Source organism: Phaethon aethereus, assembly GCF_964289735.1.
Source record: "Phaethon aethereus genome assembly, chromosome: 3".
NCBI classification, from domain to species: domain Eukaryota; kingdom Metazoa; phylum Chordata; class Aves; order Phaethontiformes; family Phaethontidae; genus Phaethon; species Phaethon aethereus.
Genome location: NC_138576.1, coordinates 11,153,788 through 11,297,966, shown reverse-complemented (window position 1 = coordinate 11,297,966; position 144,179 = coordinate 11,153,788). Strand labels below are relative to the sequence as shown.

Here is a 144,179-nt window from a genome sequence, read left to right as displayed (position 1 = left end):
CCAGCCTTCAGATCCCTCATCTGGACGAGCTCCTCACAGCCCTCACTCATTACTATAGGGCCAGCCAAGCCGCCGAAGAGCTGCAGAACCAGCTACTGGCTTTATGGCTGGAGCAGTCCCCCGACAACGTGGGGCACCCCAAGACAGAGCTGGCTGTGGATCTCCCCAGTGCCTTGCAGAGCGGCAGCCAGACGGGAGCAGAGGAGGGCAGGGGGAGCGCCCAGCACCACGCCGGCTCCAGGAGCCTCTGCCCCAAGTGCAGCAAAGCCCCGCACCACAGCCTGCCTGGCAGCGAAGGCTCCCAGACTGGGGCTCCACCTGATGCTGCAGCCCCGTGTGCAGGAAGGGAAGGGACAGTGGGAGAAAGGCACCCACACGAGGACAGGACCAAGAGGCAGCAGGGCCAGAAGAGGGCTGGAGGGCTTCTGCTGTCCCGCAATCAAAGGTGGTCCATGTGCACAGAACAATGATACTGCTCCCTCTAGTTGGGGAAGGGTGGCTTCTGCCCCACTGGGCCTGCAACAGGCTCACACCTCCATGAGCAAAGCCAGACAGAGGAGTCCTGTGTCAGAGACACCAGCTCTGCCAGGCAGCAGCTGCTGTGTGCTCACCCTCATCCTTGTTTGTCATTAGAGTGGCTGCACACTAGGAAATGCTCCTAGGCACAAGCAATTGGTCCCAATTTGGCAGCAGTTAAGGAGAGGCGAGGCAAAGTGAGGTGAGGGGCCCAAGGGAAGAGGCCCGGGTGATGGAAAGCAGAGGCAAGCACGTACTGAGGTGAGAAAAAGGCTGAGGAGGAGCAGGATGTGAGCACGTCCCCTAAGCGGGAGAAAGACAGCCGTGAGGGTAAGCAGAGGGGAGTGGTAGGGAGGTGCTCTTGCAGGCCCTACTTGATTTCCTTAAACCTCTCATTTGGTGTTTAAAATGAAGTTAAATTCTCTCAATGCCGTTATCTTGACCCACAAGTTTCCTCCCTCTCTCTTCTTCTTCCTATTCTCTCCCCTGGAGGGGAGCAGAAGCGGGGGTGAGTGGCTGTGGGGGTGCCTGGCTGCGCAGCCAGGGCCAGCCGCCCACGCTGTAATTTCCCTTCAAGCAAAGGACCGTTGAGTGGTCGCACTCTGTGTTCTGCAGGGGCGAGGGGTGGCCTGTCTTGGGCATTGACAGCAGGGTTTTGGCTGCAGGGGAGGCCTCTGCGAGAGGAGGCCGGGGCTGGCCTGTACCGGCCACAGCTGGTTCCAGCCTGTTCCAGAAGGCTCCACAACGGACAGAGAGCTCAGCCAGTCAGGGGAGCTTGTGGCAGCTCTGAGCCAATGAGAGGCCTCCATGCCGCCCCCGAGAGAACAGGCTTGAGCACACCAAAGCGCTGAGGAGAAGGGGAGAAGGTGAGCAGGGCCCCCCAGCAGGGAGAGGAGAGCAGCAAGGGCTGGCAGAGCCGGGGGGAGCGGAAGGGCAGGGCCTGGCAGCCCGGGCTCGTCCCACCTCCCCAGACAGGAGCAGGGCAGGTGGGGAGCACGGGGGGCAGCCCCAGCCACTGCCATCAGGCACCTCCCGGGGGATGGGGAGGGGCTGAGGCCGGGTGGGATGTCGACCCGTGGCTGTGTCCAGCATGGTGGGGCCCATGGCCAGGCAAGGCAGGACTGTGAGGAGCCGGAGACTGGCAGCACCATGGTGTGGCTGGGGCAGGGACCGATGCCAGTCATGTCCCCTCAGTAACACCTCCCCGGGGGTGGCTCCCATCTGACGAGATCCCTCTTTGACGAACAACTGCGTCACAGTGGTGCTGTGCTTTAGCTGAGCTTGGGGAGCGATGTCTAGTGAAGCATAACAGCCCGATGTCATCACTGCATCACCCCTGGCTCCTTGCTGAACTTGAGAGGGCCAGAAAGTGGTTCGTGGGCTTTCGGAAGGGCCAGCACAGCCCAGTACTCGGGATTTGGCCCTTCCTTAGTGAGAGGCCAGAGGCTTTGAATGGCCCTGCAAAGGGCTAGGTCTCGGGACTGGAGTGGGCTGACCATGGCCCAGCTCAGAGAGCAGCGCAGAAGGGTAAGGGAAGTGCCATGCGCAGAGCCGGCTCCAGGAGACTCTGCTGCCGGTGCAGCAAAACCCCACGCCACAGCCTGCCTGGCAGTGAACGCTCCCAGACTTGGGCTCCATGGGGTGCTGCAGCCCTGCATGCAGAAATTGCCGCACGTACCCCAGCTTGAGCTGGGAAGCAAGAGCAAGTGGATTACTAGCTGGGTCCGGCTCTTCCTCCTCAAGCTCTCCTTGTCTCTCTCTGGCATGTTACAGGCACATCTGTTACACCTGGGGAATGAGCTGGTTCCCTGGGCCAGCGGCCTTTGTCACCTCCTCCGCTTTCCTGGTGTTGCTGCTGGTGGTGGTTGTCTAGTGCCTCGCGGTGACCGAGGCCAAGCCCCAGGTAGGAGTCAGTGCTGGTGCTGAGCTGAGCCCTGGCCGGCAGGGTGGGGGGTCAGCAGAGGCCCAGGATGAGCCTGCTGCTTGGAGGACTGTTGCTCCCCCTTGCTTTATCTCCTCCCTGGCAGGGGAGGCCATTTCCCAGCTGGGCCTTGGCCTATGTGGGCCAGGAGGCTTAGTGCAGGCAAGGGCTCAGCCGTGTCCGGGTCCCAGTTTTGCTGGTGCTGGTGAGGCTGCTGGGGATGTTTGCCTCTCACCTGCTCCTTTCATTACCTGTGCAGGAAATTGAGCTGAGGAAGCGCTGGTGCAGAGGCAACAAGGGGAATGCCAGAGCTGAGCAGCCCCTGGGCAAGGGCAGGTGCCCTGCTAAGGCACCCCCAGGCCCCACGTGCCCTCCGACCCGTCCAGGGATGCCCCATCCGCTCACTCTCTCTCCTCTGCCAGCAGCCTTTGATCCTCCTGCAGCCTTCACAGCCCTCGAGGACGTGGTAAGTGGAGCCGTGCCCCCTGGAGCACTACAGCCCCCTCCGGTATCCCCCAGCCAAGGGAGGTCCCACTAACGCTGCCCGCTGCCCCTCTGCAGCAGCTGTCCTGTACACCCGGAGATGTGTGATGCCATGTGCGAAATAATCCATCAGTATAACTTGGTGCTTGAGAACCTCAACAGATACATGGACGTGTGAGTCCACAGAGGAGGGGATGGGGACAGGGATGGGATGGGGGCATAGCTTGGGGCTTGGGGAGGACATGGGGAAATGCACGGGCCTAAAATGTGAGGGGAGGTGCCCTTCTGGAGGAAATGACCTTTGGGACACCGAGCTGACGGCGTCTCCCCCTTTTCCTGAGGCAGAGGGAACGGCTCTGCCCGGCAGGCAGGGAGAGGGTCTCGGGCACATGCTGGGTGGGACCCCACGGCAGTGACACAGCCCGCCCTCTCCCTTGGGGACAGGAAGAATAGCGCCAGGGTGCTCGGGAGTGCTGGGCTTAGGCTTCTCCTCCTCCTTCTCCTCCTCACACAGCCTTAACTGGGAGCCGCCTGAGAGCAGCAACAACTCCTGGACTTCCATGACGGCCAGTGAAGTCGGGTCCTCTTCAAACGTCTCGCTGTCCCCTTCAACAGAAGACAGCCACACTTCCATCATGGCAAGCAAAGCCAGCTCCTCTACAAATGTGTCTCTCTCCTCTTCGACTGACGACTCCTGGACTTCCATCACAGCGAGCGACACTAGCTGCTCTTCACGGGAGTCTCTCCCCACTGTTCTGGATGGAGCAGACGTGGCTCATGCCTCCAGCATCCAGCCTGGCCCGGGGCACCCCAGGACAGACCTGGAGGAGGAGGCTGGCCTGGCAATTCACCCACCCTGCAGGGAGGAAGTGCACAGATGCCTCAAGGCTGGCAGTGTGCAGCAGCACCAGCAAGATCTCGAGATCCAGCTGGGCCCTCCCACACCACCTTCAGAGCTGCCTGAGGTCCGCTCCAGGGAAATGGAGACGCCTCTCCCCCACAACAATGGCCAGGAGACCTTGGAGGGCCCCATGCCAGAAACAAAAGTGCTGCGGGAAGTGGGCAAGCCAGGCAATGTGGATGAGACTCCACAGAATGTTCCAGCCTCAGCTCTTCCAGCAACACCTCAGCAACCAGAAGAGCGGGGTGGGATGGTGGTTCCCATCGTGTCAGACTTGCCCTTCCTGGATGCGGCTGTGAAAAGGCAGCTGGAGCGTCACATTGTAAAAGCATAGATACAGCGGCGCTACGGGCTGCCAACCAAGGTCTTGGAACATGAGAAGAGCTTTGAAGACATCTTCCCGGGGCAAAAAGACGCTCAGACTTCCCCTCCACAGAGGCACCCTGTGCTGCCCTACCGCTCTCCCTTCCAGCACTGGGACAGGCACGCTCGGACCAGGAGGTTGGCAGGACAGCCCGCTGGCCTGCAGGAAGCATCGGCAGACCCCGAGGACACGTGCATGCAAGGGACGTGGGCTCCAGGCTACTCTGAGAAAGCAGCGTTCCGGAGAGCAGCTCAAGAGATGCCTCAGGAGCATGGGGACACACCACCACACAAACGAGAAGATGGAGGAACATCTGAGAGTGGCCCGACCAGCACGGAGACCCTGCCAGTCTTTGATAGGAAGGAGACTGACTCTGGGATACAAGGGGATGTACATGGTCTTTCACCATCAGGCCAGGCAGAGTGGGCACCGCCATAGAGCCAGGGAGCTCCCCAGGTGTCAGAGAGCCCCAGCATCTGCTGCGGGGACATGCGGCCACCGGAGCTGCCATTGGAGAAGACTGTCCCCATGGGAGAAGCAGAGCACTCCTAGGAAGGCCAGAGCAGCCCCAGTGAGGACCTGGCGACACCTGAGATGCCAGCAGACTTGGCAGCACCTCCAAGCAGCAGTCCTACCATACGTATACCTCTGCTCACTCTGTCTCCTGTACCAGCAGCCTTTGTCATCGAGTGTTCGTGGTCCTCGAGGATGCAGGAAGTGCAGCCCTACCCCACGGAGCGTGACGACCCCCTCTGGTACCCGCCCCCCCACAATGGAGATCACACTATTGCTGCTGTCTGCCCCTCTGTAGGTACCTCGTACATCCACAGGTTGATGGTGTGTACAAAATCAGTTCATATCAGTTCAAGAGGATCCTTGAGGACCTAATCAGATAGCAGGACACGACAGGCCATTGAGGAGGGGTTGGGGACTGGAACGGGGAGCATGGCTGGGGGCAACACTTGGGGAGGCTGTGACCAGCTATTCTCTCAGGTGAAGGACTGGTCATGTCTCAAACATTGTTCTCAAAAGATACGTGACCGCAGAGAGTGCACAGGTGTTGCAAAACCAGCTATCCGAGGCACGGAGATAGCACAAGGGCTGCGTCGACGCGTCGGTGTGCTTCTCCCAACCCCCTCAAAAGCAACTGGTACGTCAAAAGGTCAATCGTCTGTTAACTCTCGAATGGGAGGGGCTAGAGCACTAGAGACCCTCTAGCCCCTCCACACCCCCATTAAACGAAAGTTCTAGAAGGTTGGACTGGGCAAGAACTAATGGGTGTTACCTGAGAGAAACAGACTATATAAAGCCACAGGTTTGCCTCAGGCGTTAGCACGCATGTGCTCCACCACTCCGGCACTAGGAAGACTACGACTACGCTGGATCCCGGGGTGGTGATATTCTCTCTCTCCCCCCTTTCTCTCTTTCTCTATCTCTCTCCTTCTTCCCCTTTTTTCTTGTTAAGTTTAGGACCCTTTGGCCAGTTGCCATATTCTCTGTTACCTAGCGGTTAACAAAACATAAATGATTGCCTCGAAAGTGTAGTTGTCGATGCTCTTATTTATCACGCAGAGGATCACCAGAATTACCTACCCCGGGCCCCGCCGAGCGGGACGGCACAGAGGGCATGGGGAAATCCATGGGCCTAAAATCTGAGGGCTGATGGCCCTGCAGAGGGATTGACCTCTGTGGCACAGACCTGGCGGTGTCCCCCCTTTTCCTGAGGCAGAGGGGGACACTGTGCCCGACAGGCAGGGAGGGGGCCTTGGGTTCACGCCGCCTGGGACCCCACGGCAATGACATAGCCTGCCGCCTCATTTAGGGCAGGAGGGAGAGCCCCAGGGTGCTTGGGAGTGCTGGGCTCAGGCTTCCCCTCCTCCTCTTCCTCCTCCTCCACTTCCTTCTCACACAGGCTCAACTGGGAGACAGCTGAGGACAGGGACAACTCCTGGACTTCCATCTCAGTGAGGGAATCCAGCCCGTTTCCAGAGACATTTCTGTCTTCTTGGAGAGATGACTCCCTCTCTTCCCTCTTGGTAATGGAAGCCAGCTCCTCTCCAGCGATATAACAGTTTGTCTTTGCCACTAGTGAACTCATAAACCATGAAAATGCACTGTTTTGCCAAAGGGAAAGTTTTAGGAATGAAACGTGAAAATTACGCCCAACTGCCGTGGCTGTTGGAGTACCTGTGACTATTTTTTGCACCAGGAGGACTCGCTTGATGTTCCTTCCTAGTGCTCAGATAGGTTGCTGCATGCAGCATGCTCTGTTCCTCCTGCAGTTCCAGGTAAATGAGATATCTATTATTTCTTCTCCTGAAGTGCTGGGAGCCTGATTATACACTGCTAATGTTTGCACTTTCATTTCAGATATTGGCTGCATTTCAGAAAAAGATGCTGTTTCCTAATGGTCAAAATTATTTCTGCTGCCAATCTATATACGCAGCTAGAAACAACAGAGCAGTGAGGTAGAGCATTCTTGATCTGAAAATGAGCTGGTGAGGTTGGAAGTCCTACCTCAACCCTGCCTCCACACGTACCATAAAATATAGTATCCTTTATATTCTGTTACACGGTATATAAAAATAGTGCAGTCTGTACATTGACAGAATGCCATTAGTTATATACTTAGCACCCTTTACTCTCTGACGCCTTAAAAAAAATCCCTGTGCAAACCTGTGCTAACTGAAAATCACTGACCAAGTCCGTTAGCGGCTCATTATCCCACTACCACAGACAAAGAGTAGGTTAGCAATAGATATATAATAAATAATAGGTTCTCATTTGCTCTTTTTTCACACCAGATGTCATTTCTGAGATGTGTTCACCACCATGCTCAGCACATTAGATGAAAGAAGGAGGAGGACGACTTGCCCTCTGCTCTGCCTTCGAGTGCAGAGGCAAGGAGCCCTCCAGGGAGCTGTGAGGCTGCTTCAGGCTGCAGGAACATCTGGGCTGGCGGCGATGGCACAGCATTCCCGAGATAATAGCTCATAGGCTGTTAAGTTTTAGGTATACGTTTTTTGTGTGACTCGCTGTCGGGTATTGCCCGATATGCCACATGGGTCGATGCCTCGAGGTTGTACAGGGACAGTGGGCATGGGGAAATCCATGGGCCTAAAATCTGAGGGCTGATGCCCTCGCGGAGGGATTGACCTCTGTGGCACAGACCTGGCGGTGTCCCCCCTTTTCCTGAGGCAGAGGGGGACACTGTGCCCGACAGGCAGGGAGGGGGCCTTGGGCTCACACCGCCTGGGACCCTACAGCAATGACACAGCCTGCCGCCTCGTTTGGGACAGGAGGGAGAGCCCCAGGGTGCTTGGGAGTGCTGGGCTCAGGCTTCCCCTCCTCCTCTTCCTCCTCCTTCTCACACAGTCTCAACTGGGAGACGGCTGAGGACAGGGACAACTCCTGGACTTCCATCTCAGTGAGGGAAGCCAGCTCGTGTCCAGAGACATTTCTATCCCCTTGGAGACATGACTCCCTCTCTTCCCTCTTGGTAAGGGAAGCCAGCTCCTCTCCAGCAACGTCTCTCCCCTTCTCTTGTAGATGGAGCAGACTTGGCTCGTGCTTCCAGGGTCCAGCCTTGCCTGGGGCATCCCAGGGCTGGCCTGGAGGCGCAGCACGGCCCAGTAACTTGCCCATGCTCGGGGGAAGAGGTGGCCAGCTGCCTCGGGGTGGGCAGCATGCAGCAGAACCAGCAACACCTTGAGATCCAGCTGGGTGCTCACACCGTACCTCCAGAGGTGCCTGGTGCCCACTCTAGGGAAACGGAGGTGCCTCTCCACCACCACAAAGCCCAGGAGACCTTGGAGGGCCTCGTTCCAAAAGCCAATCAGGAGCGGGAACCGGGCCTGACAGCTGCTGGGGATGAGCCTCCGCAGGATGTCCCAGCCTCAGCTCCTCCATCACCTTCAGCGATTAGCAGAGCCTCACGTGATGGTGGTTCCCATTGTGCAGGACCTGCCCTCCCTGGACGAGGCTCTGAAAAGGCAGCTGCAGCATCACATCAACGTGGGTTGCCCCAACCCAGGTGCGGGACCCTCATGAGGTTCACATGGGCCCATGCGTCAAGGTTGTCCAGCTCCCTCTGGATGGCATCCTGTCCCTAAGGCGTGTCAACCACACCAGTCAGCTTGGTGTCGTCTGCAAACTTGCTGAGGGTGCACTCTCTCCCACTGTGTCATTGATGAAGTTATTAAAGAGTACTGGTCCCACTACGGAACCCTGAGGGACACCACTCGTCCACTGATCTTCATCTGGACATTGAGCCGTTGACCACTACCCTCTGGATGTGGCCATCCAAGCAATTCCTCATCTACCGAACAGTCCACCCATAAACCATGTCCTCCAATTTAGAGAGAAGGATGTTGTGGGGGACCGCATCAAAGGCCTTACAGAAGTCCAGACCGTCAACATCTGTAGCTCTTCCCTTGTCCACTGATGTGGTCACTCCATCATAGAAGGCCACTAGGTTGGTCAGGCAGGACTTGCCCTTGGTGAAGCCATGCTGACTGTCTCAAATCACCTCCCCGTCCTCTTTGCGCCTTAGCATAGCTTCTAGGAGGATCTGTTCCATGATCTTCCCAGGCACAGAGGTGAGGCTGACACATCGGTAGTTCCCAGGGTCCTCCTTGCTACCCTTTTTTACAAGTGGGTACAATGTTTCCCTTTTTCCAGCCTCCAGGGAATTCACCAGCCAGGTGCCGTGTAGGCCATCCCATTAACAAAAAACCCTGAAATTGTGGCAGTGACACCAGTCACGGAGTCCTGTATTAATAGACTGGGCCTGTCTGTTTCTTCCTATGTTGCTGCCCACAGCTGGAAGGAGAGGAAAAAATAACCTGTGCAACCAGATTCCCTTACCAACCGTCCCAAGGCCCTGAGGTCTCTTTCGATCGCCCTTGGACTATGTGTTGCAGCTTCATCGCCACCCACATGGAAGAGCAGTAGTGGGTAATAGTCTGAGCGCCGTAGCAGGCTAGGAAATTTCCTAGTGATATCCTTAACCTAGGCCCTACGGAGGAAGCAGACTTTCCTAAGAGAAGGGTCTGTCCGGCGTATCGGACCCTCTGGTCCCCTCAGAAGAGAGTTGCCTACAGCAATGACCTGTCTTTTCTTCCTGAGGTAGGTGGTTGTGATGCGGGGGGGAGGCCGTTCTGACCTTGGCAACACCTCCGGTGTAGCTGGACCACCATCCACATCATCCATGAACTGGCCTTCCACACCCAGAGCCTCATACCTGTTGTACAGAGGCACCTGGGGAGGCAAGGTGGGCAAGGAGGGGGTTCACCTGACGCCCCGAGCATGGACTTGCCTTCATTTGCTCCTTTCCTTTAAGATACTGCCTTCAGCCTGGCAGGAGGAGGATACAGGATCCCCTTGATCTTGTTTTGTTTCTGGTGGCTGTTCCTGTTTCTGTCTCAGGGAGGGCAGAGCATGGTTCCACGAGTCCATCTCTTTCTCAGACTCCCTGATGCTCCTTCACCTTTCTGCCTCCTCTCGTAGCTCTGCCACCAGGCTGAGCAGATCATCCCCCTGGTCACACCTCACACAGCTGTTCTCACTACTGCCGTCGGTTACCAGTGACAGGCTCTGGCACTCCCTGCAGCCTGAGACCTGGACGGCTGCATGTTTTCATGGGAGCTCTGTCTGGGTTGCCACATCCATTCTGGCGGATATGGGTTTCTGCCAGTTGGCTGCCATAGCTAAGCTCCTCCTGAGAGGGTGATGACCACCGACTGAACTCACTTCTTGAGCTGGTAGGACGACTCCATCCTTCCTGCGCTCACTTCTGTGTGAACTGCAGCACAAAGTGCCGCACCACACCCTGGTTGATGCGCCACGATGTGTCTGGCCACGCCGTTCGCAGCACTCCGGGTCGCTTGCACTCCCCAGGCTGCTTTTTATACACATGGGGGTGGGCCGCCATTCCTCTTGCAGCGCACAGGCCTCGTCAGCACCTCCCCCGAGAGCTGACGGCTCCTGGTGGGTCTCTCTGCTGCCCTGTTGTCTTGAGAAGTCCAGCGAGCAGTTCATGGGCTCTCGAAGGGGCAGCACAGGCCAGGACCTGGGATTTGGCCCTTCCTAGCGCGAGGCCAGACGCTCAGTATGGCCCCGCGCAGGGACAGGTCTCGGGACGGGGTAGGCGGCCAGGGCCCAGCTGTGCTGAGCTTGGTCCAGCTGTGCTGGCACTTGTCCAGTGTTCCGGTGACTGTCGCCTCCCCCGGCTCGGCTCAGCTCAGTTCAGCTCACTTGTCCCCATTGTGCCTGCATCACAAACGTTGCCATAGCTGAGTGCTGGTGACACCACAGCTGGTGAAAGGGTGACAACCCCCCGTGTCATGCCTGCATCACAGAGGTGGGTGGATATATATGTGGGGCTGAGCAAGGACGGGCGGCACTTTGCCTGAGAGCTGCCAGGTGAAGAGACAGGCTCTTGAGCTGGGAAGGAAGAGCAAGTGGGCTGCTAGCTGGGCCCGGCTGCTCCTCCTCGAGCTCTCCTTGTCTCTCTCCGGCACGTTACCAGTACGTCTGCCATGCCTTGGGAAATGAGCTCAATCCCTGGGCCAGTGGCCTTCGTCGCCTTCTCGACTTTCCTGACGTTGCTGCTGGTGGTGATTATCAAATGCCTCGCGGTGATCGTAGCCAAGCCCCAGGTAGGAGTCAGTGCTGGTGCTGAGCCGAGCCCTGGCCGGCAGGGTGGGGGGTCAGCAGGGGCCCGGGAGCAGCCCCAGGGACACGGGCTGGCGGGGCCCTGCCTGGTAGGGGAGGGGAGGCCATTTCCCAGCCAAGCCCAGGCCAGCGTGGGCCCGGAGGCTCGGGGCAGGCACAGCTCTGTCCCTGGACGGGCTCTGTTGTTTGGCTGGTGCGGCTGTGGTGGGGGGGAACGTTCCCCTTTCACCAACTGCTTTCCATACCCGTGTAGGAAAGGAGGCTGAAGAAGCGCCGGCGCAGAGGCAACAAGGGGAATGCCAGAGGTGAGCAGCCCCTGGGCAAGGGCAGGTGCCCTGCAAAGGCACCCCCAGGCCCCACGTGCCCTCCGACCTCTCTGGGGATGCCCCATCCGCTCACTCTCTCTCCTCTGCCAGCAGCCTTTGTGCTCCTGCAGCCTTCACAGCCCTCGAGGACGTGGTAAGTGGAGCCGTGCCCCCTGGAGCACTACAGCCCCCTCCGGTATCCCCCAGCCAAGGGAGGTCCCACTAACGCTGCCCGCTGCCCCTCTGCAGCAGCTGCCCCGTACACCCGGAGATGTGTGATGCCATGTGCGAAATAATCCATCAGAATAACTTGGTGCTCAAGAACCTCAACAGATACATGGACGTGTGAGTCCACAGAGGAGGGGATGGGGACAGGGATGGGATGGGGGCATAGCTTGGGGCTTGGGGAGGACATGGGGAAATGCACGGGCCTAAAATGTGAGGGGAGGTGCCCTTCTGGAGGAAATGACCTTTGGGACACCGAGCTGACGGCGTCTCCCCCTTTTCCTGAGGCAGAGGGAACGGCTCTGCCCGGCAGGCAGGGAGAGGGTCTCGGGCACATGCTGGGTGGGACCCCACGGCAGTGACACAGCCCGCCCTCTCCCTTGGGGACAGGAAGAATAGCGCCAGGGTGCTCGGGAGTGCTGGGCTTAGGCTTCCCCTCCTCCTTCTCCTCCTCACACAGCCTTAACTGGGAGCCGCCTGAGAGCAGCAACAACTCCTGGACTTCCATGACGGCCAGTGAAGTCGGGTCCTCTTCAAACGTCTCGCTGTCCCCTTCAACAGAAGACAGCCACACTTCCATCATGGCAAGCAAAGCCAGCTCCTCTACAAATGTGTCTCTCTCCTCTTCGACTGACGACTCCTGGACTTCCATCACAGCGAGCGACACTAGCTGCTCTTCACGGGAGTCTCTCCCCACTGTTCTGGATGGAGCAGACGTGGCTCATGCCTCCAGCATCCAGCCTGGCCCGGGGCACCCCAGGACAGACCTGGAGGAGGAGGCTGGCCTGGCAATTCACCCACCCTGCAGGGAGGAAGTGCACAGATGCCTCGAGGCTGGCAGTGTGCAGCAGCACCAGCAAGATCTCGAGATCCAGCTGGGCCCTCCCACACCACCTTCAGAGCTGCCTGAGGTCCGCTCCAGGGAAATGGAGACGCCTCTCCCCCACAACAATGGCCAGGAGACCTTGGAGGGCCCCATGCCAGAAACAAAAGTGCTGCGGGAAGTGGGCAAGCCAGGCAATGTGGATGAGACTCCACAGAATGTTCCAGCCTCAGCTCTTCCAGCAACACCTCAGCGACCAGAAGGGCATGGTGGGATGGTGGTTCCCATCGTGTCGGACTTGCCCTTCCTGGATGCGGCTGTGAAAAGGGAGCTGGAGCGTCACATTGTAAAAAAGCAGATACAGCGGCGCTACGGCCTGCCAACCAAGGTCCTGGAATATGAGAAGAGCTTTGAAGACATCTTCCCGGGGCAAAAAGACGCTCAGACTTCCCCTCCACAGAGGCGCCCTGTGCTGCCCTACCGCTCTCCCTTCCAGCACTGGGACAGGCACGCTCGGACCAGGAGGTTGGCAGGACAGCCCGCTGGCCTGCAGGAAGCATCGGCAGACCCCGAGGACACGTGCATGCAAGGGACGCGGGCTGCAGGCTATTCTGAGAAAGCAGCGTTCCTGAGAGCGGCACATGAGATGCCTCAGGAAGATGGGGAGACATCTCAGCACAAACGAGAAGATGGAGGAACATCTGAGAGTGGCACGACCAGCACGGAGACCCTGCCAGGCACCGACGGGGGGAAGGAGAATGACTCTGGGACACAAGGGGATGTACATGGTCCTTACTGTTCAGGCCAGGCAGAGTGGGCACCGCTACAGAGCCAGGGAGCTCCCCAGGGGCAATCAGGCCAGGTGTCAGAGAGCCTCAGCATCTGCTGCGGGGACATGGGGCCACCAGAGCTGCCATTGGAGAAGACTGTCCCCATGGGAGAAGCAGAGCACTCCCAGGAAGGCCAGAGCAGCCCCAGTGAGGACCTGGCGACACCTGAGATGCCAGCGGACTTGGCGGCACCTCCACGCAGAAGTTCCCCACAGAGACAACGCCTCTTCTCTGCGGAGACACCCTCAGCTTTGCCACCGTCTCCAGAGTCTGCGGGGACCAGCCTTCAGATCCCTCATCTGGACGAGCTCCTCACAGCCCTCACTCATTACTATAGGGCCAGCCAAGCCGCCGAAGAGCTGCAGAACCAGCTACTGGCTTTATGGCTGGAGCAGTCCCCCGACAACGTGGGGCACCCCAAGACAGAGCTGGCTGTGGATCTCCCCGGTGCCTTGCAGAGCGGCAGCCAGACGGGAGCAGAGGAGGGCAGGGGGAGCGCCCAGGACCACGCCGGCTCCAGGAGCCTCTGCCCCAAATGCAGCAAAGCCCAGCACCACAGCCTGCCTGGCAGCGAAGGCTCCCAGACTGGGGCTCCACCTGATGCTGCAGCCCCGTGTGCAGGAAGGGAAGGGACAGTGGGAGAAAGACATCCACGCGAGGAGAGGACCAAGAGGCAGCAGGGCCAGAAGAGGGCTGCTGCCACCCAGCAATCACAGCGGCTCCATGTGTGTGGGTCCACCATACGGATCCCTCTGTTTCGGCATGAGTGGCTTCTGAGGTAGTGCGCTGCCGCCAGGCTCGTGCCCCCAGCAGAGCAGCCGGACACAGGAGTCCTGTGTCAGAGACACCACCTCTGCCAGGTAGCAGATGCTGTGTGCTCGCTGTCATACTCGCTTGGTGCCACAGTGCCTACAACAAGCTCCGAGGAATGGGCGAGGCCCAATTTGGCATCAGGAAGCCGAGGAGAAGAGAAGAGAGGTGAGGGGGCCCCAAGGGAAGAGGGCAACGGCATGGGAAGCAGAGCCTCGGTGCCCACCAGGCGCTAGTCCGAGGGCACCACGCTCTTTGGGTGGCTGGGGCCGTTCGCAGGTTGTTGTGGGGCTGGGGGACGGTCAGGGCTCCTGGGGGAAAGAGGAAGGCTGTGACCACCTTGGGAGGCGATGAGGAAGGACTCGGTGGGATCTCAGGCTGAAGCCTGCTCAGTGGGAGAGACAGGTGCCATCAGGACATGCTGCCAGGGAGGCCCGGGGACAGCAAGGTGGTAGCGGCCCTGGAGACAACAGCTCCTCTTGCCCTTGGGGAGCCTGTCCACATACTGCTATTTGGGAGTGCAAAGAGCAGCCCGACCCTTAGAACGTGACCGTGCTCTTCCCCTTGCAGGTGTCCAGGGGCAGCAGGGCCCAGCGGCGAATGCACCCAGGCAGCAGTGGATCCCCTCCAGGCCCTGCCAGGAGCAGGAGCTCCCCCAATAAATGTGTTTCTTCTCAAGTGCGCCCATGGAAGTCCTTTTTTGCCTGCGGAGGTGCAGCCCCCAGGCCTGCAGGAAGAGTCCGCAGACCCTGAGGACACATGGCCCTGAGGGACACAGGCTCCAGTCCACTCTGGGCCAGCGGTGTCCCTGAGATCATCACAGGAAATGCCTCAGGAGGATGGGGAGACACCCCCCTGCGAAAGGGAGCGTGAGGGAACAACGGCAGCAGCACAGCTGGCCAGGACACCCTGCTGGGTACTGATGAGAAGGAGTTACAGAATCATAGAATCATAGAATTGTTGGGTTGGAAGAGACCTTTAAATGCAATCTAGTCCAACCCCCCGGCAATAAGCAGTGACATCTTTAACTTAGTCAGGTTGCTCATAGCCCCGTCCAACCTGACCTGGAATATTTCCAGGGATGGGGCATCTACCACCTCTCTGGGTAACCAGTGCCAGTGTTTCACCACCCTCACTGTGAACAATTTGATTTATGTTAATAGTGGGAAAAAAAGGTTTAAACACTCATCCCTGAGACTTCAGTACAGTATACAGTATATAGTTACTTCAGTATACTGAGTCTGGTTCCCTAGCTGTGATACAGTCCTTGCATGCCTGAAGCAGCAGCAGCAACGGATAGGCACTAACCACACCAGAGAACACTATTTAACTGGACTTTGGAATGGAAGAGGTAGCAGTGCCCTAAGAAGATTGTACCGTGGTGTTTCTCATTGCTTTTACCGTATTTCACATAGATCATAAAATCACAGAATCACAGAATCATTAAGGTTGGAAAAGACCTCTAAGATCATCAAGTCCAACCATCAACCCAACACCACCATGCCCACTAAACCATGTCCTGAAGTGCCACATCTACACGTTTTTTTGAATACTTCCAGTGATGGTGACTCCACCACCTCCCTGGGCCACCTGTTCCAATGCTTGACCACCCTCTCGGTGAAGAAATTTTTCCTAATATCCAATCTAAACCTCCCCTGGTGCAACTTAAGGCCATTTCCTCTCATCCTATCACTAGTTAGTTGTGAGCAGAGACCAACACCCACGTCACCACAACCCCCTTTCAGGTAGTTGTAGAGAGCGATAAGGTCTCCCCTCAGCCTCCCGCAGACTAAACAACCTCAGTTCTCTCAGCCGTTCCTCAGCAGACTTGTTCTGCAGACCCATCACCAGTTTCATTGGCCTTCTCTGGACACGCGCCAGCAACTCAACGTCCTTCTTGTAGTGAGGGGCCCAAAACTGAACACAGGATTCAAGGTGTGGCCTCACCAGTGCCAAGTACAGGGGCACGGCCACTTCCCTACTCCTGCTGGCCACACTATTCCTGATACAGGAGGCCAGGATGCTGTTGGCCTTCTTGGCCACCTGGGCACACTGCCGGCTCATGTTCAGCCGGCTTTCAAACAGCACCTCCAGGTCCTTTTCCGCCGGGCAGCTCTCCAGCCACTCCTCCCCAAGCCTGTAGTGTTGCATGGGGTTGTTGTGACCCAAGTGCAGGACCCAGCACTTGGCCTTGTTAAACCTCATACAGTTGACCTCAACTCATCAATCCAGCCTGTCCAGATCCCTTTGCGGAGCCCTCCTACCCTCCAGCAAATTGACACTCCCACCCAACTTGGTGTCATTTGCAAACTTACTGAGGGAGCACTTGATCCCCTCATCCAGATCATCAATATAGATATTGAACAAGACCAGCCCCAAAACTGAGCCCGGGGAACACCGCTCATGACTGGTCACCAACTGGATTTAACGCCGTTCACTACAACTCTCTGGGCTCAGCCATCCGGCCATTTTTTTACCCAGCAAAGAATACACTTGTCTAAGCCACAAGCTGCCAGTTTCTCCAGGAGAATGCTGTGGGAGACACTGTCAAAGGCTTTACTGAAGTCCAGGTAGACAACATCCACAGCCTTTTTTTCATCCACTACGCGGGTCACCTGGTCATAGAAGGTTGGTCAAGCAGGACCTGCCTTTCATGAACCCGTGCTGGCTGGGCCTGATCCCTTGGTTGTCCTTCACATGCCTTGTGAGCACCCTCAAGATGAACCTCTCCATAATCTTCCCCGGTCCCGAGGTCAGGATGACAGGCCTGTAGTTCCCAGGATCTTCCTTCCGGACCTTCTTGTAGATGGGCATCACATTGGCAAGCCTCCAGTTGCCTGGCATCTCCCCTCTTAACCAGGACTGCTGATAAATGACGGAGATTGGCTTGGCAAGCTCCTCTGCCAGCTCTCTCAGTACTCTTGGGTGGATCCCATCTGGCATCATAGACCTGTGAGTATTCAGGTGGCTTAGCAGGTCATTAACTGCTTCCTCCTGCAGAATTTATTCTCCTCTCCATCCCTGTCTTCCAGCTCAGGGGCCTAAATATCCTGAGGATACCTGGTCTGGCTATGAAAGACTGAGGCAAAGAAGTAATTTTTCATCACCCATTGTCATCCTTGGTGACAATGTTCCCCTCTGCATCGAATAAAGGATGGAGATTCTCCTTGGCTCTTTTTTTGTTTTGAATATATTTGTGAAAACATTTTTTGTTATCTCTTATGACAGTGGCCAGACTGAGTTCTAGCTGAGCTTTTGCTTTTCTCATTTTGACTGCAGTGGAAACTGCTGGAGGACTGATGGGAACACAGGCAAAGTTCTCAAGAGGCAGTTGCAAAATAACATGCAAAGTGTCCTAAGTGGCCAGAGGAATTGTGTTGTACAAGTTTTATTTTCCCATTTATGAAACTGGGGAACACTGTAGGAAGCCACTGCATGGGATAATTTCAGATCTCCTCTTTCTCTAAGGGGTTTTCTAGGTAAATAGATGTGGCTCCTTGCTCAAGGAAAAAATGGAGTTTATGTTGCCCCATGCAAAGAAAACATTGAGAAGCCTGGGGCAACCTTCTATTACTCACTGCAGGTAGGGAAGGGGAAAGATGGTCTGAAACACGTGCCACTGGGGTGACTGGAAAGCAATATGGAGCAGGCATTTGAGGCAGCAGTGCTTGGTAAGAAGGGAAATGAGCTCAATGCACAGAAAACATGCACTTCTCAGAGCAATTCAGCTTCTCACATTACAGTAATACGTAAGTTCCTACCCCAGCCTAAATTGCCTTTTCCAGGCAGGAGCCAGGGCAAAGACATGGCTTCAGAAGGCAGAATAGAACCACAGAAACTGGCTGAGGATTCCCACCTTCAGTCCCCAGATAGAGGGACATCACTTCCAGCAATACCAGAAACCTGCACTGCCTTATTCCCAGTGCTCGGTTCTCCTTTATGTACTCAACAAGAAGCTCGAGTCTAAAGGAGCCTCACTTATTTATATGAAAGATACTTTGTTGGTTGCTGACTTGCAATGGGCCAGGTGACACAGGCCTGGAGTAAATCAGTAAATTCAGAAGCCAGACTAATGTATAAAGAGAGAATTTTCTCTTGAGAAGGCAAGGGTGGGGCAGAGGACATGGTAATTACATGTTCTTCATGAGTGCTGCTTTTCTTCCTTTACCCAAAACAGCTTTGGAGAAAGAGCTCCTATTTGTGTGTCTCTCATTTGTACTGCCTTTCCCCACTACAAGAAATACTCACGTTAGAAGTTTTGTCATTCTTTCAAAAGGATTCAACAGCAGTGGAGGGGTAACAGAATCCATGGCTGATTGATGATGACCTGGGACCCTTTCCTGGAAGCCCTGAAGTGTGGACTGCAGCACCAACCGTTGTCAGAGACCAAAGCTTGATGCAGAGTGGCCCTACTGAGTCACATGTTTGTTGGGGGGATGCTGTCCTCTTTCTCCTTCCCCCTCTAAGTTCTTCAGCTTTACTACTTCTGAGAAGGTCTGGAGAGGAGGACTTGGAAATTGAGTGCAGGATCCATACTTTCACAGAATCACAGAATCACTTTGCTGAAGGCCTGTGCAGAATGAGGTGTAAGGACACAAAGAGAGAAGGACGACAAGTAATGGATGGTGGTTTTTCTATTGAGTAAAAAGCAAGAGAGCTTGCTACAGCCTTTAGCTGTCATCTTGGCAATGAGCGTGTCCTTGCTCCTCACAAGCCTAAAGACCTGCTCGTGTAGAAACATTGGCTGACTCAGCTCTGTCTGTAAGACCTCAGTATACCATGGTCCATGGAAGTGGGGGAGGTAGAAGACTGCCAGAGGAAAAGCTATGATGCATCATGATAGCAAAGTAAACAGGCCAGATGTATGTTGCACAACGCTGAAGAAAAATGGAACAGAAACCCACCTCGTCAGTAATAAGCAGCATGCTCAAAGGCCCTCAGTGTTTGGATGTGATTTTCCCATAGACATGTTTTTACAGCTGTGGTTAATGTGTGACTAATCCTTACTGTGGAGTAACCATACAACCACTCCTTAGAGCTGTGCAAGCACACATAGCTGCGCTTCAGCAGTAGGGGTTTTGTTTGAAAATAGAAATGGTAACATCCGAAAAGAATAGTTAAAACCAACAACACTTCTGAACAGGGCTCTGATCATTTATGTCATGCCCAAGAAACTCGCATCTAGGCTCCAGTTTACATATATAATAAAAAAGACAAACCACCTTCCAAGAACAATAAACAGTTCAAAGGCTTCTGTTTTCAGGCGGCTGTTATCAAACATTAACAGCAGTATTTGAGCAGGAAGAGCAGACTCAACCAACATTTTCAAAAGCATATGCAAACTGTCTTTTCCTCCAGTAGTACATTAATATAAATAATAATAAAGCCACATTTTCAGTCTGGTAATGTAGCAGGTAATAAATAATAAAATATTAAAATATTAAAAAATAAAAAATAATTAAAAGCAGGTAATGTAGATCCAAAACAACCGTATTTTCCCCTGTGTCATCGTAAGAACAGTAAAACTCCAAGAAGACCTTCTTGACGTGTTGCTCTGGGTCATGAAGACTGAACACTCAACTGCTATTTTAAGTTATTCATAAAGTCAACTTCTGGCCTGGATGCACTGAATGAGAAAGGACTGATTCCTCCATCAGTTTGCTGCATGCAGCTGCATGTACAGTCCTGTTCACTTCAGGTGACAGTCCCTGAAGGGCTGGCCGAACCCTGGTGTCCACTCAGAGCTGGGCTGTGAACGCCTCTGACTGTAGAAGATGGATAATTAAGATGACTTCTGATTGCCAGCAAAGGTAGCTTTTCAGATATCCCCCAGGTATGGATGGATAAGTAATTAGATGGGCCATCCGCTCACTTGATTGTGATACATGCAAACTTTCTCTTTTTATGCATTCTCTGCTTTATTTTGACAGCTTCTAACATGTGCGTTTTTTTGAAAATACAGTAATGTTCTTTAATGGACTTTTGAAATTATTTCAGCCTTGATTCCAGTTGGTTTTATGTTTTTCTGCACGGAGAATATCTTAAATTTTAACACTTTTAAGGTTTCTTCAGCTAAGGTTTTGCATGAAGAAGTCTAGGTGTGTCTGATAGAATGACAAAAAAAACTGTGATTCCTTTAGGTCACACATTGGCTGCTCTTGTGCAGCGAGGAATGGCATCCAGCAAACTGCCTAAGCAGGGCAGCCGCAGGTTTATGAACAGCTTGTGCTCGTGCTTAGGGATCCACATCAGCCTAGAGCATCTCCCAGAGGAGCAGCCCCTTGCTCTCAGCACCTACTAATTTCAAATCTGATGGGAGTCAGGAGCCACTGCCTTGCAGAAATATCACCGGCATCATAGCTTGTTCAGAAGCTGCATTTCTCAGCTACTGCTGAGTTTCTGCTGGCACTCAAACCCTCTCCTTCCAGAAAGAAATGCAACCAGCTTTACCACCCTAGGAAAACAGCTAGCCAGTCACCTAAGACAGGATTTCCCAGGCTTTGTTTAGAAGGAGAAATGCACTGGTGGCATCAGCAGAAGTTTCTTCCATGCTGCCTCAGTCCTTTCCTCAATGTCCCCCCCACGCCTTAATCACAGAATCACAGAATCACAGAATCACTAAGGTTGGAAAAGATCTTTAAGATCATCAAGTCCAACCATCACCCCAACACCACCATGCCCACTAAACCATATTCTGAAGAAGTGCCATGTCCACACGTTTTTTGAACACCTCCAGTGATGGTGACTCCACCACCTCCCTGGGCAGCCTCTTCCAATGCTTGACCACTCTCTCGGTGAAGAAATTTTTCCTAATATCCAATCTAAACCTCCCCTGGTGCAACCTGAGGCCATTTCCTCTCATCCTATCACTAGTTAGTTGGGAGCAGAGACCAACACCCACGTCACCACAACCCCCTTTCAGGTAGTTGTAGAGAGCGATAAGGTCTCCCCTCAGCCTCCTCTTCTCCAGACTAAACAACCCCAGTTCCCTCAGCCGACCCTCATCAGACTTGTGCTCCAGACCCCTCACCAGCTTCGTTGCCCTTCTCTGGACATGCTCCAGCACCTCAGCATCCTTCTTGTAGTGAGGGGCCCAACACTGAACACAGGATTCGAGGTGCGGCCTCACCAGTGCCGAGTACAGGGGCACAATCATTTCCCTACTCCTGCTGGCCACACTATTGTTGATACTGGGGGCCAGGATGCTGTTGGCCTTCTTGGCCACCTGGGCACACTGCTGGCTCATGTTCAGCCGGCTGTCAACCAGTACCCCCAGGCCGTTTTCTGCAGGGCAGTTCTCCAGCCACTCCTCCCCAAGCCTGTAGCATTGCATGGGGTTATTGTGACACAAGTGCAGGACCCAGCACTTGGCCTTGGTAAACCTCAGCCCATTGATCCAGCCTGTCCAGATCCCTCTGCAGAGCCTTCATGCCCTCCAGCAGATCAACACTCCTGCCCAACTTGGTGTTGCCTGCAAATTTACTGAGGGAGCACTCGATCTCCTCATCCACATCATTGATAAAGATATCAAATAGAACTGGCACCAATACTGAGCCCTGGGGAGCACCGCTTGTTACCAGCTGCCAACTGGATTTAACTCTGTTCACCACAACTCCTCTGGGCTCAGCCATATGGCCATTTTTTTACCCAGCAAAGAGTAATGTTGATATGTTGCATCATCCTCTTTCTGTCCCCATGCTTTCCTCTTGTGTTGACTGATTTTAGGCTAGTAGGGCTAAATCTTGTTGGAATTCCAGCCTAGCTTATCTGCATTATGCTATAAGCAATGGTAAGTGTAGAGATGTGATGGTTTAAAGTTTGATTTTTTTTCAGGTGGTGTTTGCAGAGAGGTGTAATTTGGAAAGTTTAGACAGTTTGAGGAAACAGGATGAGGAAGGTGTATTTCACATTTTGTCCTAACAAAGTAACCCTGACTTGCCTAATTAGCCCAGTTTCTTAAAAGCGGTCGCTTTCCAGAAACCTCCACTGGGAAATGTGGCTCAGCTGATCTTGTCTGTGTTAGACAAAGAACTTTCTTCTCAGCAGATAGTGAAGTGGCCTGAAAAACTCCAATCTTGATCTAGAGATTGTTAGGAGGAAAAACAGGATAAGAGAGGAAGGTTTTTTAACTGGTCTCTGTATTCTTTGCATACAGTACTGGCTGAAAGATGTCCTACTGGCTCAGGAACATTTCATACCATAATTTTCCTGAACTTTGTATTCAATCCATTTTGATATTTTGCCTCCACCATTAATGGAGGGATTTTCAAGCTTTTTAGTTATTTCAGTGTTTATACTTGCCAGTTTCTTCTTTTTTATTTTCTTGCTCCCATATTATTCTTTAGTCTAAATTGCTCATCTCCATCTTTTGTATTGTCCTGTACCATGAGAAGCATGTGGACAGCAGCTGTAGGACCTGTCAGTCTGTGTTTTCCCGAGCTGAATAAACCAAACACTGTTAGTTTACTGTGGGAAAAGACTCTGTACTCCCACATAATTTTGATGTTTTTCCTCTGTTTCTTCCTAGCATGAATGAATCCTAGAGCATGTAGGTGATGGTAAGCGATGGGCTCACTAGTTCTTTGTATAACGATACCCACAATGCTGAAAATTCCCTCTGTTTGCTGGAAATGCCTTGGCTGCTACTTCCTATATTTATTTAGTTTTTGCTTTCTTACAGCTGCATCACACAGATAATTATTCTAAAATCCACTAATTCACCTAGCCCTTTCTTCCCCTCTCTTATTCCCAGATCAGAGCAGAAATTCCTGTTGTTACCCCCTCCAACACCTGATCTTGTCCTATTGAAGTTGATTCTAATTGTTACTTGTCAGACCATTAATATACTCTACTCTTGCTATTCCACACTGTTGAGGCTGCCCAAATTGCCAACAGCAAATGTAATTCCACGTATTCCCTTCCATTTCAGCTTAATGACCATATTTAGAAAGATGACCCCAAAATGACACCTTTTCTTCCTACTAACTCCCTGTCTTGCCAAACCTGCTCCAGACTCCTCCTTAGTCCATTCCTCACCACTTTACAATTCTTCCACTAATCCCCCAGCTTCCTCCTTTTGATTATTCATTTTCTGTGTGGCACTGATAAGTTCAGTCAGATTGGATTGCCTTTGACTGAAAAAAAATGCTATCAAAAGGCAAGAGATCTGATTAGTCTGGCACAGTCTGCTTTCGGTGAATCTATATTTTAACCCATGTATCAGCATTGTATCTTTTAATTTTTCTATTTATCTGTCAAGATTTTTTGGTAAGATCCTGCATACTGCTGAGACCATACCTTTTCTCTACTCTTTCCTTAATGCAGAGGCTGCACTTCATTTTCGGCAGTGAAATTGCTGTCCTCTAATTTGACAAGCTTATTAAAAATGCTGTCCATCAGGCTTCCAGTTTCATAAGCTAAACACCACCCCAGAATGCCAAGAACCTGTTGGGTTTTGAGCCTCTAGCTCATCTCCTGCATATTTAAAGTTTTTTTGAGTTTTGCTTGCTACCTCAAATGGAGCAAATTTTACCTTGTACTCCACTACTCATTCTCATCAATATACTTACTAGTCCTGATGAACTCAAGGTAAAGCATATATGAAATGTCTGAAATAGCTTTTCTTCTCAGTACACCCATAGCGTGGGCCTCTTTTTTTTTTTTCTCCCCCTGTTCTCTATTTCAATTACAAGATTATACAACCTTTTAGACTTGCTTTAGCTTCCTTTATAGGTTATATATGCAACCTGACAAAATGAGAATTGTGAAGAGTTCTCCTCCTGTCATAGTTTGCCTTCTTGACATTGGGTGCATTTTAACCCTCCAGCTCATTTTTCCACAACAAAGAAGGGGTCAGATTTTCTGCCAGCCACATGCTTTGCATCTGACTTGTGAACAAGAGCAAGTGTGATAATTGCTCCGGCATGGATGAAGAAAGTCAGGATGCACAGGGAACAGAAACGTGACTCAGGAAAACCCAGGCTACCCTGTGCCAGAACACAGAGGCAGACTATCCCTTCTACAGGTGATTCTCTCTTAGTACAACAAAGCTTCTCTCAAGTGCACACTGAGGAATGGACAACATGTTTCACTGGTAAGGTTTTCACAGAGAAATTTCCTACTTCCCTCAGTAATTCATTTTTTCCCCTCCCTGCCACCTTAACTTCCCACATTGTCACTGACTAGAAAAGTGGAAGGAAAAGTCTTGGGAACGCCCAAGGAAGAGAATTCATAGCAGGTAAGGCACTGCTATGCAAATCAGTCAACTCTGATCTTACACAAGTCTTTTACCCAGTTTAAGGGACTGGCAAAGTCAGCATGCAGTTCCAAAGTACTTTCCAGCTTTGTTTAGCTATAGAAGCAAAGTCAATTCCTTGATTCTTCTGCCTGATCTCAAAATCTTCTGATTACTAAGATTCCTCCAAACTGATGGGAAACACACAGCCCACCTGATTCCAGTGTAAGAGCTTATAAACTAAAAATACGGTGGCTAGTTTACAGAACAAAAAAAAAGTAAATTTCTTCCAGCTCAAAGCCCTGTAAAAGAAAATAATTGTATAAGCTGCAATAAGACCCACCGAGACAGGCAGCAGCTTTTGACTTCCCCGCTTCGTGAAGGACATTTTCCTCTACACCTGTTTTGCTCCATCTCATCCCACACAAGCCGCAGTACCCCACAGCCGTGGATGCTGTACAGCAGAATACTTAGGACAGGCCTGCTCTATTGTCCCGCCTTGGAGGTACAATCACCAAATTTGTCTTGGGAAGCTACTGACTTGGAGCTGCCCCTCCTTGCAGCCCTCCCCACGCTCAAACTCCTGGAGGCAGAAGACAGGTAGCAAGAGGGAGCCCTGTGGAAGATTTACAACTTCTTTCACCTTTTTGGGGATGGAGACGTAATGCACAAGCAAGGAGAGCTCCCAAAATCAGAACCAGCATGAAATGCTGCAGGGCTCTCACAAAGAGATTTCATTCAAGCCTCCACTATGGCCCGTTCATATACCACTGGTACATGTACCACTCATGTTCATATACCACTGGCACATGTACCACTTATACATATACCACTGTCTCAGGGTACAGCAGCTCACCACAACCTGGACATCCAGGGCAGGGTAAAAGGGAAGAAGGCCACACTCATACCCTTCCAATTCTGAGCTGAACCTCCACATATTTAGCACCAAAATCCATATTTCCTGCTTGGAATCCAACTTCCTTAAAGACGTGGGCAGTCTTAAAAGCCACCTCTACTTTGCGAAGTATTATATAGAGCAATGGTCACAGATAAGACACGTTCTTGCCAAAATGCCATTTATTGCAGTATACCTTTACATGGCATACAGATAACCAAATGTTGCATCTTCTGTTAGAACTCATATTTCATTTGTACCACTTAAATAACACAGAATGTCATGTTTGTTTCACAAACTGTCAGTTTAGACTACCAAAATATACAGTTTTTTTCCTTTCCCCCTAGCAAGGTTGTGAGGTACAACTGAAGTTTACCACTTTATCTTCCTGTGCTTTACAAGAACCTTTTCATAGATAAACCTATCAAACAACATTTCTACATTCCTATACAAAGCAAAGAATTACAGCTGAAATTAACACCATCTGGTCATTGCATGAACCTACAAAAATTCATTCAGAAAAAAAAAGATGTAATGGACTTTGCAGCTTTACTTAAAAACAGCCAGCTACACATACGCACACGTTTTTCTTGTGCATAAAGAAGAGTTTGGAATCAAGAAGTGTGGTTTTTTTTTTCTTGGGTTTGCAGAGAAGGCACCAATTTTGGCTGCATAGCAGCTCGGGAGTGTTTTATACTTCATTTAAGTTACACAGGTTTTTAAGTTTTAGTGTTAATGTGCAACATTTGTACCAACTGCTGCAGTATTCTCCAATCATTCCCTCTGGCTCAACAGTACAAATAGTTACATCAGTTGTAAACACTCCTCCACCCGCCCCATACCTTCTGCGCTGAGTGGATGAGGAACTGGACTTGCAAAAAGCTAACCAAAGGCAGAGCAGAAGGAAGGCTCGTGCAGAACACCACACCTCCCTTCTCACTCGGTTTGAGATTCTCTGGAGAACTCCAGACCCTCAGTGAGGTCTCAGTGCCTCACATCTGGCAGCACATTGACCACCAACAGCTTCAGGCATCCGGACTTTCCTCAGGAGGTGCTTTTTGGCCTTTACTAGTCTGATATCCCTGGAGTTGCGTCTCTCCAAAGTGCAGGAACAGCTTCTGAAGAGCCGTTCCGGAGTCGTGAGAGTCAACCACGCCAACTGTTGTATATATTTAAGGCCACCTACACTTAGCCTTCACCAGGCTTGTTTCAAGCGCTATGCTTCTCTACTTCTTAGCTGCTAAGTCACGATATGCTGTTTTCTACCTTCCACCCCTGTGTGCCAAGGTGTTCTGTGGCATCGGCGGCAGACCATGTTCCACGACAACCCCTGTAAACAGCGCACAGAGAGGTAGGTGCCACAGCACGCCATCAGTCACCTGGCAACTACACAGTAGCGCAGGGCAAGGGTACTTGCAGCATGACAGGCCAGCCCAGATTCGGCACCTAAGAAGAGGAAATGTCTGAGATGAGACTGCTTAGAAAAATCTATTTCTTACCTAAGCCTAGAAAGAGCAAGAAGGTAGTGGGACAGTCCAACGCGACTGGTAAAATGAACTCTCCACTTAGTTTTGGGGTCTTTGGGATTTGTTTTGTGTTAGCGTATGCACCAACTGCTTAGGAGCTGGTTCTGAGTATGGGGTAATGCTTCCAAAATATAAGTTACTTTAAACCACGTGACAGTCATTTGCTTACCCTGCCCCTCACACCTCCTTTCACTAGAAATCATGCTCGGCTTGATGTTTCATAGGCATTCAGTGCTCCAAATACGGCAGTTAGAAAAAGCTAGAGGATTGCAGCATACCAAACGTCTGCCCAGCACAGCCATTTGTTACACTTAAAACACATCTATGAGTTAAATATGAAGGATCCCTGCTATACAGAATTCGAGCACTGATAGTTTTTTATTCTTGCTAGCCCTTTCCCTAAATAACAAGAGGTTTATACATACAGTGCTCCCTTATCTTCTCCCCACCGCCTGCCCCAGCAGTCTTTAGATAAACCAAAGTGAGTTTAGGAACTTGCAGTCCCACTTCTGTTTAAAAAAAAATTTAAAAAAGTTGTGCAAGAAAGCGGGGAATGTTCAATAAATCCAGATCTACTTTGTAGTTATAAAATTTCCAATGGCCAAGTGGTAAGGGCAAATAACCCAATGATCATATGGCTTAAGTTTAATGCAAAGCACACTAGGAGGTCCACGTGCCAGGAGAGAAGAGTCCAAGAAAGATGGAATAAGAAGTGTCCTGAAGATCAGAGTTTATGCATAGAATTCTTCTTGTTTGTGTGGTTTTTGGTATCCTCCGTTAGACTGTTTTGGTTCATCCAGTGAATAGCTGCCTTCGTCTTTTTTCTTCATTCGGTACAGCATAAATGCAACTAGAAACACTGCAAACACCAAGCCTACTAGTCCTCCAGCAATAACACCTAGAAGGAGGAAAAAGCCACAAATTACTCTAGATGCTCAGATAATGCTAATATGATTGTGAGTTCCTTACTGTGCAATCCCCGACTTCACGACTTCCAGAAAATAGTTTGTGCTTTTGCCCCCTCCCAAACCAGTCATCCTGCCGTTACCAAGAGCCTGCTCATCTACATGAGGTAAACCTAGAGAAACAGATCTCCCACCGGGCCATGCTGCAAAGCATGCAAGGCGACGTTGTTCGACTGGTAATTTGATCCAGGCAGTATTAGAGCAGTTTTACTGTAATCTTTGAGGGAAGCGAAGGAATAGGAACATAAAATTCCAAATAACTAGCAGTAGCTGCTTTGCTCTTAGCAGATTAATATTCGCCCCTGTTAGGGTTTTGACAACATAGAATCTTGAATCACCACCCTCATTTCAGAGGTCTAACGTAAAAGTTACGCTCAGAAATGTACTTGCAGAACTGCAGCTTCTGCAGCCTGGAAGACTCCTACGAGAGTCTGCTTTTACCAACTAGAAATCCAGAATATCAGGTACCTCCAAGAACTTCTTTTCTGTCCATAATTCCTGAGGCTCCTGCTGCTTTGGCATTCCTCCCAGAGTCAGCCAGTACTTCTGAGTTCTGGGTGGGGACCAAATCCTCATCTTTAGTCAAGATGAAGTCTCCCTGTTGGGACATACAAGGCAGGTTATTCATGTTTCTCATCATATCTGTTATTGGAGACTTTCTACAGCTTTGTTTTTTCTCATCTAAGACCCTCCACCAGTATAACCTATTAAATCATTGACAAATTAATTGATAAATTGACAAATTACCACCCTTTCCTGCAAAAACCAACTTACTACATACTACTAAAGCCACCTCCCCGGACAGGGTGTCAAAGCTGTTAGTCCTTACCGGGTCTCCAGAGCCATCTTCAGAAACGTCCTCATGTGTAGGAGCAACATCCTTTGAAGCTGTCGTCGTGGGGGTCGCAGCGACGTCTCCCTCATGATGGGTGGTAGAGTGGGGCTCAGGCACGTCTTTAGTGTCTGGCACATCAGAGCTAGGGATTTTAGGTTCGAGCTCATGGACCGTGCCTGAGGCTTCTGAAGGAGTTACATGAACCACTGAAGGAAAGTGAGTAGTGGGGCTTTTCACTGTTGTTGTAGCCGCAGCATTTGTTGGTTTCTCATCAGGTGAGCCCATGATGGGTACTTCATCCTTCACAGCTACAACTGGCTCCTCTGTCACTACATTACTAGTTGCAGAAGGAGATATTACTTCCTTTTCAGTTCGGCTCTCAATCCCGGGAAACGGCTGTTCATTGAAATCCACTGGTGTTGCCAGTAATGAGGAATTAGTTGGTTCTCCTGGGATTCTCCAGGTGTGAGACTGGTCAGTCAGGGGACCTGCAAAACAAAACAAAAAAATATTATCCTTGGCCAGTTTAGAGTTCTATTAATTGTATCTTCAAGATGCTGGTCTAAGGACGATGCCTAACCTGCATAGCCAATTTTCATATCAACAGCAGTTCAGTCTATACTTCCTTATCCTTTTCAGTGGAATCAGGAAGGGATAGACCAATGTGCTGTTCAGCAATATTGTGCCAGCCATCTGCTTCTACACAAGGCACAAGTGCCAGGCTGTTTGCGAACAGGTCGAAAAGGGGGACGTCTGCTTTTCTGCTTTTAGTACACTGGTTGGTCAGGATGGTTATCTGACTCTTTTCCCATAAATATTTTTTATTTGATTCAGAACAGTCACCTATATACTTAATACCTTTAGTCACTGTCACATTTGGCACTGATTTCAGGGTCTTATTCCTGCAGAATTTAATCTAAAATACAAGCATGTGGCTGGAAGGAAGCAGAAAGATACCATGCTTTAGCTTTCAATAGCTTGCTCTTTCCTCAGTAGCATCTCCTCAACTTCAGCACTGAATACCAAAGGTCGCTTTCATGTAGTCTAGTAATCGTTCCAATAGAATTTTTCCCCCAACCTAAAACACCTTTATTCCTCTTTTAAAAAATTATGGCCCATAGGAACTTGCACATTTGATGACAGATAAAATTTGCACTTGATATATGTTGGCAGATTAGGGTTTACACACCCTCAAATGGTACCTCCTGAAAGCTCGTAAGAGAGGACAAAGGCCCTTCTTACAGTCTCTGTTCCCCATGGGTAAGGAATCACTCCAGTTTCATGACATTTTTCATGCAATATCTCATATTAGCAGTGACATGGAGTATACCTGCTTCTGCTCCCTTTCAAGTCTCCTACAACTCATTTTCTGCTGTTAGTATCCAAAGGAATAAAAGATGAATAGCTTAGGCTCCTTCTCTGTTCCCAACTCTCATATTCTGGGGTGGGGGTGTGTGTGAGATTCCTCCCTCCCCCTCTTTTAGCCTGGATGCTCATCAAGTTCTCGATTGCCACATTCTGGAAGGATCAAGCACTAACAGTACAAGTGCTAATAACTCACCTGCACCTGAACCTGAGAATGCATCGTCATCATCACCAGATGAATCAAGATCTTCAGGAGGAAGGTTCAGATTTGTAGTTTGCTTTAAAGAGGAGGGGAAAAGGTGTGTTAGTGATGAGATTACTTAAAGTTGTCATGTTGCTTGTGTACTCCGCCAAGGGCTCCTGAAGGTTACACAAACTTTCTTTGTTCAGATTGCATTTTCTCAGCTTTCTTCATCCTATCTGCCTCCCCAAAAAAGTAGTTCAGGTTAGTTTATTCAGTGTTGGAAAGGTCAGTCTTTCTGTCTCCCTCCTCTGTGCTGCTTCCAGGCTGCACTTGCTTTGGGAAAGAAGAAAGCAAGGAGTCCGTTCAGAGCTGCATCCTAGTAGCAGCTGATGCTCAGTCCTTACACAACATGACCATTCTGCTTCAGGTTCTGACTGCTCACGTCCTCGCTATCTACCAACCACTTCATCTGTGAATTACTGCATTACTTCTAAGGAGCAGAAAGGAAGGGGAGACAAAGTAGTTTGGCTTCTCTGCCTTTTTGAGCCCTTCCAACACTCCCTTCGCATATCTGAAACTACAACATCTAATTGGAAGTAGAACGAGATTCCTTTTTTATAAATGTGGGTACTCAGACTAAGTCCTGAGATAGAAGCCAGCCTTCCATGTAGGAGAATACAGCTATGAGCTTTCTCCATTAGTAGAGTAGCCAGCAGAGAAGTTCAGGCGTTTGGCCTCGTTTCAGCAGCTGTTCTACGGCACCTGTTTGTCATAACACACAATGTTCAAAGCTGTTCAGAATATCCGAAGAAGACAACACTAAAGCAGAGTGATTATTTCATGCATCTCGTTGGCCTCTACTGTATACGCTCACTGTTCCTATCAGTACAACATGCTTGACTAACTCATAACTAGCCCCAGGTTTATTTCTGCAGGGCTACCATTACCTAGTCATTCTCCATTCTCAGATTTCAAATCAAAGCCCTAAGTCACTTCTGAATTTCATCTCTCCCCATCCAACTACATTCCCCATTTCCCAGAATTCTGACTTCTGTCGCATCCAGAGGGACCTGGACAAGCTCAAGGAATGGGCCCACATGAACCGCATGAGGTTCAACAAGGCCAAGTGCAGCCTGCACCTGGGTCAGGGCAACCCCCATATCAGTACAGGCTTGGGGATGAAGGGATTGAGAGCAGCCCTGCTGAGAAGCACTTGGGGGTACTGTTGGAAAAACTGGACACAAGCTGACAATGTGCGCTCGCAGCCAGAAGGCCAACTGTATCCTGGGCTACATCCAACGAAGCATGGCCAACAGGTCAAGGAAGATGATTTTTCTCCTCTACTCCACTCTGGTGAGACCTCACCTGGAGTCCTGCATCCAGCTCTGGAGCTCTCAGCCCAGGAAAGACATGGACCTGTTGGGAGCGTGTCCAGAGAAGGCCACAAAAAAGATCAGAGGGATGGCAGCTCTCCTCTGAGGAGAGGCTGAGAGAGTTGGTGTTGTTCAGCTTGGAGAAGAGAAGGCTCTGAGGAGACCTTATTGCAGCCTTCCAGTACTTAAAGGCGACCTACAGGAAAGATGGGGACAGACTTTTGAGCAGGGCCTGCTGGGACAGGACAAGGGGCAATGGTTTTAAACTAAAAGAGGGCAGATTTAGACTAGATATAAGGAAGTAATTCTTCACCACGAGGGTGGTGAAACCCTGGCGCTGGTTGCCCAGAGAGGTGGTAGATGCCCCATCCCTGGAAACATTCCAGGTCAGGTTGGATGTGGCTCTGGGCAACCTGATCAAGTTGAAGATGTCCCTGCTCATTGCAGGGGGGTTGGACTAGATGGCCTTTAAAGGTCCCTTCCAAGCCAATGATTCTATGATCATCAAGATGTCCTTGTCATACCTTTCTAGCACTGCCCTATCTGCAAGTTTTGGAGATACTGCACTGCATCATCCAAGCTGATCATAGTTTTATTGGGAGTATGAAATCTCATTTTATTATGTAAGAAGAACAACATATATTCTTGCCAGCTTTGCAACCAGGCCCACTGCATTTCTCTAGCTTGTATTAACACAGTGTCACTTAAAGAATGTAGCACTCAGTTGCATTCTAGGAAGAAGTCAGCCAGCAGTAGTATGATTTATCAAACAAAGCAATTGAGATCTCTCATTTTCACTTTATTACCTACATGGCTGTATTTATTGGCCCTATCTCCTTTTCATTCTTTTAAGATATCAGGTTTATCCAGTTTTCTCTTCCATCCTTATCTATTCCCCACATATCCATAGAAGAGCTAGTTTCCAAGGTCGTTAACTAGCCCATTAGATTAGTCCTCTCTGAAGACAAAGATGGATGCAAGCTGCCACCAACCTAATCAGGCCCAAGATCTTACCCTTTCTAGGCGATCATTGTAGTTAGATGATTTTGATTTTAAATAACAAGAAAGTAAGAACAAAGAAAACCTCATACAGACATTAAACTTTTTAGCACTTTCCTTCTCTACTGTAAAAATAAAACAAAACCACTTTTTCCTCAAGCTTCTGCAAGCATATTTCTAGAGCAATTTCTAAGAAGAAATTGCCCTTCAATCTTTTGTTTAGCTGCATGTCATGAGGTAATTTGGTTTTTTAGATTTGTCCCTGCTTGTTTGCACTGTGCTTTTGCACTCATCCATGGAAAGTAGGTCAGATAAGTACTTCCTGTATGTTTTCCTTCTTGTGTCGAAGGTCAGCGACTCCCACAAGCTGCTGTCACTACACTTCAAATATTAAAGAGTACAGACTGTTGGTGCATAAAGAATATAGAAAGAACTGCCAGGCTTCCCAAACTCTGCCCCATTGAGTGTCCTTTCCAGTATATTCAGAAGTGAAGTCAGACTTCAGAAATTGCACCATTTTGGTTAATGGGGGGGTTGGGGACCATTTTTCTCCTTCCTTTCTTGCACCAGCAGCAGCAAGCACAATCCTTTGTTCTCCCCCTCAACTTGGTTTTGGGTGCAAAAGGGGGATGCATTGCCAAGGGAGGGGTGCATTCTCCTCCCAGTGGGAGGACTCTACCTTGAAGCACTTAGAAAGCAATCGCTCCAGCTTTTTATTGAAGAAAGGGACTGCCAATGCAATTTAGGACATGTCACCATACACCTTTATCTAGGATTGAGACTAACTTCCCCCCAAATATGAATCTTCAGGGGTGGCTCATACAGGATTTCCAAGAACACCTGGGCAGATTTGACGGTCTGCAGATCTTAGACTCCTGAAAGGATCACAGACTGTCAGGAAATGTAATAGCAACTCTTGATCTTGACTACCGAGCCAGCACCCCTTCCCCTCATGGTGTTAACAGATGAGGCTTGTTCAGTCATGCCACACTTCCCACTTCCTTTCCTCTTATCCAGCGTGTTCAGCCAGCCTACCCTTATATTTCCCCTCTTCCCAGGCTGCTGCACGTTCTGCTTCCCCATAGCCTTTGTCATGTACTTGCTTGAATCATAGTTTGATTTCTGTATCTTGGCAGGGGTAGCTAGGTACTACTCAGAGGAGGAAAGCCCAGCCCAGCCTAAGCCAATGGAGACCCATGCTGTTCCAGTGTAGAGTTGCACAGCTGCTGGTCAGCAGCCACCCTGCAAATATGAAGGCAGACTCAGATCAGTTCCTGTCCCCTGAGGTTGGCTACTGTCCTTCAAGAGAATAATAGAAAACATGATTCAGTATTAATAAAGTCTGCTTTCCACACTTTATATGGGAACTTAGTGAAGTTGCACTAAATGTGTCCTTCTACTTAGTTGTCCCAAAGGGTTTTGACCCATGCTGCTCCTCTGGGAGTTGTGGCATTTCCCTTTGGCCAGGTAGTTTGAGGCCTGGGATCTGGGAGGGATTTTCTTTGCCCCAAATACTCAAGGAACACATGGATACCAGTCAGAATATCCACAGAGTAATGTAACTTCATTACATCATCCAGTTTCATGACACATGAGTGTTAAGGAACATTTGTGTAGCTGTATGGTTATACAAAGACTACACTACTTCTCCACAGACTACAGCTTCAGGAGGCATGAAGGCAGTAACATTTCCTTGCGGCACCACAAAACACAAGTACGGCAGAAAGGTCACACTTCTATAATGATCTGCTGCTGAAGGATTTCAGACACAGCAAGGTTAACATAAAATACTGAGTCAGGACAACATCGGAAGGGATTGAACTAATTTGGGTTTGCACCAGGAAGACTGACTGTGCTGTTCAGGCAAACACCTCATGGTCAAGGCTCTTCTATGACCTTTTATTGCAGCTAAGTTACACCAATGAGAAAGGTTTTGATTAGTCAAGAGGATTAGGGGCGCAGAACACAGAGTGAATCACCAGGTTGTGCTATCGTACAAAAGACCTGAAAATAAATTCCAGCTTAAAGCCAGATTGCTCTACCAAGAACTTTGCATTACTTTAGCTCCAAATTTTCTTACCAGGATGTTAGATATAATCAGCTAACATGGACATGCTTTTAGAAATTACTTCCATCATATTCCAGTTTATTTTTCAGTCCACTGAGACTATTTGTAATTGATGACAGAGAGGCTGGGGATCCTTTGAAGGATCTCTGATGATATCTCATGTATTCTAGTCAAAACTTTCAATTCTTATACTGCACCCACACCTACAATGTTAAATGGTAAAAAAGCAACAAGCTCATATTTTTAAGTTGGTTTTTCTTTTTTTTCAGAAGCTCAGACAACTGATTAGAACACCCTTTTGATTTGGTGTCACTGAATTCGGTCGCATGTGAAGGGTAAAATTTAACAGCATTTTTGATATGCATTAACCAGTTGCCATTAAGCAGTGGAAGACCCCCTTCCCCAAGTATCAAAGCAGCCTGTTTAGGGGAAACCCTGGGGAGACTGTTAGTCTCTGCTCTTGCTGAGCGCTGTATTGTTGCAGAACAATAGTTATTCAGTTCTACTGGGACAACCAGAAAGCTGCTTAGTGGCATCTTCAATTTAATCAAGACTTTCACAACTCATTAGCAATATTATTGGCTCCAGAAGTCTGACACACTCCAGGCTTCCCCTCCTTAAAAAGTATAATTTCTAACTATTCTTCAGTCTTCAACTTGGTCGCAGTCTCAGTACATGAATCTTTCTGTGCTTATCCCGTCAGCTGCCACAGAGTTCCCTCCTGCTAGAGCACAGATCTGAAATACCGTCTCATGATGAAGGGGAGATTTGTAGCTTATTAGTTATCTATAACCATAGATCACAGAACTGTACTTCTTTAATTTGGAGCCATGGTATATGTAAAAGGAAGCAGCTTTTTTCAAATTGCTCTTTGAGGTAAGCAAAAACACTGACTTTGCCACAAGCTGCTACAAGCCCTAAACTAGATTAAGGATGATTTGTATCCCACTCTTATTAATCCTAGTTAGCGATCAGCCTATTACAGCAGTGTCAAAAACACTTGAAATCCTCCATTATCCGAATAACACTGTTAAACTTGCACATTAGTTTCTCCTAATAAGTCCTTCTTATTCAGCTCAAAAGGAATGAGCTCTCCCACCTCAAACACCTCCCTAAGCATCCTGCAAAATTATTCCAACTTTATGGGAAGCAAAACCAATGATTTGCTCTTGTTTAAGAGAGACATGTAAGAACAAGACAAGCATTTGCTCTCTGGTTTGGCTACCAAATCTGATACTGGAGCATAAAGAAAAAGACTTTCACAAGGATTTGAACAGCTCTAAAATAAACTCAAACAGAAAGGTTTGTCCTTCACCTTTTTCTACATATTAAAGAGCAGAGCTCGTCCTGCTAACAGAAATGCTATCTGAGGCAAAGCAGCCTGAAGAGCTTCTAACCTCAAAATATTGATATTATTGTGTGGGAAGACAAAACCACCTGCTGAAAGAAATTTTAGCTTTGTTAAACCTTGATATTCTGCAGTTTATAGCCCACGCATGATTAATTCCAATTCCAGATGTCCATGGTCTGCAGACAGCTTAAATGGTTAAGGAAAAAAAAAAAGAAACCCACAACAGCATCCTCACCTATCCCCATTCTTCTGCAGGCATACAGACAGCTAGCATTCTGTTGACCACACACACCTTCAGTTTTAACAGCCAGCCATAAATTCTGGAGTAGCTGAAACAGAACTGATGCCTTCTATACGGCAAGTCAGAAGCAAAGCTTGCGTGCAAGTCTGCTACGTCAGAAGTCAGTAGCAACGTGGCACCATCTCAGCTAAATGCTCTTCCAGTTGGTTCTCCTGTTATTCCACTGCCCAGGAAAAGCACCAGCGCTGCTTGGTGACCCTGCAGGTTAATGAAGTAGTTATCTTCCTAGAAGAGCCAAGGATGCAGATGAACAGCACAGGCCAAAGAGCAGAAAGACAGATATAAACCATCCCACAAACAGCCCATGGACTGGGTAGCCTAGGTTTAAGCAGTACTTTTATCCCTGGCTAGTGTTCCAATCAAGGCTGTTCAAAGCATTACAGCTACCTGCCCTCCCCGCTTCAGCTGGGGTCATTTTCCTCCTCCCTCAGTGAGCTTTTGCTGCATACCAACAGGCTTCAGCATCCCCACCCTTCCATCCATCAGTTTACCTCAAATGGAGTAAGGCTGGTCAGTGGCTCACAGAGTGCTCCTTCCAAAGGGAAGGAAGTGGAAAGAAAAGGATGCTCTTTTGCTCAGCAAGGCAAGCACCATTTTAGCAGCAACAGGTAAATATGCCAGTTAATCTGGCTGCTTCTCTATTGGATAATTATTAATATAAAGAAATAGGGAAAATCCTGGTTAATTAAGTTCTTACTGGCCTCCTCTTCTATTTTTGGCTGGTGACTTGAGAAGGGATCTTTGAAGGAGAGGTCCTAGCAGCAATAGCAGTTGCTTTTGTTTGAAGCATGAGCCACCTGATCATCACACAGTAGCTGCCTCTTGGCATTCAGCTCTCAAGGCAGTGAAACACCTTCCAACACCTACTCAAAATAGGACGAGAGCTTTTAGGATCTGTTCCACTATGGGCAAAACTGACCAAACTGTAAACTCTGCCCACTGTCCACTAGACTTTGATCCTCCTTTTGGGTCAAGTTTTGTGGCCACAGCTGTAGAAGCGTACTCTGATCCTTTGAACAAGATGCAGTGGCCAAGGAAGAGCATCCAGCTACTCCATACACACAACAGCTACGGTCCCAATACTTCTAGAGGCTCACTTGAGAAGTACCACGCTATTGCCCAATTAGCATTACATTTTCTCCTTACTGTGACAGGGCAACTTTTTTTAATTAAGTAGGGCTGAAACACAGCAATCAACATGCCAAGAACAAAAATGAACCCGCCTGTCACCATCAGGCTGGGTTTCCACATTCTGCAGTAGGGCCCTTTAAAACTACCACCTCCCATGAGAGCGTGTCACTTCATGCTTCCTGGACCATCCCCTGCATAGCTGTTCATGCAGCCTCATGGTGAACCAGATCAGGGAACTGGTCTGGTTTTAAAAAAAAAAAAAAAAAAAAAGAGAGGAGAAAAGATCATGCAAAGAACTTTCCAGCAGGACCAGTTCCCCAATCCTGCTCGGTGCATGAATGCACAAGTGTTTGTATTGGCACAGGGCAAAGTGCGGCAGCCAGGGCTGCTTAAGCAATTCGCACAGAATCACAGCCCGGGTCCCCGGGTGCTGACACACATTCGCCTGCCCCGCGGCGGAGGCAGTGAACAGTGAAATACCCTGCCACCGCCAGGCATCGTGGAAACGCGCCTCTCCACCCTCCGACTGCGGGCAACACGCGAATCGGAGCCCGACTCAAAGGGCTGCGCAGGTTTACACAAAAAGGAGCAGGGAGAGGGGTTGTAGGGAGAGTTCTCTTCTGCAGTGTTCATTCACGACGGAGAAGGTTGGTTCCAAAGCCTGACAACAGTGCTCTTAACTCCTCCCTGACCTCCTAAACGCAGTAGCAAAGGCCAGAGAGACGTCTTACTCCAAAAGGTAGTAGTTCTACTTTTGTCTTGTGCCACCTGAACTTTACAGGAGGCCGGGTGCAACTGCTGTTTAGTACTGGACAAGGAGCGTATTGCACACCCTTCAGCAGAGACGGCTGAGGAAAGCCAGGGGTAGCTGGAGTCCAACAGGACTACGGAGTCCACAGCCGGGAAAGCTTCTGGCCACGCAACCCACACAGCATCGGTGACAACCCATCAGGAGCATACAGAGCACCCTGTCACTTCTGATGCGGGAGAACTGAGCTGCCTCCCAGTTTCCACTCAGCCAGCTCCACTAGAAGTCTGGTCAGTCCTTCAGCAACACAGAGAAGCAAGTTAGAGTCTGTGCTCCTGCTTTTTCACCTGGAGGATATATCAGACAAGTAAGTTACTACACACCGCTTTCACTCACGCCAACCTGCTCCTTCCAGCCAAGCAATACAGCCCAGGCCAATGACTGAATCTCACTGACTGGTCAACACTGGTGGCCCATGACAAGCACTCAACTTAACTCTGTATCAGCAGCAGGTGTGAGTTGTCACAATATGGCCAAAAGTGTGGTACCTTTTGTCTCCCACATTTAAAGCAGCCCGTGTTTTGCAGATGCAGTCTAATGAGAAAGCTCTTTTCCCTGCAGCTAATCTCACGAGAAGCAGCCAGTTCAGTTTTATGCTATAACTGCTTTTCTTTAAAGAGCCTTCCCTGCAGCTCTTTAACATACTTGATAGTTCAGGCATTTATTTCTTCAGATAGCGCAAGAAAGCCACAGTCAATGTATAACCTCAAAGAGCTGGGTAAAGTAGGTGCAGCTCAGCAAGGCCATACAGCTAACAGCTCCAGTTCATCCTGGGGAATTAATTTCCATCTATTTCAGCTGACTTGAGAGATGACCAGTGAGCTGCATAAGCTGAGACTAGACAAACCTAACTTGTCTTAAAACCCTCTGACAAAGTCACCAGCACTTCTTACTTTCTAGCGTGGCAAATCCAGAAGAGAAGGCTCAGCCTTACGGCAGCAGCCAGTTCATCTGCTTGTTTAGAAAAGCAGAGACGGGGAATCGCCTACTTTCAGCCAAAGCCAGTGGTGGGCTGCCCATCCCAGGAACCTTGACAAATTAAGATTAAAAGAGGGGAGTGAGTGTGCTGCAGATCAGAAAATACTTATGAAATAGAAACTGATCCAGCAAAGGACTCTAGTAGCCCAAAACCCACTACCCCGTGCATAGTAGTAACTGCACCACAGATAAACATGACTCTCCTGACAGAAGAAGTTAGAAATGGTAAGATCTATGGTCCCTGATGCTTCTTCCTCCCCCTACAGTAGCACAGCCACATGCCCCCTGACTACCAGGTATTCCAAAATGGCTAGTTCACAACATGTCGGATGACCGCAGCATACACACAGCCAGCTTGAGAGATGAGCAGTGAGCTGCGTAAATCACTGTGGAGTTCAGGCAGGTGAGGTTGAGCAACTCATCTCAGACAAGTCATCAGCAGTTATAGCCACTTAAGTGGAGACTGGACTTTGTAGTGTTGCTCTCCAACACATATAAACACATTGGCCTTATGTCTTCAACAGCAGCCCCAGCAAAACCAGTCCCTCTCCTTAGCGAGCTATTCCCATCCATGCATTGACCTCTGTTGCCATGAACAAAGAGTCTTGCTTGCACCTGGGTGCAAATTCCTTTCTTTGCCCCATCCCTTGACACCCACTCACCCTGTCTTACAGGATCGGCACTGAGGACTGTCACTGGAGCAAAACTCACTCCAGAACCACCAAGACCTCCTGGCAAGTCCACTAGTGGGCTTCAGACCGCCTGATGACTCCTTGACAGCATGCATGGGGGTTAGTGAAGCCAGTCTCCTCTCCCTGTAAAGCTAAGAAACAACCCAGCTCCCAGTAACACAGACCAGTTAGCATTACAGCCCTGAGACTGATGACTGGGTTTGAGGGAAGAGCTGCAAAGCAGCTAGTGTCTCCATTCGTCCCATTTAAGACTGTCTCCTTCCAGTAGTCCTGTTAGCTCAAACTGGTAGGCATGCAGCCATGTGCCAGGATGCTGAGAGGCTTAACCCTGCATGCTCCTCCTGCTGAGGCCAGCATAGCAGAGCAGAACGCGAGCCTGCAGCACACCAACGTCAGGACACAAGAGGCAGTTCAAGAACTCTGGTCCCAAAGGAGCACAACTTGCTCTTTTCATCCTCAGCCACTCAGCTCAGGAAGTCCCAGCTCAGAAATCAGAGATATGTCTACAGAAAAGTGTGACATGGCCTATGGCATCTCAAGTCTTCAAATTAAGCTGGTGGCACACTATGAAGCACCAATGCCTCTCAGCAGCACCAGGAAAACGTGCATGTTCCTCTGCTTCTAGGGAAGCCTGTTTCCTGGAGACAAATGCCATACAATTTCCCATTTCAAATGAGCTCCATGCCAGCTTTTAGGTCATCAGCAAACTACCACAAACAACAGTACAGGTGCACAAGTGCCCTGACCTGAGCAGGTATGCTCCCAGAAGCCAGAAGCAACCTCATCACCATGCTACACAGTATTCTGGGGGGAGGAAGAAGCTGTTCTGTTTCACCTGAGGAAGAGAAGCCAACATGCAGCCAGGAATACTTGCTGCCTCCAGGAATTATTATCAGGCAAGAGTAAGTGCCACAGCCTCCAGTATCCAGGCACATGGCTAGGAGAAGACCCAGGTTCTTATCTCAATCCTGGGAGTTTCCCTCTTCTACTCCTTGAACTCTAGCAATTACCTAGTGTGAGATATGCCACGGAGCCAGGAGACGAAGCTGTAAGATCTTCTTGAAGGATCACAGAAGCATTTTCACTCTATTAGTGATACATATATACGTTTCGAATTTGAGAAAACTGCTTGCACTGTCAGTGAAATGCTAGGTCAGTGAAACCCAAGTTTCAGGTAAAAATCCCTAGTGTATCATCCAACTAAGGCTTTACTGGCAGTACTTCTGGTTTCTAGCAGCTAGGAAATTATTTAAACCTCAGTAGAAAGATTAACTCGCAACCCTGGAGTACTAAAGGTCTCGGCTAAAGCAGGTTAGTTGGTAGAATTAATGGGACTCTTAAACCTACAAATAGTTAGCCTTACAACAACAAAAAGCTGACAAGGTATTCTCATTAGTTACATAAAGTTACAGTGGAACCACCCAGACCTCAGGTTTTACAGGAGGATAGATCCTATAGCAACTGCCTATGCATAAGCCAACAAAAATTACTTAAATTACTTTCCATTTGCTGGCACTTCAGGGGCAGAAACACCCGTCCCCCATAAGGCCTGCTGCGATCAAACTCTGCTTCAGCTTCCCAGCTGACCTGCTCGTTGTTTGCGCTACAGGCCGTACACCAAGTCCTTCATATCATGACAACCAGCCTGAGACTCAACAACCCATGACAAGGCCTTCTTGATCGCTTTTGTAAACGCTAGGTTTTCTCCAGAAGGAAGCGCGATGAAGTCTCCAATGCTTGTAAATGTTTTTTTCTAACAAACTCTATTTCCCATACACACATCCCAGACATCTCTTACCTTTGCATGCTGTATTTCATTATAGATCTCAAACCCAAGCCCTAGTTACAGCACCACCAACAACCCTTTTCAGGCACACCCCCCTATTGAAGAGCTGGTTGATCAGGGAACTGGAAGCATCCAGAAAGAGCTGCCTGGTTTGAACAGTGTCCCAGTCTCCATCTCACATTGTGCACACCAGATGGCTGGACCAGTCAGACCCCACAACATGACCCCTCGGTGCTGTTATTTGTCACTCTGCTACAGAAGACCTTGACAATTTGCAAGGGACCTGCAGAAGCAAGTTAGACTTGGGCAGCAAAATAAGCCAACCATTGGCATTCAGCAGCTCCCTTCTGATTTGGTTACGTTCGCTATAGCCAAGCCCTAACCAGTTCTGAGAAATTCTGTTCTTGCACAGCAGGACTCACACCAGTCAGCTGCCGGCCTGTTAAGGAGGAACTTGCGAGTCTCAATCAGCAGCCAGTTGCTGGACTCATGCAGACCATGCAAGCAGCTTTAGATTTTGTTTTTGATCCAATGCAGGGCGGCTCCTGCACCTTGGCAGGTCTTAGCACTAACACACAAGGTTAAGTGTACTTGTTGCATTTGCTTCTATGTCTCACCATTTCCAGTTTCAAGTAAACCAGCATGGATATGAAGAAATCAAAGCTCTCCCTACAGTATGAGGCATGCTATCAGGTCTGTTTTATCCACAGGATCTTACAGTGTTGAGTAAGCCTACATTGTTTATAATGCAGAAGTCATCCCTGCCAAGCAGATGCAGTTACACCAGCATGACTAAGCCACACACAAGAGGACTGAAACATCTCCACTAGATGCAGGAGCCACATGTCAGATGCGGAATACCCTGTCCCCCCATCCCAAAAGTCTTCTCAGAGACATTTTCAACATCACCCTTCCCTTCTACATAGTCTTTGTAGCTCCTGAGTGTGAGTGCAGACGAAAAGCAGCATGTAAGTGTTTTGGGTACTACTAGTCTCCTTGGAACAAACAGCAGTAGGCCAGCTGGTCTTTGGGCACAGGCTGGACCACGTTGCACTGAATTAGTCCAACACAGAACACAGTTCAGACTGCATGAACTCCCTTTGAGAAATATGCATGCTCATAACCACTGAAGCATAGAGCAACTGACCTACCCATATAAAATGGTGCAGAGATCAAGCTCTCAGTGCCTCTCGCTAGGACACTAATGGTCCCTGTGTTCAGGTTTACAAAAGCGTTGGTAATCCTGCATGCAAGACAAAGCTCTGACAGCAGTTGCTTACTACTGCCCCGTTTACAGTTAAGCTGTGCAACACCTCAGTGAGGTTATGGAAGCTGGCTGGTGTACTTCCAAGCTGAGTCATGAGGGTGTTGAAGTACCATTTCAAGGCTGAAGCCTCAAATGAAATCCTCCCATCAGCAACAGTCTGCTGCTGCAATTGCGCTCTAGTCACCTATAGTTCTACTCATTTCATTAATGAGCATCAGGCATTTCTTAACCAAAGACTAGTGGATTAAACTAATTAACTCTTTACCTAGAGTCACTCAGTTACACTGTTTAGTACCACATCTGTACAGCAGAGCCCTGAACAAGGAACTGTTACAAAGGCAGGATAAATCAGAGAGCTTCCCTTGGATCCAAGCTGTTATCCAAGTCTCGTTGCAACTGACAGTAGCTTCAGCTACCTCATGCCTCCATTTCTGAGTACACAGCTTGTTCACCTATCTTCCCCATGACCTTGTTTCAGAGCAGTCACCACATCAATTGCGGAGGTTACAGTTTAGAGGCAGATGCTACCACATTTGTGAAGTTTAGGTGCTCTCCTGCCTCATATGGGCAACTTAAGACTGTAAGACTTAAGTTGTGATTTGGACATCCCTGCGTTTTACACATCTAGACTGTAAAGGAACATCACTAATGCCACCTCTGATGGACTGTCAGACGTTAAGACAAGTCAATAAAACTACTAAAAATTGCAAGGTAAGGTGAAATGCTTTAGTACCAAGTTACCCTAGCACAACATGTCCCTTAGTTCAGACAAGTTTCTGGCAAGGAGTACCATCATGATAGCTAGATGCTATGTAACAACAGATCAAACTTGTAAGACACTGCTCAAACATAGAACCATAGAATAGTTTGGGTTGGAAGGGACCTTTAAAGGTCACCTAGTCCAACCCCTCTGCAGTGGGCAGGGACAATCTTCAACTAGACCAGGTTGCCCAGAGCCCCATCCAAACTGACCTGGAATGTTTCCAGGGGTGGGGCATCTACCACCTCTCTGGGCAACCTCTTCCAGTGTTTCACCACCCTCATGGTGAAAAATTTCTTCCTTCTATCTAGTCTAAACTAAAAGAGGGTAGATTTAAGACCATTATCCCCTGTCCTATTACAACAGGTCCTGCCAAAAAGTCTGTCTCCATCTTTCTTCTAAGTACTGGAAGGCTGCAATAAGGTCTCCCTGGAGTCTTCTCAATAAGTTAAAGATATTTCATGCACTTCTGGGTCTACTCATTGACTACCAACTCTAGTCAGCACAACATATCTCTAAAGAAAGCAGAGCATAAAATGCTGAAGGACCACTTTATGGGCCAATTCTAAAAGCATAGGCTGAATCACTGGCATGTACTAGCACCATCACTGCTACGCTGAATGCTTTGCTGCTCCAGGTTTATAGGATTCACCTCACAAACCTCAGCTGACTGATTACATGGGATTTCTCACACAACTGTAGTTCTTCATCCTCATCCTTCTGAGGCATCCAAAAAGGTTCGGTTTTCAGTGAGAGAGTTGTGATCTCCTATTACGAACTTTCACTTTCTTTTACTGGATACTTCAGTTTTCACAATTTCATAATATTCTGGGTCTGCTGCCAGAGACCCACTGGCTACATCCATACTAGTAAATTAAACAATATCAGAGAATGTCCCCAGGCACTGCAACAATCTATACCATCAAATTATTAGAATGATCTCTGGCACAGTTTCGAGCCTTGCCAACTGGTGTGCCCCCAAACATGGGAAGTTTCCCCAGCAGGCAATCTGGTGGGGGGGGAATATTAAAGGACAGGTCAGAAAAGAAGATCCGCTGTACAACTGGGACTCTAGGATTTAAGTTGGCCACAGGACTACTATTGTCCAGCCTGTTTTACTTACTAGCATCAGTGTAAGGAGGTTTGATGGACCTTTTTAACCCCTTCTGGCTGCATGCCGGGGAGGTGGGGCCATACTGAGCATTTAGCACTTTTCAGCTACTACAGTAATAACTTCTAATTATTCATAATCGCATCTTCCAGCTTCTGTAGCAAGAAGCTCACCACCATTTCCCAGCTCAGTGCAACTACAGATGCAGACTGAGGAACTTTTTGCAAGTTAAACACGCTGCAGAGGGGAGACGATGCTGCTGGAGGATTAAGCTAGCAGCCTTCCTCTTCGAGGCCATGAGTCAGTCGATGCAAGCGCACGATAGCAGAGCACTCCTTCGCCACTGCCCAGACATGCCAGAGTCAGCCTCTTTTGTTAGGTGCTTTGTTCACTGATGGGAAAGTAGTCACGGTCTAGATGATTGCTCCGTTAGGACAGAAAGAGATTTAGAAGTCAAAGCTGTCTAGCTGCAGGCTGTTAGGCAAGTTTCGATGCAAGCCTCACTACCACTTTTCCACTGCACGTAGGTGCCACTTACACCCTGTTAGAGCCAGTGAGGTGGACAAATCTCGTTTGGCCATCAAATCTGCTGGTGTGAGAGTCTCTATTACAGTTTCATAAGCACAGGGCACAGCAGGGGAGTGAAACATATCACATAATGTTTATGTTAGATGTGAATTCAAACAAGCTTCGTGGTTCCACTAGTTTGGGCTTTTACTCCTCTCACCCCTCAACTTCTTGACCAAAGAAAGTCTGGACTCTGTCCCTAAAGAAGGCACCTATTAGCTGGTGAATGGGATAACAGGTTCTCTCTTCTGCAGAGATGCTCTTACTCGAGACTGATGTTTTGGTAGATAGACAGGCTGCTCTGAGCTCCTGTGGTTGTGCAGAGCACAGGCATCAAATCTCCCAGATCACCATCCTGGGGTGAGGGCACAGAGCCTCCAAATCCCACTGTGAGCTGGTCAAATAGAGAGACATCTATCCCTGTCTAGTGCTATATAAATACATACCTATATTTATATTTCTCCACTCTACTGGTCTCAATGCATACAATAAGGCCGCAATGGGGTCCTGTTTTGGGACAGGAAAGAGCCAGGTAGTCTCCTCCTACAGCACTGTAGCTGCCAGCTCTGATCTTCAAGGAACATACAAAGACTTCCTACCAATACAGCCACAGCAGCACCGCTGCTACAACGTGGAGCTTCACAAGAGCTCTCATCTGGAAATTGTTACGTTAATCACTGCTTGCTTTCCAGATGGTAGACTGGCTCCACTCTCCCCTGCCCAGCTCTGGCTTCAATATACAGTCTGCTTGTCTAGTAATCCCAAGATGCAAGGGGCTGGGCTGGAGCTGCTGACTGGCCCTGACCAGGATGTGTGCTGCCACCAGCATTAGAAACGAATTAGAAGAGCTTTCCTGTGAACAGCACAGGACAGTCATGGTCTGCAGCACTGCCCAGAAAGCATTCAGCACGCTCCCCTTACAACTGGAATGGGGTTCAAGTTTCCATCCATTTAAGAGGTGATAAGCTCCTCATCACGTGGCGCAGGCAGACAAAGAGCAATCCCCGTGCTCTAGCTATGGCTTGGGTGTGCTCAGATGATGGAGCCAGGGCACTCAGAGAAGTTGTTGCATGAACTGGCTGTACTTTGCAGAAGGCTGGTTGATGGGAGTGTGTGCCTGGGACTGCCTACAGCCAAAAATCAAGACTGTCAGCCTTTATTTCCATGACTGGCATGCACAACATTGTCATTACTGCACAGACAGTGCAGAAAAGTTACAGAGTGGAGTATGACAAGAACACAGAGCCTCCGCAAAAGGCAAGATACCCATGAGTATTTTAAGCTGGTTGGCAGGCAGTTCCCTATCTTTTATCAGTGCCTTTAATTTAGTCAGGGGTCATTCTGGAATGCAATCCTGAAGACCTTTCAGTTATTAGAAAAGCCCTGAACACTAAGAGGCAAAATGAGCAGACATTAAAGAGAACCATATTACAAAAACAAGGGCTATGGAGAAGATAGTCCTGCCAGAGAGCACAGCAGCAAGATGGGTAAGTGAAGCAGCAAGAGCTCTTCAGTTGATCAACACCCAAAGGAGAAGCCTAGCAGGGAAAGCCATGCCTTACAACACCTCCATGACTCAGTTGTAACTGCAGCTCCAGTGACTCAACAGGAAGTCCTATTACCAACTCCATCCAAATCCCACTAACACACCGGTTCCCATCCAGCAAAGCAAGCCTCACTGGTGAGACTGGTCTCAGCGGTGAGATACAAACATTACAGTCAAGCATGGCAAGGAGCCCAAGCTAACAGACTCTGTTGGACCCATGCCGGTTCCACAAGACCCAGAATGTCGACTGCAGCCAAGCACTGCTTGAGAAACTGAGAGGTTGGGAAACCACCACATTAGCAGATGTTGCTCCACAAGAGTTGCTTGTAGGAGGTCCAAATGTTATCTCACCTTGAGGTAGGGCTTCACAGTGCAGTAACTTTTCCACTAGCATCCCCACAGTAGAAAGTGGGCTATCCCAGGTTTCTAGCAGGCCAGATAAAGCTCATTTCTGCGGTACACCAGTAGCCTTGCAGAGCAGTAGTTCAAATGCAGTACACTAGTGAACTCTACCTTAGACACCTGTTAACAAAATTGACAACTCTGTGCTCCTAAGGGGACACCACATACTCTCTTCATTTTAAAGTATCTTCTCAGCTCAGAAGAGAACTCAACCTGTAAGAAATACCACAAGCCCTTGCACTGTTGGTCAAAACAACTTCCACTCTGCCAGTTCACTGCCTATATCAAAGTCTAGGGAGAAACAGAGTTACCTCATTTCTAATCTACAAATAAACGGTACTAAATTTAAGTACTAAAATGCTCTGATGCCTCCTCAACAGCTCACAACACTCCCCAAAGAGAGATACATACACTTATGTTTCTGCTCCTGTTTCTTACTTGAGAATGCAAGGACCCAACTACACTCCCTAATTTCTCCCACAGCCTTTAGCAGAGCAAGGCTAGGGCATTGTTGGAGGCACTGATCCAGGTGCCCTAGAACAGGAGAGCTGTCGTTCTAGCTGAAAGGTGATGTTTCCCACTGCTTTGCTAGTTCTCTTGGCACAGGAACAGCACCTGCCTAGTCTGTTTGTTGATGGAGAGAGTTACCATACAAGTTTCACAAATAAAAAGACTATCACTTGGAGCTAGATTGCCCTCAGATAAAGACAGTAAAGGTGTCTATGCTCCCCTTATAGACAAAATGAGATCCAGTCAACAAAGCCCCGACAAAGCCACTCACCTTGAAGTAGACGTGCAGGAGCTGGTCAGATAATTGCTCTCTTTGGCTCCACTGATTACATTGCCATGACTATAATAAGAGCTTAGGTACCTAGCGCACACATAGACGCCTTCATTTAGGTGCCTTAACATCAACTGAACATTGTCCTGAGGGACTAGTGCCATTTGAAGTATCCTACATCTCAGCAAGTGCATCAATCTCTAGCTGTCCTGGAGCGCTGTATTAATAGCTCTGAGTTAATAAAGAGTAGGAGACAACTAAGACAAAAATACTAACGCTGTGGTGCTGAAGCACTGCAATTTTATCACTGACAGCACCTCCTCAGGAAAGGGGTCCTATCTTCTCTCTCCCAAGAAGCTCTCTCCTCCCTGTAGCAGGCCCTACTAAAATCCCAGCTCCCTAGATGCCAGATGACACAAACAAGTGTGGAATGTCCCTCTCAGAGGCATCAGTATGGTTCTTGGACACAAGGGCCACTTCAAACAAGGTTAGGACGAAGCGCTACTATATAGGCCACCTGGAGATGTCTGAGCACTAGCAATGCAAAACACACACTTAAAATGGACCAATTTTGCTGTTAAAACAGCAGCCTACATTTCAGGTTAGTGCACTAGCTTAATTTTAGAAGGCTTACAGGTTTCTTGCGCTTGCTGTAACTTGTCTTGGGTTGTTAGAGAGGATTGTTTGGTTTCCAGAAGTTTCAGAGTGCTGCCATTAAAAATGTTAGCTCTTCTAGCCACTTGAAACCAAGAGAAACCTGGAACAAAAGACTACAAACTTGCACCAGAGCCCCCTTACACGACCCAAACCACAGCTTATTTGTCTCTGCTCTAATCAGAGTTGACCAGATAAAATAGCCGCCATTTTACTGGGAGGTAGCCACACGCAAGGGAGTGTTGAGACAGAGAAGTGCTGTTTATAGTGCTTGATAAATAATGTGACGCTGCTCGGGATGTACTACAGAAGAAAGTGTTTCCTCCTTATCCACTGCCTACATGTTTAATAAGCAAGCTGGACTACCTAATTTCTTCTAATTAGTTTACATTCAGATAGGAATGACATCACCCTTGGAAAAAAGGTTCTGCCTGCTCTGCTAAGCTTGTGTTAACCGCCAGCATGCACCTACACCAGATGAAACCATCAAAACCCTGTTTTCCCTCACGATACGAGGTGGATTATCCACTGCCCGCCTGCAGCATCTTGGCCTTGCTGGCTTCATGGCAGGGTTATACCATGTAAGAGCTTCCACTGGAAAGAATTAACTAGGTTAATCCATTAAGATGCACCAGCCTTCTTATTTCAAGGAAATCAATGCCCCCATCATAACAACAGAGTAATTAGTCTCATACAAGGTGTTCTGAGTAATAAAGCGTCACCTTAAAGAGGACTAGGAACCTCCCTGACCATTCCTGTGGGTCAGAGTACTCAGAAAGAAAATAGGTGTCGTTTGGACTCTTTCTTGCTCCTGCTTATAACTTCTACAACAATACGCACGGACGAGTCAAGTCATGCAGCAACAGCCAAGGGTCGAGTGATGTGCCAGCAGCAGTGGCACACTTTCCAATAACCAGACCACCAAGAACCCAACCCAACCATGCCAGTGCCCAGATCACTGTGATCTGGCACATGCAAAGGACTGCGTAAGGTCACTCTGCTTTCCGTGCCCAACATGAGACGTTTTCTGCCGCTTGATGCAAAAGTCATAATGATTCCAGATGGGTGGGAAAGGCAGCTTAGTCCGTGTCACTGACATTTCAACATGGGAAAAATGCCATGTGATCACCAGAAGGGAAACAGCCTCAACGCTGAGTCACCATGGAGAGCCCCAAGGAAGTTCTGCTGCTCCATATGTTCACCCAGGAAACCCCTCAATGTGAAGTGTCATCCAGGCCTGCCTATCTCTTACGCACAGGAAAACTCCAGACAAGCATTTACTTGGTGTCCTTATAATTTCTAGTAAGGAGTATTTATCATAGGGGATTTTTATCCAAATGTACTACAGAGGCTGCATAGTAACTGCAGTTTTTCCACTTTATTCAGTAGAAAGCTTATTCAGAGCCCTCTCGCCATGAAACAGGGCTGATTATGCTCACGTGCTTGTCATTTTTAGCCATCTCATAACTACTCACTACCATGTGGGCTAGACAGGTACGTGTCCAGATCTACAGGTAGAGTTCACAGACAGAATGGTACAGGGAAACTGGAGGCATTTTGAGCAGCTTAGATCCTGCCGTGTGCTTTGTTCTGCCACTCCTTATCCAACTGCTGCTGTAGTTCATCTCCAGACAAGTTTCAAATCAATTATTCCCTTTTCAGAAAGACAAAAAACCCCAAAAACCCGCCAGTTTTGACTTTGAAGATCCTGCCTGCTCACACAAAGCTTCACATCCCACTTCTCCCTTCTTCCTCATCCGAAGGGGAGGACTCCACGAGCGCGTCGCACCCGGGAAGTGGGGAGCGAGCGTCCCTCACCACAGGAGAAAGGGACGGCGACTTGGGCTTTCTGCCCCTCGAGGAGGCCGCAAGGACGCCTACCCCACGCTCGCTAACCCTACGCGGAGGTCAGGGGACGACGCGGCGGCCGGGGCCCCCAGCACGGACCCGGGGCACCAAGCGAGGCGCTCCCGCAGGGCCGCCGTGCCAGGCTGCCGTGGCAGAGCGGCGGCGGAGCCATCCTCGAGTCACGGGTGACATCTGGCGGCGGCTGCTGCGTGGAAGCAGCGCTTTCCAACGCCGAAAGGCCGCCCGCAGCCGTACGAAGCCGCTCGGCACGTCCCCGGGAGAGCCTCTCCCGAAACCGGGGTTTGCCGAGAAGCGCCAGCCTCACGCTGGCAGCGCGCCCGTGCTCCGGCGGAGCGCGTGAAACCGGCAGGCGCGGAGCGGAGGCAGGCGGTGAGGCGGAGGGTGCGGTGGCGTCCGCGCCTGCCCAGGCGGCTCCGGGGGTGCCGAGGGCAGCGGCGGGGCGCCGGGAGGGCCGCACGCCGCTGCCCGGGAGGGGAAGCGGGGCTGGCTTCCCGGGGCCGGCTTCCCGGGGCCGCGGCCGAGAACGGGCACGGCGGCAGCCGAAGGATGCCGGGTCGACCACCGGGATTTTTGGTTTTAATGCGCAGAGCTATAAAGAAGTCGGGCGTACCCTCTGCTGGCCAAGCTCTCCGGGCACAAAGGCGGCCGGGGAACCAGCCGAGCCCGAGCTCCCTCCGGAGCCGGGTAGTGCCAGGGGCGCGGCAGGAGCGCCCCCGTTTCAGGAACCACCCGCGACCGCGGAGCGCCGAGGAGGGCTGCCCGGCCACAGCTGAGCCACAAAAGGCCACATGCGAGCGCTCGCCCAAACTTGCCGCTCGCTCCTCCGCGGGGCGGACCGCGCCGGGGGCAGGACGTGGGCGCCTCCCGCCCCGGCCCCTTCCCCGGGCGCACCGAGGGGCTCCCGCGCCCGGCGGGGGTCCCCGGGCAGCGCCGCCCGCCCCGCAGCGCGCCGGGGCGGAGCCGCCGGCAGGTCGGGAGCCGCCGCAGCGGGGCTGGTTTGAATTAAGGCTGCCGAGGCAGCCCGGGTTGGAGCCCGCCGCCAGCACAAAGGGCCACCGGAGGAGCCCTCCCGCCAGGGCAGGGCACCCCCGCCACAGCCTGTGGCAAGGGGGCGGCCGGGCGGCCTCCCCGGCCCGGCCCACCCTCCCCCGCCGTGCCCCTCGCTCGCAGCGGGCTCACCGGGACAGCAGCCTGGAAGCAGAGGGCCACCAGCCACACGGCCACCACGCTTATCATCCTTCCTCCTCGCCGGGCCTCGGGAGCGCACAGCCTGCCCCTGCTTGCCGCCGTGCCCGCCGCCGCTCTCGCCCCGCTCCTCCCAGCAGTCGCTTAAGTAGCCGCCGGCTTTTCCCCCCTTTCCGAGCTCCTTTCTTCTCTTCCTCCCCCCTCTCCGCCAGCCGCCGAACCAGCCTCCCAGCAACGCTCTACGACGGCGAGGAGTTGAACTCTGTCTTTTAATGAACCCTCTGCAACAACCTTCACCTCACGGCCACCCCCCGGCCGGCTCCGCCCCCGCCCCGCTCCCCTCCCCTCCCCTCGGCCCCCGGCCCGGCCCCGCCGCCCGCCCCCGCTTCCTGCCGCCGCTACCTGCGCCGCCGCCGGGCCCGGGCCGCTTCCCGCCCCGCGCCTTCCCACATTTCCTCTGCCGCAGCGGCACCGCTCCCGCCGAGCTTCCTTCCTCCTCGCTAAACAGAATAATTAATAACAAATAGCAATGTTAAAAGCCCTCCCGCCCTTTCCAGTGGGCGAAAATCGCGGGGGGATGGGGGGGTGCTGCTGCCTTCTCCCCTTTCCCCGCCGCCGCTCCGGGGAGAGCGGAGGGAGCGCTCCCGCCGCGCCGGGCAGGCCCCACTCCCCGCCAGCGGGGGTTTGTCCCCGAAAAAATAAAGGTTTTGGGGGCGGGGGGATGCCCTTCCTCCTGCCGGCGGGTCCCCGGGGCTGGCCCCGCACCCTCTGCCCCTGGCTTCGCTGCTGTCCGGTTTTCCGCGGCTTTCTGGCCGTGCAAAATGCGGCGAGAGGCTTGCGGCAAAAGGTGCCGCTTTGCAAGAAGAGCCCTCCTGCAAATTACCCCTTCTTCTTGAGTTAAAGCAACTTGAGCGCTCTTCAGCGCTGCTGCGGGTTGGTCCTTGCACATCTCACTGGAGACAGCAAAAACGAGGCACGCAACCATCCTGCAAAAAATACACCGCGGGCAGAACGTTACTGCCTTGCTTACAGGGTCAGGGCTGGAGTTCCTGTTCGCTTCCAGTCAATGCAGTTGACTTCCCCCCCCCCCCTCCTTTGTGTGTGTGCCAGCGCGTGTTGAAGTGTTGGCTGTAAACAATGCAACTGAATGTGTGTGCAAACATTACTTACAAAAAAAAGGGCAGTTTTTAAGAATTAGCACTGGCGCTGGGAGCTGCAGGAGCGCGCGTTGGCTGCGTGGCCGAAGGGCACCGCGTGCCCGCAGAGCAGCGGGAAGGATGAGGGATGTGGCCAAGCCTGTGGGCATGGGGCTGTGCTGCTTGGGGGGAGGTACCCAAAAAAGAGCCGTAGCCAGTGCTTCCTGGTCAGTCCAGGGGCTGTCAGTGGGTGTTGGCCCATCTCTGCTAGACCCAGGATTCCTTCCCACAGCTGTGGCCCAAAGGCTTAATAGACCTAATTGGATATACAATGTGGCTAAAACTGTTGTGATTTTATCACGGGTCTTTAATTAGCTTGCTAGCTTTCCCTCTTTCTTAAATTACTCATGCAGCCTTCCCAGGAATGACTCCTACCACGACGCCTTTCCCTCAGATGAGCTATGGCCACCATGTTCTTCTCGCCATGATGGGGCTGATGGGGAGAAGACGGCACCCATGGGGCCCCGCAGCCAAGATGGCCTCTGGCATCTGAGGTGGCCGGGTGGAATGGCAAGGTGGGGTGGGGAAAGGATGCAAAATAAAAGTCTTGGGGGCATGCAGGTGCCTGGCGGGTGGCTGTGCCAGAGCAGCAGCTCCTGGCTGGGAGAGCAGGCTGCTGCTGAGGGATGGGGGGAGAGTGGCCTTTCCGAGCTGCGTCGTGAACCTGATGCAACCAGAAGGTAGGAGATGAGACTTTTGGGACGGGGCTTGGGACAGAGATGCTTGGTGCTGGGGCCTGCAGAGTGTGAGGCTGAAAATGTCACCCAGGCTCGGTGGGCAGGTTGCAACATCCAGCTGCGATGGCATCACTGGGAATTGGGAAATGCACACTGGGCATGGTCAGCCTTCTTAGCTGGTTTCAGTGTAGCAGAGGCCGGTTTGGCCAAGGCTGCATTTGATGGACCCTTGCAGCCACGGAGGAGGCAGGAAACACTTCCACGAGGGTGCTCCTGGGAGCAGTGGAGAGGCATCGTGGGGTTGCACGATGTATGGGTTTCATGCAAGTGTGGGCGCGTGTGTGTTCGGGGAGATGGTAGATCAAATAGCGCTGTGGTACTTCTCGCTGGATTTGCTAGAAAACATTTAGGGCTTGATCGGGATGTTCTGGTCAGGATCTGTGAATGGGGTAAGGGAAGAACAATGCCGCACTTGGAAGCCAAGTGTTTTCAGTGACATTCCCGTGCCCTCTGCTTGATCATTGAGGCATGCTAAGTACTGTGGTTTCAGTCAAAAGAGCTCCATGCTGAAAAGCCAGATGAGACTTGTATGGAAAGGAGTTTCTTGGCAGCCCTGAGCTCAGGGGATGATAGGCGTTGGTTGCCTCTGCCCAGTACAGTGGAGCTGTGGGGATTTCCCAGAACTGGATCAAGGGCTTCCAGCAGCGTAGCCCAACTGAACTCGGCCTCCCCGGGGATAAGGGGCTGGTTTGAACTGTGTCCTGCCATGGGAAGAGGGGAAACACAGCCGGGAGAGGAATCCAGAGCCCGCTGCTTCCGCCACCACCAGAGGCAAGGGGGGAGCAGGGATGGCAACTGTTGCTTTTGGGCAACCGCCACCATTCTTCACTGCGTTCTGCAGCAGAAGCCATCGTTCCTTATCCCCTAATGAATGTGAGCATCACACAGCAGCAGGAGCTGCCTGCCTGGCGCTCCAGGTGTCGGACCTACAGACGGTAGTGTGTGAAGATGTGGCCACCACTGTCACCATGTGTCCTCACCTCGCATTTGCCCACCAGCAGCAGTGGAGCCTGCAGAGCAGATGACTGCCTCTTCTGCTGAAGTCTGGTGCCATGTGTCCTTAGATGGTTTTTAATGGACTGTGACCAGATGGGGTGGGGTTAGAAAAAGCTGATTTTATTCTGAGTTCCTTAACAAGGGCTGGATTGTACCTGTGGCATCAAGCTGGATAGGTTCACACATCACATCTCTGTGACTTCACCTGTTGACGGACTTGTTTGAAGATGTTACAGCCTGACACCTTTGGGATAGAGAAGGGGAGTATATTCCCTAATACACAGTGGGAGGTTAGAGTATACACAAATATTGAGATTGCTTTAAGTGTACAGGCAGTTGCCTGCCTGCTGGGGTCATTGAGTTGGGGTATGCTCACTGCTAATGGGTGCTGTCTCTGGTGGACTTCAGGTGGTTGCTTTCCCTGCTGATGACTGAACTTTTTTTCACTTGTTGCTTTTGTGCCAGAGAGAAAACTCTTTTTTTCCCCCTTCTTCGGCAGCTCAGTTAACTAAACGGGAAACCCACAGCTCCTCGTGTGTTTCACTTCTCAACTATAACGTGTAGATGAGGTTTCAAGTGAAAGCCCTGAGCCTGTGTGGCAGTTGCTGAACAGGACAGAGAGGAAAGAGGGTGCCTTCAGATGGGTGGAGCAGTTACAGGATGTTAAATACATTGAGGTAAATGCATTCAGGTTGAGCCTGCCCCAGAAGCTGCTTCCAGTGAGGTGGGAGATGCACCGAAACAAGTGATGGTGTCTGGTAAGGGCTTGAAGTACTGTCATTGACATCCCCCTTGGCATATGGATTTTTCCCATGGATGGTGCCTCAGAATGGTGAGCTGGCAACGAGAGGTCTTGGTCAGGGGCCTAAAACCTGGGGATGGAACAGGAAGGATTGTTTGTCCTGAGAGGGCCAGGAGGAGGTTAGGACAATGTGGCTGGTGGTCTATTTGGAGACCGCAGAGACCAGGAAGGTTTGCAAAGTTTCATTCCCTGCCAGCCTGGGGCTTCTCTACCCCTTCCCCTTTAAAGTCCCCCTGGCCAGTGCCTCTATTACCCACAGCCCACACCACATTCTCCTCTTTCTAACCCCATGCAGTAACAAAGGAACGATCCGCCCATTCCTTAAATCAGTACCGAGTGCAAGAACAAGTCTGCAGAGGAAGCAGCCTGGATCTTCCACCAGGCGTTACCAAAGCTTATCTACCAGCATGAAACATTCGGCATCCAGTCATTGTGCCGGCTCATCTTCTGGGAGCCCAGATGCTGCAGTCCCTGATGCCCAAGACCGTCACTTTGTTCAGGGTGGTGGCACCGAATACACTTAACTCTCCTCTTGCCTCCTCCCATGCCTTGGCAAATCCTGTGCAGTTTGTTTTGGATGTCCTTTTGCACTGATGTAGAAATAATTGATCCTGACCCTTTCAAATGCCAACTGCAATTTATAGCAGGATCACCTGAACCCACCCAGTGTGCTTGCACAGTGATATCTGATTTCGCTTTTCTGTCCAGCCGCCTTTGCCGTGAGTCGGGCATCTCTGAGCAACTCCATCTGCCTGCTGGCTTTCACTCCCAGGAAGTGGGAGACCAAAGGGGGGTCCCCCTGGCCCCCCCAAGGCGTGGAGTGTGAAGTTAGCCCGAGGTGATGTCTGCTCTCCTCTCCTTTCTTCTCCCCCATGTAATGCTCTGATGGAAGGGATGACCTTGCTTATTTGGACAAGAATAAGCCTTCTTGCAAAAACTCCGAGGGTTGTTTGTTTTTTGTTTTTTTTTTTCCAGCTTAAACAATGCAATGTTTAATGGTCCAAGTGTCAGCGTAGCTGCAGAGTCGGCTTTATAGATACCAACTGAATCAACTTGGCTGCCTCCCCCAAGAATTTGGTGGCTTTTTTTCTTCTTCTCTATCCCCTTTTCCGGTGTCCTGCTAATGAGAACTTCTGGGTGGACACGGAAAACTATATGTAAAAGCGTCTGTGCCAATAACCAAGTATTTCTCGACCTAATTTAGCAGAGCTTCCTTTGGCACAAGCCCAGCTGGCAGTGGCACGCCACTTTTGTGATAGTTTTCATAAACAGCTGTAATAAAACCAGCTGCATTTCTTTGATGCTGCGTGTGAGGGCCTTGTAGGATCCTGCATGCTCATTTCAGAGAGCCTCAGAACTGGATTTCGGGGGCTGGTGCATCAAAATCTACAGAGGGGTTTCCCATTAGCCTCCGTGGGGTTTGGCTGAAGTTCCATGGATGTTGCCCACAAGAAAAGACTGACTTGCTCGCTCTTAATGAGGCCTTTTGCTGTAATACTGGCTGGTGCTTTCACTGTTGAAGTATTTTGGCCCACCAGCCGCAGGGCTTGTGGACTAGGCAGGTACTTCTCAAAGCGTTCACCTGAATAACCACTTTTTTTGGTCTTTTTTTTCCTTGCTCAAGGAGAGACTCTTTAGTCTGTCCTCCATTTCTGTGATTCACTTACCTGTGTGGTTAACTTGGGACAACTCACTTGCAGTGACTAACGCTGGTTTGCAGTGTGTGATCCCTCAACCTCTGTGACCCTAAGTCATTCGAGCACGGAATGGGGTTTGCCCTGGCATGAAAATGAGCGCAGAGGGAAGGGTATCATGATTCGCAGGAGCATACAGAGGGGTGGCTGTTGCTGCTGGGAGCTTCAGACAAGAGGCACAAGGAGGACAGAGCCCCTTTATTTCCACAGCATCCCCTGCTTGGTACCTGCTGACTTTCTGGCAGCCAGCCTGGCTCATCTAGGGGGGTTTCCATTGATCCTGCGGTCCCACGAGGGAGAGGAGCTTTCTTCAGTGCATTGACTGGGGAAATGCTGAGACCAAGACTCGCAGGTTGGATGCCTGAGCTGCAAACCCTCTGACCATGGACAAGAAGTTGGACCCTTCATAGCTGCCTGCCATCCTGCAAACTAGGGGCTGTGACACTCAGTGCCTTTTTAGTGCCTCGATGACTGCTGTGAGAATAAAAATATGTACAGTTTTAATCCTACAGCTGGCTCTGGCAGTGCCACAGAGACCCATTATTTGCCAGGTCAAATGAGGTATAATCTCTTATCAAAGGGGTCCTGTATTTTCTTTGTGTATTCCTTTACTGTCCTCGTTTGTGACAGAGGCTCCTGGATGCTCGAATAACTCACACAAAACTTTAATACAAGTTCTCCTTGAGGGATGTGGTGCCTGTTTGTCTCTGACCGTACCAAATACACAATGTACTCTTGAAGTTAGATATCAGTTTTTGAAAAGCAGTGCTGTACTGCTGGTTCAAAAGTTCCAAATGTAGGAGAAAACTGAAGACTTTTAACCAAAATACAGAAGTGTTCAGTCCACATGAAATGTTAACTGTGTGCTTCCATACTTAAAGAGCCAAGTGGCTTGGGTTAGGTGCTTCTGCTACATGGAGGATTTGAGTAAGCACGTCAAGCTCCAGGAATTCTGCCAAAGCAGGTTTAATACTCCTACTTATGCAAAAAAGCTGTGGTCTTGGAAGAAGGAGATGCTGTAGCAGGGTAGTCATGAGAGCAGGGTTAGGCTGCATCAGAGGCTTCAGTTCAATTTCGGTAACTGTGAGTTAGAACAGATATTTGCAACATCGTGAAAAATACTGTTGTGGGTTTTTTGTTTTGTTTTTTCTTTCCATCACGCTGATGTGATCTGGACCCCAGACTCGCAAAAGTCTGAGGACTGCTGCTCTTGGGCTAGCCTCAGGTTTATCATTACTCTTGATAGTAAATGATCGTGACTATGCTGTGAATTTGATATGATATAACATACAGGTTTTCTTCCTGATTAACCAAAAGGATGCATCTTGCTGCAATTATCATCCTTCGTTTAGCATTTCGAGGCCACTTACCTGTTTCCGCAGATACTGGCTGTCTCAGGGCTGTGTGCAGTCACTCCACTGCTGAATCCCTCCAGGCGGTACCAGCATCTCAGCCCTTGCTGTCATAGCATTGATTCACCCGTTGATTCCCCACCCATCCTGTCTCATCCTTCATCCTGGACCTTCTCACGCATTCATTAGGAGAACGCCTTTGCCCAGCTCCTCTTCTCACCCCTCCTGGGAGTAGGGTTGGTGTAACCCCTGTCCCAGGTAGGCTTGTGCTCCTGTGCCACAGGGATGGAGCTGGTGCAAGGCTGGAGCAAGGACCAAGGTGCGCTTGGGCTCTCTGCCCGCCAGCATGTGTTACTGGTGGTTAACCCCCACGGGAGGCCGAGCGCACAGCCGGAGGGAGGAGAGCAGGGGGGCACAGGAGGGGACGTACGTGGGTAAGGAACTGGGAAAAAAGGAGGGGAGCAAGGGCTGTAACCCCATGGGGCTGTGGGGTAGGTTTCTGCAGGGCTGACCTGCATGTCTACAGGGGAGAGAGGACCTACATGTCTATGGGGGAGAGAGAGATGGGGTTTTACCTTGGGTTTAAGCTTTGTTTGGCATGTGTGCATGCTGCCTGCCGCACTCTGAGCGGCACTAATTCTGGCACGGTGAACACAGATATTTTAACTGCTTATTTATTCCTTTTTTTTAATTCCTTTTTGAAGTTTGATTTCTTTTTAGGTGATTGTGAAGTTAGCTGTACTTCACAGAGAGGCCTGGAAGGAAGGTTTTGCGGTTCATAATGGTGTCTTTTTATTATTACTACTTTTTAAAGATACCAGTGGGTTCCCAAGGTGCTCCTTCTCCCTTCCCCCTCCCCTTCTCCCAGTATTTATAATCGAAAAAGTCATTATGATTGCTTATTCTTGCCTTCCTCTTCTCTCCCTCCCCCTTTTAACTGCTGGTTTATAAAAAGTTGCTTATCGGTTTCTGGTACCCTCCAGGTGAAAAGACCCATTGTCTATATGAAGGTGCCCAGTGCCATCTTAGATGTCCTTCTGGGCTAGAAACTAGAGGCTAGGCTGGGGCAAGCTCCTAGGGGATGTTCACCTGCCCTGACCAGGTGTTTTGCATGCTCAAGGGTCTCTCACATGGCACCAGATACCTAAGTAGGCAACAGGATCTGTTGCCAGTGTTCCATGTTCTGCATGGAAGTGTCTAGACCTAAACAGAAGTGGTTTTAAACTGGGATGGTGTCTCCCCATAGCCTTGCTGATGGGGTGTAGCTGTGTGACCCTTGTAGGAGTACCCCTTCTTGAAGTGGGTAGCAGGAGCTGTACAGCACTTCACAGAAGTGCAGAGTAGGTGACCTTTAACCCCCTGATCAGATCTCTGGGCTTTTAGTTCCCCACGTGTGGGTGGGTGGCACACGGGGTAGGGCTGGATGAGAGCCCCTTTCCCAGCAGGACGTGAGCTCGTATGACTCCCAAACTGGGATGAATACTCAAACCCTTGGTTCTGATGAGACACATGACATTTCAAGGAAATAGGAGACATCATGTGAATTTTGGAGTACTTAAGATAGTCAGTTTTCAAACAAAAAGGCTTTTTAAGAGCCAAATTACCCAGCTGAATGAGATCAGTGTATAGCTTGGACCTCTGACAGGAGCGAACTCTGCTCCATTCGTCCCATCCCTCCATGCAGGGGGGTGGAATTGACTCTGTTGCTTGCATTGAGTTTGTCCATCCTCAGCTCTTCAGCCCAGCTTCAACCCTCTGTAATCCTCGCTCAATGAGCAATTGCTCCGACTGTTTAACGAGCCTCTGGAAGGCAGCTTATATACAGAGGTGTGGAGCAGGGAACAGCACTGAAGCAGACCCACCAGACACAAGCCTAATGGAGAAGCAACTGGGCTAAATCCTTCCCCAAGATCCTGGCTTGTATGAGCAGATAGACTCCTGAAACCTCCTCCTGGATTCATCCTGGGTGGGGGGAGAATTGCAAACACTTTCTGATGCTGCATTTCATCTCTCTTAGAGAAAGTGAGATAGGAATTATATAGGGCAGGAAAGAGAGGTCTTCATTCCCACCAAGGAACCTCTAACTTCTGGTTCTCCTGAAGCAGACAAGGAATAGGGTGCCTATATTTGCACTCATGGGACATAGCTGTGAACATGCTTTCTGTCATCACCTCCCTCGTGGGTCAGGCCGGCTGCTGCTTTCTGCCACCACCTTCCTGTGTGTTGCCCTTGCCATAACACTCCCCCTTCTTGCAGTTTCCATTGGTCCTCAGTAAGCAGCTGTGTATCTTTCTTTTGGGATCTTTCTTTTGGGACCTACTTTAAGCGATGCCTGAAACAGCTCTGCTTCCGTAACACTGTGAAAAGCCCTTTGACAGGAGCAGACTGTGGTCTTGTAGCCCGAGAGGGCAGAGCAAACTTGCCTGTAAGGAGAGACCAGAGCAGGCTTGGCCAATTCCTCGCCAGTCCCCACTGGTGACATTCTTCTGCAGAGGCTGAGTACCACAGCAGCTCCGCGCTGCTGCGGATACCATCTGTAGCCAACAACCGACGCGAGCATTTGTGAAACCGTAGCGTGTGAACCTGCCTTGTGATCAGCAGCCAAGCAGGCTGCATTCCTGAAACAGCCTCCACCACCTGAGCACTGTTGTCTGGGGAAAGGTCGTCTCCCTCCCTGTCCCCCTTAGGCTTGGCTGGGAAGAAGATGGGCAGCCAAGCTGGGGAAGCGGCTGCCAGGAAATCTGAACCCTCCAGGCAGATCTTAAGCTCAAACGAAACTCATTGGGGCTGCTCAGCTCAGTAAGGGGTTTCTCTGGGTCCTCTGGTCCAGTGCATCAGCTGCATCACCTGCAACATGCCCCCGAGTCTTGTTCACAGATTTAGACACTTCAGGGCTGGGTCAGGACTGTGCAAGCGGAGGAGGCGGCAAAAGGCCTCCTGTGCCCAGAGTACAAACACTGGTGAGAGAACATTTTATTCCTATGTTTGCTCTTACTAATGAAATGAAGATGGTTTTTAGAATAGGTCTTCCTACATTTCAGCTGCTACATAAAAAGCCTCTGGAGCATTTCCAATTTGTTAATGATGGGGGAATGCTGCTCCCAAGATATATTTTGCATTAAGTGAGCCTGGGAGAATCAAGGTGGAGACAAGGATCTGGTGAGCAGAACTTACCCACTCCCACCTGCGTGCTTTAAGAGTCATGCTCCATCTTGTGCTGTTTGTGATGCAACGAATGGTTCAAGCTGTGCTAAAAGCCCAGCCCATATTCAGGAGCAGAAAGTGAACCTGCCCAGCTCCTTGTGGTTAGGACATACTCCTGTGAAGTGAGGGAGGTGGGTTCAAAACCCTGAGGCTGATAAAGGAAACTAATTCAAGCATCTCATTTTCTGGGCCAGTTCCCTAACCACAGAGCTAGCATGCAAAAGGAGCAGGCTCCGTCCAAAGGGCTGATGGAGGAAACGCTCCTGCACCACCTCATTGATGAACGGCAGCAGTTCAGTTAAACCCATAAGCTCGGTTTTCCCTGCTGGCTCTCTGCTGCCGGTGTGGGGCAGTAGATGCCTGATAGCCTCTGTGTTCTGAAACGTAATCTGTAACATTGGGTTTTGGTTCACTCTCTGAGATAAAGCAGCTGCCTTCTTTCCTTAACACGAGCACTGCACTAGCAGGGAAAAGCCCATGTGCTGTATCGGCTCAAGCATGCTATCAACACTTGATGGACATCCTTCCCACGTGGGAGGAGGTGACCTATACAATCAAAGAATAGTTTGGGTTGGAAGAGACCTTTAAAGGTCATCTAGTCCAATCCCCCTGCAGTGAGCAGGGACGTCTTCAACTAGATCAGGTTGCTCAGAGCCCCGTCCAACCTGACCTGGAACGTTTCCAGGGATGGGGCGGTGACTACCTCTGAGGAGCCTGGGCCAGTGTTCCACTACCCTCACAGGGAAAAATTTCTTCCTTATATCTAAATCTGCTCTCTTTTAGTTTAAAACCATTACCCCTTGTCCTATCACAACAGGCCCTGCTAAAAATGCTGTCCCCAGGACAGACTGGTCTTTCCATGGTAATGGTGCTGGTTTCTAACCCCTTCTGACAATGGCATGGAGGTGGTCTGGGCTACTCTGCGATACCTGAGTGCCGACACCCCAGGCTTGTTCTGCAGCATGACTCAAAAATATGCTATCCCTGACAGGAACCAGGTTTCCCCATCCCCAGGCCAAGAGGTGCTTGAATCTGCAATCTTTGGGCACAGATAGCACCCGTGACTACTTCCAACATCATTTCCAACCAGAGCAAATACTTCAAATTGAAACTCTTCATGCAGAGTAAAGCACTGCCTGTAGCACATGCTCATCGAAACATCAGTGTTACCCATGCACTACTGAGACCCTGGGATCACTTCAAGTGCTACCAGTAGCTTGGTAAGATGCGAGCCTTTGTGTTAAACCCACAGACACTCCTACCCTGTTGTGGGCTGGGACAGCTGAGATCAGATACAGCACATGTTTTTTCCCTTTCCTTCCTCAAGCAGCAACACTGACCAAAACTACAAAACAATCTGCCACTCTCAGGATACACGATGACCAGCCACCGCTCTCAGTATAAAATTCAGCACAGCATGCTGCAATGCAGCCATTCAGCAGCAAATTGCTTTTCTGTAGTTAACATAGGGGTTTCTCCCCAGGCACATGACTTGGATGCAATCAGCAATTTTACCAGTCACTAGATCTTAAAATGCTTTTGCAATTGTTTTCTCAGCTTTACTTCCTTACGTGACATGGTGGGCAGCTGTCACCCCACTCTTTACCCAATTTCCTAGTTACTAGTATGCTGACCATCAAACATTCTGATGAAACAAAACCGACTGACGGAACAACCCAATTACCACACGACTCTGCAGTGTGTCATGAGCAGCTCTTCACATGCCTGTTCCTGAGAGCAGAGGGAAGAGGAATGACTAGGTCGGTTTCTAGATCTCCATCAGCATGCCCCCAGAAACCTCAATCTTCCCCATACTCTGATGAAAAAGTATCAGTGGATCTAGTTGTCAGCGATGGAGGTCATCGTATTACGGTTGTTCCGTCCGTAAGGGGCCACTTTGGTGAGTCATTTTAACACCAGAGAGCAGACCCACTCCCTTGCAGCTACAGATCCCCTTGCTCCACACCTTAAGCTAAAAATGGTCCTTTGAAAAAAAAACTGGGCAGCAACAGAAACAAGTGTGCGTCCAATGATGCCATTGGTATCAATCCTAGCCCTCTCAAATGCTCAGGAACTCATCCTGGATCCAGTGGTGTACAAAGAAACTGTCATCGGGCTGTAGCCTTAACTACACATCTGTAAAGATTTTTTGTGAAACAATGTGAAAGTTTAGCTTGTCTGAACGGGCCTCTGGAAACTTCATGATCTAATAGAAGGTTCTTCAGGATCACTAGACATGAGTACCTTCTCAAAGCTGAGCTCCACAGATAGAAGGCAAGTCGTGTACCTGAGAATATAAGGAATGACTGGTTCCCTACAGGAAAAACACAAGACCAAATGTATTTCACACAGTGTTATTCACACATTTTCATTTTGATTTTTACAGTATATACATGTGAAAATTACATTATTCAATATGAGCCACCTGGAGTCAAACCTAGTCAAACTGGTCCATAAACAATCTATATCAAAAAGCAACACTTGAGCAAAAGTCTAGTGGTTCTACCCAAAGCCTAAAATAGTTGAAACGAAAACCAGTGATTTTCATATTCCTGGATAGAATTTGTGCAAAATGATTTCAGAAGAGCAAATGGAAGATTACCTCCAAGACACTGAAAGCACTAAGGATGATAGTTACAGGACTGTTTAAATTCAACCATGGCATGAGTGCTACAGGGACAAAGTACTGGGACATTATCAGCTTCTGCCTGGACATCCCCGAAAGCCTAACTTACTGTCTTACACGTTGAAGAGAACATTGGCTCTGTGGATTATAATGCACAGCATTTATACATGGGGTAAAAATAGTCACTGAGGAGAATTAATGTGTCCAAGGAAGTGGATCAAACATCATCCTTTGTGCGACTACGGGAAAGCTCCGGCTCCAATGAGAGGGTTTGTACCTCTTGAGAAGAATTTTGTGAACTGCCATGCAAAAATTACTTGGCAATTAGAATTGTGCTTACTAAAAATAATTAGGCCTACTACATCACTTAATGCAGGCACTAAATGACAGATTCAGAAACTGCAAGTAGGCCAGAACAAACTTTCCCATTTGCCTATTAATGAATTAATGCTACCGTTAAAAAAAGTAATGCCTATGCTTTAATAAGATTTATGTAAACCTGATATAAACAGTAATACGACAGAATTCCTTACACAAGTTTATACCACTACTATTTTCTTTCCTCACGATCACATCCCTACCATAACAGCTTTTTATTTGATCAACGCTCAAGACATTGTTTTCAAACTATCTTGTTGATCAAAACTTTAGGTTAAGCCATCCAAATGAATGTTTTACACAAAATACTTACTTCAACAACATACAAAGCACTTTCTTTATCTTTCAGAAACTGAATATACAAAGTAAGCTTTTTCCAAAATATTTCCATAGGCAAAGGATTAAAAAGGATTTTAATTATACACATATGGTCACAATTCTGCCTTAAAAAGATCATTGGGAAATGTACATAAGGCCGCTTGTAAATGTACATCATCTTTATGTTACTGTTACAATGTCATATGTCCAGAGAAAAAAATTGACAGTATCATACATATTTGCTTTACGCTGGGAGAAGGCTATTCAAAAATACAGTACTCTTCTGTACAAAAAAATCATGCCACATTTATTAAGATGGAAGAAGCATTGGTTTCTGTGATAACCAAATATTTCAGTCCATTTCTTACTATGCTTATTATCCCGACTTAAAATTTCAACAGATTGATTTCCCAAAGAGTCCATATTAACAGAATCAACAGCTATGTTATAAACAAAACATAATGTTTCTCACAATAGATAAAAAGAAAGCCGGTTCATATTTCTGAAACCATATAAAGATAGAATTTAAAAAAATCACTCTTGATTTGCTGAAATAAATTTACATTATACAACACTATATGCCGGGGGAAAAAAGGGAACGGGGATATGAATATACACTAAAATGCAAATTTTTGTCCCAAAAAGGGGTAAAACAAATTACATTTACAGCATGAAGGTTTACAAATGTACATCTGTACAACCAAGGTAAGCATCACTACTAAATTAGCAAGGCTTGTAATAAACATCGAAACAAGAGATTTGTTTTCAAACTGTAAACTTACACCTATTAGCTACACGTATACAATGCATATATTTATAGGAAGCAAAAAGCTATCTGAATATTTAATCAATCATGCTTAAATGTTGAGCTATCAAGTTTACTTTTCAGTGGCCCCTTTTCTCTTCATCAATACCTATTTTTTGCATCTACAGTGAGAAAGCAAAATAAATGCTCAACACTTGCAAATCCTTACAATTCTATATGCAAAATAAAAAAATACAAATCTCTACTCTTTCTGCGTTGTAAAACTGACTGTAAAGTTAATACAGGGTTCGCTCCTTTTCCAACAGTGTACTGAGTGGAAGTACCACCATCATTTTAATCCTTCTACCTTGTACAACAATTAAATATATAAGTATATACAAGATTTTTAATACATCGCTAGAGAAAACCTTAGGGCACCATTTTAAAGAGACTGTATCCACAGCAAGTGGTGAAAGCTAGTCTTTTAAAGTTTCCATTGTTTTGTTATTCCCTCCTTTAATTTGCTGTGCCCTGTATATTATTTGGATAGTACGTTGTGAACCACCAAAATACAACTTAACTTTTCAACATGTTAAATAATGTTTATGCAGCTGATTGATTTTAATCTGGTATATAAAAGACTTCACACAAAAGGGAAAAATAAGGATTAATTCTATATACAACTCTATAAACCTGTTGTGCTATGATGCTGGGTAGACCTACCAGATTGCAAGCCAGTGTATTAAAAGAATACTGTACTTTTTCCCTTTAAAAACTATTTCAGTGACTTTACAAGGTAAAAATTTACAAAATATGTGACAGCTATTTTGATACAATTACATCATATACAGGCATTCTGTGCTTTGCCAGCCATCCAATCTGATAGGTCTCCTGATCAGGGCTGGAGATATTTTTTCTTTTTTTTTTTCTTTTTTTTTCTTTTTTAATATTTCACTCCCCAAAAATATACACAAGAATAAAAATTTTACAAATGGATGAACAAAGTCAATAAATAGATTTAAAAAAAACCAGAACATTTATAGTTAAGTTGTATGTTTTGATCATTCACAATTCAAATTTTTTTCCATTTCTTTTTGTCTTTTACAGCATCCCATTTGGCGGTCCACCAATTGGCCCCAGATCAGCACTGTTCTTCAGGTAATACTTTTCCAACTTGGCCAGAATGTGTTTGCCGTAGGTGTATTTACGCAGAGTTGTGATGTGGGGTCGAATCTGTGGGAAGAAACCCGTTATTTCTTTGTTCCCCTCAAAAATTTTAAGTAGAGGTTCCTACACTTTCAAAATATTATGTAAAAAAATGTCAGTAAAGTTTCTGGAAAGATGAAGAATTGGTGATTTTGACTCACCAAACAACTGACATACCCGTCACAGGAAAAGGGAGGCAGCCCTTTTGTGGGAGTGCCCTGATGGTGACTGGGGGAAGCAGAGCTCCTGCAGGAATATACTGGGCCCTCTGTTAAATAACCTAGGGCAACTATGGCAACAGCACTTTTGTCCATGTTTGAATTTTCTGAAGTAGAAAATGTGCCTGTGTGTGAGGAAGTGGGGGAATCTCTTTTGGGGGAGCTGCAGAATGGATTTATACCAGACACTAGCAAATAAAAAGAGAAACTTGTATTTCTTCTGTTATATCAATAAAGATGACAGATATGTTTTAGTATTAGAAGTATTTTAACAGAAAAGCTGTCACAAAGAGAGGATATGAAATCCAACTTTTGAAACTTTTATGTAGATTTACATTTTTAGCTCAGTGCTCAGACCTGAATATATTCTGTTTTATCAAGATCTACTGAACTTAATGGTTATACATCAAGTTCTAGATGACAACTAGTGAGTTTTACATCTACAGGGAAAGGTATTATAGCAGAAAAAATTAGTATAGATAGTATTTTCTGAACCAATAAAACTACATACAAATATACCTTGTGCATTATTATCTTCCGCTGAGCGGGTTCAGCCATATCAATCATCTTCTGAACAACATAGTTGGCATACTGGTCCTTCATCATGGTGTATAAGGCACTGTGAGGACCATCATTCTGGCAACAGACCTCATCAATAAGTAAAGCTCTTTCAGCACGAGAAGCATGAGTTACACATTTTTCTACCACATTGCTGAAAAATAAGACAAATGCATCCAGTGACTTAAGATGTAATATTCTTTTAAGTAGCAATTTTAAATTTATATGAACAGTTCAAGTGTCTTAATGCTGCTAAAGAGCGCACTGTAAATGCATCAAGTCCTGATTTACAAATCTTTAGTCTGTAATGAATGAGGAAGTTAAAGGATCATACACTCCAATTCATGTAAAAAAAAGTAATTTTCTGATACTTAGGAGAGGTTTTCCACTGGACCTACAGTAGGTATCATCCAGGATGAATTCTGAGGTGTGTTTTCCTCAGCAAAAAGCACATAATCTGTATTTCAGCAAAAAGCACTGAAGGATGAGTTTTAGGTTCTAATTTTTAGAGTAGTTCAGGACTCCTGCAGTGGTCTTTGAGACTTCCTAATGCATAAAAGCCTTGTCAGGCTGAACCATCACTTTTTAAAGCTATCCTTTTTATACTTGTAAATTGTTTGTCTGGACTGATAGACAGAAGTCCCAGACTATCAGTGGTAGCAGCGTATCAAGCAAGCTCTAGGAGAGCTTTTCACCTGGCTCTAGGGATCCTTACATGGAGGCTGAGAACGCATTTCTTTGTACAAGGTGAACAAAAACCATCCCATAAACCTGTGGAATCTTTGTTTTGCTACAGAACAGCATTTCCCCTTTCCGTTCCCCAAATCTAGTATAAAAATACCACTACCATTCATCTCTATAAAAACATGGAATTTCAGGATGCAAGTTAAACAACAGAAAAAACACCTCTCATACCCTTTTTCTAACAAAATAAATAAATAAAATACTACAACTTTTAAAAGTTAGTGAAGCTTTAATATACGAAGGCTGTGCAATACCTGGCAAATTTGTGCTGACTCAGAGCTAGAACTTTTCCTCTTATTTCTGAAACTATTTTACTCTTGTCTTCAGGACGACCATGCTCCAGTACATGTTGAATAACGTAATTTCCATATTGATCCTGAAAATAAGATGACTTCAATTTTCTTTTGTGTTCATACTAAGTAATCCATACAGCTTTTGTATATTTGTATAAACTTTCAAATTACTATATGCACAGATAGAAGGAAAAATACAGTAGTGTCAACGTTATAGAAACAAAGTGATGCAACAATTATTGCATCAAGAATTCATTAATGGACCACAAAATTTACATGCAAAATGTAAATAATCTCTAAAACCAGCATTTTGCTACAGTACCTTTTATCCTCTTAAAGAAAGAAGTCCTCAAAATTAAGATTATCATTCCTTAACAGCCGTAATACCTGCCTGAACTTCGGTTCCACATAACTAGAGACTTGTATATACAAGAAACCACTGAGAAATAAAGTAGACTGTGAATATGTAGCAAAAGGCAAGTCTTGTCTTTTTATGTGTGGAAATTCCTATGGAACACCGAGTCCCTTCCAGTATTTTAAACTGATTCAATTTCAAAGCCATCTGTAGCCCTCAATTTGACCATCTGAGACCAAGACAGAAAAATCACATTGTGTAAGGTCTCTTGCCTTCTTTTAGGAAAGGTGCCCTTTTCGTATAAGAATATGCAACGCGTATATTTTTGACAATGTATTTGTGGTTAGACATTATTAGAAGTTATCTGAAGGACACCTGAGTGAATCAAGATAAACTACAAAAAGGCAATCTTTTCAATAAAAAATGTACTTATTCTGTGCATTTACAATGTATATTTGAAGCTACAGTCAAAAGTGTAAGAAAAAGACTTTTTATATCTTCTTTGCCTCCCAACTTCCAAATTCATTTTCATTAAAACTATGGAAGGAAAGAAAAACAAAAAAATCAATGTCTACAAAACTAAAAAGAGGCAAATGCATTTAAACTATTTCTTAAACTAAGAAATAGGAATACATTAAAACAAAAAAGAGCTCTAAAATTCATTCAAAAATGAATACACGCACTAACCTGCACTAGCTGCTCTGTATGTTGATGCAGTTCTTCTAAGATTGGCAAAGTCTGCTCAGCAGTACAGTGTTCCAGTATACGCTGAATTACTCTACAACCATATGGATGGGTTGAAAGTACAAACACCTTTAAACAGGATTGCAAACTGAAGTTAAACCAACTGAAGTTTACAGCTACAGTAATATTACTATCAGGAAAAAATGAAAATGCAGTTTTTTGTGTGTCAAGGACTCCAGTAATCGTACAACTAAGAACCCAAGTTTTCATTACAATGTTTCTAGCCTACGTAGCTGCAAAGGAAAGCCTGGAAGCATGACCCTTACTTAAGCACTGTTCACCTTTCAAGCTGTCCTTTTAAATTTGTACTTAATTTTCAAATTTTAAGATTTTGACATTTATATTAAAAAAGTTCAATTATTGTGGCTGATTTTCACTAATTTCACATTCCAGCATATACAACAGGCTCGCTGTTACAGATACAAAGTTTGTAAATAAGTATTCAAAACATACAGTCAAAATCATGCCTATTCCTTTTGCTTTCTTCTCCAGAAGCCCGGTTTTTGTTTCAGAAGATGTAAGAGTCAGTGTTGGCCGGAACTGAACACAGAATCTTGTCTGATTAGACATAGATCCAAATAATGCAGGCAGGTGAAAAAGATACGTACTGTTACATGACAACTAAAGTGTGGTATTTTTCATTTGCCACTTCAGATTAGCTACTATCTATTATATATTATTACTTGGAGCTGAGGATGGATGTCCAGTAAATAAACAGTCACATTTTAGTCAAGAGGCCCTCTTGACAGTTTAGAAACTGCATCTCATCTACCCCATACACACTTTTTGATGCAAAAAGACTCGACCCTAGAAACTTTGGTATGCCATTTACCACTATGTACAACAATAATTCAAGTATTGCTGTTGTGTAAAATGTGAGAGAAGGATATTGTAGATCTTGTTAAGAAATACATTTAGCCATCTATTAAAGTAAAATGTAGTAACATAGCCAAGTTAGTAAGACTTTTACAATTCTTTGAGACTATAAAAGTACACGTTTGTCTCAGAGTATTAGAATCTTATTTAGCTGCAGCGTATTCTCTAGCCTGCAGCACAATATCAATCTTATAACTTTTTTTGAAACAAAACAAACCCCCCAACCTTAAACAAACAAATACACCCCCCCTTCACTTAACACTAGCCCATATGTAGGGAACAGATTAGTGTATTTCTTCAAAGTATTTCCTTAATGATGGACTTCCACTGGGAAACACTGAAAGACAGACTTGCAACATAAACAACAGAAGAAGAAAATGGAAATTTCAATGAAAAATTCATGCTAAGATAAGAGCAGATACTTTATTATCAGGTCAAAAATGGCAATGTTAACAGTTATAAAGGAAATTTGAAATGGCATTATCACAAAACTCAAACAGAAAGCCTAGCCTTAAGCCAAATACCTCCACTTATAAATACATCCAAACAGGTCCTTCTAGAGCCTCACTTCCAACAGATTCATCTTTTTACAGCACGTTAACTGTCTCTTCAACAGCTTTTCCATTTTGCCATCCCTTTTTTATCCTACTTAAAAGCAAGCTGACTGCAAAGTGTCAAACATAATCTTGTATATGCAAATAATGGGAAAAGATCTGCAAACCAAAGCAAGCCTACAGAAGAGGAAATGAACTGCTGACGCTACCTGTCCTTTGAATGCATCAATAATGAACTGGAGTGACTGGGGTTGAACACACTCAATACATTTTTGTACAACATGGTTTCCATTTTGGTCCTTCACACATTTCAGAACATGGCCATCCAACTCTTTCACCATTTCATTCTAGAAAAAAGAGATTATTCTTGTCTTTACAATGAATTTTTTTTCCTCCCTGCCCCCCCCGCCAAAGGAGTATTCCATTTCATCCTAACTGTCCAATCTTCATATTTACTGGTGGTTTACTTGTGTACCTCAGCAATTTAATTTAAACAACTATTTTACTCTCTAGGGCATTTCATAATGAAAGGAACGATCAACCGTTTAAACAAGTAAAAAGATGGATGCAATAAAAAGTAATAAAATTTTAAAAAAGTATGGCTCTAACTTACAATTACCTGCTGGTCAGGTGAGATTGACTCAAGTGCTTTCTGAATAACACGACAACCATACATCTGTAGGGCTAACGGCAGAACATGACCACGTATGCGTGTTGCTAGGGCTAACTTTTGATCCAGGCTTCCAAACTAAAAGAAAATAAATATGCTGTTAACAAATGAAGACATATTGCAGCATGCTGGAATCTACATGTCAGAGTAAGTACTTTCACGATGTATTACAGGTTTACTGTGTGCCTTGAATGATTTTTCCCTTTTTATTTTTGGTGACTATGTTTACCAGAAGCTTTCATATTCTAAATGCAACATTTTGTAATATTCCATATTCCAGTCACATACCTGCTATCAAATGCATGACCTTGAAAGACAACAGAAGAGATCGAAGTAGTTTATACTTGACTCTAGGAATATTTAAGTGCAATAACCCACTTATTTAGACAAATTATACCAGGCAAATTAATTACAGATTACTGTAACACATTAATTCAAATCAGATTTTCTCAGATATCTCAAATTTGTATGGGTCAGTGTATCTTACATCTTATACACAGTAAGCAAGCTGTAACAGTAGGGGGCAGGGGAGAAGATTTCAACCCCTGAAGTAGCTTCTTAGTAACTTCATGCAGCTTGAAGTATCATTCTTACCATGGGCACTTTGGGAAATCTAGAAATACTCAGGCTTTGTAGAGCAAAATCAAAATTATTTTGTACACTGGCTGTATTACAGTGTAATCCAACCAGCATTTTTCAGCAGCAGCTAATTCTTGCCCATATTATTCCCTCCACGGTGCTACTACAACCTCCTGTGCTGCTCCATGTTCAGCAGAGAAGGCAGGCAAGCTTCATAATAATACACGTAACCCTGTTCACAGATCCCCACATAAGCTCCCGAGTTGGCACCGTACAAGAGACCACACAGAAGTGATTACCTGGACAATTAGCTAGGTGGCACCAGCAATATTCATGCAGCACTGCTGAGAACTGTCAAACCCCACACGTGTCGTCACCTAAGACTCTGAAGAAAACTCAAACAACTTCGCCTTCCTACTTAAATAACTAAGTCCCTTACTACACCTAAGGCCTAGTGCACTATTCTGCAAAATTAAGATGAAAACACTCAATTGACAATGATTATCTAGGTATCCATCCAATCTAACGTTATGAAGAAAAACAGCCATTGATGACCCTTGAGTAAAACCAAGATCTTACATACCATATGCCAGCCATGCTTTTCAGAAGATGTTTTGATTTGTAAAAAAAAAAGAGTCAAGTAAAAAAACCACAAGCACATGGATTCATAGATGACTCACTAAAAACTATTCCTGTTTACAGCAACCATCTTATTTCTTATTCGACATTTTGCAACTTCACCTCTATCCACCCACATACTTTGAGATGGTCCTTAATTTAAACTACACTATGCTGGATACCTTTCCTACATGTAACTCTTCCCAGGACACAGGTATTGCTTTTTCTTCTCTCTGTAACTCAAACCTTGTAACTCTTTGACAAGGCTTCCCCCCCTCCGCCCCCAGTTTTTAACAAAAACCAAAGCTGTTTTAAATACTACTTTTAGTAATATTGGATGTATCTTACGACATCCCCTCCTTAAAATTCACCTGCTTCAATACATTTTATGTGAGTTTCTTCATATGCAGCACTGGATGAAGTTCACACAGCTATTTATTTGGGTGCAAGAGCATTTTCCAGACCCGCTCTTTACTAAGATGCCGTAACCAGTAAAATGTATCCTTCAAATCTTTACGCTCCCCATCATCTGCTGAAAGTCTCTGTAAAGTGGACTAAAAGGCTTGCAAAGCCTGAGTGTGCAGCCCTGTACATTCACCAATGTTCACCAACGTATGCACCACCAGTGTAAAGAGAAACAGTGCCTGTTATGAAGAAAGCAGGGGATGGAGATCAGAAAACACATGTGCAGTGTTATACACTTGGGTTCTGTGGTAAAAGTCCAGTAGAATTCTGCTATGATGTTAAGAAAAAAAAAGGGTTAAATTTAATCACATTTTACAGCATTTCATTCACATTTCTTTTCATACACTTAGTGTTATGCTTACCTCAAAGAACTTCTGTATTACATAGTTTCCAAACACATCAGTCATCAATTGATATGCTGCTTGCAGGATCTCATTAAATACCATCTGGCGCTCAGCTGGAGTGGCTCGCTCCAGCTTTTGCTGTATAAATCTAAGTGCAAAAAAAGGTACATTATGCTTTACACAATCAACAGGAAAACCTCTCAGATGCTGTTTCAATGAGACACCTCAAAATTCTAAACAAAGTATTCAACATTTATAAAACTTATTAAAATGAAAGTAGTGACTTTGCATATAAAAGGATACGTTTTAGTAAAACGATACTTAAAGACTTTCATTTGAAAAGGATTAAAGATGAAAAGAATAACAATAACTAAGTACCTGATGATGTATTGGTGAAAAATGGTTTTACATTCCAGATGCCAGATATTTTGTTTTCTTAATCAACGCTTTTTTGATACCTAAATACTAGAGTTTACAAGTCCAGTTATGAGGCTATTTCTACACTGAGAACTTCTACAAGCAGCTAAATTTATACTACTTTTATAATGAAATTTCCTCGAGAAGAAAAAGGTCAGTGTAAGAGCATGTGCTCCAATTAATGGCATGCTTTGTACTAAGATGACTAGCAGCTCGTTCAAATGTTTGATGTTAATGTAACAGTATCAAAGCAGTAAAACATTATTAAGTTATTAACTTTACTATAATAATTACCTAGAACCATGCTGGTCTTGGGAAAATTCAACAATATGTCCAACAAGGTCTCTTAGTTGAAGATTAGGGAAACGATTGTTTCTGAAATCTTCCAGCAATCTACTACGTCCAGAAGGCATAATATCAGACCTACTGTAACGAAGGCGTGAAGGAGGGAAGAGCTGACTGGTGGAGCTAAAAAGACTGGAGGTACTTGCTGCACTGCGATACTTTGCTTCGGCTCCAGGTGCTGCAGAAATATAGCGACCACTACCATTTGTCAGTCCTCCTACAAGGAAGCAGTTCTGTCAGTAAAAGCTATATGGAAAATAAGCAACAGCAAAACAGTACGTGTACTTGAACTACGGATACACCCTGGAGCCAAAGAAAACAGCAGCTTTGTCTTGTTATTTATATTTACCGCATTACAGTTGGAGGAGTTAGATAGCTTTATCTTCCAATGAATAAAACCATTCTCCTCCCCATTTTTATTTTATGTGAAGGGCACCAGGATAAGAAATGTCATTAGAAGAATATAATGAAGCAGGTAAAGTGAGCACCCACTCAGACTTACAAAAATTTTAGAACTGGGTGGGTCTTCGCTTAGTTGGCAGATTTCCACTTCACAAGTAATACTGACTTATACCCTTGTTAGTAGTCTTAAAGTTAGCCAATTGTTTCAAAATAGACCATGAAATCTGAACTACCCTTCAGTCCCTACTGAAGTACCTTTCCAACTTACAGTGTGAAAGGGCATTTTTGGGGAGACACACATGGTGCCTCGTCATGTTGTACATGTTCTGCAGGATATTTGATGACTTCAGCATCCCAGGTTTTCAATCTGGTACCTCTTGTAAGCACTAAATATGTCAAATTTCAAACCAAGTAACTAAGAATGCTCTACTTAATTCTGAAACAACCAAAGATATGACAAACTGAAGTTCCTTGTAGAAACATGAAGTCCTTTTCTTGCTGTGAACACATTCATCACTCTCATTACACTTCCTTTCCTTGCTTCTTAAGAACTGAATTGCCAGCCTATGTTTAGGTTCTACTCCTTTTTGCTAGTGATTCCACCTGCAGCTATCATCATCTCGCAGTCCTGTGAATCTCTCCTCACATACTCCTCTCTAATCAGTTTATGTCACTCCGAACTCCTCCAGCAGATCTCTCTCCCCTCCACTTTACAACAGGCAGCAATGATGATAAGCATGCAAACAAAGCATCGTTCCCAACTACGGCATGATTTTAAAAGGGATACTGCTACTGCACTAGAAGCAGAAATATTCAAAGACAACTCCCATCTAGAAACCTCAACTCTACTACTTAAAAAAACCCACCCAACCTAAAATTATCAAGCATGACTTGGAAAATTTTTTCAGTTTCCCTACAAATTATCTAGAAAGTGACACTTAATGTGTGAAAGCCCTTTCAAAGTCAACAGAAGAAATATCTACATTTGAATTTAAAACAAATTGCAGTATGTGCTGTTTGAATGGTGCTCTATTACAAAATTAATTAAAAAAGTAAGAAGTCAGCTGACAGTGCCCCAGCCAAGCCTTCCTTTGGTTCCAAGTATTTATAAGGCCAGGCAACAACAGTGTTACAGTGGGCTGGTAATGTACTAATGTAAAGTATCTTTTTGAAAGGTCAATTTGCAATACCAGAATCTGAGATATTAGTGCTCTGTAAGACATATCAAGCACCACATTTATTGCACTGTATAGGATTATGTCCTAAAATAGAAACAATTAGTATTTATTTTGTAATTAGTTTTCAAAATTCAGTGGCAGAATCAGTAAATACTATATGCCCCACAACACCTTTTAAAACCCACTTGGTTTTCTTATAAATTAAAGCCTCCTAATTCTTTACAGCTATAAAAATATTTTTTTTTGAACTATCATTTTTAGTTTCCATTGACAATCACTATTTCCAGAAAAGAGCCGACAGTGACATGATACTAACAGATAAAAAGAAAAAAGAAACCCAACATTCTGCAGGTGAAGCAGGATGCAGAGTGATGCTCTACAGTCATTTATCTTCTAGGAACAGTCTCCTAAAGGACAAAAAGTTATGCACCAGAAATCATGATATTTCTCATCTAGATTATTTAAGCATATGAATGAAATCCTAGCTTCCCTATAAATGCTGTATAAAGAACACTAAATGCCACGAGAGGGCAGCAAAGCCCGTTTAAAAGGAAGTCGTCTAGGCTACTTTCCTGTTGTAGCCTCTCTATTGCTCCACTGATCACATGCTCAATTCTGTGCCAGAAACTAATCGGGTAGTTTTGATTATATGTTCACAAAATGCATGGCTCTAATTAGCATACAGTCATGGAATTGCACGTGTGAATCGGAAACTGTTTAGCTCTTCTTTTCTTTTTTTTTTTTTTTTAACTGAGACTTCATGTAAGTATAAATTAAATGTGACAATTTATCCAGCAATTAAAACAGAAATTAAGAAACTTGTTAGCTTTTAACAAATATGCTATATATGTGTAGTAGAACTGCATGTATACAATACATTTCACACTCAGGACTATCAAGCCTTTCTTCAGTCTAATTTGGGAACCATCCCTTTTTAAGACTTCTAAGATGACTATGCTGCAATTGGGAGACTCCTGTCTAGTCTGAGAAACCACGTAAGATGATCACATTAAGCAGGACCATAATACAGGAAGGCTGAAATTGTATCCATTGTGCCTAGAAGAACCTGTCATACTTAAAAGCACAGAAAAAGCTTCACCTTGTAAAACCCTGGATCTATTCTAAAAACCAGTAATTTAATAGGTAATTAGCTTTTCTTCTGATGTAGTCTTGCATTACAGCAGCAGTGTTATAGCTCAGTGGCAACTGTGCAGATCTGAAAAATAGCAAAACCCCCCCAAATAAAAGCATATTGTCATAGGTACTTATTATATGCAGATATACTCTTCTATACAATGGACTTTTCTTAAATATTGTCCTCATTACTTTCTCAGTCCAAGACCACCAAAGCATTAGTGTGGACATTAAGGAGACCTGTCCCCTTCCTGAAAACTCTGAGCATGAATAGCTTAGAAACGGAAAACTGAAATCTGAATTCTAGTTACCCAAATCCTCCTGATTAGCCTACTGCATCCCCATGTTCTCCTAGAACTCAGGACACTTGTTTTACAGATTCTGATTCTAAACTAGAAAGGTAACAGCCTAGGTCTTACAAATTATTTGGGGAACATACCCTACTGAAAAAAGCACCTAGTCTAAACATCTCAGCAAACACTGAAATTTTAAAAGACTTTTTTCAGGCAGCAGTATAGCCACACAATTACAAACCACTGGGGAATAAAGTGTGCAGTTCATCCTATAGATAATCACTTAGCTATCACATCTGATCTCATAAAACAAAGATCTCTGATGCAATGAATAATATTAAGTTGGTTTACAGTTTAATTGAACCTAAATCCCTGCGGCTAGTCTATAGGGAAGAGGCACAGAGGTATAAAGGGGATAAAGACCATCTAAAACACAGCCTTACTAAGCTTCAAGAACACAAAGCATGTTAAGTTACTAACTCCTTAACATGAATAGCATATTTAATGTAAAGGAGAATATGAAAAAATTATACAAACTAGATTTAGGCACATTTATTTTGATAGCATTAGTCTGTTAGTACTTATTACCAAAGTCTTTTTTCAATCATTTCTAACCAAGACATAAAACATTCACTGCACAGTAACTGTTGTTTAAATCAGTCGGCAATATTATTTTCTAGTGAAATATGTACGAGTATATATAACACTTTAAACTTGATTTCTACAAAGTATTTGTTCATCTGTAAAAATGTAGTTTCATCTCATACTCAGATAAAAATTTCATCTTCATATGGGAAATAGAATTACACATATATATGTACACATTATGCATATATACACGTATGTATATTTTATGAATCAATGCAAGTGCTTATTATGCCTGGTTTACCAAAGCCCTACAAAGTAGGCACACAGCCAAAACAACACAAAGTTCCCCATACTATCTTGCCAAGGGACCTTTACTCCTACCCAGAATGACCACTTCTGAAGAGAAAACAACATCAATCTAAACTACTAACAAGCTTGGCTTGCAATGGACAGACAACAATTACCTCCAAAAAATCCTAGTCTACACCCAACCTTACGATGCTGCAACGTACCATCAAACAGAGTAAGCACTACCAATCTAAAAGGATTTTTTAATAACATAGGAAAAATAATTCCTCTTGCAGTTTTTTGTCCCTGGGAGTGAAAGGGTAGTTCAAATTCATGACCTTACTGCTCCAGCTGATTACAGTAAAGCAGCAGTTACAGACAACTGACAAATTCCTTCAAATACAGCAAAACTGACACTAAAACAAAGTTATTACCACATTCTTATTTTAGGATGTTGGATAAGAGTTAGTGAGAAGAGATAAAAAATAGTAAAATATCATCCTTTTTTTGTTAAAGGGAAATTGGTCTTTTAAGCTACAAATTGCAGCAGTGTCTGACAAAGGGGTTATAAAACCATGCACCCTTTCCCAGTATTGTGCTCAAGTATTCTGGTGGCTGAAACAGGAGCAACCGAGTTTAATGCCCATTTTAAAACAGGAGTTAAAACTTAGCTGAACCTGTTGATATAAGCAGGCAGGACAACAAGTTTTGAAGGTGGAGGGAGAGCTGCATTTGACAGGCATTATCAGAACACCAGTGGAAACTGCATGCACACATGAACTTACAATGTTGTTCTACTCTGAAAAGTGACTATGTGATAATCATACCCTTCTTAAAATACATTCCCTGTTTGATTTCAGGTATAACTTCTCATTTGGTGAGAAAGCTTTGCCTTTTTATTTTTATTTTTATTTTTTATATGTGAGAACAAAACAAATGCTTCCAAGAATGGTTGATGAACACACCAGAATAAATTTCACAGGACAGACAATTAACTGCAGAAATAGTCTTCAACTTTTTGCGATGGTGCACCTTGCATGTAACTGCGCAAAGATGGGACACAGGGCAGAGCGCAGGAAGTGCTAAAAAAATTACTGCATTTTTGTCAAAGAAAAAATCCAGAAGACCTCGATTTCCAAATTCCAGATTGATTCGGTAAGGTAGCAAAAAGTTTACCCGTAATCAAGGTCCACTTCATTTGGAAGATGAAGAGGCAGTACACATGGAAGCCAACAAGGCTGTGTCAATTTTCAGAGTACAACTGTACATTCTGGCCTTTACACACTGATCTAGTACATGATTTTAACAGTTATGCTTAGTTCACACTGCCAAACAGTCTGAAATGGATTAAAATCAGCATTTAACAATTTCTGCTGACAGACGTAATCCTCTATACTGAGTGCAGCTATTTTCTCAGAACTGAAAAGTCTTTTATTTAACATTTATCAAATGTGAAACAACACAAAACTAAGCGTTCTGAATTTTAGATAATGCCTTCCAGAATTTGGTTTAAGTATAGTTTTCAGTAATATGAAAACTATCGTGAAAGTACTTTGAAAAGAAAGAAAGAAAAAGATTTCCATGATAACCCCATTGTCAGATGTTCAGAACTTTCTCAAAAGCCTCCATTTGGGCTGAAACTTTCCATGCTTGGTCTCAGCCCAAAGGTGCACTTTGTAGACCTGAAAAAGGAAAAAAGGTAAGTAAAAAAAAACCAAAACGTGCTGAAACATCCCCTTGCCCAGTTTTACTTCGGGTATTCAGCACTTAACCATGAAAGGGATACTGAACTGTAAATGTAACATATTTAAATTACTTTTAACCTTGTTACACAAATCACTCGCACATTTCTCACTTGGAAGTATATTTTAGTAGGCACTTGTACATTTTTTCCTGTTTTAGTTGCACTAACAGAAGTACAGGGAATTAGGTTGCCTATTACATGCACACAACCGTGCACTAAATAGTTACTGGCACAAAAGGCAACTCAATCTTGAAATGACATCCAGTTTCATTGTATGATTTTTAGCATCCAAATTAGATGACCACAAACACTTACAGCAAAAAAAGGCAAAGTTTATCAAGTAACCTCAGATTAGAGGTATTCTCTTCTAAATACACTGTAGGCTGTGGTGGGCTTTTAGATTTTTACTTTTTTTTTTTTTTAAAAGAACAGTTGAGCTCCCATGTCATGTAACTAGCTCAAAATTTCAAAAAGATTACGGTCATCATTCCTTAAAAAAATACATCTGATAACAGAGAGCCACTACTGACAAAGCCTTTGCTACCTCTTTCACAAATGCATTTTCTTTTTTTCCACCAGCCTGGTGATAAACTATTGTCTTACTGGCAAAGCATCCGGGCCATAAGGCAGTAGGCTCACTGATTCAAAAATCACCTTTCAATACATTTTACATTGATAGCTTTGCTCACTTTTCTACTTTACCATGGTATGGGGCAGTAGTAGTGAAAGTCATTTCACTGTTACACACAGTATCATCTTAAAATGTCCTTAAAGTGGCAATACACTGAAGTAGAAACAAAAATAATGCACCTTTGCTTGTCATACTATAGAAACATAATACAAAAAGGACCAATAAGTCTTACTGGGCTCTCTATCAGGCTTCTGCAAGGGAGGAAAAATCAGTTGTTGGCCTGATACTGCAAAAAGCTGAGTGCCCTCCACTTTTCAGGAATGGCCCCTCTTCACTACAAAACTGTTTAACAGCAAAGGTAATGTGACATCTCTTATGCAACATATATTTTACACATAGAAATACATACACACATACAAACAAAGTGTTTTTTTGGGTTTTTTTTTGTTTTTGTTTTTGTTTTTTTTACCTAAATGCAAACTGGATGAGGATCCATGTGATGAAAGTGATGGCGGTGGCGTAAGTGAATGTCCTGGCGTTTGGCTTGGCAGAGGCATGCCTATTGGACTTGGAGAGGAGGAAAATCCCAGACTATTGTAAAATGGCTGCCCTATGGGTGCTAGGCTGCTACTAGATCTTTTGTACAAGTCAGAGCTAGTAGATAGAGAATCTCTCCTTGTGGCACTACTACTTGCAGAACTGCCAACTGAAGAAGAAATAAAAAGACCCTAATTACACAGTGTCAACTGAATAAAACCTAGCCCCAACTACAGCTGGGCAATAACAGATGTGATCACAATAATTACAGCAATCGTTATGACAAAGACAATTACTGTGATAACCACACATGCTTTTAAGAAAATCTAATCGGGTATAAACATACCACAGGTAAGTAATTTCAGCAATGCCCATGTCTTTCAACATTTCATTCTAGACTTCTGACAGTAATATTGCAGTACTCTGTTTTAACTGCCTGGCTTCAGGCTTTGGGACAAATATGGAATTTATGAGATTACATTACACTGCCACTTTACAGAATAAATGATTTTCAAATTATTTCCACTAAACTCTTCGACACATTTTTTTTCCACCATAAATTATTAGTCAGACAGTGACACTCGATTTCAGAAAAAGGCTAGAGACAATTAATTGACTGTTGTTAAGGGTTCAGAAAATAATCTGCGTTGCTGTTCAGCTGTTTCTGAACTTCCTCTTGTTTGTGAGCCCCTCACCTGTAGGAAAAAAAATGACTACTTAAAACTCCCTATGCGAATTATGGTTCTCAAAGAAGTGTTTTGAAAAGATATAAAGAAGGATTAGGCGAAGAAGAAGAAGAGGAGCAGAACAGAGATCGGAAAATTAAGGTGAGAAACTAAAAATGTAATTTTACTGCTACCAGTATTTCTGAAAATCAAATTAGACTAGAAACTTTGGATAATAGTCTATTAGTGAAGGACTCGTTATCCTGTGCAGCATCATTCTGCATGGCGATGAACAGTCTAGGATAAATTAGGAGAACAATAAAAAAGTTTTTAGAAGTGTTAAATTCTAGTATCTGTTGCATACTAGTGAAATATTAAACTAGAGTGCCTATTTCAAACACCGGAACATTATTATACTGATGAACAAACCCCAAATTATGGATATTTTGATAACAAAGATGGTTCTTAAGCTGAATTTGGAAAATTGATTTCAACTTCAAATTAAAACAGAAAAGGCCAGAATTTATACTTCTATAATCTTTACCCTTGTCAGGTACCTTCCAACTAAAGCTGGCAGCATGGCCCAATATAAAGGTCACCTGATCCTTCCCATTTTAAGACAATAGGGTTTTTTTTTTTTTTCTCCTAACATTAGCAACTTGGTTAATATTTTTCATGGCAGGTACCTGCTTGGACAAAATTTTTCGACATTCTACTCACACACTGCCATTTCAGAAAATCAGGCAAGGAAAGATGCTTTATCCTTAGCAAAATAATCCAGGTACCTATTATTTGAGAATTCAATGCTTTCATGTAGTCAGACCAATGTGCTAGCAACAGGAAACCTTTATTTTCATTCTCTCTTTGATTGAGCTAAAAATCTTAGCAAAATCACAGTTCATACAAGTTCAGCACAGATCTGCTACAGGCTCATAGCTGAAAACTTAAACTCCTGTCCATATATGGCACATCTGAGATGGCTGATAAAGGTTTTCCCTGCAATTGAACTTCTAGGCTTCTCTGTGCCATGCCAAAAATGGACTCTGAAACGGCTGTCCAAGATCCCACTTTGTGTTCGCAAGGCCCATCAGGCAGTGGGGAAGTTTTCTATTTCAAATGCAGAGGAGACAAAAGCCAAACATAAGAAATAGGGAAAATGAAAGGGGGTGGGGGAGTGGAGGGAGAGAGAGGGAAGAAACCACAACGAAGAAGAGAGAAAGGTCAGACAATGGAGACTGCAAGAAAACCGGCAAGCACTTTCAAAACCAGTGGGACTGAGGATGAAAAGAAAGCGGATCTGGAGGAGAGTTAGGCTGTAGAAGGTATATGTGACTGTGGGGCAAAAAGACTGGAATAGTAAGCTAATGATAGGAACATCACACAGTACAGGCAGAAACAGAACCATATTTGGGAGAGGGAGGGGAAACAGGAGGTAAATGTTGCCTGGAAACTGGGAAGGAAGACGTAACTAGAGAAGAAGCCAGAAAGAAAAGATACTGGACTAACTAGGCAAGGAGATTGAGAATAAGAAATGAGAAGAGAAAATTAAGGCAACAGTTGAAAGAAATCTCAAGATTTGAGACTAGCTCTACAGGTTCTGGCTCAGCTAGTGAACCATGTGAACGTTAATACAAAGCTACATGATGGATTGTTATTGTTCCAACTATGAAAAAAGCTAAGCAAACTTCAGCTGTCTTTCAGGGTTTCTTACTCAGATAAATTACTGCAGCCTAACGAGTTACTGTGAACCAGCTGAGCTGCATTTTCACACACACAAGCAAAGCTCACAAAAAACAGAAGGTAATTTGAATTAGCTTCCCCCTCTTCACCACTGTCTAAGCTAATACAATTACATTACACTTGTTACAAGCCAGAAGCAGGCAGCTGCAAAGCTGCCCTCATTGATCTAATTCTTAGTTACTTGTTAAGCTGCAGTAACTTATCATGTACCTAAACCTTTAAAATGGAGTATGAATAACTTCATAATGAAAGAGCAGAGACTCTAAAGTACATACAGCCATATATATGGCATGCTCGCCTCTTCCTGTTTTTCACTTTATTGTTCAGCCATACAGCTAGAACATGCTCATCTTTGCGTATTTTGCAGAGCTATTCCCCCCCCCCGCCCCGCAACAACTAAAAACATAAGGGCAAGATCTGTGTTGCCAACTGTCAGTCTTCACGGTTATATTTTAACTAAACTTCAATCTTTACAACACACTGAGGGGAGTTATAAAGAAGCTGAAACTTTGACAAATAAAAAATTAAACTTGTTTTTAATTTGCTTAAACATGCATTAACACCATTCGTATAACTATTCATTTGTGTAATTCAATTCATATATACATATATACAGGTCAGGAACTCTTTAAAAAAAATGATCAGGAAGCATTTTTTTAAGTGGCTATTACAGCAACTACAATTTATACTTGGCAGCCGGGCACTTTCAATATACTTTTATTCCAATAATACTACTAAAAATATTTCAGGTTTAGACAGCACCTTTCATCAGCACTTCTCAAACTGCAAAAGCACAGGCTTCCTGCTTCCCTGTGGAAACTACCATGCTCATTAAATCACCTAGGATAACGCTGCAAAATTTCAGCATATGCTGAAGGCTTTGGACAAAGCTCTGGAACTGACCTTTGCTGTAAGAAAAAGGCTTAATCTCCTGTACCAGAAAGAACTGTGCTGATTCTTAAGTAGATACATGACTAAAATGTGTATTCCATGGAGGTCCTTGCAATAATGCTGGATAAAGACGTTAATGACTTAAAACTATTCTATCTAGAGACCTAAAATGGGTGCACTGTATTAATTATGCAGATATGCTTACAGTCACTACCTATCAATGAAATGAAACTGTACCTAGAGCAAAACACAGCTGCTAAGAATTCACTGAAATCCTACCAAGTAGCTCACGACAAATTATATTACAAAATACAGCACTTGGATAGCACAATTACTTTGTAAGTAAGATTTACCTGCTGTAGTATCATGGAAAATTAAGAAACTCTACATGACTAAGTAGCCTTTATATTTTCTTTTTTGTTGTTTTTTTTTAATTAAAGATGGTATGTTTAAAGTCTCCTACTCCAACTCTTTAAAATCGGTTATTAGAGAGGAGCAGTGTAAAACTGGATTCTGAATTTCCTAGCATTAATTTGGCTAAAGTAAATAATTTTTCAGATTATTAAAAAAAAAAAGAAAAATCTCTGTGTTGGTATGCTGTGTATTTGATGTCACTATTCACCTCCACTTAATTACCAAATAACAGGTATGTTTTAACACTGAAGGGCATGTTTCTCCTTTTGTTTTTCCATATATTAAGCTATCTTTCTTTCAACATGTAATTTAAAAAAAATAATTTCCCTTAGGGCATTTAACTTTGAAAATAATACCGTTAGAATGCATAAATTTTCCGCAATTTCTACCCATCTGCAAGATACGTAAGATTATAAATATGCTCCACTGGTATTATACTACTACTACTAATAATAATGATCACCCAGTGTTGTAACTTAGAGATTAACAGCCAAAGGAAATATTCTTTAGGAAAAAGTATTTCGCTTGCCTTACTAATACTGAATCTGAAATACAGGAAAACCTACCTTGCATGTTTAAAAACTGAGAATAAGAAATTTCTGCTATAGAGCAGAAATGTGATGGCAACAATACTATTTTTTTTTTTAAATACAAACAGGTTGATAATATTCAGGAACATCTGTTGTAATAATTTAAGGCCCCACACTTGCATAGAACTATTTATACTTAACTGTATCTGAGATTAAACAGACTGAAGTTAACAAGGTCTATTCTTGGGTATTAAATCTTTCCGTTTTATAAATCCTATAAAGATGTTATGGAAGCAAACACTTCAATATAAGATCAAATTTAGAAAGTAATACGCTATTTGATTTTTTTAAAAATTAGGAATTTTCCTGACATGAAAATTACAACAAAAGAATGCATACCTCAAGAGTCATCAGTAGTTGTTTTAAACACAGAATGAAGACTTCCTTGAAAATAAAAAAAAGCTTACTAAAAACAGTAACAAACTTCTGGGGCAGAGTACAGTGCTCAATATGGAAAAATATTTTAGAGATATCTATGACTACAGGATACTCTTCAAAAATGCATCTTGTATACAGAGCCCAAGTGAATTTAAAAATACCCTTTTTTTCCCCCCTATAATTTGTTTTAAACTTGAATAACCTATTTTTACATTCTTTTTAGAAATGTATGTGTATATAATATGTCTGGATACAGATACATTTTTTTTGCTTAACACAGAAATCTCACAGAATTTCCTCACTATATTAATAACCTACCTGATGAGCCAAATCCACCAAGCGCAGAGCCGATAGCTGCTCCTAAAGAGCTGCTACTTCCAAAGCCAAGAGATGTGCTTCCTGGTTGGCCAGGACCATGTGAAAAAAGGGAACTGCTCTGGGAGTTATTGGTCAAAGAGTTACTGCCATAAAATGAATTGGATTGTAGGCTACTATTTGTTTGCTGTTGCTGTTGCTGTGGCTGGGCACCAAGTGGCCGAAATAGACCGTTCGTGGCTCCCGTGAGATTGTTTGCTGTTCCTCCAGCTGAAGCAGCTGCAGCTGTAAAACACATGTTTTCAATCATAATTACTCTCTCAAACATTTCTGACTGAAAAAGCACTATTCAGATCTAAATCGTATTGTCTTGAAGCCTTCTTAAACAAGCAGAAATTCACATATAAAGGACTAAAAGAGACTTTATAGTATTACACAGTCTTAATTACCCGAGGGAAAAAATGAAGACAGCATATATTGTAGGCTAGTCAAGGCTGTAGAATTGTTAATGTAACTGAGGGAATTTTCAGTGTAAACATGTTAAGACATTACTGTTTACTGAACTGTACTTTTATATCCAAAGTTGCAACAGCAAAGTTACAGCCAAGAGTCATTCAAAGCCATCTTCAGCTACTAATGTCAGAAGCGAGTTCTGTATAGAGAAAGCAGCTTATGGATTACCTTAAAATCAAATTTTCTCAACAGATTAATTTAATTAATGTGGTGTTAGCGTGTTGGATTTTAATTTAACAAATGCAATAAATACAATGGTTCAGTAAGGTAGTACCAGACCTTATCACTGATAAAAGGGAAAAAGAAAACTAGAGACTTTTGATATAACTAATTCTCTTCTGCTGTTCATTCTATAGCTTTTCTTCCTTGCCACACTTTTCAGGAGAAAAGCATAGCAAGGCCCCAGAACACTCCATCTTCCGCCAGGCTAAAGCAATGAAATGATGCTTCCTAGACGACACCATTTAGGGGTCGATGAGAAGTGCATGTTATATGCATGGGGAAAGGAAACGGGAAAAATGTTCGTATCTGACAAGCAACAATATTTGCAGAAACATGCCTGTACATGTATGGGGAGAGGACTGTAAATCTGAATTAAAAAAGGAAAACTACATCTCTGAGAAACAGCAGTGTCTCTCAGAAAAAGGGAGGTGACAGAACAAGAGAGCATGTATGGTACATCCTTCACAACTAGAAAACTTCACAGATGCAGACAAAGCACATCAACAATATCAGATACTAATCAACCAACATTACTGGTAAGATTCTGTACAGAAGTGGAAGAAACCTCCATGCAGGATCAAATACTTACCTGCTTGTGCTGCTGCAGAACTGATTATAACAGGAGTTGAGGCCACCAGTCTCACTGGTGCTCCAAGGCCAGTTCTCGCTCCAGGGCCTACTACTAAGGCACCAGTCTGGTCATAATAGGCTGTGGGAGCTAGTACTTGATAGCCTACACAACATAGAATACAAGAATTAGTAGTACAGCTGGTTTCATATAGCCAGCATTTCTTCTCTCCTTGAAATATTCTGACAATAAACTACAAGGTGGAAAACAGCATTTGTGCCATATTGCCTTAGAACATCAACTGGACATCAAACGAGAAAACAGTGAATCGTAAAACAGTGTGACAAAATCTTATTTAGGAATGCTCTACATAATTTTTTTAAAACTAAACCAGTTAAATTTAGTAGTCTAAAGTTGAATTTTAGTTTCAAGGTTAACAAACTAAGTTTCTAACACCACAGTGAAAAGGATCATTATCAAATCAACTTCTTCTAGCAGTTTAAAATATTCCACATTTCTCCTATACTCCTTTGGACACGGAAAAGATACTGATATCTATCAGTTAAAGGGCTGAACTATATACAAGTTTAGCATTTCCATGTATTACCTAGGCACACCTAGAAGTCAATCTAGAAAAACACATTAGGAAAGATATGCTCTATGTGCAGGAATACCGTGGACCAGTCAGTTTCACAGAAAGAGAGACTGTAATCCAGGTATAATTTCATTGAGTTGACAGTTAAGAGTTGGAACTGGCGGAGAAACAGGAGTGTGAATCGAAAAAGGAGAAAAGCAACCAATAGGAAAGTAAACAGGATACAAGATATGAATGAAGTGGAAGAGACAAAAAGAACAAAACAAAACAGCTTTATTTAGGACAAGAACAAGAGAACTGATTTTAAAGCTTTGACATTTTATAATGAAGTAGAAGAATTTGAATAAGAAACCCCAAAAAAAAGGCGGCAAGAGCTAGGATAGTCTAAGAAAGGTTACTGTCAATGAAAAGATAACACTGTCTAATTTTTAGGTTGACTATTCTTATACAGCGATAAAACAAAACCCAAGAGAATTTCAATATTCCTCCCATGTTCAAATATATACTGATGCTATTGAGAAAAAAAGTCAAGATTGCAAAAGTCACACATCTATTTTTGTTATGTGTAAGAACCAAGATCTTGCATACTATTTTAAGTCAGTTTCCATGTATGTTCAGAACTAGATCTAGCAGGGTTCTCTCTGAAATACATATGGACCTGAACATAAAGACCTGGGCCTCTTAATTCCAGGCAAGTACCTCAGTCATTAGGCTTCCAAGTCATATTTTCTCCTCCTCCATTTCTAAAACAGCTGTGTAATCTCTTCTGCCTAGATGCCTTGCTCCAAAAACAGAGCTGGAAACACCATCTGCCTACTGGCCTGGTTGTTACAGTACTCTGCAAGGAAGCTGGAGACACAGGTCCAAATTCTCTCACAATAAGAAAATCATTCCCAAGGTAGGGAAAAGTAAGAGTGACTGCTGTCTGTTTTACTGTAGTTCTGTAGAGAACACAGCACAGAATATTAGAAGACTAGTGACACAGTAGGAAAGCTCTTTATAATGCGACATACGTACCTGCATGCATTAGCAATGTTGAATTACTAGCACCTACACCATTTCTACTTCTACCCACAGCACATTCAACTGATAATACCATGTTGGTCCTCCTATTTGTTACTGCTGTATCATATAAACCCACTTTTTCAGAACTCAGAACTGGCTAATAGTTACCATTATTTACTCTGTCCACCTACCCTCTTCAAATGTTCAAGCCCACAGATAATGCTGTAGCTGTATATAAAAAAAGGACTGATCATATATCTACACCCTTGTGTTCATGTGAAACTTATTACAGAGCATTTTATGTGATTACAGGCCCAATGCAAAATACTTGGGAAAAGCAAAACCAAAAGGCACCTTACACAGTATTGCATAAATTAAATTTACTGGGATTAATACTAATGCAGTTTAATGCATTAATTTTAGGTTTTCTAAAATAACTGGCTAGTATTAATGATGAATTAAAAAAAAGGAAGCAACTTGCACTTCTCTTTGCATTACAAAATGCCCAGTTTCTCTTGATACTTCGTTGCCACTATCGTATCTGTGATGCCACCCACAAACAGGTCACTTAAAATTACTAATAAGAAGCTAGGGCATTAGCATCAAGACACTGTCCATCACAGAAGGTTCAAGCTATGCATGAGAATTGATGGGTGCTTTTATGTTCCTAATCTCTGAAATGAACACATTCTGACCTAGAACAGGAGGCCTCTCAGCTTTCTACTCAAATCTACTAAAACAAAGCAATGTAGGGCCATTTGAGAAATTGTTGAGACCTTGCTAAATGCACCTGCAGCCTCAAAGGTATAAAATTATTTGCTTTGACATCAAGAATACGATTTCAGAGAGACCATCTCAAATCATATTAAATAACTGAAGAACAGCTCTCATAGCAAAACTTAAGTCTTCTCCTTTCCCTTCTTTCACAGTATTCTACTAACTTTGCACCTCACTCCAGAAAGGTGAGCACAAAGAACAAAAACTATTTCCCAGAAAGAATAAAAACTGCTTCCCAGCCTTCTCTCATCTTAAGATGGTGATCAGATCTTCTGCTCTCTAATTCCCTCTGTTTCGGCCTTTATTGCCTCTCCGTCACATCATCATCTCCACGTGCCCGTGCAATTTCCCCTCCACATTAACAACTATCAAAGCTCATTTCAGTGCTTTCACATTCAAGCTTCACCGTGGTCATCTACTGCAAACCAAAAAACTAAAACATACTCTTTGCTTCCTAATCAGTTCCTAATCACACCTTTTATTCTAGAATTCAACTGCTCTATCTACAGTTCCTGTCTCCAGATCAGCAGGGAATATGAAAGTAAACAATCTGGTTTACTAGTACTGTGCTTTGCTGAAATGGTTTCTAAATGTCTCCAAAACCAGAGACACTGAAAACTTGCTAGATTCTTTTCACACAAACCTTAAGTGTTCTTAAAGAATGAGAGGAAATCTGTTCTCTTGGCTTGTGCAGCCCATTCTTAGTGTTGCTCTTACCCATCCAGTAATTTCTTCAGTGTCTTTCACTGGCTACTTCACACTCTTCTCAAATTTTTGTATGTAATACCACAAAGCTCTGCCCAGATCTCCTACTCCCTTCCCTGTACGCAACTTCCCTTGCTGATGACACCCAAATGTATGTCAGAGTTTGACACTTCTCTCTACTCAATTTAAGTTAACAGATGTGACACTTCTTACTGCCAACTCAATTATCTGCCCCTTTTAACACTACCATCCTGACACCTCCCTCTCCATTCAGGAGCATAACCTGCAAGTTACTGTAAAGTCCTCTCTCCCTGCGTATAAAATTTACAGCTTCTCCCTTCTCAACATTCCCGCGATCCAATTATTTTCATCTGCATACAGATTTGAAAATTTATTCAGCTCTTAATCTTTCATCTTTCCTTAAATGCTACAGTTTTCAGTCTCCCAAGCTCACCAAAACCTGAATCACTATAACCTTTTCTTTGTCCTGACGAAGATATGCACAGCCTTATCTCTGCATTTGTCCTCTCAAAAATCAAATTCAGAACTTACTATCCTACCAGTAAATTATTTATACTTTCTATAATCATTGTAACTTTGCCAATGCTGTAACTCCCTGTATGTCTGCCACAACTGAATTTGACTTAAATTTCATACTACCTGGAGGCACAGAAAGAACAGTCCACTGCAATGTCACACTTCAAATTCCTCTAGGTAATAAAAAATGCAATGCCAACAGACAGGAATTGGTGATTTTAATGTTTTATACATGTTTTTCAGCCAACTCAATTTATGTGCCCACCTGCATGCTAGATGCATTACAGTCAGCGCTAACAGCTTCACTTGCGTCAATTCAGTATAACTAAGTTGCATGTGACCTAGTCAGTGCAGTCAGTGAAGCCTCTGGAGGGATTCAGCTGACCCGCCGCCAGACATCTATTTTCGGGCAGGCTGAGCAGCTCCGCAGCCTCTGTACAGCAACTGCACTAGGGAGATCTCCACCGAGCACAATGACTCCTTCGACAACTGAGGTCACATGCAGATTCCTGCATTTGGATGACTAAGGGAGTCTAGCCTTTGTCAGTGATGAGGACTGATTTTATTTGTAGAAAAGAAAAGAATGTATACTGATCATACCATGATGAAATTGGGAGTACCCTCTGACTTTGTGTTGCACACTTATTCAGTCAGAAACTGTCTAGCTTTGAGGAATCCTTGTTACTGAAAGACTTGCTAAATTAGGACTGGAAGAATTTAAAATGTAATTGCACAAGTCCAACGCAAAATGTATTTCACTTTTGATGGTTTTAAAAAAGAACTAGAATTTTTTTTGAAAAAGAGACTTAAAAACCTGATGGAAAAAGTAACCTGGATTTCATACACTTTATCTTTACACTTAGGATGAGATATGAGCTATAAGTGCTACATGAATAGACCTCCTTAAATAATTAATACAGAAATACTTGAAATATGAAATCTGAAAAATAGAACCACCCCATAGTTGGGATAGCTCATAAATTTCATCCAGCATGAAGGCTGTAGCAAGGAAAAAGCAGCTGAAACAATTTAAAGACAGCAGTGTGGACAAGTTGAATAATATACTCTCATTTATTAGCTTGCAGTGAAGCCAAACTACAAACATTTCCTCTGTAAAGAATATTCAAAAGCTTGAAACTCAAGTTAGACCTACATTTTCTTGTAAAACATCTAAGCCCATTGAAACAAGAAATCCACACATTTTCTACTTGTTTATTACATTATACATGTTGTTCAGTGGTTACTGGGACTGTAATTCAGTCAAGGTAATTCCCTGTAATTCAGGTTACGGGGATTCACGTAATCACATTTTGGTATCTAGATGGCATTTAGTGATTGTAACTCAATTTTATAGTAAGTGAATAGAAAAAGGCACCTCTGGAGCAAAACCCATTTTATCCTGAATCAGTTAAGTAAAATAGTCAGATGAATCAAGACTAAAAGCTCCTATTTCTCTTCACTAGCTATAAATGGAGCCTTAAGTATCTAGGCTCAAGTACAGACATCTAAAACCATATCATGATTCACAACTAAAATGGCTTATATTCATCTCATCATCCTATATCTTTCTCCTTCATCTGAAAAGAGGAATCACCAGCACTCCCTATGACTCACTATGAAACCAGCTTATGATGATTGAGAAAAAATAAATGTCCTTTTTGTTTATATTTTGAGCCTCACTCCCTCTAAGAGTGTGGTCAGTGAGGCTGAAAGCCAGCTGCACACAATTCCTATTACAGAACAGTCTGAAATACTATCACATGAATGAAGTTTTTCTCTGGCCATCCAGGCATACAGCAGATGGGACAAAGAAGCAACGTACAATGGAAAAAGAATGAAAAGGTTCCTGCCCTCACAGAAAACCTCTGGGGGCTTGTGGAGGAGGAAAAAAGTCTTCAAGTTCAATCTTCACAGGACAGGTTCTTACATTACTAAGCTTATGTATTCGACCACTCGAATGATGATTGATCTGACTCAAGCTAAACGTCACAGGTTTTTTAAAAGGCATGGATCTTAGATCCACTGTCTTAGAGCTCCATGTCCAATGCAAGAACTAGTAACTATAAACACTCACATCCCAAAACATACAAAAAAAGGTACAGCTAAGCCTCTCAAGCTTTTGCAAAGATGCTTACAGCATCACTGATATGCCTCACTGTTTGCCTTCTCCACTGCTTTGCTGAGGTGCAGAGAGAACTTAACAGGTGCTGTTGCAGAACACTTTGCTGATTCCTCATTTTAGGTGAAAGATGCTAAAAGCTGAAGATACTATTCCAGGAGAAGAAATAAAAATGGCAGTTATAAAACAAAACAGACAAGAAAAAAAAGAAAAGCCAGTCTGTTCTGCAGCTGGAGGTATAAAATCTGATTTTGTGAGGCAAAACACACAATGCAGTCCCGGAGCATCCAGCAACAAACTAACTTTGACTTCCACAGGTTGCAAGGCATTTCAAAGTAGCGCTGACAGAGGAGAGAACCTGTACAAGTCAAATGCATTTGCAACTACCATCAACGTTATCTAACTTAACTATGTAAAGTCTTAACTTTCATACTGAAGAATGGCCAAGTACACTTAAATTGTTCTTGCTCAGGTAACTGCACTAAAACACTTAAAAATGATGCTGAACATCCAAGTTAACACATTGTGTGTTTACAACACAAGTACTGAGACTCAGAATAACCCTTTCCCAGGTAAGTCAGAAGCCATGCACACTAAAGGGACCTGAGGCTCCAAGCTTTGGAGTCCTTCCACTTCAAGCATGTTGAGATCTTCAGATACAGTTAAGCAGTAATTTGCTTTTAAATGTCCTAATTTTGCATTCTGACTTTTAGATTTTATTATTATATGCCACAAGTAAAACATTACTTCAGAAAGACAAATGAACACTTCCTGCTGCATCAGAGTAACCATTTAGACAACTCATGACTTTTTAAGACAGCAGGTAGTTACTTCATTATATATGAAGTTATCCTGCAAAAAACTAGGATACTCCTTTGTGCATACATTTATAACAACAAATACAGAGAATAAGCTCCAAATCAAAAATGATAGAGGAATTTCCTGTGCTCGAAGAACCCTGTGCCAGTATTTTAATCCAACTGCACAACGATGTAAAACTGAATTCTAAGCAGCTTATCATAAACATAGCAAGACTTTGATAGTTAATCTGGTATCTAACACCACCAATATTTTAAGCTTTCAGTGACTCTTAATCCACTGCTAACATACATACCTGGCATGCCTGTAGCAAGACCCTGACCAAAAGCCAAAGCAGGATTTGCTGCTGCAGCTGCTGCAAGTGACTCTGCCTGCTGCCCTTGCTGACCCTGACTGGGAGTAAGTGGGCGCTGAGTTGCTCCAGCACGCAGAACCTGGAAAACACCAATACAACACCCTTTCCTTAAAACGTAAGAAAGCAAGCCCATTACGTGCTGAAAAAGGTCCAGAACAGTTGTGTTGCATATTTGATGCCACTTAGCTCTGAATTTCATTTTGGGAACACTCCACCTTATTGGTTTCAGAGATATATACATACAATAAATAAACGGCATAAACTATTTTGCTGACAAATGTGACAGTAAAATATCTGCCTTGCTCTGGACAGCAGAACTCATGTATGTTCCATCAGTGGTAATGAGTATAAAGTAAGGAGGAAAATCTGCAAGGGTGATGCATTTATAATCTGCATTATTTATTAACTCAACATCTGTACTTCCCTGATAAATGCATTTGTTTACATTATTTTCAGGCAATTGAATGACTAAGGCTGAATACTTCAGAGCTTGTAGTAACTTGTCTAAATAATTAACACTACACTGCCAACAATACTGTAAAAAATGCACCCACAAAGTTTTAAGAATTCACATTAACACTCCATCACCATGCAACACAGGCTTATTTTATTATGTCCTGACAGCATATCTCTGGAAATCTGATTGAAAAGCAATCTAAATTCTTGCAACTACTCTATTCCTCTTGGTTAAAATAATCTTTTCCAGGTCCAAAATAAGAAGGAAATACAATTTACAATATATCCCCACAGAGTATCTTATACATGATTTGCATAATTTGGATATAAATTTTATAGAGAAAGCAAGAAACTAGTGGAGAGATTATATACATTCTGTTATCAATGCAGTTCACTGATAATAACGATCAATAAGAGGAAAGACCCACCTGAATATTAAAATAGTGAAGCTGCTCTGGAACTTCACAGTAACTCGAAGTCACTTCTCATATTATGTTTATAAGAATGGCATTAAAATTAACCATATTATATATTATGGTTATATATACACACATATATGTATATATAAAATATGGTCTTATTATATAACCATAAAATTAACCATGCTAGTAACAAATTATAAAATATTTACATTCATTCAAACGTAAGATCATTATAAGATTTGGTTTTCTCCTTTGTGGAAAAAGGCCATTTGTTTACACTGGAAGATCATATAATGGTTTTAAAAACGCATCCAGAGTAACAGTAGAAAATTAGTAGTTTCTTTAAAGATCATTATAAGATTTGGTTTTCTCCTTTGTGGAAAAAGGCCATTTGTTTACACTGGAAGATCATATAATGGTTTTAAAAACGCATCCAGAGTAACAGTAGAAAATTAGTAGTTTCTTTAAAGTTACTTAAAGACATGGAACTTTCAACAAGTTCTTGTAACAATTGCTTACTTTTGATTTACCAAAACATATGGTACACAGTGATGTTGTAATACAATGATTCTGTCACAGAAAAATATGCAGGGCACTCCTTCTTCCCCATGAAGTAACAAAACGACTGGTAACACCTTTATTTCTGTACTTTAAAGAGATGAATAAAAATGTGTAACATTTCATTTTCCAGCTAATTAATAAAAACGCAGATCAATTTTCTCCTAAGCTTAAAACAAAAAAAATCCTCCTAAAATACTAAACCATCTCTTTTCACCCCCTTATGTTAGCTTTCTAGATCAGTTTTTAACTTTACAGGCAGCATATCTAGATATAAACGTAACAGCACAGTAACCTGGATTAAAGGAACTATTTTTCTATTTTGAAAAAAATGGGACTGCAAAATAAGCTGAATATGTAGTATGCAGTAAATAAATTTTTAAAGACAATGATAATCAGTAATGTAAGGAAATCAGTAATTTTTAATATTTATTTATTATTTGATACAAAACAACACCTGAATTATGTAAAATTTTCTAGAAGCTGCTCCTTCTGAAGTGTTAAGGTAAGGCTTTAAATGCACATCTCCTTTTTATGAAGAACATACCGGTTGCTGTCCCTGTTGTGCCTGTGAAGCCGCTTGCTGATTTGCTGTGGTATTTGCTGCTGCAGCTTGCTGCTGAAATAAATTGGCTGGATACACCCCCCATGGAACACCATAATACTGAGGAGGAACCACAGCAGGACCTAAAACCAGAAAACATGATTATTCCATCTATCGCAGCTAGTTAAAATAATTGTTTACATTTTTTGTAGCATCCCTCATTGATCTATCTTCTAAATGTCAAAACAGAGATCAGTATTTAAATTAGACAAAATGATAGGTGGAGATGGGTTAATTTAAAGGATTCACATCAAACCATACTTTCTCTATGAAAAAATAAATACCCTGTGAGACTAAGGTGACAAAGAAAAAAAACACAACTTAAAGCAACTGAAGCTTGTACACCAAAGAACACTCAAAATCAGTTTCCATGGTTGGAAAAAGATAATTTTAGATCATCGGAGAATGAACAAAATTCATCCTCCTGATATGATATACTGAGACTTTGACCATCTATTATTCCTCCTTTCTGTATGCTACCTTTGCTTGTAAACACAACTATTGCCTCTGCCTCCCCTGCCTACTATGTCACACCCTGCAGAGTGGTCAAACTTACCTCTTCCAGTCTATTGATAAAGAACCCACAGAAGAATGAGCTCTCTTATCATCGTATTGTACACATAATGCATTATGTATACACGTATTTTAGTTCTTTCTACTGCCTTTCCTGTGAAATCACCAGCTGGAGATACAGGGTTTTTTTTCAAAACATTATGCTCAGGTCTGAGCACTAGTTGGGACTTGAATACTCAGTAGTGTTGTTTCACAGCGATATCAATTAACTTTTTAAGAGATTTTCCTGAGCTTGGGGTTTATCTGTTGTCTGGGCCTTTTAGGATGCTGGAGACCATCTTTATTCTCATGCCCACTAGGAATGAGAAAACCTGGAATTAGAAAATTAATGCACCAAGTAAAAACATACAAGGAAATCCTAGCAATCCCACTTTTTGAAAATAATACATACTACTGGTCTCAGATGAAACCTTATTAGGGATAAATGCTTTTAGAACAGAAGAAACGTAACTGTTGCATATAAAAGTCCAGTGGAAAGAAATATTCAGAATCCATATATAACAGAAGCTGAATCCCTTTACATTTTAGTGAAAATTTTCAAAATTACAATATTCATTTTCCTACAAGTCCTTCCTTCCTAGAAATGTATTGTCAGGGAATAAACAGGATGGATGTCAGCTTTTTTCTCATTTCATTCAGTAAAATTATCAAGACAGACACTAGAAAGTGTTCAGTTACCTGCTAGGGTAGCTGCTGCAGCTAATCCAGCTGCAGTGTATGGGTCAGTACCTGGAGGAGCAGCACTGATAATGTATGGGTTTGGCACAAAAGCAGCTGGAGCCAAGCCTGCTGAGAATACGCCTGCTACAGTAATAAACAGAGTTTAATTATAGCTAACATACTTAGCAAGCATCATCATATTCAAATCAATCAAATCACAAAGCATACCTGTTAAAGTCAGAACTGTTTGTACCTTGGAAGTTTCTAAGAGCAGGTACACCATTACAGAAATTAACACTTCTGTGTCTTCTCACCAGTCCCTTCTTAGTAATCCCAAGGCCTAACAGCTTTGATTTACTGGATCTACAGACTCCAAGGAAGTTTATCTCATATGTGTCTACCCACCCTTATAGAGAAGGGATTATTCAAGGTGGAATTTACCTCACCCAACTTTAACTATCTAAAAGTTACACTAGTCTTACCACTAAATCTCTATCACACAAATCATCTTGTGTCTTACATGAATCAGCCAGATAGAATGAATCACCTGCTACAGATACAAATCTCTTTTCACTGACAACAGGAAAAAATCTAACCAGATAGTTTAAATCAGATACCTGGCTTTTGAAGAGCCAGCTTGAGATGCTAATCTTACTTTCAAGAAGCGAAATTTGATAGAAGGATTACAATAGAAGGAGACAACTGAAGAAACTCAGACATTAAAACAAAGCATCACTACCCAGTTTCCCTTGTCAGTCAGGTCCATATACTTTCTCCAACACTAAGGCAGCAACTAGTCCAGCAAGCACAGCAAAAACTATGTTCCTCCTAATTTGATATGTTCCTCCTTCGAATAGGAGGCTTCTTGCTAAATTTCTATTAATATGCATATTGTAAGAGGCTGTATTTCAAATGGGCAAGATACAGCTAACTGCTCAGTCAGCACTTCATACAAAGTGGGGGCTTCTCTGCAGTTTAGAAGTCAAAACACAGGCAGAAGACAGGACCTGTGGACTCACACAAACACCTCTATCTGCCATGCTCCCAGCTCTAAGACTGTATGAGCTACATAACACTAAAGAGCTGCCACTTTTAAACCCCAGTTAAAGGCTGCTGATCCCTGTCTGAACACACCTTACAATCCAGCTAAACAAGCCGGTGGGAAAACATAACTGTCATCATATCGCAGGAGAACATGGACACATCTGTTTGGAGATGATGCTTTCTGTTTGCCTTTCTGATCCTGGGAAGTCTTTTTCCCTCACAGAGGAAGGAGATAGGTGCACACACCTCAACAGCTTATTGGTGGAAAGCGGGAAGGGTGGGAATCTTTCAACCTGCCCTACAGCATCAGAATTAGAGGACCTCTCTTCCTTAAATAAGGAAATTGCTTCCATGTGCATTCTAATCTCCCTTGCCCTGAACACACACCTTCCCCATAGCGGTAGATAAAACTGCTGTGACTGAAATACAGCCTCCTTGTTGAGTTGCCAGCACACTAAGAACTTTATGCATTTAATTAATTCACTGAGTTAAAGGGACAGAAAAAAATGCTTGTAAATAATAATTCCATCACAAAGAAAGGTACCTGCAAGAATAACGAGCTATCTGCTTAAGAGGTGCCATTAACAAGGAAGAACGGATTAATCAACACAAAAGTTTTATTTCAGAATCCCACTACACATTGTTTTTTAACTGGATTATAAAAAATACTAAAGTACAATAGAATAATAGAATCGCATATTTTTGTCATTTTAGTAAATAAGGCCAGTGTTTCTATCACTACTTATAGAAAAGCTTTTTTACTTTTTCTCTCAAAATTCAACTATTGTGCTACACAAGCAAAAATATTTTTTCTCTTTGTGTACAACAGTTCAAAGTAGGCAAAAATTGACACAATAGAAAACATTCTGTAAGGACTGGACAGTCTTATGCAGTCACTCTGAGCAGTTTTCAGGAGAACTGCTAAAATGGGGCAATTGATCAGTATCTATTTTAATTAGAATACTGTGGGTAAAACTGAGAGGATTATACCAAAGCAACAAACCCACTTTTGCCAAGGATGCTTGCTGCACTTTACAAAAACCTCACCTATGTGTGGCTGCTGAGCTGCAGCCAGTGCGTACTGCTGCTGCTGGGCTGCTGTTAACTGTTGAACAGTCAGAGCATTAGTCCTCTGGAAAAGCTATCAGAAAAGAAAAAAAAATACACATTTCAGTTTTCAAGTCACAGCTATAATATACTGGGATTTACTTACAAGAAAAGATTTTAAACCAAGCTTCTATCCTAGTACATTACTAAACTAGAAAATTATGCACAAATATTCTTCTAGATTAAATATACACTTATTTGCTTTGACTATGTCACAGACAAAACAAAATTAAATGTATTATATGCTTAAATGACTGATGATCAAAGAGGACAATGCACAACTTAAAGGACCAATCTGGTATGTTTTCAAGTCCACTAACCTGCTGCTGAGAACTGTAGTCAAAAAGTCCTACAGTAGCTCCTGAAGAGTCCATCTGCACCTGATTGCCAGGATAATCAAACTGTAGAGAATCAAGACCAACTTGTTCCATGGCATCTAGATTCTGATTTTCTGGATTTGAAAATTCTTCTACCAGAGGCTTGTGGGCTGTAGGATTAGGAAGTGGACCTAATCCTTCAGTGGTGCTGGGATTGGGGCCCAAACGTTCAGCTACTTCTGTTGGGGAGGCTTGTCGACTTCCAGGGGTACGACTGTTTAGAAGAAATTTGAGATAAGACTCTTCAGCCTTAAGTAAAGCTGTCCAAGGACATAGTACAGCATTTCTATTTTAAAAGGATCTCTGAACTCGGAGACTTTACAAAGGGAAGCAACAGACTAATTTTAACAATTTTAACCAGCATGCATTAATGGCTCAAGATAAAGGACACATTTCATTTCAAAGTATAATTTTATTTATTTTTTTAAACTTTAAGACTATACAGCTCTTCAAATCACTGTGAGAAAAACAAACTAATCTTTGAGGCCATTTTGAGAGAAATGGAGTGAACTGTAGTCACCTGTAACTTCTGGGATGGCTCTTTATTGCACCTTGGAAGTGACAGGAATTATGAGAAAATTTATTGAAGAGAAATTAAAAAAAAAAAAACACGCAAGTGCATCCCATGCCAAAGAAGAGAAAGAGACAGTAAAACTTAAACTGGAAAAGACAAACATACACTGTAGCAAGTATCTTTCACATCTCAAAAGCAAACAATAAATCTTTTACCTTAAGTAAAATAGACTAATGACTGCCTCATTTAGCATTTAACTAAAACATTTAATTTCCTACACAACTCTTAACAGACTACACTACACCAGATGACTGGTCAGGGGGGAAAAAGTATTCCTAATATAATTCCATTGATTCCACCTCAGTTTCCCTATATATGGAGCCTGTTGCTCCAGAAGAAAATCTTTAGGATGGAGCAAAACATAGGTGTTTGATGTCGGTTGACAGTAAGACAGAGATATGCAGCTGGAAATCATTTATTATGCCAAACCCCTGAAAGTTCCATTGCCAAATATGAAGGGCAGGTGGTGATTGAGATGTAGACAACTACACTTACACATCTCTAGGTGCACTAGTCTTTAAATTCCCATCAAAGGGGATGAAAATCTAGTCAATACCACTGACAGAGCCTAGACAGCAACTCAACTGATCAGTCACTAAGTGCTTACTTCAGGGTAAAAGCTGAATTGTTCTCTCACATCCACCAGCTGTATTGACTACATCCCCACTGACTAGGGGAATCTTTGTGCACCTATAAACACCTACAGGCAAACACGAGAAGTGAGGTGTCAACAGATTCACATCCCAGACTCCCAACCCTGTATTTGGTTAGATTTAAGGTACCTTAATTTGGAGTCGTAACCCACCTTCTGTGTCAGGCCACATCGTTCAGACCACCAATTTTTACTGGCAAAAAAAAAATCTAAGTCAACTACTAGGAAGGAGTCATGTGATAGAATCTATGATCCCTTAACAGCATTATTGTGGTGGCAGAACTCAATAATTATATATTGTTTCTCAGGAAACACACACCTTCCAGCTAAGTTTGCTTCATTTCTGAAAACTGGGCTCAAATACAAAATGCGATCTTGCAGGATGAAACTACATTTATTCCAGCAGTACACTGCCAGACCAGTATGGTATACTGCTAATTCTAGGAGAGAAACATAGCTTTAGTTCTGCCTGTTCTCCTCCCTCTTCAGGGCTCCAAAGTTGAAGTCTCTGTTCCTCACTGAAGCACAAAATTAATGCAAGGAAATCTGCTAGTATTTACATATTTGCTGATACCAACTCTAAAAGCTGTATAGCTAGAAGGCAGTCTTTTAGTGAGTTTACTCAACAATACTGTATGATCTATTACTTTGGACAAAATACTTCAAAGATAAAGCAGTTATACTAGGGTTTTTTTAATGTAACCAACCTCATAACGACTGTCTATAACATATTGACTACCATCTAAAGCATCCTAGAGAGCAACCATGTTTTGCTCAACATACAAAACTTGAGTTTGAAGCCATTTGATACTCCTTTTTCTTCCCAAGTGACATACAGTATCAACAAAGTGAAGCACAAAAGGAAAAAAAAAAGCAGTTATTTCAGTACATATTTTAGTTTTCAAAAATGTTGTAAGTACAATAAAATACAAGGAGGAAGACAGAACAACACTTCTTTCTTAATACTTATGTTTACATAAGATAGGTTGCTCCTTACATTGGTGCTGTTCTGTTGCTATAGTTAAAGTTGTGTCAATACTTCAATTATAAACCCCTGGTTGGAGGGCTTTATACCACCACTTTATATGGCCCATTTAAACTAGATGGCCTTATTTTTTTTTTTGAGAGGTTTACTGGTTCTGGATGCTTTTTTGCACTTTTGTATTTTTTCATAATTTCTCTCTTTAAATAATAAAAACGGTACTTCAGAAGCAACTACTCCAAAATTGAAATAAGTACTGCTAAAGAAAAGCAGGACAAACTTTATTCTGCATTTTCTACATGCAATATTGAAGGTAACTTTATTTATTGTGCGTACGGCAACAGGCATCCAAAAGGAGCTAATGTGAGCTTTCTAATATGCTTGGTATTATATTCTTTTCAATAATACGTCTTGAAAAACAGACTTGAAGAATCCCTCCATAGCCTCAGGTAAATACTTTTCTTCAAGGGTAGGAAATACTTACGTATGGGATTCAAACATGGATTTTAATATTCTTATTCAATTATGAACTAATGAAATCCCAACTACTCGGTCACGTTCATCACATTAATACAAATTTATGAGCAGCACTCTAGTTTTCCGATCTGGTTAATTCTTCTGTACGACAGTTACAAATATACCACAGTCATTTAAAAAACAAAAGATACCCAATTTAAAATGCAGTTTAGTATTAGGAAAAAACAGGCTGGCTGTGCTGTCATATAGGAGTTCACAGTTCAAAAGCTTGAGCTTGGTCCAATTTTGTTTCTCCCTAAAAAAACAACCCAACGACAACACCATTCTATACTGTGAATAGGTGTCACTTAACCATGGGAATACAGAAACACATTGTTCCTCCTTAGTCAAATAAATGGTTTCTATAAAGACATCTGTGGGGAAATACTTGTGTTAAGCTGTGGTATTCACTAGCAAAATTATAAGGAAATGAAAATTCTTTAGGACTCACTCTCTACAACAACAATCAGATCCAAAAGTTATAAAAGCATTAAAAAGCAGCAGAGAAAGGAAGGAATTTAGTTTGAACTTGAAAGGGTTAAAGTTTTCATCCCTCTAATTCACCACATTTTGAAGGCACCCATTTACTTTGAATAACTACTATATTAAGATGAAGTTGTCTCATGAGAAGTGACACATACATTAATGACATCCTAAGAATCACGTGGCACAGTGGGAAAGGGAAGACGTGAGGAAGGAAGAATCAGTCTGCAGCTGGGTAATGTTTAAAGCTGACACACAAACCAGAACTGTAATAATGCCCTTAAGAGACATGCTCGTCTTCTTGAGAAACAGTTAAAAGCTTACTTAAAATCTTTGCAATCGGCATCCATTCCATTTGGCAAACCTCTGCCATTTATTTTAGTAACATCCTCATCATCTCCTTGTTTAAGATCTCTGTTTTTGTCCTCCTCAAATGGAGAAGCCTTGCCTTTCTGATCTCCTTTCTCAGGTCCATCTGTTTCAGCATCTCTAGTGCCCTGAGGAAAAAGAATCTGTTTGATTCTGAATATTGAACAGAACACAATAGGAGTACCACAAGGTGACCTAATTCTACACTACAGTGCACGTAAACAATACAAACAGTTTGTTTTCAATGAAATTGCATTTGGTGGGTAACTTGGTCATCAAGTTTCAACCACATGCAATTAATAACTGCCAAAAAGTGAAAAGGAATGCCAGGATTTATAATGGAAGAGCTAACTCAACCTTAACTATAGCGGTGCTGTTAAAGCAGTAACACTTCCAATTAGATAAAGTTTATTTTATACAGTTAAAGCGTCTAGTACAAAACAAATCCATATGGAAACATAGAATAGGAAGATCTAGAATAAAGCCCATCACACATTTTAAATTAAGGTATTTGCAATCTTTTTCCTACCTTTAAATAAAGGTGTTAGGAAAGTACTTTTTTTTTTTTTTTTTAAGACAGCTATTTAGCCAAGATTCCCAAACCACTTCCCCCTTCTGCCCCCTCCAACCAGGGAAGACAGACAAATAGCAACTACACATTTCCTTCTAAAAGAAGAGTTAAAAAAGGAAAACTGACAAATAGAGTACAAAATATAACCATGTAAGACAGTAAGACCATAGCAGGTAACTAAGCAAGCTTAACACGCTGTATTACTTACAAAAGCTCCTTTCCTAAACCGGGAATCCAATTTATCAGCTGGAGAGGAACTTAACACATATTCTACCATGCTCACTCCAAGGCCACCACTTTCTGATCGTGGAGACAATACAGCATTTACTTCACTGTTTCCATGAAAACCCTGTCCAGGCTTTCTCTGTACCATAATAGGTTGGGACATAGAATGGTCTGTTAAAAACAAACAAATAAATAAAACTATTATATTTTTTTAAATACAACTTGTAATGTTTTTGCATTTCATTACAGAGGCAATGTTAAACAAGACCAAAATTAAACTAAAAAAATTCCAAATCCCAGTTTCAAAAAGTGTTATTGACACACAACCACCAGTGCAGTACACATTTTCACAATTAAAGAAAAATCAAATTTAATAAATAATTAAAATTTATAGTATTAACTTACTTTGAAATAACATTTAGTAAACTTGACTGATTTTTCAATACATATACATCAATCACTTACGAGGAGTTCCCCATGCAGTCTCTCTCCACTCATCACCAAGGAATATCCCTTTTTGTCCATCTTTTGCTGAATCATCAGGTTCCCAAAACTTTTTGGCAGGTAAAAGCTGTTCCAAATGAGAAAATAGTTTTATTTAACATATGGTTATAAATGGGCAAAAATTAGCAATACCATTAAGAGGATATGCAAGTAACTAATTCTAGATACCAAAGTCAGCTTTGCATAAGGAAGCACACATTGCCAAGGAACAATACTAAACACTTAAAAGTTATGTTCTGTTACTGAAGCTGATGCTGTATAAAGGAATTGCTCGAGTGACCCCAACAAGACTGAGATTCTGAAGTTATGAGGGAGAGATACAGAACACAGAAGCAGCTGGGAAAAGAAATAATCAAATTAATCCCATGTTAAACCAAATCAGTCCTCTGAGAAACTTTAACACTGCCTTCTTCCCATGTTGGCTCAAAAGCTTGGCCTTTTGCTAATACTACCACGATAACCAGGAACAGCAGCAGTTCACTTAGAAATGCATCATGTTGCAAATTTCAGAAAGCTAACGCACATGGTGGCAAGTCAGTTCCTTTAGACCATGGGGATCTGTTGGCTACAAATCTGTGACATTCCAATTTGAAGTTCCATGTACCAATAATTTCATTTAGCTGTATGGTTTTGTTTTTTTTCATTACTACTTCTGAAGCAGAACGTTTCAAGTTAGATCAGTATCCCCTGTACTGTCTTCAAGGACAGAAGACTTAGTCCGATAAGACAGAAGCACTGCACAAACAAAAATACCTCAAATGTCAGCATTCTTTTTACTTTTATTTTACTACTTTTATTTTATTCCTCTAACTTTTCCAACTGGTAGTTGTCAACTGTCAAACTTTGCATTTCACATTTTCTCTTTAATATGAAATTCAAAAACTGTATTCTCAGACTCTGTATTACATACTTTAGAAGGTCCATCAATTGAAACGACAATGAAAACAACTTAAAAAAAAAAAAGGGAAGAGCTCTGAAGACAGCATCATAATTATCAAATTTTGCAAAAGATAATGTTCAATTAAAATTTTTTATTTTGTGAATTTTGAAAAAGCAAATCTAATCAGATAAAGCTCTGTTTGCAATCAACAAGTATGTTCTGGAGCTTTGATTCTCCTGTTATTTAAGTGACTAAAAACCCTTCTGAACTTCACAGCTGCTTAGTATGAGCTTTGATGAAACTAACAGGAATATGTTTTTTAGGTATTTCTTACTGTAGCATTGAAAGAGCTCATGAAAACAGCTTAAACAAGATGGTAAGACTGCCATTAACAGGCCACAATACTAATATTGAAACGAAGGTGACAAGAAGCTCCTCTGGACTTAAGGATTGGTGACTGCTGTTTTTCTGTGCTGCCCAGAGCTCTTACCAGAAACAAAGCCTTTTGACTAGCTAACCTTACTGCGATCCCTGGGTTCCTCACAGAAATCCATTGCTTAGGAGGACACAGGGTGGAGGATGATAAACAGCCACAGCTCAACGAAACTAAAGGAAGAGTATTATGCTTGCCAGAGTGTTACACTGTTATGACCTGACCACTTTCTCAGTGCATGGGAGAATCATCACCAGGTGTCAACCAAACACAGACTGGCAGCACAAGGATCTTAAGTTTACCCCGAACTTAAGGGATGAAGTCAGACATCAGAGGACAGAGAAATATATTAATGGAATCTTACAACTGCAGTTCAACAAAAAGCAAAAAATCATAAATTTCAGATCAGCCTATGCAATCTACTCATCCTTTTTAGCTTTATATTGCAACAAGTTTGCAATACTACTTTTTTTCTTTTTCATTTTGTAAGATAGTGGTAGAACAGAATGCAAACATTTCATTAGATCTATGAAACTCAGGTTTTCAGAATCACCTTTTGTTTTAAATGCAATCTAAGGTAAGTTCAAATATGCGTCCAGTTGAGATGAGAGCTGTAAGAAATACTAAAGTGAAGGTGTGATAACCTAACAACCGTGTCAGAATAAAACAGATAAAGTAACATCTTGGGTGTCATAAAATGAGCATCACCTTAAAGTATGCTTACCCCGAACTTAGCATGTTCCACTATCAGACAGGTGTTCAGAGAACACAATGGTAAAAACAATACGCAAATTTAAAGCAGAACACATTGCAATACCGGTTTTGATTTCAAAACTCACAGGATTCCTATCAGAGGAAAAAAACCTATTCACTGGTAGAAAGCAGCAATAATCCTCACTCCAATAATACAGGTAGTTTTGGGGGTATTTTGTTGTTGTTTGTGTTTTTTTCTATTATTGTCTGGGTGTGTTTTTTTTTTTTTTAGGTTTGCTTTGGTGGTTTGGATATTTTTGCCCCTTTTTTAGGGTTTTGTTTGGGGTTTTTTTGTTTGTTTGTTTTTAAACTACATACTCTCAAATTCCAACCAGATATATTCAACTGCTTGCAGTCTTCATGTACTCTGGTACACAAAGAATACAGAATATCTTTAACACAAAACATAATGCACCATCTATACCTTGAGAGGCTAAATTTAAGCTGTATCCTATTGAAGATCAAACAGATTTACAGAAAAAATTTTCATTATGATTTCTACACAACAAAGCCACCTCTCAAATATTTAAATAAACGGAACTTAAGTTTACAATTTTGCACCTCCCTGAAGGCCAGCGACTTATATTTATTATTTACTTCTTTTTGACAGAGGATGCAATATAAAGGGATGTTTTAGCTATTGGATGGCCATACAAATGAGCAGCCCTAGCAGCTGTCAACTATTTCATTGTGGAACTCGGCGGGGGGGGGGGGGGGGGGGGCGGGAAGGAGTACTTTCCAGATAAACAAATGTGTTCCCCTTTAACAGACAAGAAAAAAAACCACCCACTTGATTAGTTCTACTGAAAAAGACTTAATCAAGAAGTAATCACAAATTAATACAAGTAGGTAAAATCATTGTGCTTCACCCTTTGGTACTTGGGTTTTGCTCAGTATTTCCTGCATTTAATCCAATTAAAAAGAAAAGAAACTTTACAAAGATACATCCAATCCTAATTCAAAATAATGGAAAAGATTGCCATATTTCTTTCGAAGCTCTTCCAACAGTACACTAAAAAGTGTCTTTTTCAGTACCAGCACTGATCCCTGTTATGTCTCTGTCAAATGAACAAAGCCCTTTTCTGTACATAGATAATAACCAATTATGCTAAAGCTGCCTGTTAATCAGCTCTCTAATAAGTAACTGCACAGTCTCGATTATTGGCTCTTGAATTAAACATTTTTATTAGTTTTTATTTTTAAGATCAGAAGTTATCCCTACAGAGCCTTCTACCATTTCTTTGAAAGAAGTTTTGACACCAGAAAAGGATACATTATCCCTAAAACAAAATTTGCATGTGCTTTGACCCTGTAAGTTTCTGTAAGAACAGATATTATCAAAAAAAGATTTAGTTTTATACTCTGTTTGGCAATTAATTTTATGTATGCCTGTATTAGGTCACACTAAAGGTCCTGAAGCCCACTACGCTGGCCCTGAAATAGCAAACAGATGCCTAGAGAAGAGAAACAGCACCATGTGTCAGTATTTCTTCAGAACATTATCACAACCTTAAGGGTCATGATAGCTTTTCGGAGCTGGAGCCAGAAGCATCATCAGTGTTTAACCAATCTAAAAACTAAAATTTTAAGAGACATTTAGAGATCGACGCCTGCAATACAGCAGATCTCTTGCTAATAAAACTTTAGTCAGTTTCTTTACAGAATATATTAAAGCACTACAAGACAGAAACAGATCAAAGAAACTATACATCTGGCTCATGTTATGCTGTCCTATTCCTGATACTGATTGATACCAGGCTCCATCTGAATGCAGCTCAGATGGATAGCTTAAGAGAAGGATTTCCAGTACATATTATTTCCAAAACGTGTTGGGGTACAATGAAAACAGATTTCATACTATATTGCTTTAAATTAGCATATAGAAGACATATTTGCTTCAAGACAGCCAGTCTTGATTTTCATAATGATGTAAAAAGTAAGACTTAACAGCCTCACAGTGTCAAGTATTGATTCCCAGTCAGGGGAAAAAAAAGGACCAGGAAGGATTAGAATTGTGAACAAGAAACTAATCTCAGTTCAGAGAAAAATCTACCCAGACAGAGACAATAAGGAAGAGAACAACTTCCCAACAGCCAGAAGCAGATCACTTGACATGACCTCCCTTCCACACCTTTCAAAGTAGACAGAGGGCAGCATGTCAGAATGTACAACTACCAATTCTAGCTTACAAGGGTGTTTATGAGGACATTTCCTGTTATATTTCAGAAGGTTATAATCAAAAAGAAGCTTAAACAGGCATGGAATCTATTCCACAACTACTTTATTGTTGTGCAACACATTGAGAAAACTTCTGAGTAAATCAGCCTATGTGAACCTGTATTACTTCAAGATACGTGGAAGACACCATTGAAATAAAACAGCTAATAATGTATTAAGTGCAGGGTCACAATATAGTATCAATTTATGATGCTATTTTATTGTACCAGAACTCTGGCTTTCTGTGTGTGTATATTTGTTGTTGGTTTGGTGTGGTTTTTTTTTTGTTGTTTTTTCGTTTGTTTTTTTTTTAAATAATATCCTCACAGATCCACGGCATACCATGAAAACAAACTCACTCATAATGATGCAGAAATATCTCCCTCAATCTGAAATAACCTAAACTACAGATCTGTATGAGCAGTCATATATACCTCAATTTAATTCCCAGGTATTTGTGCCATCCTTCACTTTCACTGCTTTCAATCTTTCAGAGTACTTCATGGGTGCAAAAGAACAAACACCAATATGCATGGAGGATAACTTCTTAAGCCAGGCAAGAGACAGCCCTACCAGACCGGATGCCATACTGGACCTGTTGGTCACCAGTGCATGTGAGCTAATTGGTGATGTAAAGCTTGGAGGCAGCCTGGGCTGCAGTGATCATACACTTGTGGAGTGCGCAGTCCTGAGAAATATGGGGCAAGTGAAGAGTAAAGTCAGGACCCTGAATTTTAGGAAAGCAACTTCCAGCTCTACAGGGAGTTAGTCAATACGACCCTCTGGGAAACTGCCCTCAGGGTCAAGGGAGCAGAACAGAGCTGGCAGATCTTTAAGGATGCTTTCCACAGAGCACAAGAGCTGTCGATCCCCAGGTGTAAGAAATCAGGAAAGGAAGGCAAGAGACCAGAATGGCTGAGTGGAGACCTGCTGGTCAAACTAAAGGGCAAGAAGGAAATGCACAGGCAGTGGAAGCAGGGACAGGCATCCTGGGAAGAGTACAGGGACGCTGCCCAGTTGTGTAGGGATGGGGTCAGGAGTGCTAAGTCATGGCTGGAGCTAAACTTTGTAAGAGATACAAAGAATAATAAGGGCTTCGTCAGGTATTTCAGCCAGAAAAGGTCGGCCAAAGGAAGCGTAACCCCCAACAAGCAAGACTGGCAAACTGTTAACAACAGAAAAGGAAAAGGCTGAGGTACTCAACAACTTCTTTGCCTCAGTCTTCACTGGCAGCATCTCTTCCCACACCTCGAGGGTATGGACTGCAAGACGTGAACTGGAGGAGCAAAGTCCCTCCCGCTGTAAGACAACATCAGGTTCAAGACCACCGGAGGAACCTGAACATGCACAAGCCTATGGGATCTGATGAGATGCACCCAAGACTCCTGAGAGAACTGGCTGAGGCAGTTGCCAAGCCACTCTCCATGATATATGGAAAGTCCTGGCAGTCAGGTGAAGCCCCCGGAGGCTGGAAAAATGGAAACATTGCACTCATTTTTAAAAAGTAGCAAGGAGAACCCCGAGAACTACTGACCCATCAGCCTCACATCTATGCCTGGGAAGATCATGGAACAGATCCTCCTAGAACCTATGCTAAGGCACATGGAGGACAAGGAGGTTTAGACTAGATATTAGGAAAAATTTCTTTACTGAGAGAGTGGTCAAACATTGGAACAGGCTGCCCAGGGAAGTGGTGGAGTCACCATCACTGGAAGTGTTCAAAAAACGCGTGGACATGGCACTTCAGGACATGGTTTAGTAGGCATGGTGGTGTTGTGTTGATGGCTGGACTTCATGATCTTAAAGGTCTTTTCCAACCTTAAAGATTCTGTGATTTGAGACAGTCAGCACGGCTTCACCAAGGGCAAGTCCTGCCTGACCAACCTAGTGGCCTTCCACAATGGAGTGACCACATCAGTGGACAAGGGAAGAGCTACAGATGTCGTCTATCTGGACTTCTGTAAGGCCTTTGACACAGTCCCCCACAACAGCCTTCTCTCTAAATTGAAGAGGTATGGATTTGATGGGTGGACTGTTGGGTGGATGAGGAATTGGTTGGATGGTCACATCCAGAGGGTAGTGGTCAACGGCTCAATGTCCAGATGGAAATAGGTGACGAGTAGTGTCCCTCAGGGGTTCATATTGGGACCAGTACTCTTTAATATCTCATCAATGACACAGACAGGGGGATCGGGTGCACCCTCAGCACGTTTGCAGACAACACCAAGCTGAGTGGTGCAGTTGACATACCTAAGGGATGGGATGCCATCCAGAGGGACCTGGACAAGCTCAAGGAATGGGCCCACGTGAAATTAATGAGGTTCAACAAGGGCAAGTACAGGGTCCTGCACCTGGGCTGGGGCAACCCCCAGTATCAGTACAGGCTCGAGGGTGAAGGGATCGAGAGCAGGCCTGCCAAAAAGGACTTGGGGGTACTGGTGGATGAGCCAGCAATGTGCGCTCGCAGCCCAGAAGGCCAACTGTATCCTGGGCTGTACCCAAAACAGTGTGGCCCGCAAGTCGAGGGAGACGATTCTGCCCCTCTACTCCACTCTGGTGAGACACCACCTGGAGTCCTGCATCCAGCTCTGGAGCCCTCAGCACAGGAAGGGCATGGACCTGTTAGAGCAGGTACAGACAAGGCCACAAAAATGTCCAAGAGATGGAACAGCTCTCCTGTGAGGACAGGCTGAGATAGTTGGGGTTGTTCAGCCTGGAGAAGAGAAAGCTCCAGGGACACCTTATTGCAGCCTTCCAGTACTTCAAGAGGGCCTGTAAGAAAGATGGGGACAGACTTTTTATCAGGGCCTGTTGCAACTGGACAAAGGGTAATGGTTTTAAACTAAAAGAGGGTAGATTCAGACTAGATATAAGGAAGAAATTTTTCACAGTGATGGTGGTGAAACCCTGGCACAAGCTGCCCAGAGAGGTGGTAGATGCCCCATCCCTGGAAACATTCCAGGTCAGGTTGGATGGGGCTCTGAGCAACCTGCTCTAATTGAAGATGTCCCTGCTCACTGCAAGGGGGTTGGACTGAGTGACCTTTAAAGGTTGCTTCCAAGTCAATCTCTTCTATGATTCTATGATAACATGAATTTTAACCATCCACTCTATCACACTGTTGGTATGAACACAGATACCTTACTAACACCTTGACCTTTCAAAAGGAGTTTTAAGAGCTGGGTGGGACAGGGGGAAGCAAGAATATCCAGTGTAGCTACTCAGCTTTCTAAAGAACAGGGCTTCATCTACTATTGCTTTTTCAAATAGGAGATGGATCAAGAAAGTCAACATGGATGAAGCAAAAGTTGCTGAAAAGCCAGCCGATTGGTTAAATGCTTCATCAAAGTAAAAAAAAAAAAATCAAGTAAGAATAGCCATGTGTCAGCCCAGAAACATTTAGCAATTAGAACATGGCATTTGTTTTTCATCAATAAATTATGGTTTCTGTAGAGATCACAGTCCTGTCACCATTTTAAGAAAGTTAAGCTGAAATATTGTCACTGGTTCAATTATCAACTGAATTAAGTAAATATCGAACATGACAAAAGGATCACTATTTGAAATCGTAGTTCAACATGAATTTATTTCAATACCATGTCCTGTCAGGGCAAGTAACTCTAATCCATGTTGCTTATTTTCTAAACAGTTCAGGGATCTGCTTTTGAAGGAGCTAAGTCATCCTCAATGATCTTAATTTCCCCTGCTCAAAGTACACAGTCTTAAAAAAACCAAACAAACCTAACCCATCAAGAAAAGTCCTTCTTCATTCTAGCTAAATTATATATTAGCACTCTTCACTCTGGTTGAAATCTTCTCTTGAGGAGTAGTTACCAGTATAAAAAATAGTAAATTACCACACATTTCTGCTAGGGTATGCCAGTTTTGCTTTTTCTGGAGCCAAACCTTTTTCAGATCCCAGTCGTCTTAGCTTCTTAGAGGTAGTAAGCAATTGCTTCACTAGCTTAGATACAGTGACAGTGAAAACATGCCTCCTTTCGTAGAATTGGACAAACTTTCAAACAAATTACCCTGTCACTTCCCCAAGAATATCAGTCATCTAACAAGGCTGATATAGCAACACAGTAGATCCAGTGAACAACCATCCCAGCGTTCTTGCAAAGTACTGTGTTTATCTTCACTTTAGAACAGAAATATTCAGTTGCCTGAAAAATCAATTTGGTCTTAAGAGAAGCACTTTGCTTCATGTCACATTATTTAAGACTTCATAAGTTGTATCAACATTTCCAAACCACCAACTGGATTTTTAGTCCTCAGTAATTACCTCTCCCATTCCCCGAGATTCTAGGGCAAGAGCTTGAAACTCATGATTCATCTCATCCACAGATCGAACCTATAGGGGAAAAACAAAAGAGCACTCCATTAGTCAAATATACCTTCAACAGCTGAGTTTGTAATACTCCACAAGATTTTTAACAATTGAAAGCACACACAAAATTTGCTATTCAATCTAGGCTGGACACGAGTTTAGATTTCGCAAACAGATAACAGTTCGTGACCAATTTAATGAACCATGCTAATAGAGTAACATGCAAGAAATTCCAAGAGACTTGAAAATCTTATATCTTATTCTTCATATATCCAGAGGGGTAATCACTCACTATGGAAACAATGACCAATATTGTATTTGCAACAAATGCAAAACAAAGTGAAATAAAGATTTGGACATATAATATCCTTTGGAAAGGCGATACTGCACACAATGCTACTGAGTACACTTAGCAGCAAACAAAGAAAAGCTCACAAGACAGGTCACAAAAGCGACTAGCAATGTGTTGCTTTTAAAATCTAGTAACTGACTGTGTTAGTTATCACAAATTCTTGTGATAACTCTTTTCTCTGTGTTGCCTTTTTTCCCTTGTTGTAAATACAAAAGGTGTATTACTAAACCAAGAGTTGTTGCTGCAACAAACCACCTCCTTTTCCATGGCATGCAGACACAATGCACTGGGTGCATTCTTTCCTGAGAAAACATTTCCACAATGAATTTTCAAAGCCATTACAAGCTTAGAAAAACAAATAAAAAACCCAGAAATTCAGAGTTGTCTCTCCCCTTCCCTTCTTTCTCAACAGTGAGATACAGCAGGGTAAAATGGTGAAGTTATTGAAGGTCAAAGTAAAATTCAAGTCTCCCTCCCAATACCAGTTACTCCTGAGGAGTTATTTTCACCCAGTAAACCCATCTGTTTACATTAATAAAACAAAAGGAAGTTACTTCATACAGCTGCTAACACATTAAGATCACTTTTTGAAAAACAGTCAAATACTAGGCAAAGAAACCAGCTTGTGCTTTTAACATTCTGGTGCAAACAACTTTTCCAATTCTTTCTTAGCATTGGAAAAGTATTGATTATCTGTCAATAGATGCTCTATTCTCAAAATTTTACTCTCAAGATATTGTTATTGCCCCAAAATCATTATAAGCCATTAACTTTAGCAGTTGAGTGTTTCTGTACTTTTGAGGAAGAAATTTCACAGCTCTAAGAAATATTCCCTCAGAAAGAACAATATTTTAGTTAAGATGGATACTGAAACCAGTTCTCCACAATTTCAGTGAGCTACTGAAGAGCAAATTTAGTTTCACAGTGAATTACAGGGGAGGGGATCAGCACCTTGACCTTTTTTCCCAGTGATGCCGACAAGTACTTAAGTCAATTGGGTTGATTTTGTTCTTTTAAAAACTGAAAGGAGATTTTCACGTATCCTTAAAAAAGCGAAAGATATTCTTCCAAATGAATTAAAAAATTAGTTCTGATTTGTGTGAAAGAAGCTATTTTTTGATTAGCTCTGAGCGATAATCAAATCTTTGTGCATGCATATAGAAAAATTAACTGTAGAAGAATTATTTACACAGAAAAGTCAGAAATTCAAATTCTGAAGACTTCTAAATTTGGATACTGCAGTTTCTGAAAGCAGAATTTCTTCTACAAATGGTTGAGATAATTGAATGTCTTACCATAAGCCACTCCTCACACTGAAGTCATACACTTTAGTTTCAATTACAATCAAACAATAAATTAGGTTATTCAGTCTCAAAAGGTGGTTTTGGTCTATCAGTATCTCTAAACTAAATTTGTAGCTAACACTGGCCAAACTATATTTACCATAAACACTACCCAAATCACTATTAAATAAACATCTTTCAAGCTTGGTTGTTTTAAGTTTTCTCCTTGCAGGGAACTGGGGGTTGGGTTTTGTTTTGTTTGTTTTACTTTTGGAGCTTTTGCTTGGGCTTTTTTTTTGTGCTACAAGACTTAATGCTTATTTTTCACAATTCAAAGTTCAAAAACATGGCCACACACGCTTCTAAGTCTCCACGAAAAGACAATCCAAGAATCTGGGTAACAGCACAGCTAACTCCTTTTTCTCCTGAGCAGTTCAGAGTCAACTCTAAAAAAACAAAGTTTTCTGAGACTGTAAATAAACTTTAGTACTGTCCTGGTTTCATCTGGGATAGAGCTAACTTTCTTCCTAATAGCTGGTACAGTGCTGTGTTTTGGATTTAGTATGAGAATAATGTTGGTAACATGCTGGTGTTTTTAGTTGCTGCTAAGCAGTCACAGTGCTTACACTCAGCCAAGGACTGTTCAGCTCCCCACGCTCTGCCAGCGGGGAGGGGCACAAGAAGCTGGGAGGGGGCACAGCCAGGACAGCTGAGCCAGCCTGGTCAAAGGGACATTCCCTTCCAGGTAACGTCATGCCCAGTGTGTGAGCTGGAGTTGGCCGGGGGGTGGGAATCACTGCTCAGGATCGGGCTATCAGTCACCGGGCGGTGAGCAAATGTTGCATTGTGCAGCGCTTGTTCTTGTATATTCCTTTGTCAGTATTATTATCATTATAATCATTAATTTATTCCCTCTTCCTTTGCTGTCCTATGAAACTGTTTTTATCTCAACCAACAAGGTTTTTTTCCAATTCTCTCCCCTTGTATCACACCACGGGGCGGGGTGGCAAGCAAGTGGCTGCATGGTGCTCAGTTGGGGCTTAGTTTAGCCCCAGCTGGGGCGAAACCACGACAAGTACACTGAACATTGATTTTGCTCTCTGGCCTCTTTCTTACAAACATAAAATTTAAGTTAGTGTTATCTCTTACTATCAGCAGTAAGAGAAATAATACAGTCCTTTTACTGTAGCAAAGAGAGTCTCCATTTCTGTTTCCATCAAAACCAGTAGCCGACAAAATCCTGTCCCGTGTCATAAATACATGTTTCACAGATCAGTTTAGAGACTGAAGAAAATACAGGCAGCACTAATATCTTCTGAAGATCTCCTTTCTCCAATGCTAGCCTTATCACTACAACAACAGAAAGAAAACACCCAGAATAATGACAGCCAAGCTAGACCTACTACATAAAGACATGGCCTCTCCCTGAAGGAGAAACTTTGGTTAGGATCATCTGTATTATCAGGAAGTTTTATTTTCTCTAATTCAATGCCAACATTCACCTAATTCATGTGCTCCAGAAATAAACATTTTTAATATAGACTTTTTTACCTCAAATTGAGAACATTCAAAAAATAATTTCTCCATTTTTGTTCTTTCCCTATCATCTGGAATAATTCATAAATCAAAAAGGAGGTCTATGAAACATACTGCTCATCATTTACAAATTTTTCCTGGTTTTGGTTGATTACATCTTTTTTTTTTTTTCCCCCTCCCCCACAATCACTCTGAAGACTCCTCTTTCTCCATTTACCACCTACCTGCTTTTGGGATTAGTTGCTAGATCTAATCTTAGATTTCAGGAGTTGAATGCTAATAAGCCTTTCCAACTAAGAGAAGCTGGCAACAGTTCCACACTTCCGATACACATCAGATCATTCCACAGGGCCCCCAAATTATGCACAAATGGATACTACACACCGAAGAAGTCTTTAGGCACACCAATTCCTCAGACACTGCTGTTAGATAGATAGAATGGTTTAAGCGTATCCATGAACTTTTCCCCTTTGACATACAGATAGAAAATTCTGATCTTTTTCCCCCCGCCACAGAAACTGGATACAACATACCAGCATGTATTAGTCAATTTTTCATCACAGCATTAGGAATGAGATTTTAACACAGAGTAAAAACAAAACTGTATTTTTTAGTAGGCTCTTTCTTCCTAAGATTTACACTCTTTCTCCCTCCCCCTGAAATTCACAAAATAATTTAAGTCTAGAGTCCTATGCAAAAACCTTCTTTTACTCTGTCAAAACTGCTAGTAAGATTATTTAATTTTTTTGTATTTCACTACTATCTCACACTACACCCACAAGACATCCTCAATACTAAATATTACAACATTCAACCAAAAAACTGAGTTCATGATAGAGCTGAGCACATCTAGCCAGCTACAGACAAATGGGACAGTCTTTACAGCCTTCCCCAGCAGCTTTTACTACTCCCCTTGCAATGAACTTGGTAATAATCAAGTAAAAGATTTGATTCAGAAGGGTTTTTTTTCCCTTCTTTTCCATGCATGAGAATTTCACCAGATCAGCCAGCTGAACTAGCTAAAACACCACAGCGGCAAGACCACTAGATTTTACACAGGGAAAGCAACAAGGAGAAACTGGTCTGGAGCAAGGTGGAGTAGGAGTACCTGCTTCACGGCAGCTAGACGATAAACCAGTAACATGAAACAGAGTCCTCAGGACAGAATTCAGGAGGCACACTGTTGACTGAATAGTCATCTAGGATTACCACAAGAAACACTGCTTAAAATAATATCAATTTCTGGAATCCAGGCACCCAGATACGATCCAGCTCTAGGTAGAAGTACTCTCTCTAATAACCCTGAATCCTGCCAGAAATAAAATTCTAACCATTTTCTTGCAAAAAAAAAAAAAAGATCAGCCCCTTTTTGAACAAAGTTGGAGAAAAATAATAATAAAACAACAGCAAAAAATAAAAAGATATATAAAGACTTCACTTTATATGTCAAAGTGGTTAAAACAGCTAATCAGAAAGTAGTAAAGATAAGTTTTTCTGCATGAAGAAGTTGCAAGTCTCATCTGTCCCCTCTCAGATGAATACTCTAACCACCCTGACAAAGAAAAGAACAACACATTTTGAAGTTGAAGTTATGGTAGCAGGCCATAAATTCAACACAAACCACCTGGCAATTATGGTACTGTGACTGAGAAGAAAAGGAAGCTTCTGTTCACATTGCAAATGCTTCAGCCTTTTTTTTTATTTTGCTGAATGCTATAACTCCTTGCTTTCAGGCAGGAATATCAGTAGTCTGGAAGCTTGCACACAGGAGAAGGGAATTTCTTAGGTTTTTATCCACAGTGCATACATATATATTTGTGTATATAAATACATACAAAAATAATATATATATTAAAATATATATAAAGTAATGCTGGATAGCATCTCACAAGTCTGTGCCAAGTTTGGAAATTACAGATCTACTTGCAACAGACCATACAGAGCAAGCGTAACAGGACAGCACCTCCCCTAAATCAGAGGAAAACAAAGCACATCTTGCCACCTGTTTCAGAGCTACATGACAGTTCATTGGCCTAACAAGATTCAGGGACCTTTGGTTCTGTTCCCAGCTATGGAATGAAACGAGCTCTAAAAAGTAGGTAATTGCACTCCCTTCCCCCAAACATGAACTCTTTCATCACACAAGAAACTTATCTCTTCTTAGCACAGGCTTTCATCACTATCTTCCCACCCAACAAGTTCAAGCTTTGCTCTAAGAGTGGCAGAACTGTTCAGCCCAAGTTTTTCTGAACTACTGTCACATGTCCTCAAGCTCAGGATTTTAATCCCTATAGTTAAATACTGGTAGAACTACCTGCCTCACATAAATTAATAATAATGTGTCTGTAATGAAACCAAATTTTATAACTATTTATAACAGTTACACTGTTTGCTCCATTTGAAGAGCTAAAGTGATATACTCCAACGTAAGTAGGGCATATAGTTTATACTAAACAACTTTGCAGGTTTCTCAAAGTCTTTTAATCATATAAGAAATTACCCACTCAAAAGAGTTTCTAAGAAATGTACATAACAAGAAGTCAGGGTGACAGATGTTGCAGAAGTTTGTAAATTAAATGTCTAGAGAAGAGACAGTAGATAAAAAGTTTATATATAATTTTACAAAGTAGAAGAAAAATCCAGTAAGAACTTGTCCAATGAGAGTTTTTGTAAACAGGAAATTATTCTTAAAACTTTAATTAAAACAATAGATTAATATAGTATTTATCCACACATTTTAATCTTATTATTTAAATGAGCTACAAGAAAAGGTAACTCTTCAAAAAAGGGGCTGACTGATCCTTTACTGCTTGTAAATCAAACTGAAGAACTGTTTTTCATACAAGAAAATGTACAGGTTTAATCAGAGAATCTTTAAGGTTGGAAAAGACCTTCAAGATCATCAACTCCAGCCATTAACCCAACACCACCATGCCCACTAAGCCATGTCCCGAAGTGCCACATCCACATGTTTTTTGAACACCTCCAGTGATGGTGACTCCACTACCTCCCTGGGCAGCCTGTTCCAATGCTTCACCACTCTCTCCATAAAGAAATTTTTTCCTAATATCTAATCTAAACCTCCCCTGGTGCAACCTGAGGCCATATCCTCTTGTCCTATCGCTAATCTTCAGCGTGAAATAGTTTAGGTGTAATCCCATCTAGTTTGGTGAGACTCTTAACCTTCCCCCTACCACACTTAGACATGCATATATTGTTCTGCATCTCTCACTCCAATGTGCCTGCATAAATATACTGCAAACAAAAAAGGAAGACATCAAATATATTCAGAAATTTGAAAACAAAGCTGTGAAATGAAATTTGAATTGCAGTTCTTGTCTAAACATGCTTATTATTTAATTGGTGCCTATTACCTAGCATATGTACTTTTTTTCTAATTTTAGAAATCTACACTTCTCTTGTTAAGCTAGTCAGTTAGCATCACCTTCCTGTAACAGAGCAGTAAATGCTACTGGTGACGTAACAGGAGTTTAGGGGACTTCATGAGAATGGAGCAATAATGGTGAAAAATTTGGCTACACTGAAAGACTTTGTCAGTAATAACACTATACAGCTACTTCTATACGAAGGCATGATACTAATTTGCTGCATTGCTATTTTGAGACATCAGCCCTTGTTACTTCATCATTAGTTCTTATTCAAAAACTTTTTTGTTAAGTTTTTTAACTTACTAGATAAACATGAGTGGTCTCTAGGCAATATGCTATAAAAAGAAGACTTAAAACTTTAGCTTTTCTGAAGATGAAAACTCTGTATAAATCCAAGATTTATCTACACACAACCAGGAACTAGGGACAATTTATCTCAATATATATGGAAATGATTAGTGAAGCATGTAACTCTAATTCTAATAGAGAGCCAACAAACTTTTCTAAAAGTGTTAACAAGAATTGGAACAATTAGAACATACAGGCCCAGAATAAAGAAAAAATTTCCATAAATTAACTTTCTACACTGCAATCAAGACTTTTTTTTGCCAATGGGTTTTTAGATACCTACATTATTTTCACTTTTCTATTTGTTACCCGATAATCTGTAACAGAATATTTCCCCCCTCCAAAAGTAAAAAACAAGCTTTAAGTTTTTGTTTTAAAAAATTACGTATTTTTAATACCACCTTAAAAAGAATGGGATTTTAAGGAATCTCATGGAACATAACTAATTTATAAACAAATTATACCAAGAAAAAGATTTTGTACATACGTATATAAGCACGTTATTATTAAAAGCGTGTCTGAGGAAGTTACAAAAGTTACTGACAGAATTTCCAGGAACCAGTTTTATTTTGTGTTACTGTAGTACTAATACCAGGAAAGTTCCTCCCCCAGCAATTCTGGATATGATATATAGCAATCCCCCTCCTCAGAGCATTTACTTTCATTTTCTTTACTCCTGAATATGGCAGATGCATTTACAATAACATTCATTTTTCAAGAATACAGTTTTCAAGAACACTAGATGCAAAAACTGAAGTTCCGCCAGTAATTCTCCTGCCCAGAAGTTTCTAGCATCTTGACTTCTCCCTCGCAGTTCAGTACCCTTTGAACAACGCTGTTGCTTGGGTTTTTTTTCCTCCTCCAGCAGGCAAGAGGAAACCAGGGAATACCAGTCTGACCTTCTCAAAGTGGGTACTAAAAGCAGAGATGAAGAAATGCAACTACCTAGTCTTTAGGCAATGAATTGAATCACGGGTTGTACACAAAGAAGAAATTCATGATTTTTAGACTTCTTACTGCACTGTGAATACCTAGTTGTTTGAAAGAAAGCTGCTGATAAAGCACACAACTTCTCTGTATCACCAGCATAAAATGGCAGTGGAAAAAAAGAGTTTCAAGTACGTGCCAGTCTGCTTCAAAATCTACCTTGATTCTTTGAGCTTTTAAACTCTGCATAACCCCAAGGACAGCCAGAGAACACTAATGCACGCCTCTTTTAACGTATTTTAAAAGAATTACTATAAGGAAGCATTATGTGTTTTCTATTTTATCTGTCTATAGCAGGAGAATGGACACTTAAAGAAACCGCTGTTATCAATTCTTTCAGCTGTTTTCTAAGGATGTTCTCTGAACAATATGTGTATTTGAACTAACCACAGATTGCCTAAAAGCTGAAAAAAACAGCCAACTGTAAAAAAATCTACAAAGAGACTACTTCTAATTCAATAAGCCTCATTTCTAATTCAGTAAGAGCAGCAGCTTAGCCTTGGACATTAATATCTCATTAAATGTTGGCCAGCATAGTCCTCCAAAGTAAGTAAAAAAAGTCTAAAATAACACCAGTGATGACAATTAAGCTACTGGAAATAAAGTAGGCTATTTACAATTCAAATTGAAGTAAGAAAAGCTTTGTAACAAAATTAATTCAAAGACTGGCATTAATACATCTGCATTATGACAGGTTTAAAGCCAAATCCTTTTCACTTAAGAAGCCAAAAATTTAAGAACACTTATAGATAAAGGCAGCTATCAGCATATCAATAGCAGAACTTAGGGTAGGCAGAAGCAATACCTGTAGACACACACAAAAAGACAAATTTCTGAATTACCATCTAACAAAATGAAGTGACCTTACAAGCAGAACTTCTAACTACATGTCTAAACTCCAGGTTATTCATTCTCATCCAAACTAAAATATTCCCTCAAACCATTCACCCAATTACATGCTGCCCCCCTGCTTCCCTTCACATATTTACGCACCACTTTGCTTTGGTCCCTGTGAACTCCAACCTCAGTTGTCTTCACTAAAGAGAAGAAGCTTTCACATAACTCTTCCATTACCTTCGCAAAGATACCCAAGGGCCCTCATCACCCTGACTTTAACATAAACTGTACCAAACCAAGGTAGTTCAGTAAGTTAAATGTAGCTCCTCATGCAATAAAGCAATGTCATACATTTTCATAAGACCCAATTTTAATCACATGAAAACAAAGAAAACTACATTCTAAACCTGCAGATAGAACTTAGATTAAGCAAAATAACTGACCCAAATTTAAAATATTTTCATTTACTTGACACCTTGAATGATAGCAGAAAGTGAATAAAAAAATATGAAGATATACTTCAAATGCAAAATGCCTGAATGACTACATGCAGCTTTTTCCCAAGCTTACTGGCTCCCACCACCTCATCCTGGATGTCTATGCAAAAACCTCCTAGAACGCCTAAAACATGTTTTAGCTTTGGGACAAAACCACATAATAATCATATTTGGAATGAGGGCTCACTCATAATCCCACCTAGAACCTGGAGCACATGGGAATAAAATGCAAAGAAACTTCCACTGGCTCCATAAGCAGCCAGCTCAGGTCTCTGGTGCCCATTACGACAGGACCCAAGGTGCATGAATATGCGTCAGTTGCTTGCAGCCCACATTACCTCCAGAAGCAGTGCTACCATTCAGATTTATGCTACTGGCAATAATTCCTCACAGCTCTGAACCGATTCTGCACAGAGCTACTGCTGCACAAGTATACAGGATAATTTATCTATATGTAAATCAACAATAACGCACAGTTGACCACATGCTATTTGTTCTGCTGTTGTATCAAACCAGTCTCCCTATGCTAATTACTGAATAAACACTGAAGTACGAAGGAGACTGCTTCAAAGAACTCTCAGTCTAAGCACAAGACAAATTACAAAGACTGATACAATGAGAAACTTTATTGGTAAAGAAGAGTCATTCACATTAAAGACACTCAACAATGCATGAGTGCCAGGTATTTGGAGACATGCAGGCAGGTGAAAATGAAACTATCAGCTGCAGTTTGAAATGTTGGTGAAAAGGTCAGAAACTATGCAGATGCATCAAAACAGCAAATGTGATTAGGAGGGCTGATTAAGGAAAAGAGTCTCTGTAGAACAGAAGTTACATGTTGGCACAAGTCAGGTGACAGCAATTACTCTCCTTGTCCTAACTACAGTTAAAGTTAAGATGTCTCTTCCATGCTCTACATGCTTGAAATTACTGAAGATACAGATCAAGTATCTGCAAAATTCAATGCTGTAATTTTCTTCTCTCTAGCTAGGGAAGTGATTTAAAGTGTATCACAAAAAAGTCCTCTATGCTTTTCTTTCAGTTGAACTACATGAAAACACCTTCCGGCATGTCACAAAATATTCCTTTTTTAGCTATTTCTAATCAAAGAGAGGGGAAAGAGACAAGTTACACCTTTTCAGCCATGTCTGCTACAGAGCTGAGTGTCACAAGCAGGTAATAAGGTGATGTCTCAGGTACACAGGCTGCAAGACATTTTGATTTTTTTAAACACACAAGAAGCCACAACCTTAAAATTCACCTGAAAAACTTATGATACTTGCTCCAAATTATACAGCACAAGCATGATGGAAAAATCTCACCATGAACTTATTAAATGAGGTTGTTTTAACAGGGCATACAGTATTTTCCAAAACAGGACTCAAATGCGCCTCCCTCACCCCGCTCTCCCCTAACCACAATGGAAAATCCTTCCAGTCTAAGATTTCTTTTCATAGTTTGTGAAACTTGAAAAGTTTTACTAATTTGCAAGTTTGAGGAACTGCTTACATCATACATACATCACTCATACTCTTGAGTTTCTAGTTAAATGGAGCTAAATGCTACTGTAGTTTATTGAAGAAAATAGCAAAATAAAAAATTAAAACCACTGCATATTTAAAATACAGAAAGACAACACTTATAACAAAGTTGTTATAGAACCTGTTGATTGCAGAAACAGAAATAAATCGTCTTCAGAACAGCTTCAGATGGATATTAACTTCACAGGGAGAAGGAGCCATCAGTCAGCTAAGGTAAAACATGAGCTTTTACTATGATACATTAGCAATAAAAGTATTTATGTGCTGCATAGTTGCTTAGCAGTTGAAAAAGTCTTAAAGTATCTGTTTATGCAAGTTATCTTGAAAGCACTTTAAAATAGTTTTATTTCACAATTATACTTTATTTTTAAACTTAAGTAAAAGTTGCAAAGTTAGGAAATCAAAAAATATGGACTTAGATGTCTAGGGACAGTTTTAAGTAGAATCTATAAAAGGAAGAACTAATGATTCAGGAAATACAACTCCCACTGTAAGGTCAGGAAACAGATTATGTTGCTCCCAATTTGAGTGATGAGATTACATTCATTGTTCCAAGGGATGGCTTCATGACTGTGAGGTCTCACATGGGAAAATTATTTCCCAATTTCCATTGCACAAACATATTAGCATATCTTATTTGAACAACAAACAAAACAATCTTATTGTTATAAGTCAAGGCAAAAATTTTCACTAGAAATTGTCCATTTTATCCCGGAGGCAACCATCTTAAACAGTTGCACATTTTATTATTTTAATAACATCCATGCATTTTCTCATGGCTATATTAATTCTACTAGATCCCCACAGAAGTCATGCTGAATACCTGCAAAAACTGATATATAGAGCTTCTCCTCCATACCACAGAAGTGCTAAAAAGCTCTTGAACTCAGTAAGACTTTCCTTTGTTCCCTCCACCCCCCCCACCCCCAAAAGGATTTTTGTTTCAGCAGCTATTCACAAAACTTTTGGAGAAGTTTGTAAATTCTAATACAAATCAGTTACAGCAACTGCAGTTCAACTGAAGCTGTGTGCAAAGACACAATTTATATTCTTTTGTTTACAGCACCACTATCCTTCAGGCACTTTGAAAAGGCTGCTACAGTCAGAGCATTTCTCTGGCATTCTTTTGCTTATCAACTCTTGCTTCTTCAGGATCTGACAATGGCTCCGGTAGACCTAGCTGCAGACTCTAAATGTTTTCATCATCAGTTTCTACCCTCTTCCCTCTACTGGAGGCAGAAAGCAGAAGAGGCAAACATGATGTTAATATTCGTAACCCAATGTATTTAGTTTAAACTGCTGAGGTGCTCAAGTAACTTTGCGTTAGGGTGAGGGAGCAAAATAGACAGGGCAGATAGGAGGAAAGACAGGACAAACAGCTTGGGCAGTACCATACTGCTGTAGCTCTTTGTTTCAGAATATGGGAAGAACATTTACAAACACTGACATCCACGGAAGTGTATCCTGAGCTTCCTAAAAACCTCACCTCCGTAACTTCAAATATTATGGACTGACTGCTGATTACTACAAGCCTTTGTATCTGAAAAAATTCTCCATTACAGAAGTGATATGAATTAGTGACAAACAGATCACTAACCTAGCTGCAGCCCTATGGGGATGTTAACAAAAGGATTATGTCACAGCAGGCAGTGGTCCTCAGATGCTGTGCTACTAAAGAGCCTTAAGTGCTTTTTTTGGTCTTGAAGGAGAGAAAAAAAAAGTCAAAACCCAAGTGAGATAGTTTCTATATTCACTTCATTATCCTTTATAACTCTTTTCAATATTAAATATTTTAAAGGAAGATGTATGAGACCCAGGGATGGTTATTTCTCAGTTAAGAAGTTTATACTTAATCCTGTCAGTGACTAGATGCTGACTGCTCTTTTAATATGAAGGGTGACAATGGTGGTCTCCTGACTCAAACTGGACTTTTGGCTTTCACATCTTGTACTGAGGAGTTGCATGTGCATTACCTTTCAGCTGAGTGACCAAAGATTTTTGGATATAGTCTCTCATGCGAATGAGCGCTCCTCTAGCCTCTGCCTTCCCTTATGGTGCCAATTATTCTGTATGGCCTCCCCCTCTGCCAGCAAATTAGTTCAACAAGTTTTTCCCATGTAACTGCCGTCCATCACTTCAATTTTCTATTGCTACAGCTGAAGTAACCTTCGGAGGACACACACAGAATATGAATGTTAACAATATCACACATTTCTGTGCCTCTTATTCGAAATGTTCTATGAGCCAATATTAGTTTTGAGTCAGTGGCTAGTTAATTTAAACACCAATGCGTCAAGCATACACTGAGAAAAATATTTTTGATATCTCAACTCAATGGCGTTGAATTCCATTCAACTGTGGTGTGTTTGAACTTCCTGCTCCTCTCCTAAATGTGTGTGACACAGGAAGTTTTTCCATCAGTCTTGATAATTCCCAAATCAGCATACATTAAGCCTCAGTACTACTATGGAACTCCAGGATAATCCACTTGATCTTTCCCTGTGCTATCAATGGTTTCTAATGCGACTGTGTATTAGCACAGAATAGAGTATTTCAGTTGGAAGGGACCTTCTAGTCCAACTGCCTGACCACTTCAGGGCTCACCAAAAGTTAAAGCATGTTATTAACAGCATGAACTGCCTTCGAACTACTGACCCTTCACTGTTCATTCCCATAGTTCTTTTCTCAATAATCCCTTATGAGGGACACTGACAAGCAATTCTTCAGTCTTTTGAAGAGACTAAAAATTAAATACCCTACGAGACAAATAATCACCTTTACGACAGATGTTGTCTTGCCTTATGCTTAGTAAGGTGTTCAGTTTTTCTGAAGACATTGCAGATGGCTCTCAAGACCAAAATAATGTTTCCCTGGTCTTCCCAGGAATTATTTTCCTGGAATAAATCAATTCTATTTATTAACTTCTTATTCTGACTGACTTAGAATGGGTTACTCAACTTCTTTAGTACTTCAACTAATTTGAAGATTCTTCAAAATCCGTTAGTGATTCCAGACAAGTTGATCTGTTCCTCTTAAAATCAAGTTGCTCACAACAACTCATCTTTCAACTCACTTCGATGTACCACCCAGAGAGTCAGTCAAAAATACCAGTTATCTTCTGGTAGAAGAGATAAGGCTTCTCCACATTCTGTTTTTACTTGAATCTACCTGTTACAGCCCCAGGTTTATGCCAGTTTCTTGCCAGAAGACTAGTAGGGTTTCAGAAGATCATTTAAGCTATCCTTACTTTCAATACATGAAAATTTCTTGTTTATTATGATTGTGCTTGAAAAAATACTTGCTGAATTTACAATTTTCGATTTTTGTATTTCACTCTCTAAGTTCCCACTGAAGCAAGGGGGCTAAAGCTCCACTGTCTTCAAGAAAAAAAAAGTTCAGTCTCACTGTATTTATCTAAAATGCTTTTTCCTTACAGTTTGGCATTGTCTTAGTCTTTGACAACACTATGGCAGGCTAAAATTTATGTAAAATCCACAGTTTTAAGATATGCCTAGATAATGTGTGTGAAATCAAAGATTTCAGTATCTTCATGTTGGTCCTGCTTGAGCAGGGGGCTCGACCAGATGACCTCCAGAGGACCCTTCCAACTTCAACCATTCTTTGCTATCTTATCATCTACTATATTTATTTCTATTAATTTTCTTCCCAGTTTTTCTCTAAATGCATCAAAATATTCTATCTTTCATGTATGAATATACACAGAGATTCTATCTACCCAATACTCATAGAGCACAATTGCAACTAAATTCCTTTCACAGTTTGCATAATTTAAGAAATGGGTTTTCTGAAATCTAAAGTACTTCTAGATCAAGAGCTGTCTTTTCTTAAAAAAAAAGTATTTAAAAATACATTAACTTCTGTCTTAACAAAATCCCTAAAACCACTGGTACACAGTACATTCAAACCAAAGAACTGCAATGGAGAAGTCTCCCAATCTGTACTTGATTTCTGTTAGTTCATATTGCTAAAGAAGAGTGGGAGCAGTGAAAAATGGCAGAACATAAAGGCAGTACTGATTACAGTAAGTTGGAAAACTATTTTCGCATGGGTAACAATGCACAGCAAAGAGTAAGAGCAGTTTCCCCATAAAATCACTGAAGTGCTTTGAAAACCAGAAGTGGTTCCCTGGCATCCCCCAATCACGTTACGAGAAAACACAAACAAGGTTCATGACATTTACCTGCTGGAGGAATGCAGAAATATTTTGATGGACCTAATTGATTATTAAACAAAGCTGCTGATTAAGACATTGCTCTGATTCCCTCTGGGGATGGAAAGCAGGTGGCAGATGAGAGATGCAACTGTTACTCAGCATTTACTTATCGGTGAATAAACTTTATCTACACAACTTATCAGCCTTGGGAAACGCTAGTGAAAATCAGCACCGCTGCCCATGTAACAGACTGAACACTGACAAGGAAAAACCCAATGTTTTCATAGCCCGGAAGTGTGTCCAAGGGGACAAGTAGAATATTGTAGAATTTTCTATTTAGAGAATGGCTTTAGAGTTTCTGTGTAAGTGTAATACAGAATATGACACAATGGGAAGCAGGATGTCAGGGGAAAAGATTTTTTTATTTTGCTCTGTAGATCAACATAAGAGGAAGCAAAAGAGTAAAACCAGAAAAAAATGCCAAAAGAAATTAAAGAAAAAACCAGACAGAACAGATAATTGTCTTGTCACAATTATCAAGGTCAGCAAATTTTGTTTATTCACATTTGCTCCTGTATTTGCTACATTTTTCGAACGCATTACGCATGTTCTTGCGCTTGGGAAGGTGCAAAAAGTACCTCATGGACTTAAGTGTGGCACATTACAAGAGTCCTGGGGAAAAAAGCCATTCCTATCTGAAATTCAGAATGAAGTTTTTAAAGAAAAATTAGGAAACTGTGTCAATTAAACATTTGGGGTAAAAGCTTAAAACAGGATTTTTTTCTTCTAGGTTACCATCTGCAAAAGGAGAAAGTTATGTTTTGATCTACACTTTGTTCTAACGCTTCTATTTCACCTGAACAAATTTTTTTTACCTGCAAGCGTAACAAGATAGTGTGCTAAATCCATGTTGCTTCTCACAAAGCCTACCAGAAGCTACTCCCTTTTCAAACTAAACCAATTGTTTCTCATAAATTCAAGCCTAATATTTGATGGTATTCTGATAAAAACCAGGTACACAAAGAAATACGAAATGCTTATATAAGTTAAATGAATGGTTCAAACTGACATTTAAAACTATTTCATGCAGTTTCATTTATAACTACTTTAAAAAAATTAACTGGAAGTTTTAGAGTTTGGGTTACCACAGGCTTTGAAGAAATAGGTTAACTCACACATACCTTTAAGAAAGATGTGGGTTCAATACAAAACATGGAAACTGTTCCAATGAAAAACAAATAAAATACCTACCAAACGGTCTATTTGAATGCTACCTCCTGTGGGCCAGCAGTGTCTGCTGGAGTTGTCACTCAACTGCTCACTAGCCTGTCCCTGGAAGAAATACTCAACTGCAGCATCATCCTGATAACATCCACCGAGGAGTACCTGGACCCTGGAAGTACCTGACACTGCAGTTGTAGGGATGGTGTGAGAAGTGTTTCCAATGGGCCCTGATATTGGTCCAACTACCATTCCAGCTGGGGCAACCCCTTCTCCAACCCCACTGTCCTCCTGACCAACATTCACATGCATTATTTCTCTGGTCTCCCACCAGGCCACTTCATTCATGCCTAGGAGAACACATGGAATGCTCATTCCAACATAAAAAACTTGAAAAACAGTCTTGATAACATAAAAAGCTTTCCCACATATCTTTAAAGATGCAGTTCTTATAATTAGGATTTTAAAAGTCCATGCTATATAAAAACAATATTCATTGCCAAAACGTTTATTAATTTAAACTTTAAATTTTAAACACCCTTAACTTAGAGGCCTAGTTTGGTAAAGAAAATACCACAGATTTTTTTACAAGACAATAAATATGGTACAGCTCCATATACTATAAATGCCTGCCCATGTACTTCCTCATTAAAAACAATTAAAATATTATTTTCAATCATAATGACAGCAGTTTTTTACATTACTCAGCATGATGTATAAAACCACTAATTCTATCATATCGCTGTCTGATTTTACACATTTGTAGACTGTGTAAAGAAGTAGCACAGAAAACTAACTTCTCTACCTGAACTACATCTTGTTCTTACACACCACCCTCACCTTTTTTTTCAAATCTGTTAAGCTATGTAAGATTCTAACACAGTAACTGACATTAAACTTCTCTAACCCGCATGATACTATGTTTTGAGTTTTCACAAAATAAAGGTGAGATTTCAGGCTCAGATTAAAATGAAGTTGGCCAATTCATTTTTGAACCATTTAAGTCTTGGCTTGAAAGAAGTATGAATGACAACAGCAAAAACCTCTCTCTAGATACTGACAAAATCCTCTGCAGGAAAAAATACCTGCCCCGAACACATATACTTAACGATCTCCACACATATTCTTCATCTACCATAACTGACGTATTATCAATCTTTCAGTATGTAAGCGTACTTTTTAAGGCAAGAGGACGACATATATAAAACACTAAATATTCCCTATGATCTTAACTAAATACTTTGGGAGGGAGAGCATTTAATTTTCAACTCCAAGAAATGTCTCACTTTTCATGCTAAGCAAGAGTGTTAAGTCCAAACAATAAAAACTGACATATATGGAAAGATACTTAATCAGAATAGAGCGCTTAGGTCTGAAGATGTAGTCAAAAGAAACCACAGTCCTCTAATCCCTCTACACATTATCAACTACTGCATGTCCAATTTTAGGGAGATATATAATATAGAGAGATATATATGATAGGAGCATTTTTAAATCTTGAACTATCTTGGTTTTGTGAATAACACATAGGCTCTAAAGCTACTTTGTCTTAGTACTGTTACAGTAGATATTTGCTTATTGTCAAAATACCCTACTAACATCAGTTCTGCAACTTCTTCAGACTACATGACTAACTCATCATTGTAGCATGCCCAGAACTAAAGGTTAAGCAATATATATCATAATGGAGATAAACAGCAAGATACTTGAAAAATACGAGTCAAAACAGACTCGTTATTTTTCACTCAACTACACAAAGTCATCTCCAGCAAGTCTAGATGTATTAATCAATACACACATGTAAAGACTTAAGGAACTGAACACACCAACCCAGCTTTTAAAAATCCACTTCCCCTTTGAAGAGATTTGTGAACAAATTCTATATGAAACTTCAGACCAGCCACACGAAGAAAAAAATGTATACAACTAGTTTAATACACCACTCAAAAGTCTTCCTCAAAATAACATGTATGAAATGGAAGACCAAAGCTATGAACATAGGTCTTACACAACCCTTATTTCCTTTAGGATTTACATGCTGAGAGCTTTATAATGGAAAGACAACCAGACCTATTACCTAAAGTAATTATAAATACATATGTATAATTATAAACCGAGAGTTTTGCCAATACCTCAATAGCACTGATGAAGCAAGAGTTAACCTATCTTAGAATTGTATGAAAAATTAAAATTGAAAATTATCAAAATTACAAAATGTACACCAGATTACTCAGCCCAATATACACAAATGTAAGTTCTAAAAATCTGCCTGTTAGAAAGGCTGCCGATGTGATATTTAGCACAGCCAATAGAAGACAGAGGATCGTATCACCACTTTAAAGTTTAGTGGAAATAGATGCATATATAGAACAGCTAGCAAAAAAGTCAAATTATAGTGATACTTTTGCTGTATTTCAGAGCTTTACATTTTTTCTCAACTCTTTACATGGTTGTCATAACCTCTTCAGACATATTTCTTCTACAACTGTTCTTAACTAGCCATGTTTAGAAAAAAAATAATCTGTTAATCAATAATGAAATATAATCTTTAAGGATATTGCTAGAGATGACATCTGGTCGTTATTTGCAAGCTAAACATTTCACATACCAGCTTGAAAACCTCTTGCCTACTATTCTAAAAGCCACGGCAGCTATTCTGAGTGGGTTTCAAACTAAATCTTACTATAAAGTTTCAGTATGCAAGCTGTTACTATAAGATAAATTTTATACAACTTGTTTGAAATTACACCCAAGCAGCTAGAACTGAGTATGTTTACATGTTCTGATGTCATTTAAAACTCTTTTCCACTATACAACTGTGAAGTGCCCCCAATTTCATTATTGGAAGCACTAAATAACTTGTATTTGTCGTTACAGGAGGAGAAAATGAGCTTTTAAATGAAGACTTCTTGTCCCATTTCTGAGACAAGAGCCTGAGCACTCACTGGCTTTGTGACAACATTGGAATGGTTGCATTGTGTGGAATAATCAAGACAACAGCTATGTTATGGGTGGAGAAAATTCACATGAGATTTTCAATTAAATTTGTTGAAGAGAAAGAAGATTGATAACTCTCTCACATATCTATAACTATAATACACACAATGAGAAGTGTTTATACAGTATGCCTACTCTACAGTTTTATGTTGTTTCCTTCGCAGTTTCTCTTAGAAATTTTTTAAAAAGAAAATACTACGTATTAATGCTTGTTTCACAGGAGATTCCCAACACAGAAAGAATTTAACATTCAAGAGAATTTAGGGGTTTTTTTTTACTGCAACGAACAGTGAATTTTTATCTAATTCCACATTCAAAAAGAAGCATGAAGACATACAAGCAGGAATTCAAACCATCTACTGGATTACTTGCTTCCATGTAAAAAAACTTGGTCTAATCATTTTTGGGATTTTAGAAACCACTGTACAAAGGGAAAAAAAGATTAAGTTATGAAAGAGAATACTTTCAAGAAAATTCTACATATGATGATTATTCAGCACACACTCATGTATCATTAACAGAAGGGGTAAAAAATATCTCGAAGTGAACTAGAAAGTGCTGTTGAAAATCACATCTAGTTCACAGTATTCAACACGTTGACGTGCTGTTAACATGCTTGCCCCAAACATCTGCACTATCTGGCCCAATGACAGCACTGCAAAGAAATACTTGACAGTGCAAATCTTGAGGAAAACATGCACATAAAGCTTTCGATGTGCATGACAATCCTACGTAAGATTTAATATATACTGTCATAGCAAGAGGTATCTTCTCATCAAAAGACAAGCCAGTCCAACTTTTTCAGCCAACTGCTTCTTGCACTATTAGCTCAAACATGATACCAGATACAATTATAATTACCTCACCACAGTGCCAATATCTCTAACATAAAAGAAAAATATTAACTACTATAGAGTGATAGTATAGGGAAAAAAGTACCATTCCCTATTAATGCAGAAAAAATGCTATTCAAATAACAGGGACTTTTCTATGTGCAATATCCACACAATAAACTGCAAAATCTGCATTATCAAGCAGTTTCTCACATGCATTTGCCTACTAACCATTCTTCCGGGACAAATTCCAATTTTCAACTGTCTGAACACTTCAGAAAACTGTCAGGTGATTTACTGTCATTTCTACACATACAACCCAAACTACACCACCACTAAATTATCATTTCCCTTTCTATTCGAGTTTCCTTCTACCTACCTAACATATTTATATTTGCATTGACACAAACTGAGTTGCAGACCAGAGAAGGGTAGAAAATAATTCTCTCAGCTTCTCAACAAAACTACAACTGTTGCTAACACTTGGTTTTAAACCTAGACATGACTAAATATAACAAAATACTACATTTCGTATGTAAAAATGGTAACATGGAATAGTAATTATCTTTCAAATGCATTCATATCCCACATAGCTGAAGAGCTATACCATCAACTCATGGTAACTAAAAAGGCCTAATTTCTCAGTTTAGATGCAACACAGGCTTCAGTAAAAGAGAAACTGAAATAAATCTGAAAGTACTTTGTTAAGGTGTAGCATATAAGTGACAAACAATTAGGCAATATAAGAAGTTTTCCCGATTCTCATTTGCAATGACCTATATAGCTCACACACACGGCTACATTACTCAGAAAAAATCATCCACAAAATCAGCTGATATAACCTCTTTATCACATCACATATAAAACATGCTACACATTTTGATGTTAGGCCATCCTGCTTCAAAAAGTAAGCCAGTAGAATATAAAGCATCCCGAGTATATTCATTTTGTCTCAAGGAACTGGAGTCTGAGATTATGAAATACACGAAAGAGAACAATGCCAAAAAAAAAAAAAAATTCTTTGCACAATGACTGCCAAGGAGATTAAAAACCAAAGTATTAGTCGTAAGCACGATCCACTCAGGGCAGCTGACATTTTTCTCAACTTTTTGTTATTGTTGTCTGCGCAGACACGTTTTGAAGAAACATTAAAATCTAACACTTCATTGTGTGGTATCAACTAGTAAGAGTATTTGGCCTTCTTGCTCCACCCTCAGAAAGCAGTCCTTATCCTTAAGAGCACTAAAAAAGAATAACACAAGTTTTCACGCTTTCGGTACATTTAAACAAAGCCCATTTTAGCCTAATTCCGCACGCAGGCAACTGCCCGTGGGGTTGCCGCAACGAGCCCCCCACGTCCCCCGACTCCCCCAGCGTCCCACAGCACTCCGTAGGGCAGCCCATTGTAACACCCGGCGCTGTGTGTCCGCCCTCCCAGGCCTGCCCCAAACTCCCGTCACCCTCAAGCGTGTATGCGCCCCGGCACCTCTCCGCACCTGAGCCCCGACCGCCGCCGAGAGCCTTGTCCCCGGACTTCTCTCAGGCAACAACTTCGCACCCCAGAACCCGCTGGGATGGAAACTGCTCCCCAATCCCCGTTCCGCTCTGCTCGCCGAGAGCACAATGCCGCGCCGTCCCCCCCGGCACCGCCGCCGCCCTCCCTCACGCCGTTCCCTCCCCACCTCGGCGCCGCTCCCCGGCGAGGCGGGAGGACACAAAGGCGGCGAGGCGCGGGCGGCCGCCAAGCAGGCCCCGCGCCGCCCGGTGACCTGCCACAACATGGCCCCCTCCCGCCCTCCTCCTCCTCCTCCTCCCCCTCCCCTCCCTCTACTCTCCTCTCCACTCCCTCGCCGCGCAGCCGAGGCCAGAGACAAAAGGGGGCTGGAGGAAGGGGGGCCCGCCCGCCCGCTCCGCCCGCCCGCGACCCAGCCAGCGCGGCCCCGGCCCCCGAGGATACTCACGGGCTGGGTGGCGGCGCTGCTCGCTGCGATGGAGCCGGAGCGGGCCCTGGGACACCCCTGTCCGCCCGCCGCCCCTCTCCTCCTCCTCCCTCTCGGCGCCTCTCCTTCCTGCCTCCCCTCCCCCGCTTCGGCCGCGAGGGGCTCACAACAACATGGCGAGAGGGCGAGCCCGGCGCGCGCGGACGGAGAAGGACAGCGAGAGCGCGGCAAACCTCCCCCCACCGCCGCCGCTCGCCCCTACCGCCACCACAGCGCATGCGCGCCCCAGCCCGGGAGCGAGGCAGCGAAGGGGAGGGAGGCGCTGGCGCCCCAGCGCCTTCCGCCGCGTTTCGCGCATGCGCCGCCCGCCGACCGGAGCGCGCCCTACGCTACCCCCGCCCAGCGGCCGCGCCGGGCGGGCACTGACAGAAGGGGCCGTCCCTCTCCCGCCTGCCAAACCCACCGGTCCAAACACGGCTTTTGTGTTCCCCTCCCTCTTTTTTTTATTTTTCGCCTTCGGTGAGGGGTGGTGGCGGGAGGCGGTGCCCGCGCGAAGGCCTGGGGTTAGGAGACAAAGGGGAAGGCGAGGCCCGGTCTGAGGGGTACTCGCGGGCTCCGGGGGGCCTCGTTCCCAGCGCCGCCCGCGGGGGAGGTTACCTTGTTTTTACAATAAACAGAAACGCATCACCGCCGTCATTCATTAACGCCTGTGCTGATAGTTGCTGCGTGATGGTTTTGGTAGAAGAGTACCAATTACTTCCTTCCCTCGAGAGTTAAATACAGGATCTGTGCTACAGCTGGGTGGTTGCTGCTGGTAAATACGGTACTGGATGCTGGTAAACACTGCTAGTGATGGTTGTTAATAGCCTCACTCAATATGAGCATAAATTCTACTTATTTAGCAGACCGTGAAAAAGTGAAGGAGCTCTACCTGTCAGTGACATTTTAAAATAATGGATTTCATAAGAAAAAATGCTGTTTTGCCTTTACCAGTTCTTTGCCTTTACCGGTTCTCTCAATAGAGAGTACTCCGTTTCAGGAAACGGCACACAGATGCCATCCACAGATCAAACCTTCAGCCCCCGGTTATCAGTCCTGCGGCAGTTGTTCAAAACTGCTACCGGCCATTTTCTCCGTAGGCAGAAAGGAAGCAGGCTCTGCCAGTCCCAGTGACTCGTTCCGGGTACGGCAGGGCGAGAGCAGACGAGTTCGGGTGCAGGAATACCGCCTGTACTGGTGCTACCGCTGGGGATGAGATGTCTGTTGACTACCAACAGCGTTCTTAAAAATAGAGATGTCTCGAAGGAAAAAAACCCTCGCTGTTTATAGACATAGTTAAAAACATGGAAGTTCCCAGCTCCTGATAAAGATAGAAATGCTTTTCCAAGAAATTAGTATTATTTATTCAGTTTAATACTAGTCAGCTAAGCACCCAGACGCCTGCAGTCTGCTGCTGCTCGCATGGCTAATCCCTGTGATCCCAGCGTCCTGTCCTACTGCCACCTTTGGGCTGTCTCCAGGGAGGCTGCAGGGCTGAAAAGCCAATTCCTTTGCTTGTGTGGGGAGCGAAGGCCTCTTAAGTCACAGCCTCCGAGGCAGCCCTTCCCTTCATGCAGACCGGCTGGGACTGAATAAAACCCTGTTATGCTCTTGGCATCCTGAACACTTAACAGCAGCTGGTCTACATTACACCCACTCTCCAGCTCAGACCCTTTTGGGGACCGTATTTGTCCTGGATAATTCTGATCAGGGCTTGTATGAAGCATTAAATGTTCAGGAAGAGCTCAACATGCGTTTGATGAGCATAAGCTTGAACAACTTCTACATCGGTCTGCTTCTCATTACTGAAAAACCCAACCTGATCACACAACAGAAAAACGTTTAAGTGCAATCAGTTTGGGATTTGATCTGAGAAAAGCACTTACTTGGTCATTTTCTAAAGTATTTTTCAAAAAAAAAAAAAAATTTCCACCACCACACACCTCACAATTTAATAATGACACTGAAGTTTTTGGCTCTCGTTAAAATAGTTAAAGAAAAGTTCTTCTCTCTTACCTTTTTTCTGAGTGGAAACTTTAAAAAGTACTTAATACTTTAGTTTAACTTGGTATCACTCCATTACAAAATGCTTTTCCTAGCTATTCCTATTTCTAAGGAGGTGCTAACAGCTGACTGGGCTCTTCTTACACTCCAAACGTTTCTGATAATCTCCATTAACACAGTTATGCTTTGTTTTTTCTGTGAGTAAGCATTGTCAATGAAAAATACTAAACAAATATACAGTTTAGAAAAGTAGCCAAGGATATGGAAAAGCTGGATGCTGTTGCTTTCGTCCACAGTCTTCCTATGAGACCTTGGGCAAAATACTTAGTTGAAGAGCACTCACAGAAATTGAAAGCCGCAGTCCTAACCACCCCCACTCAGCTAGCGTCTAATCCTGAAGATGTCTACATTTTCTAAAGCTGCAAATTTGGGGACCTAAGGCTCTCTACACAAACAAAATTTGTCCTGCTGTGCCACGACACCCAAGTCCCCCAGCAGTTTTGACAGTGTTGTTAGAACTAGAAGGAAAGTAAAAAATTAACCTGTATTATTTAAAACCACGGTATTTCTCCATGGAAGTGAAAAAAAAAATAGAAAAAAATCTACCTAGATGTGGTAGACCTTATCAAAGCATCTCCAGAAAAGATGCAGTACAAAAGGTTGTACTCTTTTAAAACAAACCCTTTACTCCCAGGACTGGGGAACACCCAGATTTGATTCCTTTGCTCAAGATTCACAGGTCTGACTTCCTTAGAGAGAGTCCCAAAAATCAGCAGACTACTTTGGCTGCCCTCCGCTGCAGCTGGGCTATTTGCAGGGAAGAATTCAAGATCTTCGTCTCAGATCTGCTACTTAATGGCCTTGCTGGCCTTGCAGTCGTGGAATCATACAATGGTTTGGGTTGGAAGGGACCTTTAATGATCCCCTAGTCCAACCCCCAAGTCTGACTACCCCCAGCCTAATCCCCAGTCTAACTACCATCTCACTCCTCTTAAGAGGAGCAGTCATAAATAGGTGAGCCTTGCTCAGTTCTCAGCATCTTCAGGAGTTTCACACATTTATAGGAGCAGATCCCATTCTTAAGTTATTAATTTTCTCATGTACTGTGTAGCAAATCTAGGCACCTGATGCACAGTTATGGATTCCACTTTGTCAACAGACATACAATCAATTAATTAATTTAAAAATCAATGAGACTGAAATACTGCATTCACAAGACTTGCTGCTAAATGCGTTGCTGTAGGATTCGGTTGGTATTTCATGTTCTAGGCCAGCAGTGACCATAGGAAGGTTTACTGAGATAAGAACTCTGGCCCAGTGGGCCAAGCGTCCCCTTTGGCTAGCCTCTCCTCAGGAGGCGGACCCCAGAGAAATGTGCTTAGAAGCTGCAGACTCTCCATACAGAGTGACTTTCCCATCCACACATCCTTTTGCCCCACCATTGCTTCACAAAACACCTTTCCCTGCCATACTCATTCACCACACTAACTCAGCGTTGACTTTGCTCTTCTATTGCTTTTGACTATGTAACCTGTTCATTAACTTGGCTCCTGCTACATCGCATTGTACCGATACTGTTGCCTTAATTCCTACAAGCTTTGCAGCCTCTTCCTATCTCAATCCTCTCTCTTCAGATACAGAAACATTTGGCCCACTATATGCAACTGCATCCATTGTCCAATTTTGACTGGAGTTTAAGACTAAACATCCTAAAGCTTTTTTCCCATATGTGGGAAGAACTCTTCTGAGTTACCTTAGCATCCTTCAGATTTCCCATTTAATACAAAAGCTGGTACAAAAAGGCATTCCGTTAGTACAATTTCTGTAAACCCATTTGACAACAGCTGGGCTCTCAGTATGCTGAAAAGCCCAGTTTGCTCTATTGCTCAAAATTGTGGTAGTATTTCCAATTGTTTCCCCTACCTGTCTGTACAACTGTAAGTTTCTTGAAGGAAGACCATCTATTCTGGTTTGGGGGTTTTTTTGGACTGGCTAGCAACTGGCATAACATACTGAGCTAGTGCCAATAAGAACACTACAGTTTAGGACCAACAGAAAATTCACAGCTGAATTGTAATAAATTTTGTCACTAATCCCATTTTTGCACTTACTCATTAGTACACTACTGTTCTAAAATGTAGGGAGGCTGACTTGCCGTTCAGTTACATGGTCATTGCTCCTGTGGACGTGATCAGCTTTTCCGAAATGTATGAGAGGAGATGTCCGCGAATGGAGTGTGCAGCCCTGCAGCACGTATCTTCATGAACTTGTCCGAAGAAAGAAGTGTCTCCTGTGGAAGTGCTTTGTTAAGTCAGTCTGTGCTAGAATGGACAAGAAGGTGTCAGCTGAAGACTCGTTTCACCGGCAAGACGGCTTTTGTCCCTGCATCATTCACCTCCTCATAATTGGCTGAGGTATAAACAAGCTTCATAAACATACCTCAGAGTCACAACAACCACAGACAGTCATTCAACAGAACAAGAGTAACTAATGGCATCACTTCATGTACATGAATGCAAATAGCTTTGGAGTGGCAAAGCCAGAGATAACGCCAGCTGTTTTTTAGATTCACATTTACTTTCTTCACAACAGAGTGGCTATCAATGCTTATCTTAAGAAAAAAGCCTGTGTGTCTCAACGGAAGTATATTTTTCTTTCCAGTGGAGAATTAAGTTCCAAGAACTCTTCACGCTGAATGCAGACTGTGGCTCTTAGAACCGAAGATTGCATATTATACTCAGTTCAAAGAATGAAACCCAAGGATGAACATCAAATTGCTTCTCACTCATTTAATAAATTAAGCAGTAATGAGTAAATACTCTGATTTCTAAAAAAGGAAAAAAGTTCAAAGAAATATCCCAGGCAATGGAAGCAGTCACAATAGCTCTGAATAAGAAGCGGTATTATTTTTGCACACTTAGAATAAGATAGTTCAGCCATGTCAGAACAAGGAAGAGTGGGAAGAATGTGGGTTTTTTCTTTCTTAAGGAAAAACGTTTTAAGAATCCTAAAAGCATATCCATAAGTTTTAACCTTGTTGCATAAAGTCTCACCAACTTAACCTGCGTGAACTAGAAGTCGTCTGCATCTTCAAAAATTAGGAGCTATAGTACAGTGGATAAATTAGAAGAAAGATCTGCAGCAGTACTTTGGCTTATGTAGTTTCTCTCATCTTAGGTTCATCAACACCCTTCTACCTATTGCCATATCAAATACCGATCATCCCAGCTGCAGTAGGTTCTTCTGATAGGACTCTGAAGAAGCAGCCCCAATACCAAGTGGACTTTGCTTAGGGTCACATTGGTCATCTCTGCTCTTGTGGTGTAATCACTAGACTAAAATTTTTTCTTCTATCTTAACCGTACCTGAAGCTCCCCAGGATTTCCTGTTCTTGCACACTGTCAAAGGAGCTGACCACAAGCAACAAGATGTGTCTACATGACCGGACACATCATTTGAATACCAGTATGGTATTCAGCATGGTATGGCAGCACAGCCATATTAGCTCAGAGCTGGTTGAGAGCCCCGTTCTGACTCACCATTATAGCATGAAGACATACCCACTGGCCCTCATTTCCACGTAGAGCACCCAAACCTTATTCTGTGCCAAACATGCCTTCAGAGCAACAAGGCATAGCACAGTGAATATGCAATGCCAGAGATATATTCAGGAAGGGAAATCTTAGCTTGCTTCCTGAGCATAAACAAAATGGTTGAGCACTGTAATGCTAAAAAGTAGGTGTCACTGTTATGCATGTATTGCATAAAGTATTACATAAATAGCGACTGTATTCATACATATGTGGGCTTACCTTTAATTACATCTGCAGGTTTTACAGACTTCTGAAGTATCTCTTGTGCTTCTAATGCATCCCTCTTCCTTGGCAGTTAGTCAAACACAGAAAAAAAAAAATTCATCGAGCTGAGATAATGTATTTTTTAACATTGCAAAATTCAAGCTCTTTTTCTGAGTCAGCTCTCCCTCTTTTGCAATACAGGACCCCCGTCTTCAGCTAATCTCCTATCAGGGCCCAACAGCCGTTTCTGCATCCGCACCCCCCAGTGCTGGGGTGGGGGCCCAAGGGTGAGCTAGCGTCTTGCAGCAGAAAATAGAAAAGGCAGGGCGAGAAGGAAGAGCAGCATTTTGTTTTTCTGCAGGAGCTGCTGGGGGAGGAACCCACCAGCCACCCGGCTATACCTTTGCTGCTCCGCTAACGCAGGGAGCAAAGAGCTTTGCAAGTGGGAAGCGGAGGTTCACTGGTCAAATAGGAAAACTCAATTCCCGTTTCCCTGGCACAGGAAAAGTAGGGACCACAGCACACCCCGCAGCCCGTGGCCTGCTTTGCCTACTGGCTTGAGCTGGCCCCAGACGGAAATCCACTTCAGCTGGAAAACTTCTTCTTCCCTCATAATACATCCTGTTAGTGGACTGCAAAACAGGAAGTTTGTGTGTGTAAATAAGAGTGCCTTTCCACCCATTTTGGCTAAGGGCTAAAAATTAGAAGACAACGTCTGGAGATTCATCCAGTTTGCATTCAAGAGAACAATACTTCTTCAGAGTGATTCTTGGACATCATCATTACGTTATGAATTTATCAGCTGACTGCATCGCTGACAAGGGCAATTAGGAAGCTATGATCTGGGACCAGAAAGAGTCCTCCAAATTGTTAAGCTCAGTCCTTTTCTTCAGACAATCTCAAATGAAAATTTACCAAATGGAGTTAAAACCTGGTCCCCATCTCCCACACATACTTCCCCTGGAAGGCCAAGAAAAGATGTGTAATCCGTTTTATCCTTCCTTTTATTCACATCTATTTATAAATTTAACCAAAGCATACAGATGGGAGTAATTACAATCTCAACACATCACCATCTTCACGAGATAATTTGTTTTTCTCTTGGTAAAATTGCACAAGATGAAGCATTAGCTGCAAAATACATGTTTGTTACCACTCCATAAAGCACCAGCCAGAGATATAAAAGAGTGCCATAACCTATGTGACTCTTCCAGGCAAACATTTTTTTTCCTTGGTATTTGGCAGTATCAAAGCAAGGTTATAATTCAACAGTGAGTTAAAATTAACCCCTTGTCCTAGCTTTTTGAGAAGCTAGGCAGTAGCCGTCACGGAGACGGGCTGAGCCCCCTCGTCCCTGACTAAGCTTAACCCAGGAGATCAACTTCACGGTGCTCTATGGCCCAGAGCCCATCGCACAGCCTATACCCCCTCCACAAACTAAACATTGTGGGCCCGCAGGGGCAAAGCCTGACCTCACGCTGGCCCTGACTGCATGCTGAAGGACATCCCGCCCCAGCGTGGGGGGAGAGCAGTGGAAGACTGGTCTGCCCCACACGTGTGGGCAGCAGTCAGTGCGTGCAGGGATGAGCCCACCCAGCCCCACCCCGCACTTCATAGAGTGACCGAGAGAAAGCAGACAGGCAGAGGCAGCCCTCAAAACCTTCATGAACTCCTGCGAGCAACGTTTCTCTGGTTTTCCTCCTGGCTGTTGTTCTCCGAGTGCTTTTTCTGGTCCCCAGTAGTAGAGCAGGTCCTCTGCTCCCCAACACTAGCAAAGCGGGAAGCTCCCTCCCTTCCCCAGCGATGAAGAAGAGGAGAGGCAGGCGGGCCAACAGCCCTGCGGTCTTTTGGGTTATCGGGAGGAGGATGCTCTTGCGGCAGCAGTGGGGCAGGCTGGGGAAAGGAGCTGCCTTCTGTGGGCCTTAAATGTCACTTCTTCTGGTTCAGGGTTTCGTTAAAAAATAGCTATCGGTTTTGGTGAAACCTTTAAGGCATTGAGTTTAGTACCTTCAGTTACTATGTCCCCTTTTCACCTCAGACAAACTGGAATGATTTGGGGCAGTATTATGATGTTTTTGACAGGAATCATACAGAGGAAACTGTTTTATTACAGGACGATACCTAACACAATGAATGTAAAGTTACAGATTAAGCTCTAAACATGTTGTAAAAGTTAGTTTTAAAAATAATAAAACCATTTAGTGTTAGTGGAAGGTATTACTATACATCTACTCATAAATGGAGGAATGCGTTTCACTGATTAAACAGAATTTTGGGGTTGAAAATATTGCCATGTTTTAACCCTATTTTTAATCTTGCTTGGTAAAAAGTTTGAATGAAAATGTTTATTTGTATACTGGTATTTAAAATGACAGCATTCATCTGATAATAATTCTGCAAAACAGACTTCATATAATCTAATTTTGAATTAAACTTAATAAATAAATGAAAAATTAATTCCAAAGTTTAAGAGGAGTTCTTAAGAGTACAAACAAATGCAAAGAAATTGTTGAGAAATTGTTAAAGCACTGCTAGGAAAAGGAAAAGAAAACGGGACAGGTTTGTAATACTGTATATATATACAGTGTGTG

The 144,179-nt window shown here is 43.3% G+C and overlaps 2 protein-coding genes across 6 annotated transcripts; both read right to left on the bottom strand.

Moving 5' to 3' along the window:
- Window positions 1-27,176: 27,176 nt before the first annotated feature.
- On the bottom strand, window positions 27,177-51,669 carry SDC1 (syndecan 1). Its single transcript, XM_081997751.1, has 5 exons — window positions 51,481-51,669; window positions 29,870-29,951; window positions 28,303-28,796; window positions 27,942-28,071; window positions 27,177-27,406 (listed from the first exon to the last, which is right to left on the bottom strand). Exons 1-5 carry the CDS (start codon window positions 51,535-51,537, stop codon window positions 27,240-27,242), a joined length of 930 nt encoding a protein of 309 aa, XP_081853877.1. The 5' UTR covers window positions 51,538-51,669; the 3' UTR covers window positions 27,177-27,239.
- A 14,360-nt stretch (window positions 51,670-66,029) lies between these two features.
- PUM2 (pumilio RNA binding family member 2) lies at window positions 66,030-113,834 on the bottom strand (the record flags this gene model as incomplete). 5 transcript variants are annotated; one of them, XM_081997090.1, is made up of 20 exons in its annotated part: window positions 66,030-66,767; window positions 67,478-67,670; window positions 68,515-68,636; window positions 69,596-69,721; window positions 71,292-71,429; window positions 71,696-71,830; window positions 73,777-73,906; window positions 74,470-74,737; window positions 81,248-81,484; window positions 86,312-86,593; window positions 87,633-87,776; window positions 94,464-94,602; window positions 96,507-96,646; window positions 97,815-97,940; window positions 99,888-99,981; window positions 100,268-100,538; window positions 103,856-104,028; window positions 104,680-104,867; window positions 105,162-105,267; window positions 113,769-113,834. In XM_081997090.1, 20 exons carry the CDS (start codon window positions 113,817-113,819, stop codon window positions 66,636-66,638), a joined length of 3,195 nt encoding a protein of 1,064 aa, XP_081853216.1. In that variant the 3' UTR covers window positions 66,030-66,635. The 5 variants fall into 5 exon arrangements, with proteins under 5 accessions (XP_081853216.1, XP_081853217.1, XP_081853218.1 ...); XM_081997091.1 differs by having other exon boundaries at window positions 71,702-71,830; window positions 113,769-113,819; XM_081997092.1 differs by having other exon boundaries at window positions 71,702-71,830; window positions 97,815-97,937; window positions 113,769-113,819.
- Window positions 113,835-144,179: the final 30,345 nt, after the last annotated feature.

What these genes read in the sequence shown, in the direction of transcription:
- SDC1 (XM_081997751.1), bottom strand. Translation starts at nt 51,537, where the DNA reads ATGATAAGCGTGGTGGCCGTGTGGCTGGTGGCCCTCTGCTTCCAGGCT. An exon ending in GCTTCCAGGCTGCTGTCCCG is followed by an intron (nt 29,952 to 51,480) that starts GTGAGCCCGCTG and finishes TCCTCTTTAAAG; the next exon opens with CAAACTACAAATCTGAACCT. An exon ending in ATTCTCAGGTTCAGGTGCAG is followed by an intron (nt 28,797 to 29,869) that starts GTGAGTTATTAG and finishes TTTGTTTTGCAG; the next exon opens with GTCCCCTGACTGACCAGTCT.